Below are 121,896 nucleotides of genomic sequence, written 5' to 3' on the forward strand. Positions count from 1 at the left end.
CTACTGCATCGAGACTCCTGCAATCAACCATCGGGCGCGCTGGGTCCTTCCAGCCATCAGCTGGGACCCAGTCCGTGACACAAATCAACACTGCACATCACCCAAAGATCACCATACCCACAGTGAAGCATGGTGGTGGCAGCAACATACTCTTCAGATGGAACCGGGGCCTTAGTCAGGGTGGAGGAAATTATGAATGGTTCCAAATACCAGGCAATTTTGGCACCTGAAGATGAAGCTGAAGATGAAGTTCACCTTTCAGCACAACATCGACCCAAAGCACACATCCAAATCCCCAAGAGCATGGCTTCACCAGAAGAAGATTAACGTTTTGGAATGGCCCAGCCAGAGCCAGACCTGAATCGAATTGAACATCTGTAGGGTGATCTGAAGAGGGCAGTGCACAGGAGATGTCATCGCAATCTGACAGATTTGGAGCTCTTTTGCAAAGAAGAGTGGGCAAATATTGCCACTGCTCAAGATGTGCCATGCTAATAGACTCCTACCCCAAAAGACTGATTACTGTAATAAAATCAAAAGGTGCTTCAACAAAGTATTAGTTTAAGGGTTTTTCTCCCCTCACAAGAACCTGGCATTTTAACAGGGTGTACAGACTTTTTATATAAACTGTATGACTTATTATGGTGTTAATTGAATGTTTTGTTCTTGAGATCTTGAGATTTATAATTTTCCAGTACTGATTTTCTTACACCAAAAAAAGAAGGTATGTGTGTGTGTTTAGGAAAGCTTCTAGTGTCTCAAATAGCATAAAACCATAAAAACAAGTAAAAAAGAAACAGAGCACTCCACATAAATCTATTACCCACCAATAAAGGAGATATCTCCCAATCTGGCAAAGGAAGAATCAGATTAAAAGGGAGAGAGAAAGGAACTCCAGTAGTGTAATATTGAAGTGATACCTCCTTTTTCTGTTTTACTGTTGAGACTGAAAGATACTGAAATTGAAAAGAATGATTTTGTCTGGAGGTGTGGGTTAGCGTATTACATTATACTTTTTCTTAGTCAAAGGTAAAGCAAAGTAATGTGCAAGTGTAATTTACCTTGATACCTTATTGTATTAGAATCTCAATGTCAGCCCATGTAGGAGGTTGTAAGAGGCTTTGTGAACTTTGCGTAAAATTATGTAGTTCTTCTTTAAATTGTCCTTTTAATCGTTAGCGATCCAGCACTACAGTTGGGTAAAACGTTAAATATTCTTTTAGCAGGAGCTACCACAAAAAAAAACAACTTTTCACCCACATTCTTGGTAATTCTAGTGGGGTTCTGCAAGAATACACATTTTGAAAATGAAGTCCATGGGGGTCAGAATGGACCGGAGTGGGCCTGTGACGGGGTGCAGAGTAGAGCTAGCCCTGGCGGCATTTTTTTAAAGTTAGGGGCGGGGTTAATGAAGGATATTTAAGGGGAGGGTGCCACTAGGTTAGGCGCCATTTTTTGTTATCACATTACCTCTTGTTGTTTGTCCCACCCACCCTCGGTGTTGTGCAGGGTTTTCATGTGGAATGTGTTTTTTGTCACAGTTGTGGGGAAAGCTTACCAGGTATCTAGGGGGTAAATGTTGCCGAGAGAGCATTTGGTAATACTTGTGGTGGAAGGATTCCTGGCAGGTGGAGCTGGGAAACTCATGTCTGGGCTTTGGCATCCAGGTATGTCCTTCCCTGAGTGGTGTGGTACCTGGATAACTTAGGAAGTGTTAGGCTTTGCTTCGCACGAAGTTCCGCTCTGCTCCAGCGGCTGCTATCCCCGCCGGCATGAAGCAGCTTCCTCAATGGCGCGCAGACTACGCTGCCTCCCATCGAGGAATGCGCGCTCACTCTATGTGTCCACAAACATAAACAAAACAGGAGCAAGCTTGGTTAGAAAATGTAAGAGCTGAATTAATTCCAACCACAGCCACTGTCCACACTGTCTATCATCCACTATGTTCTGTTATGCGCTTAGAAAGAATGGAGAGGACACTTTATCACCTCACCACAGTTGATCTCTGGTTTCCACATTTACAGCTGAACATGCTCTTAAAAATGCCTACATTCTTCTCATTTGCTTGTCTCCAGACTATTTCTCATCTACAAGAATTTCCTCTTGGTTTTATCGGTTTACAGAATTCCTTTCTTGACTCTTAGACGCTCTCCCATTCCTCAGAATGCAAAATACCTATTAAATCAATAGTGCACAACTCCAGGCCTTGAGGGGCAGAACCAGGCCTCCCTTTTGGTTGGGTAAGCTTGAGCACAGGCATCTCAATTAAAAATTCATTAGACAAATAGTTTTCAGGCAAGGATGCATACCATCCCTATCCTGCTTGCAGCCCTCAAGGCTTGTAGTTGTGAACCACTTCCTTAAATCAATATAATTCTAACAGTTTATTATTTTTTAAAAAACAGGCATTATCTTTTATATTATGTACTATACATATAAATTATGTATAAACATAAATTAGATACATTAATTAATTATACTAGTAATAGCTTGTGCAATTGTTTTGGACATATTTAATTTATATGTTAACCTCATAGAAGCTTAAAGTGGCAGGGACAGTATTATCTAGTCAACGTCCTGTCCTTTTGCTGCCTGAGCTAATCAACAACCACCGAGAGAGATAACAAAAAAGCCAGGCCTCCTGCAAGTCTTATGGCAAGGGATCTAAAGGTCCTCCCTTAAAGTGCTGATTAATGGGCCATCTGAATAGAAGTGCACGCAGGGGAAATGGGTCATCGACACCAGTTGACCCCACACACTTACATCAATGCGTGATTACCTGTACATCGGGTCATGCATGTACATCAAGAGGCTCATTAAGCCTCATGGGCTGCATGAGTGGGCAACTGATTAAAAGAAAAGCAAAGGATCTTACCTCCAACCGCCAGGAACACTGAGGGAGAGGAGTTGGCAGCACTAATATTGGGGGACCCCATGGTAAGTGTCACGTTAACCCTCTAAGGCTGAGAAGTCATAAGGGTATGTTTGAGTTTGGGAGGGGGGCACTAGTGGATTCCTGGGGAGACTCCTTACCTGCCTGCCCATTCCTGTCTTATGTCTAGCAGCCTTGTGCTGATTGACATAAGAGGGTGAATGGGAAACCCGTCTGGTTTGCTGGAACCAGAGTCCCATGAACTAACCGGCTATTGGGGTGCTCTACAAGCCAGGAAATGCTCGATGCACCTGACTGGGACCTAGCTGCAAAGTTATGGAGCTGCATGGCGGCTAGGGATCCCGGTGATGCCCGCCGACAATCTGGAACAGCGTCGCCCTTTGCCCCACCATGTCGCTCTTTTGAGGTTACTGGGGTTTACCCTGCCGTGGCTATAGAACACTGACGCTGGGCTGTCTGCTAGTTGATGGAATTAAACCCCTAATCCTATCGTATTTGGTGTATAAATATCTGTGCTGTTCTTAATAAAGAGAGTTCTGTTTTACCCCTACACTAAGTCTCGACTAGTGCTTGGGGGAGGTTACAGAGGAGTAACCCTCGAGCAACTGAGCAAGGAAGATTTATACGGCGGAGCTGCTCAGTCTGAATACAGGGCTCCCTCACAGTAAGTCTGACACCTTCGTCTCAGGGGGCAGGTAAAGCTATGTGGCCCCATCAACTCTTTTCCCCTCCCCTAGTGAATAACATCTACACTGACATACATATTCACACACATGTACACAAACTTACACACCCACATACACACTTGTGCGAACACTTACATCCTAACCAACTAACTCACGCTAACACACTCTCTAACACACACATACACATACAAATTCACGGTAACACACTCTTAGAAATACACACTCATGCTAGCATGCACTTATACATACACTCATTCATGCTAACACATACACACATACACCCCTACACTCACTCTAATATACATACATACATGCAAACTCCCTTACTCTCTCACTTCCTTACTCCCTCTCTCATTCCCTTATCCCCTTACCTCTTTACCCTGTCTGGAGCCCTATTTCTAGCAGCTTGCTCACACCGTGCGAGTAGACTTGTCTTTATACAAGGGGCTGGTCTAAGTCAGCTCAACCCTTTCAAATGAATTTCAGGCAGGCCCAGGGGCAATGGCACCTACCAGCCCGCTTTTGGTTCCCCATTGTGCCCTGAAGACAATTGTGACAGAAGGGTTAATATCGTGATGATGGCATGTTGGTGTGAGGGTTAATTGTTAAAGAATAGGTTAATATTCTCAGTTTTGCACAGTACCATTTAAAGACACATCCCCTACTGGATCCATTATTTTTTCCTGCTGCTAGTTTACTAGTAAAACTTTTTTCCTATAGGGTAGTCTTATATTCAGGCTTTTTCTTTTTTCCTGAATTAATATTCAGATCTTGGGTGGTCGTCTTATAATCGAGCAAATACGGTACATAGGTTTATATAGTGTGATGTATTGTAAAATGTAGGTTTGGAAAAAATGATAGAACCAATAAAATCTAAATTCCCATGGTCAAGTTGATCAATTCTTAATATAGAGCTGGGTCATGTGCATGGCAACCTAGATGCCTGCCTAAGGCTTGAAGTGCTTGTAGGGACCCAGCCACACACATACATATATTTTAACAGTTGGATGGGCAGACTGTTGTATGTGTGAGGGGCCCTTTGTGAGATCTGCCGCCAAAGGCTGACATGAATTGCCCCTTATGTAAAGCAATTGGGACACTGGGCAAATAGTACCTTGCTTAGGGCCCCGCATCTCTCTCCATAGTTTAGTTTGTTCTTGTTTTCACATATGTGATCTATGTTTGGTATCTTCAAATTAGCTACTTTCTAATGTTTAGTGTTGTATTTTCTTTTTATAATCTTAAGAGACATTTCAATAAATATAAAAAACATTTTACTGACCCTGTTAATCATGAATAGAAAGTATGGAGACCTGCCATGGAAGTAATTTTAATCAACATTGTTTGATGAATATAATCTTGTTTCCAAGCCAAACGTTTTTGTGAAATATATCATCCTAACTCTTACATTTACAGACAAATATAATGATTTCCACATAATACATTCCAAAAAACAAAGAGTACTAATTTGGCTAAGCAGCAACAATATCCAGAGTCCAGTTTGTATTTTAAATCTTAATCTTAGTTTCAGCTTTATCTGGAATGAATATTTAACACAGAACACCTTATTAAAGGTCAAAAAATATTGTATATACTTGGATGTTGTAAATGAATTCAACATTGTATTAGTACACTAGCAAAAAAGTACGGGGTATCCTTATTTATATTATTACACACAAGGGTGGATTGCGTGTCCCGCTACCCTTCATGTGGGCTGCTGTTTATACCAGTTTGGCTGGGAACAAAAAATTTATCCTATCCTGGCACCGAAGATATTGATCTCCCCAAGCCAAGTTGCTCAGAGCAGTTGTCTGAGAGGAACAGTCCCCCTGGCAAAGGACAGGGCAAGATACACTTCGGAGCAACTTGGCCTGGAGAGACCAATGGCTTTGGCATCAGCAGTTAAAGGTCCGTAAGAGTGACTCTGTTGCTCGCTGGCAGAGTGCTCCTCTGGCATCAACCAATGAAAAGCAGCTACTCTTCACTGGTTGATGCAAGTGGAGGCCCCTGCCGGCGACCAATAGAGTCACTCTTACAGACCTTTAAGATTCTGGTGCCAAAGCTGTTAACTGTAACGGCATTAACACTGTAATAACCCCTGCAGAAAACGAAGACAAAAACTAACACGAAGAACGTATACAAATATTCACCCGAAATGGGAACAGGCAAGTGTTTGTGGAATACGAAGGAGTTTTTTTTCCCCCCGAAGACAAACACAAAGACTTTAACTGGTGCCCAAGTCTAGTGGTTTTAAGTGGAACCAAGGATCTACTGGTACATCCTGGGCTGCTGTCGCACTTTCCTCATGAAGAAACCCTGCTACAAGATGCTAAAAAGACAAAATGCTACAATTAAACCCATACAACTCAATGTAAAATTGCAGTCCCAATAATCTTTCTAAAATGGGGTCAGTTCTTCACAATTTGAAATGTTATATACATATGCTATTATTTTTGATACCGTTAAACTCTTCACCAATTACATGTCTCTATGTTAGAGAATTGTTTTGTTCTAAATCCTATAAACTGTATTTGGTTAACTTGGGTCCATTTCAGAAGAATTTCACCAGAATTAGTATAATTAATACAACTCTCAGTGGAGTTATTCAGGAATTAAAGTGTTACTGATACATCAGGTTTCAGTATATAACGCCTAATTCTCAGCTGCTGCCTATAAAATAGTAATCTGTGCACTCTTAAACGTTTATTACATCTGGTTGCAAAGGGAACATAATTTGGAGATCTCAATAAAATAACTTCTTATTTGCATTTTTCTTTGATAAGGCAAAAATCCCATTTCTCCAAGAAATAAACAGAGCATTCAAAAGCACCAGTCTAGGTGTAATTTACATCAATAAACATAAAATGCCTAGACATGGAACAATTGCCAGAGTTCAATACCAAACCTGGAAACAGATACATTAAAAAAGAGGCATATGTATTTTGCCAATGTCATATACAGTAAGCTCTCAGCCATGACACAGCAAACCACATAGAGTAAAAGAGGAGAAAGGGGCTCCCTGGACCAATAGGGAGGGGGTCATGACTGCTGGCCCATGCTCAAGGCTTTAGCCAGCGTCTCTTTTTCATTGGTGGGTAGCTGCAACGTTCCATCCTGTCAGCTCATCAGCGTCCCTAAAAAAAATAGGTGCTATGGAGACTGGCCAGATGTTGGAGTTGCTGCAGGCTTATGCTGTAGCTAATGGCGTATCATGCCACCAATACCTGCTACAGTAAGCCCAGAGCAGAGCAGCACACCCACCTGCTGAAGACCGTACTGCAACCAGATTCAGAGGGAGGATGACAAGGTGTTCCAGGACCCCTGCTCGTCTCAGCCCCAGTCCGGTTCGTTGCCGTCGAGTTGCTCGCACGAGGGAGTCAGTTCCTGTTGTTCAAGCTGACGAGGCACCATTCCGCTCTTCTTCTCTGCCTGGCAGCTCCCCGGCAGCAACTCCTGGCGGACCGCACAGTCCTTCATCTCCGATGCAGGCCCTGGCTTCCACACGGCTAGGCCGCGCTCCACGTGGTGCACAGCGAGAAAGGGGGCATTCCCGAAGCCCTCTTTCGTCGTTCTCGATTACGCGGTCCAGAAAGGCGGTGGGTGCGCATAATCTGGGGAACTTATAAAGTGTATGGAGGCCAATGCTGGTTCATGTATGACCAGCAGTTTCGTCAGAAGATGGCGGCGAAGCCTGGTCTCCCATTTGATATGCAGGATGGTAATCTCTGGTTGTTACTTATGACGCCTGCCCATCCGTTGCCCTTTCGTGGGGCCGCCGCTTCTTCAGGGGCGGCCGCATCCACAAAATGAGGACTTTGTTGGTTGTATAAGGAGAGCCACTGCAGATGGTATAACTCGTGCAGATTCGGGCACGGGTGCTCTCATTGCGGTGGATCCCACCCAGCGCTGCGCTGTTTTACAAAGGCAAGAGCTGTCAATGCAAAACATGGTCGAGAGGATTCCGGTAAGGGCGAGGACGCTGGTGAGCGTCCAAAGGATGCTCCCATGGCTTGCTCGGTACAATAAGAGACATGATACTTTGTTGCTTGAGGACAGTTTTACAAGAGGTTTTTGGGTGCCATCTACCCCTTCTGATTCCCCATCTAGATCTGAGAATTTAAAATCTATGGCCTCCCATGAGGCAGTAGTTGCTGACAAAATTCAGAAAGAAGTCAAGGCAGGTAGGATGGCAGGCCCCTTCTCTTCTCCCCCCTTTTACAATCTCAGGGTTTTCACTCATGGGCTGGTTCCTAAGAAGGAACCTGGTACATTTTGTTTAATTCATCATCTTTCATGCCCCATCCAGGCTGCGGAGTAGCATATCTCTGGTTTCCCCTGTTTCGCTACAGTTCCCCTGTCTCGCTACAATCAACATTCCTAGATTTCCTTATGCACTGTCCTGAACTTCTAATTCTTTGCTTCCAGTTCTGCCCCTAGCTTCAGCTTCTGTTCCCTAAGTTGAGCCCCGGTAGAGGGGTGTCCTGTCTTGTGTCCTGTCCTGAGCCCCGGCAGAAGGGTGTCCTGTCCTATTTATGTCAGATCTTGTGTGTGGCCTGTCTCTGTAACTTGTATTCCTGATTCTGCAACGGATGACAGTAGGAAATGGGCTGTTCTGTGTTATTTGGATGAGTTGCGGCTAGCCGGCTTTTCTGGTGTTTCAGCAGAAAGGGATTTGTCCACTTTTTCATTTATGTTTCAGGCTTTGGGTTGGCATGATGTTACCAAGAAGTTCTTAATTCATAAGATTATTAGAGGTCGTCAGCCTGATCGCTGGCGGCTAGTTTCCCTGTCCTTATTACGGTTCATTCTTTTACAAGTACCCTTGGTTTGTTTCTCCAGCTATGAAGTTTCTTTGTTTAGGGCCGCCTTTGCACTGGCCTTCTTTGGAGCCTTTCGCGTTGGCAAGCTTGTTTCACCTAGTAAGGCTAGGCCAGGTGGTATTCAGTTGTCTGATGTCTCATTTCGTGGAGGTCAGGCTTCTGTTAGCATTACCCGATCCAAGACAGATCAGCTAGGTCACGGTAGTTTAGTATCCCTAAGGCCCATTGGTGGTGACTTATGTCCAGTCTTTTTACTAGAGGCTTTTCTTTAGATTTGATCACTGGTTACCGGTTACCAGCCCCCTACTACATCATAGACGGTTCCCCCCTTACGAGATATCAATTGACAGCTGTGTTTAAGCTTTTCTTGTCTCTGTCCGGTGGGATGTTTCCAGATTTTCTTCCCATTCCTTTCTCATGGGGGCTGCGACTGAAGCGTATTGTGCTGGTTTGTCATCTGATGGTATTCGCAAATTGGGCAGGTGGGGGTCTAACCGTTGTCTGTCGTTTATACGTCCGCCACCATTTGTTGCCTTCTTTTACCTTAGGCCCTCCTGTATAGGTGTGGATCGTCGGTCACTCCTTTATTCATTGGGCAGCATGGAGGGAAGAGGCACGAGTTTATGGCCGTAATTTAGTTTCACTTATAATAAGTTTCCCTTATGACAGAGTTCGCATCCGTTGGCGGGGGTTTCGGGGTCTTTGCTGGGATCAGCTGTTTAGTGAGTGGGCCTTCAGTCTGGCATTGAGGACGTGCTGGCGGCAAGAAGGGGGTGCACACCATGCCAGAATAAACTCTGTTCCTGGGTCATGTTGGGCGTCTGGGTACCCTGGCCAGCCCGGATTACAAATAAGCATGGAATGTGGGCTTGGGGAGGCGTGTCCCGTGGGCGGGTTATGACACCTATGGGGCTAGGACTCTTGGCTTGTTGTGGTAATTATCTGCCTGTTGGGCTTAGTGCTGGCAGGTTGTTTTAGGACTGGTTATGTGTTTAACCGCTGGCCTTGGGAATGTTTATGCAAATTCTAATAAAGCTGTGGCCAAAAGCCCTTCCCCACTAATGGTGTCCTGTGTCTTTATTTGGGGGAAGGTGGGTGGTTAATCTAGGTATTGGGTATCTTTTAGTCCTTGACCCCATAGAAATATCATACCCCCCCCATCTCAGTGTATACAGGATGTATACAGAACTTGACTTTCATAGTGATGCCATTCAACGGGAAAGTAAAATCACAGGGGTCAGGTTTTGTCAAGTTACAATGAATGCTGTTTAGAGTGCAGTCAATTATGCATTTGTGTGTTTGACATCATATGCAATTCACAGAATTTCCATGCCTTATATGCCCAACATGTCAGGCGTCCAAACTGGAGGTGAGGAGAGGTGGACCGACGTGCAGGTGAGGCTGGGTGTGACACTGCAGGCATATCTTACTCAAAGAGCCACCTTGCAGCACTCAGCTTCTGAGTCTCACTTGGTGGCCACTTGAGAGCTGTAATTTTATAGTTTGGAAAATCTATACTACAGGCACGCGATTCCCATTGCTCGCAAAATCAGGACTGTCCTCCAAAAAACGGGATGGTTGGATGCATTGCTTTGTCTTTATGTGTGTCCCGGTATATTTTGTTATATCTCTCTTTCCTCCTTTGACCCACCCTAGTTTTTCTCTTGCTGTGCTTTGCTTTACCACATACCAGCTTCAAAATAACTTTTTCTTTTCTCCACATCTAGGAATTGTGCATTTAATCATTGGGGTATGAATGCCCCTTAATAGCTTTTTAATGACATTTTAGAATATATATGATCAAAATGTGTTAAAGGTTACTCTGGTGGGTTAAATTTGTTTAAACTAGCATGAATCATTTGCAAAACAAATGTAAAAAAAATGCTTTTTAAATTCTATTATAAATCCCAAGGACACATTATTGTAATGTTGGAACAAGTTTTAGAATATGCATTAGTTTATATACTTTTTACCAGCAGGGTTCAGAAATCAAGTGTTTTGCCAATGAATATTTCTCTAAATCTCGTAGTAGAAAAGACAGATGTAATTTTATTCTTGGCTGACAAAGTTATAGCACAGTATTTCCTATTATTTGTAATTAGAATGACAGTCTGCCAAAACAAATGCTTCTGCTTTATAAATTTCAGCCATATATTTTAGGCACAGTTTCTGAATTTGTAAATGGAAATAATTACAGGAAGAAAAAAAGAACATATTTGAAATGCAGGAACATTTAATGGTATCAGATTGTGTAGGGTATTTAAGCCAAAACTAGAGGAGGGCAAGTAAATGTTCCAAAACTTAAAGCACAAGTGGTTATCAGGCTAAAACTTAAATAAGTGACAGATACCATCTTTACAATGATGTCTTAAAGATTACATTTTAAATTTATAAATATCTACAAAGGATATTTAACGGCACATTCATCGGTTTGGAGGTTCGGTTTGCAGCTCCCTGATATCACTATGCATTATTAAGAATGCACTGGGAGTAAGCCAACGACCAACCAAGGGAAAAGTGAGTAAGCACAGGTTTCCATTTAGTCTGTGGAGCCTGATAAAGTCAACTTGGATGCAATGCAGGCTTCTAACACTGGTGGCCGCTGGTGCTGCATAGGAGAATATAAGAACGCTTTTCCGCCACCAGCAGACATTTTCAAGCAAGTGCCATTAGCTTGGCTTATACAGCTGTTTGGGGTGTTTTTGCATTGGGTTTTTATATATTCAGGAGCCAGGGGCTCATTGTTTTTATAGATTCTGAGGGGAGGAACATGCGCAGTACAGTGGAACACACACCCGGGTGGCTATGCGTTCCACTGATGATCCGATTGCGCTACAGTGCATGTGCGGTTTGAACCATTATTTTTGATGCCAAATTCAAATTTTGGCTGCCTATTTATACTGTGCAAACCTGTCTGACCACAAGAGTACCCCCACATGGTTTTTGGTGATCCATATTCCAAATATACCAAAATGTTAAACCTTCCATCTCTGGAAAAGACAGATAAAATGCCAGTTGTTCCTCCTAAGAAAGCTTCATGCAAGTCTAAACATTTATCTTGCACAGAATGCAACACTCCTCTTCCAGACGGATACAGGAGAAAGACATGCCAACAATGTTCAGCAGATAACGTGGCAAAAGAAAAGCAAAAGGATATGCAGTCCTTTTTGTGCTGGTTCCAGGACAATTTGGTGCAGACTTTTCAGGCTTTGCAGGACAAGCTGATTAAAAAGAGAGAACAGTTATCTTCAACTTCAGATTTGTCATCCGGAGAATGTTCTCATTCCTCGGTGTATTCCTCTAATTCTGAGGATTTAGATGATGAGGCCGGTTTTCCTTCCTAAGAAGGGACGTTTGTAAAAAAAGAGGTTAACCATCTAAAAAAAAAGTTTTTCCCATCTTACCCCAGCTCACTGAATTTGTGCAACATGAATGGAAGAATGCGGGTAAATAAGCATTAATTTCCTAACAATTCAAGCTAATTTTTAAGTTACAAAATGATGTTAAGTGGGAGGAACTCCCTAAAGTGGATGTTCAAATAGCTTAGTTGTCTAAAAAGACTACATTCCCGATTGGAGAGGTGTCTGGTCTTAAGGATGCCATGGACAAAAGAGCTAAGACAGCTAATAGAAGGATTTTTCAGGCCTCAGGCTTTCAGTGCAAAGCTGCATCAGCTGGGGCAGCTGTAGCAGGAGCCCAAGGCCTATGGATTCAGAAATTAGAAGACCATGTTTTGGATGATGCAAATAAGGAGCTTTCTCACCTTTTAAACATTTTTAAGTTGTCCAACGAATTCCTTATTGACACAGTTGAGGAGTTGGTCAAGTTTTCTGCTCGCAATATGGGACTTTCAGCAGTTGCTAGAAGGGCAGTATGGCTCGGGTCCTGGAATGCTGATTCAGCATCCAAATCTTCATTTTGTGATCTCCCATTTGAGAATGGAAAGCTATTTGGTTCTCCACTTGAGGAGCTCATCAAACAAATGTCTGACTAAAAAAGCTCTCTCACAAGATTTGAAGCCTAGATGAGAGAGATACTTTTTATTTAAAAATAAATCCTGTTTCTTTTCTCATGAGCAAGCTATCAAGATTGCCTTTCCTTTTACCAAGCCTTATGTGATCTATGGAGGTAATGTTCAAACGGTTCATATCATTGTGAAATGTTCTCACATGTCTGGATACTACTACTACTAACTCAAGAATAAACATTGTGCAGCCCTCTAACCTTAAAATAAACATTATGCTGCACCCCTGACCTCAAAATAATGTTTATGCTGTTCCCCTACTCTCAAAATAAAGCTTATGCTGTACTGCTAAACTCAAAATAAAGAACAGCTGGTGGGTCTTGTTGTGCTGTCTATTGAGAATACCATTGCTCTTGAGATTGCTGAAAGACCTTGCCATTTCTAAAGCAAGAAAAATACATTTTTTGTGGACCCAACAGTCTTTGTGAAATGATGCTTGAACAGCTTAGAGATCAAAGATTGACATTTGTATTGATTGTATTTAGATTTGCTCGGTTATATATTGCCTTGCATTCTAATCTTATTAGAATTTGCTCTTTTGCATTGTAGTTTATTGACCCATATTTATTTGATTTTTCTTGCACTGTATCTATTGAGAGATGTTAGAAATATTGGAATATTACTCTTAAATGTTTTTCCTTTGTAAAATGTTTCTCGTTTTTCTGTTTTTGTTATTTAATTTATCATTTCATACAATGATTTATATTGTAATTTAAATTGCATTTTATTTTTGGGAATCTTGTGGCCAGCTGGTACATGTGCAGTGCTACTATGTTATGTTTTGCAAATGAAAAAACTTTACAATTAAAATCTAGTATTTTACCCATTTGAATTATTTTTAATTGGGGAATTGAAACTGTAAAATATCACAAATTATCTATTTTTTAAAAGTGAATGCAATATTGGCTACTGTGGCAAAGACAAGCTGTCCTCTAAATTCACCACAATAAACATTTGTTAATTAGTGTATAAAAAAGGTGCTGAGGACCCTTCTGTGAGAGTAGCTGATTTTTTTTGTCCACTTCATGACAATGGCTGTTTTAACATTTCTGCGGGGCTCCTGTTTAGCTGTGATTTTCTTCTTTCTCATTTCCTCCAAACTGCACTTCCTTCTGCCGAGACACCAGTGGACAACTCTTTCAGACAAGTTATATATTGTTTTTTCAGGACAAGAAGGGCTTTCTTTAGATATCATTATTTCAATTGTTTCATTTAATTCATAGTATAATACAGTGAAAAAATTAGAACATTTTCTGATTTGTATTGAAGAAATTTTTTACTCATCCACAAAAGCTAATGAATAAACCTGCTAAAATAGATCTGTAATATTTGTCCTGAGTTTAGAAATACCCAATGTTGCTATTTCAAAACCATTTTTTTCAAATATGGTCATAATGCCCCCATGTCCTATTTGGGACATCTTCGAAGCTGGCCACTAGACACCCAAGGATATTTAAGATGCTAGTAGTTTAACACTTTCCATGCAGTAATTTTACCACATTTTTGTTCAAGTATGAATTTACCGCTCCTGGTATATGTCACTTTCAAACACGCCCTGAGTACAGTTTCAAACAATATCTGCTGAGTACAGTGATGCCACCCATGCATACACACCCCAGGTCCAGTGCAACACCATTACATAACCTATTAAACAACCCTGCCAGCTACTAAGCCTAACAACCTAGTAAGCACATAATTGGCCAGGGAACACCACTGCTTTGACAATAAAATGTGGGACAAACACAAGACAACAAAAGGAAACACACCCCAGAACATGACCTAAACTATTGAGCAAAACGACAGGCAAGAAGTCTCACCTCCCTCACCTTCCTTTAACCTCGGCTTGAATTTTTTTTGCATTGTATCCTAATTGCAAAGTGAAATGCTGACAAGCAACTTAAGTCCTCTTTAGTTATTGGTCCAGTGGGGGCCTTTACGCGTTTGAGTAGGACAAATTCTGATGTCTTTTAGGAAATGCTAACTAAAGGCTCAAAATATTGTATAATCAAACACATGGTAAATATTAAAAGGGATTAGTTTTACTTAATGTATGCAGTTATGGGATCCAACACGGTTTACACTGGCTATAAACCTATTAGTAGTAATATGTCCAAGATTACATTAAGTACTGCTGTAAAGCAATCCAACCAAAAAAAGACTAGTCTCCAATAGCCATTAAGCATGATTATTAGCCATCAGGATGCAGATGCAGGATGTCAACAGATGCAAAATGTTCATTTTCTTTGCAAAAACTGTGCAAAACAAGTCTTGTTTTCACCTTGCAAGAAACATTAATTGTACCAATGAATGACAAGTGATGATTAAAACAATGCATAATCAAAGCAGCAAAACACTTCATAATTAACACCATAGTAATGAAGTTGAAAAAGGGAAAATAAAACAAGGAAAAGTATAAGCACCTAACATGTTCTGTAGCTGCTAGTGGAATCAACTTTTATGCCCACTGTCATTTAAATAGAAACATCTGATATGCCATATTATTCAATATGGTACATATTTGGTGATCTGACACAATCATCAATTATTTCAATATCAGATCATTCTCTCATTTGAATGATTGCAGTATATTGCTGAAGCATTTTACAGATACGAAATGAGAAACTGTAAGAATAATATTCAAATAAAGAATAAAGTAATTACTAGACTTGTGCATTCGTATTCGGGCGAACATGAAAACGAACACGAAGGGTGCGTTTTCGTTGTTCAGCCCGAATACCGAACATACGAAAATGGCGGCAGCAAAACGTATACAAAGACGAAGACACACAACACGAAGAATCTTTGTCTACTATCCGTAGGTTCGCTGTCACGGGTTAAAGGGCTGTACGAGCGACTCTATTGGTCACCTGCAAGGCCCTCCTCTAGCATCAACCAATTGGTTGATGCGAGAGGAGGCCCCTGCAGGCGACCAATAGGCTCACTCACACGGCCCTTTAACTACAGATCATGGTCTCCCCACGCCACGTTGCGCCATCAGGAGTTAAAGGGTTGATGGCAGAGGAGGCCCCTGCAGGCGACCAATAGAGTTACTTGTGCAAAAAACGAATATTCGGCCGAACAGAACCCAAGAACGGGCTAAAATTCGTGGAAAACAAAGATTTTTTCCCCCACGAAGTCGAACACAAAGATATGGCCGGCGCCCAAGTCGAGTAATTACCATGCTAAAGTATATCCTACATGAAGCCAAAGCTAACTGTATAAGGAATACTGTAAAATCTCAAGTGTAACAAATATAATTCAATTATTAATCTCCAAGGACAACAGCTGACTCCCAACACAGTGGGGTTCCTCTTGAGTAAACCAGTTTCAAGGAATTACACTAGTGGCGAAACCCAAATATCCAGGAACTGCCACTACATCAAAGGGCTCTCTCTACCAGGTGGGAACAACAAACAGGAGATACAATCTGTATAGATTTTACAATAGTTTGTGAAAAGCCAAGGACACCAAAGTGTGGGAAAGGATTGTCTCCTACAACAAAATGACTGCAGGACATAGTATCTGGGCTGGAGACAAGCATGTGTTTTTCCTACAACAAAAGGATTGCAGGAGACAATATCAACATTCCAGAGACTCATTTGAATTTGCCCTTTAGGCATAAACTTCACTATGGGGGAAATCTAATTTCTTGCACAAGAGAGATCTCTACAGGCAGCTGGCGCAGATACAAGACTGTGCCTTCCTAAGGAGGACTGGACAAAAACTCAGAAGATGATTGGCTGGGACTGTTTGGGCATTGTGGCTATAAAGGTGTTGTGTTAGCAATAGCAAAGAAGAAAAAAAGATAACATCAAGATGACAGGGACACCCCATCATTACATGCACTAGCATAGTGTAGTTAGAGTCATAGAGCCTTGTATTTCAGAGGCTTCTCTGGATACTCACATACACGTATTTGTTATTTTAATAAATATATTGTCTTAAGCCACTGGTGTAAGTGGAGTTTGATACAAAGAAGAATCGGTAGTATTTAAAGGAAAGCCGGACGGGTTAAGGTTATAAATCCTGGTATTTAAGGGGCTTTTCTACATTGGCAGAGCCAGGCAGGTTAACGTTCCAGTTAAAATTTGGTTAAAGAAGACAATCTTTGCTGAGCCCAGGACTACGTTGTGAGCATTATAGAGGGCGGAATTTGCATGAGAACGGAGAGATTCGGTATTGTGAGTATATAAGATGGAAGCTATTAATAATTTTGCGGATAAGTCAACTGTATGCAATGATAGGTTAAATGCTTTATAGTTGTTAAATGATTTACTGTTACAGTTTGAAAAGGCTAATAATGAGATAGGAAAATTTGTAATGGATAAGAAAAAGAAGTATGCGGTACTTTAGCTCAACTTGTTTTACAGTATAAGTGTGCATTAAAAAGGATGGAAGGAAAGGTCATGCCTAATACCAAAGTACAAAAGATGCCTGTAAATGTCTCTGTTGTTGGGGTAGATGTTTGTCCTACATGCCAATTAAGTAGACAGGCGTTATAGGCAGTGGCATAACTGTAGTTACATCCAAAAACTAACAAAAAATAAAAAAAGACAGTTAAAATAAAACGAATGTAGAAAGTGGGAAATGTGATTGTCCCTGTTATGCACTATAATCAGACCAAGGGGGAAAGACCCTCACTCTAAGCCAAAAATTTAGTACGTCTCCTTGTGCCGGTTCAGGTCAGAAGGGCCCTTTCTAAGTTATTTTGAACTGGCACAGGGAGACAGGACGTATCGGGTCACGTTACATCACGTGACCCTGTAGTAAAACCGAAAAAAAAGGTGCTGGAGAGTGAGAGGTGGGATGTATATACATGTGTTTGCATATATGTATGTCTGTGTGGGCATGGATGTGTAATTGTGTGTATGTGCGTGTGTTAGCATGAATGTGTAGTTGTATGTGTGTGAGCATGAATGTGTACGTGTACGTGAGCATGGTTGTGTACTTGTATGTGTAACGTGTGAACATGTATGTGTAGTTGTTTGTGTGTAAGCATTGATGTGTAAGTGGGGTGAGATGGAGCGTGTGTTAGAATGAATGTGTACGTGTGTATTAGTGAGTATGAGTAAGTGTGTGTAATAATTACATATGTGTGCCAGAGTGTATGTTGGGGGGGCAATGGCCAAAGAATGCACAGACAATTTGTTTGGGGTCAATGATTGCACATACCAGTTGTGAAGTTGGGGGGCCCTGGGCCAACTCACACCTGGGCCCTGTGGTTTTTATTTACGTCCCTGAGTATATTAAGGTTGTCAATTAAACTTAATTGTATTGGGATTGTGTGTAACTGTATTTAATGGTATTACATGCTTTGCTTCTCAATTTACCTGGGATACACCTTTGGATATGATAATGGAGGTGTGGTGAAGATGGTGGAGCCATTATGGTGAGGTATTTATTTTGGGGTGCTGAACAAAGAAAATATAGACATAAATACGCACAATGTACACAATAATGACCTTATGAATTATGGCACTGGTATTCAGTTACTGGGTTTTATTCCAAGCCTAGTCCTAACTAGAGCTATTACATTAAGTCTGAATCCATTACACAATGTACTTTTTCACATTCTCAGAGTAAAAGCCCTATAAAACATAACACTTGATTTAAAAAACAGGTTCTGGAAATTACTCAGTAGCTGGCAATGACTAAGCTAATAGAAATGCATATTATGTGTGCAGTAGATTTAAAGTGCATGTTTAAGCTTTTGCATCTGCAGTCTTATTGAACATACACAAGCTTGTCCGGGAGATGCGATGTTGTTTATAAGCTTGATAACTGTCAAATATTTTGACATTTTTACAATGCAAAATTCGATTTTTGTAACATGACAAACTTTACTTAAATCCCAGGGAACTCTCCGTGTTTGACCCGGAGATGCGGGTGAACCACCAGTTCTCCAGGTCAACACTTGAATCCTCTGGGTCAGGGGAATGGGGTCTTGACACGCCCTGCTCCCCGCCCATTTGCGGCCAGTCTCCAGGTCAACTTCATTATGCTTCATTGGTTGATGGCAGACGAGCCCCCTGCTGGCGACCAATAGAGTCGCTCGTACAGACTTTTAAAATCCTGGTCCAGCAACTAGGCCGGCAGAGACCACTGGTCTCCCTGCTTTAAAAGTTAAAAGTCCGTACAAGCAAATTTATTGGTGGTTCGTACGTACTTTTAACTGTTGGAGGAGAAAGACCAGTGGTCTCTGCCGGCCAAGTTGCACCTGGTTAACCCCTGACAGCGAAGCTACAGATTTCCACTCCCGTTATTTACACAGCATCGAAGGGGTTATCGGGAGAGGAAATCCATAGGTTCACCGTCAGGAGTTAATAAGGCGTGCGAGTGAGCCTATTGGTCGCCTGCAGGGTCCTCCTTTGGCATCAACCAATTGGTTGATGCCAGGGGAGGACCCTGCAGGCGACCAATAGAGTCATTCGCACAGCCCCTTAACCCCTGACGGTGAACCTACGAATTTCCGCTTCTGTCAACCCCTGCAATGCTGTGTAAATGAGGTAGGCTAGATGGGGAAGGGACCAGGGAGATTAGTAGACGAAGACGAACATGAAGATTATTCGTTTTGTGCGTCTTCGCCTTAGTGTACGTTTTACCACCACTATCTTCACTTCTTTGTTTCTTCGGGGCGAACAACAAAAGTGCACTCTTCGTGTTCGTTTTCATGTTCACCTGAATACGAATGCACCAGTCTAGTAATTACCTCCTTGGGCTCTCTTTCTATTTTATTTCCAAATCATCATCAATCATTACCACCTGAACTGCTCCATACTTATCTGTTTGTAAAAGGATGCTCAGGTGACTCCACTGGCTGGGTTGAAATGGTATCTCCATTCATACTAATATTTTTTGCTAAAAAAAAGCCAAATGTAGATACGTCAGCAGAAATATTCAGTTGATTGGTATAGTGATTACTTTACATAGTGACCTTTCTCCTTACGCCACAGTCTACCAGAAAATGGTTCCCAACTGTTTAACTTTTCTACTTTGTGATATCCCCATATAAAAATTATGAAAAGACCTCCCAAAGAGTTGACAATTCTAAAAATATGCATTTTTAGTGGAGGAGAAACATTTTTCCAAGTGCCTTTCTGGTGTCCTTGCAAATAACTGGAGAATACGTTTTTGACATCTAGGTATCTTGAAGGAACTTTTGTGTGAAATCTTTCTACGAAAATGAATTTTATATAACCCATGATATTATTTTTGTAAAAATTAAAGCATATTATAAGCTCACAAAAGCAGGGCCTTCTTCTTCTTTTGTAGCAGTTTATTATTGTTTGGGATTTGAAATCTATCCTACCTACTCTGGCTGTAAAGCGCTACAGAATCTGCTGGCACTATATAAATAAATGTAGTGTAATGTAATGTTGTTAATTGTATTTGTGTAATGTGATTCAATATTGTCACCCAACAAGCCGGGGAAATGTAATGAACTCTGCCTTTGTAGTTACATAGGGAAGCTAATATTCACAAATCAAAGCTATGTATCAGGTTATAAATTTAGGAACATCAAAAAGTAATTTTATTATGGAGCATAGAAAGACATCTGGTAAAAATTAAATGAATTAGATTACAGTTCTAGTCCATCACTTTCACCCTCATTAGCGCCGCAATAAATGTGTTTTTATTAGTGGCCACGAGTAGTCAGATTTTGTGGCATTTTCAACAAATAATTTACCCTTTTATTTTTCTTGTACTTTTTCTTTGTACAAATACAGGCAATAAGAATGTAGAAATGGAAAGGATTAACGAAAACCATTCCTCTACTTGCATTAGGGTTAATTAGCAGCAATCCCATTGTCAAAGGTTTATGGGAATAACTAATTAATTCCAATGCGTAGAAATCACTGAATGATGTGTAGAAATCAAACGCATAATGAAGACTGACATTATTTATGTAGGTCCCTTTTATTTTGTCCCCTAGTTACCAAAAATTGTGGTAGAACATATTTGTCAAAGATTAATCCTTGGAAACAAATTAACTGGTTGACACACTTTAGGATGTACAATTTTGCCATAATAGGATATATTAGTATGACTTGCTTTATCCTATAAGAGGGGAGATCATCTACATAGGGGATCAGAGTGACTAATAAAAGCTAGGTCTGTCCACTCAGTGATGTCACCATGACATCATTAGGAAAACCCTCTAGTTACAAGAGCGATCCCTTAGGTCCACAAATACACCAAGGGCATGAATAGACAGGCTGTCTGATGAGATTAAAAAATAACAATAAATAATAAAGTGAAAACATAAAGAACAATATACCCCCTCCCCAAAAAACGTATTTTTTTAACCTATTTGGGAGAGGGGGGGCGCTTTGCTGCCCATAAGCCCAAACCTATTAGAAACATTTCTAAAATGTTTTTAATGGATGATTTGACCCTCTAAAATCTGTGTATTGGCAGTATTTATGTGGATGTTGCTGCACAATGATTTTTTTCTCAGCAGTGGGACCTGTGCAATGGAAGAAATCCTGCAAAAATATTGTATTAAACATTTTGTATTTTAATGCTAAGTAGTATCTACTTTAAGGTGGACACGCTTGTCGTAAAGGGTTAATTTTCAAGTTTTGTTTATAGTAACTTCTCTGCATAAAAAGCATATTTAAGAGTTTGACATTTAAATGTTGTATACCTTATTGACTTATGTTTTTAGTATGTAAAGAAAACATATTTTAGGCTCTATAACATTATCATGTGAAAATTTAGTACAAAAAATCTAGAAACATTGCGGCTCTAGGAGTTGCTGTACCCCTAGACAAAACATTGGTTGTTATAATATATTTAGCAAATAAACCATAGCAGATCTATCATTTTATTATTTTCTCAAAATTTTCATAACGTGAAAATGACACCATTTTCAATGACAATCTATCAGTACATGCTTTTATCATATGATAACGAAGTCCACAGTGGAAAATTATAAAGGAAGCAAACTTTAACATAATGAAATAATTATTTCTGAGATAGTTTTCAGCATCCAGCAGAAAAATTATTGATGTTTCTAATGTTGCATGGAGTTATTAAAGTGCTAAATCCATCAGAGTTTGTGGAAATTGATTTGAAATCACATATGCAAGTTTTAACAGGCTGATAAAGCTCATAACTTCACTTTAAGTGTTTCCTACAGCTTATTACTGCTCAGAGAGGACTTTAGAATTATTGCAAACATAAATCAAAATCCTTGGCCTTTAGACCCAATCAAGATGCCCCTGAATAGTTGGCAAAGTGGGGTCTGCTACTTGCTCCATTACGCTTAATTCACCATTCCTGCCAACTCCTGCTTTAGCGAATAAACCCCAATACTAAGTCTGTAGCTTAGACCATGCTAAATTAGCAATGCATTATAGGTATAGGGCATAGAAACATTTACATGTCATGTTCAAAAAAACAAATACACAATAATGCAGGAAACAATCTAGTTAATTTTTATTTTTTAATTGAATCATAACAATTAATAATTTGATTGCTGTAACAGGTCTATATATAGAAAACATTTACATTTTGAATTAAGATAAAATATAAATTATATAAACATGATTTTCTTACCAAACATATATTGAAACAGATTCAGTGCTTTCAAGATAAAAGGCTACAAGCATGTGTGTAATCTCCTTTTCGTAAAGACATTTGTACTATCTACAGATAAATGAATCCTATTGTTTATTTTGTTCTTTGTAGAGGAATTACGGTGTTATTACCAGCTAAAAGGAGTTCAGATCAGTTCATTCTGTAGATATGTCAAAATCTCCGGTGAAAGAATGATTGACAATATTGTAATTATTCAAAGTAAACATTTTTGAAATTAGTAAAATGTGGTAGCTATTGCTAAAGACAACTCTAAATGACAATATATTTTGTGTCGATTATTGCTATTGTTGTCACATAATACATTTTATTTTTTTTAAGCTTTATGTTTATTTAATAATGCTGTGTGCATTTTAGTTTTGTACAGGTGAACGATACCTAAAAGAGGAAGAAGCACGATAAACCACTGTCCAGCAAATATATTTTTAGCAAGCAATTTGTTGTTATCCTTTGACTGCTTGCATGTCATGTATTTTAATTCCTTTATGCTTAAATACCTTTAACACATCTGTGACTTTTTCAGCTTTGGATATCTTTCTATATTGTTTTTATTATGGAATTTTATTTTTAATGTGCTGTTATTTCTGCTTAAGGGAAACTGTTACTACTACAGCTTTTACCATAATTAAATTAACTTATCGAGGCAACGATTTTCAATTCTATTAGGCCACTGTTGGCGTGGGAGAGGCAAATAGCTGGTGCGGCATATTGGCGTAATAAATTCCCTACTCTAGACTTTGACTTAATTCTCTAGGCTTATATTAGGAATTCAAAAGTCCTGGTTTCTCGAGATTACAGCAAAATGTTTTTAAAAATATTGCATAAGGCCTATGTTACCCCTAAGCTCCATTTCTCAATGGGTTTTGCTGACCACTCGAGGTGACGGAAATGCCAATCGCCAGATTCTGACCTCGATCGCACCATTATGGAATGATCTACAATCTTACATTTCTGAAACCCTAGGCATACCCTTCTAAATCACTGTGGAATGGGAAATTTTAGGTTTGATGCCGTAAGTTACACAACCTGGTGTGCTGGGAGCTAAGTCCCTTCTCCTCGTCCTGTCGGCAGTAAGCCATTTTATCTCAGTGGATCTCCCAACAACCACCATCACTGGCAATGTCCCTGTCCTGCTTGCAGTTCATATTCCGTATGGATTGGCTTGAATCCGTTCTTCATAGGCAAAGTAGGGTTCAACAGTTCTTTCTTCGCTGGTCGCCTTATATTGCAACTCTAGATAGGGATACTCGCCAGTCACCTTTTAATGCATTTAACACAACAGAATGGTACTGCCTACCAATCATTTCTGTGAGAGGTCTTGTTTGGGCCTGGGTGAGTCTTAGATGGGCTTACATTTTTTCTTTTTGTGTATAGAGCCACCATGTCCCTGTTATCAAATGTATGATTTACTCTCATTGTCCAGATCTTTGTCATAGGGTGCCACAGTGCTTAGTTTTTCTTTTCTCTTTTGCTATCTTCTACTAATGTGGCAATGTATTATTACTCATATGATCATTTGTACTTGCTTTGATTGATGTCATAATGCACGTGGATTGCAACTTGTTGGAGTATGCTTCTCTGCCTAATAAAGAAATTTAAAAAGAAAACGTATCAAAACTAACTATACTGTGTGCTTTTTTGTTTGTTGATCAGTTTTTGAAAGAATTAAAATTTTACTCCAGGGAAGCCAACCTCTATAAGTGTGACGTAGCTAGCAGGAAAGAGTTTCTATTGAAATCAATGGGATCATATATGGGATCATATATGCATAGATAGTCTCATTAGAGTTCCCCCGGTACATTCACCAAGACAGCACTCGAGCTGATTGATGGTAAGTATACCACATGCCAGCAAATGTGTTCAGCCAAACGCACCTGCTGCACAGTAAATAGTTGACAGTTGGGGAAAGGGACAAGTGCATGTAGAGGCTTTGATATATTTGCAAATGCAGACTGAAAGGGACCACTCAGCTATCATGTAAATTAAAGTGCATATGATCGATGGAGAGTCTGTGATGGACTGATTGGTACCCAGGTAGGGTATCTCTGTCAGACACTCCTTCCTCAGCACTGGAACCATGAAGAATAGCTGTATATAGCAATTTACCCTGCCTAGATAGCCTGGCGCCGCAATCCGGTTAGCATAGCCAACAGGGGCGGATTAAGACATTGTAGGCCCCTGGCTACAGGTACTTGGTGTCACCCTCGAGTCTGCTCTCTCCTTCATCCCTCACATCCAGTCCCTTCCCAAATCCTGCGCCTCCACCAGAAAAACATCTCCCGAATCCGCCCTTTCCTCACGCAAGACACCACCAAGTTACTAATCCACTCCCTTGTGATATCCCGCCTGGATTATTGCAACTCCCTACTAACCGGTCTCCCCCTCTCCCGCCTTTCACGGCTTCAATCCATCCTGAACACTGCAGCTAGATTAATTTTTCTCTGCCACCGTTCCTCATCCGCTGCTCCACTATGCCAATCACTTCATTGGCTCCCCATACCCTTCAGCATCAAATTTAAACTTCTAACCCTCAACAACTCGGCACCACCTTCTATCTCTATCCTCCTATCCAAATACACCTCTACCTGCCCTCTTGGCTCCTCTCACGACCTGCGGCTTTCTCCTACTGGTGTTACCTCTTCCCACTTCCCATCTCTTTTGCAGGTGATGGGTTGTTTTACTTTTTTTCTTTCTGTTGGTTGAATAGAAGGAGTTTGTTTTCTTCTCCATAACATTTTAATTCGTTTTCTACAAGGTAGGCATATGCCACACCTGTAAAATCCATTATTAAGACCAAATGTGTTTCTACTATTCTTCCACTCTCTTTCATAGCTTTTCATTAATGACATTTTAAGATTTTGTGCTCCCCTGAAAGTAACTAGAGGTTTTTTGATAAAATACTCTTCAAGTCATTATCTTGTAAAAGGAAATGCCAATTTCTATTTAAAATTATTTTTATGAATTTATGGCCCTTCGTTATATGTCTTAGTCTTATGTTGTAACAGGGCCTCTCTATCTATTTCCTTGGCCTCCTTAAAAGTTTTTTCTAGAATATCTTCTGTATAGTTTTTATCTCTAAAATCATCCCTTAATTTATTCACCTGTATTTCACAAACTTTATCATCACTACAGTTTCCCTTGGTTCTATATAGCTGTCCTTTTAAGACATTTTGAAGCCATAATGGGTAATGACCGCTACTATAGTGAATATAGCTATTTACGTCCACTGGCTTAAAGTATGTTTTTGTTTTAATTTCCCCATTTTCTATATAAATAGTGAGGTCCAAAAAATTACCAGAAAACCTAAGGAACATATAAAAAACATGACTTACACATGGCGGTAGAATATTGCTATATTCGAGATGTGTTGCCGAATACTTAGAAATAACTTTTTCTGTTCTTTCGCTGCTATCATGGCACTTTTATACAGTATAGAGGCTCTTACTTTGCATCGCCTGAAAGTGCACTCACATTAGCATTAAAAGGCAAAACAGAAAATTAGTACATAATCACAGAAATACAGAAAGCCCTTGAAACAGCATTAGCTTCATAAGACATTTATGTTGATTCACAACAGTGTTATATCTATCTTCTCTCCTGCACATTTTATTATCCTTCAAAATAATAACAAAAAAACTAAATATTTTTGCAATGTATGTCCCAAAAAGTATGTTTTCAGAATATTGAATTACTCGCATTAATGTTCTTGTTCAGTTTACGCATACACATTAATACCTGGGACAGATCTCCTGTTATATGGTACAGTAATTTGTTCATGTTTTGTGGCTTTTAATGGACCTTCACTAAGCAGTAGATTGGGATAATTATATACATAAACACAGCCAAATCATCTGGTTTTATACTTTTAAAAAAGCTTATTTGTTCCAAACAGACTATTTTAACAAAAACTAAGACATTGTATAATTCAGGAACTGCCAATCTTATTTAGTCAGGATATCTTAAACAGTTGTAGTTAACCCATGGTTCTTAAATTACCAGTTGTCTGAAGAACACTTCAACGTGATCCACAAATGATGCAAGAGGGAAAGAAGTGGCATGTGTCTTGAAGATAAGAGTGTTCAAGCAGGTAATAGAAAGAGGAAAAAAGAAGGCACAATTTCTCGACTTTGGACTTAAGGTATATCATTTGTTTTGGTAATTGCTAATGTCATGGATTAGGGTGGTGATCATTGGTGCCAAATGTGAGCCTCAAACACGTCTGTGATAGGAAGCAGGGTTGAAAGGGTTAACCCCCGGCTGTCATAGAGTGCAATCTATCATGTACCTTAGACGCAATCCCTCTAATGCGTTCTGCTTCCGGCCACTTCAGCAAAGTGATATCGTAGTTTTTTGAGAAGTATTTAATCCAAAGAAAAATTTATTTATCAGGAAAACATATAATCTTATTAGATACTTAGATAAATTAACCACCGGCATATTTACAACAACCCCTGGGGTCAGGGATAAGGCAGTCAATGGAAATGCACCTATTGTATGCTATGAGCCAGGGCAACCAATCAGAGAAACATTTATTCTCTACATGTTAATTTAAGGAGATTGACACAGGTAGCCCATCTTTGCTTTTGTTGTACGCAGTCTGTTGATCCCAATCCTGGGGACACCCTTCCCCAGCTAGAACAGACTTGTTCCCATCATGTATTCTGAGGTAGTGGTTTCCTTTATTGGAATCATGGAGAAGGCATTGATGCCATAGGATATGGTTGAGGAAAGGTCATTCAGACCATAGTGTTATTTTTCTGCAGACTCAGTATATCATTGTTTTCCATTTGGGTTCAAAGGTGTTCTTCATTATGCTCCAATTTTATATTTTGAATGTTCAGGCTATGTTTTTAAATTCTGAGTTAAAGTTTCAAAGGATAAGCTTTGCCAACAGTTTACTTGAGGGCAATACAATTTGAAAAGAATTGTCTTGCGACCACTGTGGAGTCTTACCTTCGAGTAGCCAGGGGGGCATTCCCTCCCTGTGAGGCTGCATCGCGGGTCCGTGCAGCGTGGCAGGCATGCATGCTGAATAAAAGTAAGACGCATGCAAGAAACGGGGCATGTGCACCTTTCCCTGTACAGGGAATAGGAAACAAGGCATGAGATCCTGTAAAAGTGCACCAAACAAATCCATCATTGCTTGGTTATACCAGCTCGCCAGTGGTTGTGTCCTTCCGTCCACTGTTCCCATTTGCTCAGATGCTGCTTCTCTTTTTAAAAATTTTTGTTACTTCATGCCTATGGTTTTTGACCCTTGGACTGCCTCCTGACTACGCTACTTGCCACCAGCCCAACCTGTGTGGAATTGTTTATGACATTGTCGCCGCCTACCCTTGACCTCTGGCCATTCTTCTGGATATTTCCCTTAGTGTTTTGGCCTTTATGTTTCAGCTGCTGCTTGGGTGGTCTTACTGCATGCTAGACTACTCAGGTTAACAGTGTTTTCAAGAAGCGCCTGCTCCTGCTTCGGTGATCCACTACTCAACCTATTGTGTTAAAGGGCTTTTAATAAGAATATTTAAAAGATAGCGTTTTAAGTCAGGTTCGTTTCACAGTTTTAAACTGTGGGCGTCTGCTACATGCAGACCTAGTACATTGTTTCGGCAGTTTTTCAGCTTGAAAAAAATCAAATCAAAATTTCTCTCTGCAACAAAGCAATGTAATCTGAATCATAGAAAATGATACATTCTCTATAGCACTATAATTTTAGTATAATTTGATATGTGAAAAATATTCAGTTCTTTGCTGTCATACTGCCTGGAAGTACAGTGTATATTCGCAATACCCACGGCATATTCTGATGTTGATCATTAAAATGTTCAATCATAGGGTCTATTAATGGTTTCAAAATATCAGATGAGTGACCTTTCATAAATTATGCACTGCAAGTCAAATACAGTCGGTTTTACTCTTTTGTCCTCAGCCATAGCAAGTTCAGTGACACCGTGTGACTACTGAAATTACATCACTGCTTTATTACTAATATATAGTATACCAACGTTTTATCCTACAGCAAACATTGAACAAGCTTACGTTCTTTACAGGGTGTCTTTTACTTAGGTTCACAGTGAGTATTACATATTACTGAAATACTAGTTATACCTATTTGTCCAAATACATAAACGCCAGCAGTCACAGTTTTGGCCAGAAAGTCTGCTTTTTGGCGCAGCAGGGATTATGGGCCAGTTGGAGAGATCTGTAAACATCAATGCAGCACTGTGTGCCATTTTTGGGTCAAAAATGGCACATACAGGCTGCTTGGAGGCACTGACAAGCTGTTTGGTGAAAAGGTGGCACAGACATGCTGTTTGGAGACAAAGATGGCACTGATATGCTGTTTGGGGAAATAGATGGCAAATCATATGTGTCCAATCGGGGCGGAGGGGGCAAAGGGACACCACAGAAGTGGCCTGGACAGTGAGAGTGAACACCTAAAGCTGTCCTTGATCATGACTTTCATGTCCTTTTCGGGACCATTCATTTGCTATGCAATCGGCATAGTATTGTGCTCCTCCCCTGCCCTGCGCGTGTGGACATCTCAGCCGGAGTCACGGTAGGCTCAGAAGAAGGGAAGACCACACTGACTATGACAGTCTCCTCCTAATCTGCTTACTTTTTTTTGTGCCTTTTTTTGCTGTTGGGGTAGAGCGTAATTGCATGCTAAGGAGCTGGGGGTGTGGGTAAGCAAATGCTTGTCCAAAGTCCAATCAATCTTAAAGAAGGCCCTGCCCATCACCACCTCTTGTCACAACCCCAAACACAGATGTCCCTATTGACAACGGTATTGTTGGATTTGCTTTCCTGTGTGTGTGTGGAAATATAAGCACTCATTGGCTATGGTGCTTCTCTTTTCCCAATATTCAATCATAGCTTATTGAAAGACAAGTATTTGAAATTATGGATCATTTTAGTCCAATTCACCTTTGCTTATTAAATTAACTATTTTAATTATCTGAAATGTGTATATCCTCTCATATTAGACAGGACAGAATTTCTTCCAGCACATTAAAACTAACTTTATGAACAATTTTTCTGGGAATAGTTGACTGTCAGCAAGCACTAGTATATTGTTGTCATAGAAACATATATTTTATGTATTTTTATGGCTAGAAGAAAGAATATATTTTTCATTCAGGACAGGTATTCGTATTGAATTGCCTGCTGGCCTGGACTGCCCTTCCTGCCAACTCAAGCAAATGACACTGCTCACTTAACTTTACTGCTGATTGTGCATTCGATCCGGTCTTTTGGTGTGTAGCTAATGGGTGTACATCCAGCTGTACATTAAAAGTGTGTAGGATCATAGTGTGGGGCTGAACGTATCTCATAGGTGGCTGTACATATGTAATTTATCAGCCTCTGACCTTAAATTGCCAGAGCCAGTCTTATTCCCCAGTCTGGCCCTGTTCCCATATTAACTTGTGTTGTCAGCATCTGAAAACTGGTTTATACGACAGTATGCATAAAGTTTAATAACATAATGAAATTAAAGCTAAATTTGTGTGGGACAAATGTATTATTTTTTTTTACAATACACTTCCAATATAGTTGAGAAGAAATCCTACCCACAATGCATAGCAATACATAGCAATCTTACTTAATTTGCTTACCTAACAGTATAAGTGTTGGTTACAATTGTTATTAGAAATCACGCCAAATGACACCAAAATAACTATAGTAATCTAAGTAAAAATACATAAAAATACATACCTACAGATTAATATTATTATTTATTGGTGTCATCATATTCTGTAGCGCTGTACAATGGGTAAACAGGACATAACAAGTAGTATGTAACATAACAATTTGACTTACAGAAACAACAGGGCCCTGCTCAAACGAGCTTACAATCTAGATATTACAAATATAATAAAATGTAAAAATAAAAAACTATTTTGTTGTGGATCAGTTAATTCAATGAAATCATTGTAATTGGTTTTTCAGCACAGCTAAAGGAAATGTCATGGACATAAATATTTATTCTGAAAAGGGCAAATTTTGGAATTATCAATCGCAGACTAACCTTGATTACATTTAAGTGACATAATAAATGTAATAATGAATTTTTATAGAATAAAGAAACATTTTCCAAACGCAGTGAACTATTTAACACCATGTATTTGCCAGAAACATAATGGTTTCCAGCTTCACATACAGTTACTGCCAAATAATTCATAACAAGCTGCACGTAAAATATAGGCTAAAACTCTATAATTAACAGTTCCCATGCAGTGCATCATTTTAAAAGCATTACAAAAACAGTATCTGCAAATACATGTAATGTATGATATTGTAGTGCATAGGAATTCTACCATGTGACTTGAAACCATCTACAAAATTAATTCCTGTTATAACTAATACAAATTAATCAGTAGCATCTGGGCTTCAAAGTTATTATTATTATTATTTTGTTTGTGAAATTCTTTTTAGACTATCTCTTTTAATTATACTACAAAATACAGGAATGCTAGGTGAAACTGTATTCAAAATATTATGATCCATGTAATTGGGGTTGCTGCAATAATGTTACAAATAGAATGCAAATGAAATCCATTATGATAGAAAATGCATGTATTAAAGCAGCTATCATCTTTAATGTTACCGTAATCTTGTTTTTTTAATTGGTCAAGTCTTCGAGAAAGCCAATAGGTCACCCAAAAGTGTCACCCGCAAGGGAGCAGAGATTTCTGGTACACCTGCACAGATTTCTAGGCATAGGGGAGGTCTGGTGGGATCCATATCTCCCATCTGTTGCAGGGTTTTTCTGTGTGTTCTTTGATACAGACTCAATACTCAAGGTCCAAGATGTTATGTTCCAAAAAGCGACTTGATCCGTCGTCAGGACCCTGTGTGACAGCACTGGGAACATCCCCAGGAATAGTCCGAATTGGTAGCCAGGCCAGAGTTCCAGAGCCACGGCTGGGTAAACCCGGTTCTAAGCATAATAAATCCAGGTTTGCCAAATGAGCTCCCTCTCCGTAACCTGATTGTGAGCCCAGTATAATCCCACAAGAGCAACATGCTAGGGCAACAGATGTCCATAGCAACTCAGTTCCAAATTCTGGCAAGCATCGCCACAGTTTTTAGCCACCGCACAGTTCCATGGACTTGCCCAGTACATGATGCCCCGGTTAGGTGCATAGAGAGTATCCGGCCATCTAGAGGCCCCATAGCTGACTAGTCCATGGAAATCTGGTTAGAAAAGACCAGTGCTGCATATGCCTAAAATATTTTGACACATCCTGTTAGCCAACAGCCATAAATGTCACTTTTAGGGATCTTAAGTATGGTCTTTCTGGGCAATAAGAGTCAAGAACACCCGTTCGCAGCAAACTGTGTTTATTTGCAAGTACCCAAAAATCAAACACCCCAAAAATAATCATAAAAGGAAATCCTAGCTCCCAATCGGAGCCCTCTCTGACTATACATTGCTGGTCCAGACTGACCAGCCTAAACACCCACCAACTATATCTCTAGAAACCTCCCCTATTCATAGTACACCAGGCAGGTAATGCCACATTTGGCATGAGGGTTGTCTTCAGGGCCTCTCCTTGCCCTGGGAGCACAGGGAGACTCCTCAACCTCTCTGCTCCACAGTCTCACTGATTGTCTGGCCCACTGGGTTTTAATGCCCTACACTTGTACCTGATGCAGGCTTCGGAGTAATCACAGATATCTACTTACCTTGCATTAGCTGGCAAGGTTTTTACAAAAGAAAGGGGAAATTGAGCATTGGCCCACCCTGCTCTCCAGTTGCTCCACCACAGAGACCCAAATGCATGAATTGTAATGCACTTGTGTCCAGCTGTCAAACAAATCATCTCCCTGGGGCTTACAGTGTCACAAGTGATAAAAAAAGCAATTGAGACCACTGAAACATGAAGAAGAGACATATGATGAATTATCTGACATAAAGTGTGATGGTGAGAGTGGTGGGGTGTGGAATTTATAAATGAAGATATCACTCAGGTAAATAAAGCCAGATTACTTGATTATAGAGGTTGTGGTCTCTAGTATATTAACTTCATTGCTTGCATCTGCACCTAGAATAACTGTGTCTAGCTACTGAATGTAGTTTATGTTTGCAAAACATCTAGCAAAGGAATAAGTAAAAGCATTTGTCTTCCAGTGCTAGTTAGCGGTGATGTGCAAAGACCTACAATGCTGCCTGAGCTGTAAGAGAATGCAAGCTTTTCTTTCCATGTTCACAAATTAGGTACTGTGACAAGAGGTGAGTTGGCTAATGTCAGGCTCATCATATCTCAGCCCTTACTGGATGTTGGAATCCAGGATGCAGGCACACAGTGATAGACACACACTTCACAAATGAGACAAAAGCTGGATGTTTGAATATAGGTATATTAAACAAAGCAGATACATCTCACCATAAGTAGCAGGGTAGGCATATCAAGTATACAGACTGCTGGGGAGGACAAAGACGAGTAGCAAGCAAAAGGCAGTCCGGGTCAAAATGGTAACAGGCAGTTAAAAAAGGTTAAATACAAGAGGCAGTCCAGGTCAAAAAGGTAAAATCCAAGAGACAGGTCCAGAGTCAGGCATGAACTATAGCTCCAAAGTGAGGAGGGAGGTTGAGTTACCATATGATTAACAATGTAGAGGAGGATGTTAGCCCTGATGGTGTCAATTTTGTTTTTGACAAGCTCTTGGGCAGAGAAGTTGGAGGGCAAGGGAGGTGCTGTGGGCCTGAGAAGGGTGTTAAAAGTGGAGAATAAATGTTTAGGATTAAGGGAGGTGATTAATGAAATGAATTATGTTTGTTTAGGGAGATGGAGCGCCGATGTGTAGGAACGGAGCACGAGTTTGTAGTGAATGAAGTCTTCAGGTGAACAAGACTTCTTCCATTGGCGCTCAACGGTACGTGAACACCTTTGAAGGAGGCGTGTCTGTGTGGAATGCCATGGCTGAGTTGTATTCTGTGGGATTGCATTCAGGTACAGGGGCAACCATATCTAGGGCTGAGACTAGTGTATGGGTATACTGAGCTGTAGCTGTGTCAGGACAGGAGGATATACTTGAGAGGGGGGCGTTGCCGTAGTGGAGTGTTGAGGTTGCGGATGTTACAGGAGGTTTGAGGTGGTTTCTTGGGTAGAGAAGTGTGTGTGGTATGTTGAGATTAAACGTAAGCAGGCTGTGATCAGACAGACAGATGGGATAAATGAGATGTGGAACAAAGGTGGGAGAACACTAGATCAATTTGATGACCGCCACGGTGCGTTGGGGAGTTGGTCCATTGTTAGAGTCTGAGGGAGGAGGAGAGTGAAAGTAGTTTGGAAGCAGCATGTGAGGATGGGTCATCAATAGGTATGTTGAAGTCCCTAGGATTAGTGCAGGGATGATGGAGGAAAGAAAGGGGGAAAGCCAAGCAGCAAAGTGATCAAAGAAATGTGAGGTGAGGCCAGGAGGCCGCTAGATCACTGCAACGTGAAGAGCAATCGGGGAGAAAAGGCGGACAGAATGTACTTTGAAAGACGAGAAAGAGAGAGAGGGAATTGGTAGTAGACATTGAAAGGTGCAGCAGGGGGAGAGGAGAATACCAACACCACCTCCCTGTTTGTCTCCAGGTCTGGGAGTGTGGCACTGTAAGAGAGAGCAGCAGGAGAGGAAGTATCCATGTGTTGGTGAGTGCAAGAAGACTAAGGTGGTTAGAGATGAAAAGGTCATAGACAGCAGCTAGTTTGTTGCACACAGAGCGAGCATTCCAGAGGCCACAGGAGAAAGGGGTGCCTGGGTTACAGTGGACTGATTTAAGATTGGAGGGATTGCCGTAGTTTGTGTTAGTTCGGAAATAAATCTCATTAAGAAATTAATCTCATCTTTACCCAAAAACACAAACATCTTCAGGCATGGAGGTATTTATAAACAAAGTCATGGGCGATGTAGAAAAATAAGCGAAACAACATAAATATGTATTCAATTTAAATAACAAAGAGTGAAAGACCATTAAAGAGTTAAAAGATGATAAAACAATAGTAATTAAACCAACAGACAAAGGGGGTGGCATTGTTATTTTAAACAAAAAAGACTATGTAGGAGAAGCTATGAAACAATTAAATGATACAGATATCTATCAGAAATTAACTTCAGATCCGACTAAGAAATATAAAATAGAACTCCTAATAATACTGAATGAAGGTCTACTTTTAGGTATTTTAACCAAAAATCCAACTATTCCAGTATTTTATTTTTTTACCTAAAATACACAAAGATGAGAAAAAGACCTATTGTATCTGGAATTAGTTCGGTAACCTCAAGACTGTCTGAATATATTGATACACTGCTTCAACCCATATTGACCAAACAACCATCTTATTTAAAGGATACTGGGGACATACTACATGTTATAACTAACACAAAATGGCAAACCACATATATATTAGTTACATGCGATGTCAATAGTCTATACACCATCATAGAACATCAAAAAGGATGTGAAGCAATTAACAATATATTAAAACAGGACAATACACGTCAAGAAAAACACATTGATTTTATTATTAAAGGGATACATATGATATTAACCCATAATTACTTGTGGTTCGATAACCAGTTTTATTTACAGTTAAGAGGCACAGCCATGGGCACAAAATTTACCCCTAGTTATGCCAATCTTTCTATGTCATCTTGGGAACAAATTTTATGAATCCACATTGAGGCCCAGATGGTAATTTGATATTGTATAAAAGATATATAGATGATTATTTTTTTATCTGGAATGGCTCTCCTGCATACTTTAAAAACTTTAATACCTTAAGGGTTACACAATGATTTTGAACTGTGTCACTTTTTTGAATATATGTTGCGATTTGACAAAGACACACAAGAAATATTTTGTATCTTATATTGATTTACTATTGACTTTCCAATATGCTTTTCCTCAGATGATTTTTAGCCTACAAGCACAATTTGTAAGTAATATTAATATAAAAGGGACATTTAATTACAGCTTTTTGGTTTAAAAGAATTTTAAATAAAATTATTATGCTTTTATGTATGATCGGACAGTATAATAATTTCATAATTATTTCTCTAAATTATTTATTCATTTGAATATGTATTTGAATGTTTGGTTTATAGACACCATTTATTTAAATGTTTATTCTCCACTTTTAACACCCTTCTCAGGCCAAACAAAAATTGCACCTTTGAAAGGAATTGAAATCTCTACTAGAGATGTATTGTGACTGTTTTTAAGATTTCTGTAAATTTAGGATTTACAAATTTACTTTGACTTTTCTAATTCTATTTTTTTTTATTATTTATAAGGAAGATTTTGGTTTATAAACACAGTGCTACATGTAGAACTTTTAAACATTTTAATATGACCCACAGGGTAATTTTTTTCTTTGTTTATTAGAGAAGAAGTTGTATCAATGTTAGGCCATATTTTGGTTTTAGTTATATGCAAAGTTTATTCTCAAAGTTACACCTCAAGCCATATTGTTCAAAGAGAGGACACAAGCTACTTATTGTATTAACTTCATTTACATTTTAATTGGATAGCGTCTTAACTCACAGAAAACATACTGTCCTGACTATGGAAGCTTTTCTTTCTTCTAAGTAAACTTAAAAGACTGCAAATTATCTCCAGGGATTTTCTGTAATTGTGAGCTAGTTATGTAATTGCCAATTTCTGACCGAAGATTTATATACATTTTAAAATGGTAATCTCACTTGTCAGTAAAATGTACAGGTTTGTCCTAATCAGTATTTTTCATATACACTATATATCATGGGTGGTATGCATTTTAGTGTCTGTCTGTTTGGGTATGTATGTTAGTTTTTGCCTGAGTATACATGTTAGTGCATGTCTGCCTGAGTAAGCATGTTAGTTTGTGTCTGCCTGGGTATGGGTGCTATTGTGTGTCTGCCTGGGTATGAATGTTAGTGCATGTCTGCCAAAGTTTGCATGTCTGCCAAAGTATGCAAAGTGTTTGTAACAGGACAACCTGTACCCTAGCTGGGTAAACCCGCCAAACCATGCTTACTTATTCCGAAGACCAAGCACCAGGCAAAACCAGCGTTGAAAGGAGGAAGGGGATACTGCTGCACCGGAGCAGAGATGGCGCTGCAGTGGGACGTAGCAAGGATGTACAGCATTTGTTTTGGCTAAGATTAAGTGTGTACCTGTGAGAGCTTGGTCCTATGGCCTTAAGACTGGATATGGGACTGATAAGCACGTTGTATTCACCTTGGATCCCCCTCGTGATGCAACTTTTTATACCCGGCCATTGGCTGGTGGTGGAGGGAGAATTTTTTTATCTTACCAGTCATTGGCTGGGGCCTGTGATACCTTCACTGGCACTTATTTTGCTTGATGCCCCTTTTTATACACGACAATACCATACTGGCCTTAGCAACTGCTGACTGACATTGCACATTGATGCCTAGTTTGTTGCCTATAACAATTCCCAAATCTTTCTCATTTGTTGTTATCCCTAATTTCACCACCATTTAGAGCATAGGTTGCTTGTGCATTCCCTACCCCGAAGTGCATAACTTTACATTTGTGTGCCCAGTCCCCCAGTCTATCTAGATCACTCTGCAGCACAGTAATATTCTGCTCACATTGTATTACTCTACAGGGTTTAGTGTCATCTGCAAACACGGAAACATGACTTTCAACGCCTATTGACAGGTCATTTACAAATATGTTGAATAAAATTGGTCCCAGAACTGAACCCTGAGGGACACCACTTACCGCTTTTGTCCCGCTTGAAAATGTACCATTTATAACAACTCTCTGTACTCTATCACTAAGCCAATGTTCTACCCAAGAACAAGAATTTGCATCTAACATCATCCACAGAACTGCTAATCAGAAGTGGTGCCTAATGATCTGTTAATATTATTTCTTCAATATGGGTTAAAAAGTGTTGAAAACATGGTAACCATGTAAAAGTCTATGTTTGTAAATCCTACTCTGCTTATTTTTTTTTTTCACAAGTCAATGCCTCAAAATAAGTTCTCCCGAGTGCATTTGTAATTTAAAAGTTTGGGTTTAATAGGAACCAGGCCAGAACTAAATACAGAGTAGATGCACTAAAGGTTACAACTCGTTTTATATTGTTTTTACCAGTGTGTCCAAAGATTTGTTTTGGTTATATTTGTGCCTGTTTCTTTGGGATAATAAGATGATGGGTGTATGTTAGTTTAGGAGACCCAAACAAATTAGTGCCTTTCAAGAAGAACTAGATGATTCAAACAAAGTGCTTCATATACTGTATGCCATAATGCTTTTGTACAATGACAAAGTCATCATCAGTATTAAATCTATTTATAGTATTACATCTGCTGTAAGCTGTTTAATTGTATTTTATTATCCTTGAAACCTGTTTAATCTATTTAAGAATGGGCATAATCACCCCAGAGAGATGTATTAGCTAAATGGGCATGAATTATGACAACACATTACAGTAAGTCTCAGAGAGTAACCACTATTTTTATAGTTGCCTACAGTCATCTGTTCGCTGCATATTTTAATGATCTGTCATCAGTACCCAATGCCATATAAAAAAGCTAATTAGTGATTAGTAAGCAGAGTTGTTTCATTAAATTAAATAGAGCTGAGAAGATACTAACAATATTAGGCAAAGCGCCCATGACATGATAAAAATATCTGTAATAACACTAACCATATGCTGTATCGTTTTAGTCTTACATTTTTACGATTAATTTTAAAAGAAGGCACAGTTGATCTGTTAGTGTACATATGGGACCTCAGTTATAGTCAAAATGAATTACTGATATTATTTCATTGATCACAGAAACACCACAAAGTAACAATTGAGGGGTGTTGTGAGAATCAGAAACAAGAAGGCTTAGCACCAGCCTCATCTACTCCTCTCTGAGCTTTATCCAGTTGTGGCCACCCATCATTCAGTTTTGAGCATAATTCAATTATTGTATTATTATTTTTTGATTATATAGCACCATCATATTCTATAGCACTGTACAATGGTTAAACATGGTATCACAAGTAGGGCATCATTTAGACACCACCTGGAATCAGGACATCCCTTGACCCTTTACAATCAATGCATCTGTTTTGCATATCTGGTCAGTGGACATAGTTGCCATTAGAAATCTTGGGGTGCAGTACATGCCTCTATAACTAACATGCATTCATACAAACAAGCAAACTCACATAAACACCCAATCACTCCACCACCCTACACACACACACACACACACACATTCCCATTCCTGCTCCTCTCCCAGGAATCCACCAACCCTAGGCTCACCCATAACACTCCAACACCAAACACTGACACACAAGCATAGGATAACAGACACAAGCTAACACAAAGTTACACCAAGAGAGCGAGATGAATAAGAAAAATAATTTTAAAGAAACTAGTGGAGGGGTTATGGCACTAGGAGGCTGGGGGGGGCTCATTTACAAGAGCTAATGAAAAAACCTGCTAGATAGATTCTACTATTTGTCCCGAGTTATATGTTTTGCAAGTTATAGGACAATCAGTACCAGTAGCATGTTGCTATTTCAAAACTGGTTATTCTATCCCCATGTACTACCGTATTTGCTCGATTATAAGATGACCCTGATTATAAGACGACCCCCCAAATCTGAATATTAATTTAGGAAAAAAAGAAAAAGCCTGAATATAAGACAACCCTATAGGAAAAAAGTTTTACCAGTAAATGTTAATTCATGTAAACTAATAAAAGCTATGATTGAGAAAAATATTTTGGTTTTATTTCCTTCTATTTTCCAACCTGCCCCCCCAGTTATGCGTCCAGACAACCCCCGCTGCTAGCCACACCTCCTTCCGGCTGCAGGGATGGAGACAGGAGGATCCAGGTCCCCTGCAGCTGCAGGGAATCTGGATCTTAGTCGTCTCATAGTCAGACCTATTTGAGGTCTGATTATAAGACGACCCCGATTATAAGACGAGGGGTATTTTTCAGAGCATTTGCTCTGAAAAAAACCTTGTCTTATAATCGAGCAAATACGGTATTAATCTGCAGGGTATGCTCAGAGTTCTGCGTCATCTCCAGGGTTCCCGGAAATCTCTACTTTGGATTCCTCCTCCGCGTTGTCTCCTAGGACCTCCACATCAGCCCCTAGCATTCACTGTCAGACCTCCCCCTCTTGGGCATAGGTCCAGATGGAGCAATCGTATGCGCAGGGTTAATGGATAGTAGGGGTTGGATGGTCTCCTCTACAACAGCTATAGTTAATGCTTGTTCCGGACTTGATGGCGAGATCGCACTGCTGGACTTTTCTCCTCTGTTGTCAGGCTCTCAGGGTCTCTCACAGGAATGCGACTCTCATGGCTGGTAGAAGGACCTGCGCAGGGATTTAGAAACACATTGGGATCTACAGGACCCATCACTTGGGAGGGATCTATTGGACCCAAAACAGCCTGTTCCTTGATCTGATCACTTGAGATTACTGATGCCACTGCAACCAGCACAGCAGGATCATCCAGTGGCAGCATCACATTAACCTTCAGGTCAGCTTTACTGGGCTTACTTGGACCTGGATTTAATTTCCCAGGCCGTCCAGCAGCCATATCTGCCCAGGACCGCCAGGGTTTACTGGGACAGTCGTTATACACATGGTCTGGCTTGCCACATCCGTTGCACAGTTTGGACTTATTACCGCTAGTGGTGAGGTGGCCCCATTCTCCACAGTTCCTGCATAGGGTCCTAGGGTCGGCTGTGCAGGTCGCCTGAGTGTGCCCATAGCCCCCACATTTCCTGCACAGGAATGGCATCCCTGGGTAGAAACAGTATCCCCCTTGTGATACCAATGGAGAAGCTCTGGGAGGGATGCACTATTCCACCGACCCCTTCCTTGTGCTCTTTTAACTGCACAAGGAACCTCCTCTTACCGTTCCAAATACCCATCTCATTCCATACCCTCTGTGGGATAGATATTTTATTAGAATAACTCTCGTGTGTCCTGATCCTGGATAGGGATTAAGACAAAGCAATTTGTTGCCATCAGGCTTTCTTTTTGCAGTATCTAAAGCTGGGCAAGCCCAAGTAGGCTCAGATTATGCCCAGCTCATCAGGGGGAGAGGCATTCAAGCTAGGTAAAATGGATCTAGATAATCCATCACAAAAAAACCCCCACATGGTTCTATTAAAGAAATGTTTGTGATATTGATATTTCAGTACAGAATTCCAAAACAATATCTATCAACAATCCGGGGTAATTTAGATGTTTTAAAAAATCTAATTAATATTTCATGTTTTGGTAAAATAAAGGCAAAGCAGTGTTCTATTAATTATTGATTGAGAAATATCTATTATTCCTGGGTTTTAGATGGGAGCACATGTTGGATCATATCATGCCCTGTAACTTCCATAACACATCCCTTCTTTATTTTTACTAAAGATTAGTTGAATTATATTAAGGACAATGCACATTGCATTGACATTATCAGACACCCACACACTCGATGTGACTCACCTTTTGAAAGAATAAACTGTGTCAGCATTTCCTTATCAAAAGCATTTCCCCCCCAAGGACAAAATAATTTCTACTTGGTGTTTTTTTTTGTCTTGAATTTAATTCCAAGTCATTTGATTGAGTACCATTTAGTACTCACCACAAAAAGATTTCAGAGTAATTGATCAGAGACTGGCAAGAATCTACAAGTAGCCTACTGCTTCAACAATTAACTAAAAAAACATAATTAGGCATGCCAGTAAAGGTAGCAGACTATTCCATTAAAAATCACAGATAATCTAAACAGACAACCAATTAACCAAGCTAATAGGAATATAACCCAGAATTGCATGTGTGAGTGGCTTTCCCCATTAAAGTTAAATCACTCTCTATATGGGTAAAATAAGAACAAGCAGCGTTATGCAGACACTCCAGACATCATATGCAGTTTAATGCATATCATCGTGTTGTGCTCAGAGATGTGTGTTACCTTGGGCACTGCCTTAGGTCCAGGGCAGCACACCAAGCCTCCACCACATCCATTGTCTTCATTGCGGAGCACTTGGATACGTTACCCCACAGAACTCTGTGACTTAATGGTGCAAAGTGCCTTTTAAAACAGTATATGAAGAGTGTGCTGAGCTATGGTGTGAATGGCCCAGACATCAATGTTCTCCCTTGTAACTGGCACATTGAGCAGTGGGGCAAATGGGGGGGGCTGATCATCCAATACAATACTGGAAGTGTTCCACCGATGGCTTAGTGAACATCGCAAGGTATCTTACTAGATTTCCTTTGGCCATGATCAAAAATCCTTGGCATTGATTTCAATTAATCATTTCATCACAGACGAGAAGGGAACTGCAGCTACTCTGTAAAGTAAGTTTTTTTTTCAGTAACTAAGAAAGTACTTTAATATCCATTATTCTTCGGAATCTCTACTTTGCATTAAATGGTCCATAGGTTCCCATACTGGTCCACCCAAGAATTTTGTTTTGGTGATATGGTCTGCTAAAGGATGTATTTCCTTGTTTCATTTACCAAGAATGTCTGATGGAGAAGCCATTGTTGTTATTGTTCGGCTATTCAGATGTGGTTGTGAACTAAGATAAAGACCTGAATGGGGGTAGCACTGCTGCATTGATTTTTTTGGACAATACCTTTAATCACTCTGACACTTAGCGTGTCACCCCCACACATTCAATTATCCAGGCTGTTATCCAGATTTATATGAGTAGATCAGTTTTAAACCTGAGATCATGCCCCAAGTCAGTGACAAATATCTGGTCTTACTGATATTTGATGTGTTATAACAAATCCTAAGTGATCTTAAACATCAAGTGTATATTTCTTATTCCTGTGTCTTCATAAACACATTCCCTTATTGTCGACTACAGGTGCCACATCGAAATGTAGCCCTCTATATAATTTCTTTATCTTGCTATATAGTATAGTTGTTACATTTAGAACTGGGCATAACCTGGGAAGTGATGATTCATTCCCAACAATTTACTCTTGGTGTGTCAGTTACTTTTTATTAGGCAACATAAAAGGTATAAAGTTACATTAGCTTTTGGAAGATCAAAATAAAAAAAACATTAAAATAGAGCCAAAAGTGTTCCATACACAAATGCAAAAGGTGTATATGCATGCTGCAGAATGTAATGTAGTGATGAAGTTAAAAAAAATGGTCTTACATAAAACTATATCTAGAAATCTTCTGGGTGGAGCACTGCTTCATTGTGTCTTCTTCCTCCAATTAGTGAAATGATGTTCTGCCTGCCAGCTTCCTGGTCCCTTTTCTGATCCCCACCCATATTCCCTAAGAAGAGATGTGAATAAAGTTTTAAAATAGCCTGAGGCGTTGTGCTGTAAACTCATCAGTGAAGGTGCCAGTGCTCCATGTAGGGCTACAGAGGACATTGGGTGCCCAATGCTCTTCTTCTGGGGCTATGCTCCCTGAAAGGATACGTTTCCTTTTTTTCCCTCCATGGTAAAACCAAAGGAGGGCCAAAAATTCTTGGTCCACTGCCAAAGAGGAAGACCCCTGAGATCTTCAAGGGGATGTGGGAGCCAAAAGGTCAACCCACACCTTCAGGGACCCGGCTCCATTGTGATATTTCCAGTGAGTACAAGTTTTGTGTAAATAACCTAAAACATTCCCTCAGAGAGGACAAGGGGAGAGAGCACCTGGTAGCCTGGCCTGGGACTTCCCTAGGTATCATTATAAGTAGATACGGCCATGTTTCAGTGGTGTCAGTGGTGTCATATGGAGGAATAGATGGAAGCACCTCAATCTTTGTGCCAAATTGCCCCAGTATACTTTGATAAACATAAATGCGTATAAAATGGAACAGAAAAAAAGTTTCCACTGAATTTAAAAACTATATTAAGGTAAAAAACTGAAAGAGAGGTTATTATTATTACACATACATTTCAATGAACGCTGGTTAAAGCATCCATATCACAAATTAATTCATTATTTATGCATTCTCCATATTTATGCTTGTCAAGTTGTTAGCCTTGATAAATTATTTATACAGCCCTTCAAAAATTAATAAATACATAACATATTACATTGATTAAACGATCAACAGTGTAACAGTAAAGCCTACTGCTGCACAATTTTAAAATGCAACAGTTTTTTTTCTGGTATAATGATATTTTATAGGTGTATCGTTTTGCTAACTAGGTAGATGCGCGGTGAAAGAGCTTTTTATGTTTTGCGGTTAATGCTTACTGTCATTGTCAATGTGTTTAAAAGTGTAAAGGTTTGCATATTTATTGCACATACAGTGAGATCATTTATGTGCTATTTTAACTTTCAGAAGTGGAAAACAAATAAATACGCAGACTAGTTTTCTAGCAGAGGGCTTCTTAAGGGTATTTGTAGCGGTAGAAAAAATTAGACTTCTCTGGCTTTCATGGGGTTTGTGGCATAGTGATTGTAGTTGTCATCAGCAGAAGCCGATTTGTCCATTCTTTTTTAAAAATAATAGTTACATTTATTTTAAAAATATATAAAACTAATATGGCCAAAAGGGTGACAGTAATATAGTTAATGGTTGACATGGACCACTTCAGTTCACTCTTTATACCATTCTCTTCCAAACATACCTATGGTATCATTGTTTTCTTATTTTATCTTTTGATATGATAAATGGTTGGTCCAGGATCGGTTAGACATACATATACCTAACATAAAGTTGAGCCACCTGTTTTCTCAGCATCCCGTTCATGGTCGACAAACATGGCACTAGTGGTAAATTATGGCCAAATATCTCCACTTCGGTCTCGTCTGTCCAAATGACATTGTTACAGAAGTCTTGTGTTTGTTCAGATGCAACTTGGCAAATCTAAGCCGTGATACCATGCTCTTTTTGGAGAGAAGAGGCAACCCTTCCAAAGAAACAATACTTTTTCAGTCTTTTTCTACTTTTACTGTCATGGTTTTTTTTGCAATTTCTCTGAGCATTTGGGTGAATTTACTGGGATGTCCACTCCTGGGAATAATCTTTCTCACTGTAGAATGATAGACTTTAAATTGTTTGGCAATGGCCTTATAACCCTTCCCAGATTGATGGGCAGCAACAATTGCTCCTCTAAGATCATTGCTGATGTCTTTCTTCCTTGGCATTGTGTTAACACACACCTGAATGCTCCAGACCAGCAAACTACTTAAACTTCAGCTTTTATAGAGATGGTCACACTTGCTGATGATCAATTGATCGAAGGCATTTGATTAGCAGCACCTGTCTGCTACTTAGCATCTTAATTCCTATGGAAGCAGTGAGGGTGTACTTAGTTTTTCACACGTGGCTTCTCCATTTTGGCTTCATTTTTGTTTATTAAACCACAGCACAGTGTTATTCAACTAATGTTATACTTAACTAGTTTGTAGACTTAAGGAACAGATGATTATTATTATGTCCTGATATGTAAACCCATAGAATTCAAAGAGGGTGTACTTTCTTTTTTTATAGGACGATCTGAGTCACACAATCTGCAATTCAAATAGCTATATATCATTCTTTTAAAAATTACATACAATTGTTCCTTAATGATCACAGAATACCACACTATTAATAAAACCCCAGGAACCAAATGTGTTAAAAGGCTCCAATAAGTACCACATCTTCACAAGCAACATGTCCCACAGTGCCACCTTTGCCCTACAAACAGCCTGCCTGTGTCCTATTTGTCCCTAAACAACCTGCCTGTGCCCTCCGGCATAACTGATGACACAATGTAAATGTCTTTTTGCATGGATGTAATCTGTTGACAGATATATATGTAACTGGGGGAGTCATTTCAACGTTTCATATTTTATTAAACAAATTAATTCAATAAATGATCTGATGTATACATACATATATTGTGACCTTAGTGTTGTAGAACACTGCAGCACACTCAAAGTCATTCACCCAAACATTCTGAGCTCCTAGAAAAAGAAGGACATCAGATATGCTCACTGGGGACCCTGAAACTTCATAATGAGCGCAGTGCTTTTTCTGGAAATGCCAAAGTCTGCAATGCTACAGAGGCGTTTGTTCCCCACAATGTTTATATTTATCATAATGTTTGCATTACCAAACAATTTGTGGTATTTTCCTGCAATGTCAGGTAAAGTACCTTTGCAAGAACCAAATCAATGGCATTTCAGCAGTAGCAAACATTTCCATCCTAGGGACTTGTCATCATACTAACAATTAATTATTCTAACCTATAATGAAGTGCCAATATCTTTTTAAGAGCGCTGCAGCGTGGCATTTTAACCTATATTTCTTTCATATCATGTTATATGGATCTTTGTGAAAGTTGATTTAATACCATTCTCCAGACCTTTTAAAAACAGGTTTAGACATTACAATTAACCCCTCAATAGATTGTCATGCATCAGCAATACACAGGTAATGCAGAATTATTTCAGAAGGGCACCTTCTGCCGGAATGCTTATTTAGCAGTAGAAGCATTGCTGGAAATATAAACTTATTATTATTCTTTAGTTACAATAAAATGTACGAGGCTGTCTTTTTCATATTTATTAGGCAGTATAGGGACAAAGAGATGAACTGGAGAATTTTTGTTATGGGCATGTGATGGATTTGTTAAAGTCTGCAAAATAGAAAATAGAAGAGATGCCTGGCTCTACTGAGATAATGTGTGTGGGATGGAATAGAATCCAGTGAATCATATCATCCATCTAATAACATTGCACAAGGACATTGTGGTCTTTAAATGTCAAGATATGAACTTCAACCTTTTTGACTTAAAGCCCATAGGACTTAAGTTGTGTTCTCTACTGATCTAACATTGCATCTTCTTCCCTCTTGTCATCTCTTTTTTTTTCTAGCAGGCCTATTTAGAGTGTACACTTCAATCAAGTGACCCAAACAAGTGAAATAAGATGTTTCATGTTATAGTTCATATTGCAGTTTTTTATTAAAATGTAATATTTATTTTAAAATTCAATTAAATATCACCAATAATGTAGTCATCAAGCAAAGCTACTTGAAATTAGGTGCATGCTGGAAAATGGTTAAGGGACCTACGGTATGTATTGGCCTAGATGGTATATAACATTTGTACCTGAAGCATTGCCTACTCATCTATCCCAAGGTCTCGGCCTCCTGGGACATGATTGGCCCTGTAATTGGAGGTTTGGTGGGATGTATACCTTTACCAATCTCATCAACTCTTATTTTGTGGGTATATGACTCCTTGGACATTAGAGGGAGAGAATAAATCAATCTGTTAGACCATTTAATCAAGATTGAAGTAAGTGTCATTTTGGTTCACTAGCTAGCTCTGTCAGCTCCTTTCCTCAAGTATTGGAAAAACAAAGTTACCAGAATCATGTGCCTGGAGTGGACCCTAGTCTTACAAGACAAAGAGGGATGGGAGGATAAAATTCCTAGATATTTGGGAACCATATATAAATACCCTTCCATGTGGTCAACAACAAATTCATTTTTTTTGCGAATACGGAATGGTTTTGTTCCCAAACGCTGACGAGTTGATTAAAAATCTCCCTTCCTCATTTGTTCACTCATACAGGCAATTTATAGTCTGGCTTTCCAATGGGTTACATTCTGACATAAACAATGGATTTGTTGAGTTAGATGGCTATAGATTGTCTCGATTTCCCTTGACTCTGTCTTTTAATTTATATTTAATTCATGTTTAATCTTATTTCCTCTTACTTTCAGCAGTTTTTTCAAAGGTTTGGCATGTTAATTGTCTCCGCCATGCTTTTCTCGTCGGCAGCTGTTTAGAAAGAGAAAAGTACAATGGCTGTTTCAAATTCAAGTGTCCAAATGGGAGATCCAAATATTAAAAGCCCTGTTTTGAGGACAAGGCACACAGCAAAGTTTCACAGCCAAATAGGCATAAAGAAAATCAGGTTACTGTCAAAGAGGAAAATATGTTCTGTTTATATCTGAAGCACTACAGCAATCAAGCCACAGTGGTTGTTTTCTAGATATATAACCATGTACTGTATATCACATGTCATTTCACCATCAATGTGCTATGCTTGTTCAATAAACAGTACCAGTGCCACAATATATCTGCATTGAGACCTCTGCACGATTACAGCGTTTTGGTGATTGCTGTGCCCATAAAGTTTGTAGCCAAATTAAATTCTAACATTTAATCTTCAATCGTGAAAACAACAGAGTTTATGATGGGTGGTTAGTGAGTGGCGCATTAGTATTTTTTTTAAAATACTTGAAATTGAATAATTTGGCATTTTAACTAAGCCAAAATAATTAAAATTTACATTTTCCTATCAATAAACGTGTTATATTATGAAAATGTTTTTACAAGATAATATTCCAAGTAATATTTGTAGCAAGCATTCTTTTCTTTTTGGTATATAACACTGGGCGAGCGTAATGCCTGTGGCAGTTGGTTGCGTCAGAGCTGAATCAGTAGCGGAACCAGCTTAATGCCCTTGTACCCCTTTGATCAATGGATCCATGTGTGGGGGCATGCAAAGACCCATGTCTGTGCTTCCATAGAAAGCTAAACTTGTGGTCTGGCTTAAGAGCCACTACGGTCACCACTGTTGCCACTACTCCTGTGTATTGTAAAATCTTATTTGGTCTTAGGCCTTGTATTATAGCAGGATAATCTTTTCTTGTCTCATCTATTCTTTTTATGAAAGGTTATTCCTCTTATTCTTATCACCCTCTCTCTATGATGCAAAAAGGAAACATGGATGCTTCTGTGTTAACTTGGAGAAAAGTGACTCTAAACTGGATTTTCAATCTCCCTTCTAACCGGTATATTAACATCATTTTGTGACTTCTATTCACTTATGATGATTGACCCATGAATAGCCATTTCGGAATTCATCTCTCTCTTGCTGAAATTGTTTCCAAGTAACTAGAAATAATTTCCGGATATATCAGAACCTTTGGAATGCCACATGGTTGGGAAATACATTATATGGCAAATCTATTTCATAGCACACAACTACAGACCAATTAAAGCTAAAAATAGAAGTGACAGAAGATACCCATTACCACTCCTAACAACAAACATACGGCTCGCTGGAAGGTGAGGCGATGGCTAGAAAATGAACTTTGAAAATCCAGCTGTGTGTATAATGAAGTAAAAGACTCCTATAATAAAGTGAGATGCTTAAATCTGACCTTGACCCAAAATATATCTGTAATTCTTTTGGGCTCCTGTGGAATGTAATAGATGTGGCTATTGCTAATATATTTCATGAAAGCCATCTTACCTTAAAAATAAAAAATCATAAATGTCATATTTCTAATTTATGGAATGCATTAGTGCAATTTCAATTTCTGACATATTGTTAAAAGCAGAAAAAAGGTAAGTGAAAAAATAATAAAACAAATAAAAAGAAAAAAATAAAATACTTTGTGTGCAGTACCAGGAATCTCTTCATATTTGGCATAGAGGCTCAAGGTCAGGCACCTAATTGCCAAGTTTCTGAGACAATCTTTTGGCCTCTGGGAAATGGCAGTAGCAGAGTTTTCAGAACCTTTTGCGGTCAATGGCAGTAGAATACAAGATACAAAGAATGTTTGGGCCACCGGTTATTTTTCCAGGACACACATACTGTACATTTCTCTTTTTATTTTTGAAGCTCAAGGGGCAAATGCTGGTGTTTCGGTGTGAGGGTGCTCCATGTGCCTAGTTAGGAGCCACAGCAGGAGCTAGAACCCCAACCATCTTCTGACAAGGCACTCACTCCCCTTAGGGATATGCCATTGTCTTCCTTCCCTGCCGGCTAGATTACCTGCAGGAGGGCTGGATCTTCTTGGTCTCCCTCCTAATACAAGGTGGGGAACCACTGTAACCTTAAGGAAACATGTGCAGCTCGTAAGGTAAGTTTAAAAAAAGTGTCATTTAGCTCCAGTCGGCCTGTACGTTTCTCATATTGCTGATCAGCATGGGTAAAGTGGTGCCCCGTGGTATGTGAGAAGTAGAAACTCATGGAAGGGAAATTATAGACAAATTGTATTTGTCCTGGAAAACATGGCCAATGCAGCCACCTTTGTCCGGAACAGGCAGCTGTCTCTTGGTTTTGACTCTTTTGGTTGTCCCATTCAGTTTTTGGAATGGGTAGAAATGCCGTATCTTCCAACTTATTAGCATAGAACATGTCATCAGCCTTACTGATTTATCAAATTATCAGGAATTCACAGACTAGACAGTTCCAGCTAATTTTGTATTATTTACAACTACGTTTTCATGTCTTAAACATTCTCAAGTTTTAATAATATTTGAAGGTGTGTTGATGTATACAGGGGATATATTGGACGTGGCTTAGAAAATGAGTGGATCATTTCACAGTAGGTGGCTAGGGTTTCCATCAAGTCAAACTAATTTTGCCTCACGCAGAATTCCAAAAGATGGTGCTCTGGGCAGGGTTATGGGAAATCCTCTTATACACAGGACATCTGTGTTTATCTTAATTCCTTTGGCAACACTTTACACAAGTAACATTTTACAACTATGTTTAAAGTTCTGATCTGAATATTATCTGTATATATATATATCTTATTTTAATCTCAGTCAAAAAATCGGTAGCTAGCTGTATATGGATGGACTGTGATTCCTGTTTTTCAATATCATTACAGCTCCAAAATATTGATTTTTCAAAATACATGATGCACCATTAGCACAGAATTTAACAGGTGGGCAGAAAATAATCTTAATTAAAAATTATACTATTCATACGAACTGTTCAACTTTATAAATAAGTAGGAATATTCATTAATTTCTAAAGCCTAATCAACACCTGTTTTGATGTATTCATATTTTAAGTGAATTAGTAGAACTCTTTATGCAAGTCTAAATCATTTTTTATATAAAAAATGTACCACGGAATGCCCTCATTTATGGGTTCATGAATTTCACATCTAATTAGCAAGGTAATATATCACAAAACTCTAAATGAAATATTTTTGAGAATATTTCTTAATGTAACTCGCTGTTCTTACAGGAAGTGACTAAAATGCATGCCGTGTACTTGTTATAAAAATGAGAAGATGGCACCTTAAAATCTATTGTCTCGAGTGTCCTCTTCCACCTCAACTACCTGCCTGCCATAGCACTGCTTCTTAAATGAGGCTCAGTCCTGTCATATGCACCCAGGGCCTATTTTAAGGAAAAATTGTCACTGCATGCCGAAACTAAAGTTGTTTGCCAAGCAAAAGAATGGCGTAAAAGCGTCTATTGTTGTATTTAATTAAGTGTTATTATTACATTATTATAATTATATACATTTATACAATTACATTTTCATTGAATGTGTTCACTAAAAAAGTGTATTTCCATCAAACGTTTCTATTCATATCACATAACAGAAGCAAATAAGCAATAATGGCGTGTCATTAACCATGGCAAGTCCATTGAGATCTCCACCCTGATTAATGAATTGGATTGTGTCTTAATGTATATGCATCCTACATTCTGGCAGGCTATATGTGGCATGCGCTTTCTGTATAATATCTATTTTATTGATTTATATAAACAACAATATTTTGTATACCAAGAGCTCTATTCGCAAAGTAGTATACTTTTTGGTCTACAAAATATTATGGTTTACATAAATCAATAAAATAGATATTATAAAAATATATTTAACAGGTAAATATACTATAGCTATGCTGGCCTGCTCTTGCAGCTAAGCTGCTTCTGTGGTGCTCCTAGGCCTCTCCTGCGCTGGTGATAGGGGGACCACATGGGCCATGTTTTCCAGGACACATATAATTTTTACATATTACTGACCGGCCCTGATAAAGTGCTGTCTGCAGTACGTGGGAGGTACAGACTTATGAAAAGGAACCAATTAGTCAGTTATACCTCCCCTATACTGGGTCTACGCGGTCTAATGCTCAATGACGCAGACCGTCGAAGAGAGAGTTTCCCGCTGTCTTCTTATGCCACGTCTCCATGATGACATCAGAAATGGAGACATGAGTCACTGCACGGATTTGATTTTTCACTGCCAACAGGCATGTTCAAATAGGTCCTGTATGTGTGGCACACATAACCATCACAACACTTCAGGTCTCCAAATCAGGACACCTGTGTGACATAGGGTGGAGGGGCATTGTTGGAAATGGGTGGGCTGATGACAGGAGTGGGTGGAAATGGAGGTGTAGCCACCCGCTCGCCTTACTTGTAACAGCTGCAAAGGAGGACCTACATTGATTGTACAGCTCAGACCTCCCTAACTGGTCCATGATCCCATTCCCTGAAAAAGCCACCTGGGAAAACTGGGCCTGTTGGAAGGTATGCATGACACCATTTTAGTAATTTCTATTTGAAACCCTGGAGGGGTTATATTTATTTGGGCTAACCTTGAATAGGTGTATGCATTTAACTTAGTGTTTCTAGCGTACTACAGAGTTGGCCGCCAAGGGAGCTGCGGTCCTCAAAGATTTAAGCAGTTGAGTTTTTATTCTGTCCACTGAACATCCGCTAACAAGCTGAAATATGTGCCTATTTTAAGACACTATGAAGCACGCATTTCCCAAAAACATACTCTTTTAATACTTTCAAATATTTTTACATTTTTTTCAATGATAAATGTTGGAGTGCCTAAGATGTGTTCATTCGCCTGCTGTGCCAGTAATTACTGTGCAGAAAAGCCTCTCCGTGTGATCGCATTCTAGTTCATAAAATGATATCGTTTTAAAAATGTCATCTTCTGCTAGAAGAGAAATATATTTTTTGAAATCACCATGTGATCTGATTTTTTTCATATAAACATCAATTTTTTTTTTATATTCATACCAACACTATTAGTAATGCTTTTTTTAAGCATAGCATATTCAAACTCTAACTTCAATAGGCAAATCAGTTTATAGATTAAAGCTGATCGGCCATAAAAAAAAAAAAACAGAGAGCATTTTATTATCAGCGTTTTCCCCCCTGTGGCATCTTTAGATGCATAGAATGAATTCACTCTATTTAACCCTTTTAGTGCCAACCATGTCTTTTATATGTGGTTCACAAAGTGGACCCTGGAGCCAACTGCAGATCTCGTATGTGCTGAAGGGTCCCCTCTCTGTGACCAGCCTTTCCGTAGCGCTACTCTCTATGGGCCATTAAAAAGGGAGATCACTAATCTCCTCAACCGGCCCATTATTGGGACTGTGTCAAGTTGAAAGGCGCTTAGCAGTAAAGATGGCAACGCTGGTGGCACCTCCTTGGGTTAGGCCTAGGGCAGCTCCAAAGGTAATTCTGCCACTGATCCAGGCGTAGTGATGATAAAATGTTATTTATGACACAAACTGACATCTTTTGGTTAAATTATGAAAGGAGAAGTCGGTGTTTGTCCCTAAACAGGATAGTCTAGGTTTTATCCTCAATATCACCATAATGTAAAATTAAAAAATAAGCGTTAGTCATCATCAGGAAAATGTAAATATCAATGGTCTTATTAGTTATGGAAAATATAATTTCCAAACTCATGTCTAAATAAATGAAATTCTTGGGCATGAGTCACAGAACAAAAGTTCTCAAGTAATTAAATATCAAGCGCAGTCTCCTTTATTTTTTAAACTAATTTCTAAGTGAAGGTTCTACAAGACCTGCCTATATAGTTTGCATACCTGCAGAGAACCATTTGCACCTTTCATCAAACAAAAAGTAACGCTGTCCTTTCAAAGCATGTGAATAGACCACAGTATGGCATGCTGGTTTTCGTATCAGTTACAACTTTCATTAGGGATATTTTAAAAAATTATCTCTGCTGGATTCCAAGAATATGCTTTCTCCCTACAAAGTTTAACACTTAGAGTTATGATTTTATGAAATGTCTTGTATTCCATTACACATACTTGAATGTACTTAGTGACAGTATAATTTCATAAATGGCATTAACGCTAATGCAATTCTTGTCAATATTTCCAGGGGTTGTGGTTGATTGATGACCCCAGTAACTAGGCTTTGTTTAGTTGCTTAATTGCAAAATGTGTACTCTACATTTCTTACTGTACAAATCTCAATCAATGTAGTAATGATACTAGAAATAAATATCTAAATCATGAGTGTTTGCCTATGTGCAAAGATGTGACCAGAGACGTATTTACCTTTGGCACCGCCCTATGCCTGACCCAGAGCAGGACCCCCGGCAGACACCTCAAATGCTGCCGTCCTTATGATGTCAAATCCCAGCTCGCCATGATTTAAAGAGCACAGCTCCCTTTAAAGCAGTCAATGTAGCCTGTGCTGGCTCAGAAGAGCTTCATAGTGTAAATGGGCTGGATGAGGAGATCAGACACCTGCCTTTTAACCACCCTATTGAGCAGTGGCACACTGGGGGGCCTGATCATCCAAGAGGATGGCGTACCTTCGGTTTTGCCGACAGCTGGTCTGCTGTCCCCTCTTGGACCTGTCTTAGGTCTAGTTGGCCTAGGTCCGAATATCAATAAAGCAGACAGGAATTGGTTCATCATTTATGGAGGAGATTGTTAATGGTGGTCTAGGGGAGCAGGGCCTTCCTCAACTTTTGTTCCTGTAAATCAAATTGTTATGCTATGTACTCCTTGTTATGTCCTGTCTACCCATTGTAATACGATGGTGTTATATAAAACAATAAATAATAACAATATATTATGAAGTGAAAATTGTATCAATTATTTTCAGGACTGTTCCCATATGTCTGTATGGATTATCTGCACTGGCCCCAGTACTAATATTATACATCTTGCTGCAAAAATAGCTAGGAATCCTCAGATTATCTCTTGTAACTACAATACACTCTTTCCAGCCATTTTAGTTGGGATACTACACCTAAGATGGGGACATAGTATATAAATGTATGCACCACAAGCATTTTCTTGGTTTGCATCACATGACCTTTGTAAAGTAAAATTTCTGGAACTGCATGAAAGAGTACTACCTGGATCATATACTAATATAATCATAATAATCTGCAAAGACTGAGGTTCCAGAAGCTGTTAGCGTAAAGTTAAATTGTTTCTTACAAAACAATGACTTTCCCATAGGTTGCAATGAACAGGTGTAATTATAATAGAAAAAAACATCCATTGTTGTTACATGGACTCTAATTAGAACATATTTTCAGTACAGCCTATACTGCTCCCACCTACATTAATCATTATTTTTTCAAATAATAAGAAATATAAAGGGCACCACACAAAAGTATATCATTGAAAATGTACTGTATGTCATTGAAAAGGTAATAGCCATCGGTTCAACAAATTACAGGGTGTGAGAAATAACCTTGAAACAGTATCTATACCCACACAAAGCAGTGAAATGCATGATCATATATTTCTCAATATAGATTCAGTTTTCCAGTCTGACACTTGGGATCAATGAGAATAATTCACAATATTCCAACAAGGTCTGTGCATGAGAATGTATTCTTAGAATTAGAAAAATGTTCATATTACCATAACAACAAACAAAATGGCCCGATCAGCAGGGAAATGCCATTGATTGCTATAGTGATAACACAATTTTGCCAACTACAATACCTTTTAGCCGTACCTGTTTATTAGAGTACCCAAATGGCAAAGGTGAGTTATAATGCAATAACCCATCTGCACCATCTCCAAGAACAAAATATAGTGTTTGTGTCCATTCCGTGTAGGGACATTATATGTACGTTTGTGTGCTGTCAGAAGCAGTGGTGGTAGATAGTAAAGTAAACCTCAAAAGTGTATATTAATATATACCCCAAGGGAGAGCATCAAACAGTAAGCTTGAATCTGAGCTTTGGGCATAGCATTAAAAGAAATGTATTATTTGGCCTATACTCCTACAGATTTTTGACATATAAGGATTGCCTTTCTAGTTCATTTAAGTGATTGTTAGAGAAATGACATAGTCAGCCGTGGCCACCACAGAATTTCATTTCAATTTTCTGTATTTCAGGTTTTGCAATTTAGACAGTTGTTTAAACCTTTTTTTCTTAGATTTGATTTGAAAGTGAAATTGGAGGTCTTCATTTTATTTCAACTTCATAAAGAGCAGTGAGGAGATTCCATTGTACATTGGTTGTCCATGACTGTGGCATCCTTCCTGTCTCTAGCAGTGACAAAAACCTGTTCCAATAAACTTCATCTGCAGACCTGGAGGCTGCCATTGTTGTCGGTCATGTGATAGTTTTGGTGACTTTCCTTGGTCAAACACCACACTGAGCTGATTCTTTATGGCAATATTAATGATGTCCCTTACCCCACAGACTTTCATTAGTCAGAGTGTCCAGCTGGGTGATTAACAACAAGCCATTCTGTTGTTTATCACTGTTTTGATTTGCACGTTTGTGGACAATAGACAATGACCCCCATATAAACAGACAAAAAATAGCATTTGTTGCATAAAAGATTAGACCAAAATCTATCCTTATATTCTGTTATTTTTCAGAAGGTTTTGAACCATATTGCTCACAACAAAGCAAAAATCAATTAGACCGTCCAGAATAGAAAGAAACACAATTTACATTTAGTTAAAAAGACGCCATGCACAACATTTCTCACCCTTCATACAGTATGAGCAGTGTACTCTTTCTTTCCCTGCCATCATGATATATTGCATTTCAAAGGATAGAGAAACACATTTACCCACGGTATATATGCACTGACATTTTATTAGGCACTGCATGGGGTTTTAGCAATATGAGAAATAGTTCTTAAGGACATCATTATTTTTGCATGTGATCCTCTTGTTTAAAGAGAAAAAAGTTCCAGTGCTATTATATTCAACAAGTTTTTGAGCTACTATGCAGTCTATGACAGACGCTGACCTCAGGAAGGGCTTACAGTAACATGCCTGCCCATACACACACTTACACTAACATACCCAGACACATACACTGACACCAACATACTCAGACACATACACACACTAACACACCCAGTGGTCATCCTGGAGGTGTGTTTGGGGTCGTTATCATTTTGGAATACTGCCCTGCAGCCCAGTCTCCGACATGACATGATGCCATCAGTCTGTGCCCATGTCCCATATTTGGGATATCTTTGAAGCTGGCCAATTCGATTTACCCCATGAAATCATATATTTTTTTAAACTATGCACCCGATGGGCTATTTTACTACTCACATTGTGATTAGTGAGCTGGGCTCCATCGACCTGCATTGTCGAGAGTTCTCAGGAAGGTATGGATAGACACTTTGTGAACTCATTGATTTGACAGTTCGCGCCGCCATCTTGTGAATGGCAGCAACACCATTCACTGATGGTGCTTGTGGTTGCTCTTCGTATCAATCACAAGGCAACACCCATTGCTGATCGCTTCCTAAGCACTGTTTTAGGCGGCCGGGGGAGGGCTTTCCTCCCATTCTGCAAAGCCGCCGATTTGTAACAAAATAATATTACATTTTAAAACTACTCCACTCTCCATTTTTTAAAAAAATCTCTAATTAGCAGCGTTAAAAAATGTTCAGAGTCGAGAATATTAAATAGTACAGTATGATGTGTTTATTTAAGATTGTATACCAAAAAGCATATACAATAACTGCTTCAAATATATATTTACAAATAACAATACTTAAACTGTTTTGTAAAATTACTCATCTTACTTTGCAAAGAAAATTAATCAAATGTAAGCAGCAATAAACTAAAACATATCTACAAAAGGGTATTCCACAGGATAAAATTAAAACAGTCTATATAAATTATTTAGCTGTTCTTGTTCTTAGGCGTCTCTTCATTATTAAGTGGTCACTTTCCTTTTCATTTTTGTCCACGATACTCTGAAAACAAGAAACATAGACTAAGTGCTATTCCTCTAAAACACCCAATATAAAAGGCATTTTATATCAATATGTGTAAAAAATAAAAACAATCACAATTTTTTAAAAAATCATAAATTGTATCAAATCTAATGGCTGCTGCAATATAAAAAGGGCATAAATCTGGGAGCTAAAGTATTTTTTGCAATTTAGAGTTTAAAGGTGGTTTAAAGATATATGACACTATAACTGTCAATACAGTATTTGACTTGACAAGAGTAATCAAAGTTTTTGGTAGAAACGTACCGTAGGGGCAATGAAGTCCAGAGGAGCTGAAATATCAGTATTGTACAACTTTCTCTTGCTTTTCTTGGGCTTAACGTCATTTTCTTTTTTACTGCCAACCAGATCTGATGTCTTGGGAGCGCTAATTGTCTCAAGTAGTTTTTTGGCTGGAAAATAAAACACAAGATCTAAAATTTAAATTTTTCACATATGCCTTCTAAAAATACAAACAGACGCTGAGAAGAACAAACCTTTTCAAAATGACATACCACAGAATGAAAAACATGTTTCTAGTTTATATAGGTAAACTGTTAAACATTGTTTCTAAAACATTAAAAAATGCTTCTCGTTTCATCCTAATAGCTAATTTAGGCGCACAATAATTCTCCTACATCTTTACTGTAACCCAATCTACATGACCTTTAGAGAATCTTCTCAGAGAAACCTCAGTTCTAATACAGAAGCGTCAAATTTGGGGAAAAAGTTAACTCCCAAAACTAATGAGCAAACCAGCAAGTAAAATTAAGTTAGGAAAATGAATGTTAGGAGAAATACAATTTTCCAACATATTTCATACATAAGATACTTAATCATATGCAAAGATTTCTTAGTAAAAAGCAAAAAGGTTAAACAGAGCACTATAGGATGCCTACGATTTTAGACAAATATCAATTCTTCATAAACACTAATAAGTAAAAGGACGCAAATATATATATATATATATATATATATATATATATATACCGTATTTATCGGCGTATAACACGCACTTTTATAACTAAAATAAGAAGAGGAAACCCTACCTGCGTGTTATACGCCAATAAATCCTACAGCTGCATGATTTGCAGCCGTGTCTCCCTCACTTCCGGTCCGGACAGGGGTGCGTGTTATACCCCGGTGCGTGGTATGCGCCGATAAATACGGTATATATATATTACTGAACCTACTTTTCCACTGATTAGTAAACATTGAAATTGCAAAAGTAACATATCAATGAACAATCCATTACTTGTAATATATAACGTTACTGATATTCACTGAAGCTGTTAGAACCACCACCAAATTATACAAGGCAATCAATACCTTTACTCTGGAAGATGGAAGGAGAGCTTTGTAAAAAGCCTCCAAGTTTTTGCAGGGTTCCGTCTTTTTTCTGTACTGATGAAGTACTTGATGTGGATTGCTGTTTTGTTATTGTATTTCTGGTGTTTCTCTGAAAGATTAACGGGCAAATATTAAACATTACACTATTTTAGGTAAAAGGCTGTGGTAGAAGACAGGACAGGGGAGGGCACACATTTGTATTTTGACATCTATACGACTTTTTTAAATCATAAATCCCGAGTAGCTCCTAATAAATGAAAGGTTGGAGACCCTCCCCACAACTGTACATATACTGAAACATCAACATCATAACAAAAAAAAGATTTGATATGTTTGTTGCAAAGATGAGAAAAGATACGTTTCATACAATAAGAGTTTCAAGTAAGTTAGAAACATAGTGCAAGATCACAAATAACGCATTGGTACCTTGGCTTCATTCTGGTTTACAGTTGGGCTAGATTGCGAGGAAGGGGTCCTGACACCAGTTCGCGATATTATATTTCTCTTGTTTTCACTTTTCACAATGTCCTGAAACATATAATTGAATAAAAATGAAAAATACATAGTGATACACCTGCATTATGATTTTGTGTTGGCCCTTCAACATGGTAACATTTCCCTAAAAAAAAATGATTATTTAAAAAGCCACCAAATATTCCACAATGTGTTGTTCAAGAGGAAAACAGGGTTAACAAGAGAAACGACAACTATATCTATATTATAAAAACTACACAGCAGATTCTGCTTGGAAGAAAACGGAAATTGAAGGACTACAGGATTTCACAACCAACTATCTTTTCAGCATGACTAGATATGAATGTACCATACAGTGTTCTGGATGAAAAAAGACAAAAACAACTACTCAAGCAGAATAAGTGGCAAATGTATTTGAAATGAACTATTGTATTTCAAGGAAATATCTGTATTAAATACCAACAGAAGCTAGCATGGGTCGATGTGTGTTCACACAAATTGTCTTAATTGTATCTAAATGTATAAGATCTTAAACAGTGTGTGCCTGTGGGGTTTATATACTAAAGTTGGGCCTTTATACCATATATTGCCTCACTGTAGCCTCTACCCCTTCTGCTGGGGGTATATTTCATTTATCTACCTCCCTCTCAGTATAGCTTCCTTGCATTACAACCCTGACTCCCCAGTTTTAGATTATGACTGCTTGCTCTAACATCTCTCACACTTCTCTCCTGCACATTGTTAAATCCATTTTAATAATTCCACTAAGTGAAAATCTAGGTATTTGTGAACATTTACACTTATTAAGTGAAAATGAATTCACAAAACATACTATTTATTTTTTTCTAACCAAGAACTCACAATTCTGAAAACTCTCAATTGCTTGTTCTTGATTTTTGTTCCCGTAAAAGTAAAATTGTGTCTTCTATTAGGCTTGCTAATTACAAATTCTATTTAAATTTTAAGATACTTTTTTTTTAAAATGACAACGCTATACTGCGGTTCTAAAGAGATAAGTCTACCGAAACTATTATTGTGAGGGACTAGAGAAAGAATGATGATTATGTGTCATGAATTTCCCTATGCTGGTTTTAGAAATCCAGTAACTGACAAGGGCCTCCACGTGCCTCTTTCTCTTTAAATCTAATTTACCAGCAACTTGAAGGCATTTTGTTCTCGGGGAAAATCAATTCAAGAAACACACAATTATTTCGACTAAAATGGCTGATGCCACTTTTTTCCGTCACTCTTTACTCTGCATGACCCAGTTTTTTTAATAGATGTGATATAGCCTGAAATACATTTATTGATGGGCATATATGTGATAAAGGCAAGTGCGGACAGCATATTAAAAACCTAAATTGTTTTGTAACAATTAATAAGTGTAAGTTAATTAAGTGAACTATGTAGGGCAATTAAGTGCCAAAACCATTTAGCAATTAATGTTTAAGATACATATTTGAAATACTGTTGTGTTTTTTTTTTTGTTTTTTATAAGAAATTCTGAAGACAGCTAGAATTTAAGTCATGCATTAGCATAGACAATGACAACCTTCTAAAAAAAAATAATGCAACGAAACTAAAAATACCCAAACTCCACAACATGTACATATAAATGTGATTGTTCATAGAAGCTTAAGTCAACTTGAAGCATTATTGTCTCATTAGTCATTACAGCAGTTTGAACAAGTTTTTCTTCCCCTATCTACTGAATATATTCCACGCAGTCACGTTCTGACTTGCACCTCCAACGCTTATGGCGAACACGTACGTGAAATGGCAATGCATAACACGCTACACTGGACAGATTGCTCCTGTCAAACAGAACCTCAAAGACTGCTTAATCAAAATGTCAAAAAAAGAAATGCTTGCAATAATTCTCTGGCTGAGCTGTGTTACTGGGATAAAGTAGGGCCATAAACACTACAGAAAGAAAACTGGAATACTACTTCTATAGATAATGTTTTAAATATGTACTATATACTACAAATGACCTTGAGATTAATTGTATCTATCTTTATGTGAGACAAGACACAATTATATGTGTGTGTAATATATATATTTCAATTCATACGTGGGTGCATATATACATGCATTCACAATTTAGAATATATTATTATATACTATATATATATTATATATATACTATACTAAGCATATATGATATATTTGATATTAGAAAATATAAATCTAGAAACTAAAATGTGGGCCTAGTAAAGATCAAATGCAAAGTGTGCAAAAAAATGCTAATTTTAAATTCAAAACATGAAATGAAATATAATAAAAGTCTTCTTATGTTCTCAGTATTATTTAACCTGTTTTGTTCTGAAAAGTACCTGCTCCATTTCATGGCTCTTTCTCTTTCTTGTAGTTCTAGTTATCTTTACTGTTCTTGGCGAGTCCTCCCCACAGTGTTTTACTTCCATTTTGTTGGGCCTTGCTGGGCTGAATCGTATTTCCATCTCTGGTTTCGGGAACCTGCTGACTCGCCCATTTTCTGTTGAAATCTCAGAAGAGTCCAGTACTGTTCCCGATCCATCCTGTGACTTTGCAAAAGTGACCGAGTTGACGTGTTAATTTATGAAAATGTTTTTGTACGTGACATATTAGTATTGTCATATGTATGTATATTATTATTGTAGTGGTCCCTTTAAATGTTTGTGATTCTGCAGAATCTCCTACATATGCATTTGCCCCTCTTTCCAAACTATTTTTTGTGCATGAGATGTTTTCAGTCAAACATATCTCCATGCACAAGATAACCTTATCTCCAGTCAATCTCTAGTACTGGCTGGGCGAATGCTGCGTGCCGGCATCTGATCGGACTCCTATGTGCATGTGCTCGCAAGAGAATTGGTAGCTGCAGAGCTGCAGTTTCTACCTCAGGTGGAAATTGGGTGTTCTTTCCTTTCCTAATATTTTCACATGACAGTCAGGGCTATGATTGTGGGTGTTCTGATGTGAAAAAATTGTCAGGAAAAATACTATATTTTAAAACAATGCTTAATCTAGAACGATTCTGCGCTGCACTTGTTCACAAGTGTTCCATGCCGCTGTTGTACAAGAGATGAGAAACCATGAGACATCAGTACATCAAGAATCCACATCTGACCCCAAAATGTACTCTGGAACTTAAATGGTAAAATGCTCATGGAATCATAAAGCTGCTGATATTCATCTAACAATAGTTTATGCAACAAGAAAGATTTCTTTCAAATACTGACCTGACAGTCATCTGTTGAAACACGACCGCTATCTGAAGGTTTTGATCGGCTGGTATCTGTTTGGAAAGGACTAGGACGTTGTGGTGGATCAGCGATCTCTGTTGGTTGTTCCTTTAGTTGCTATATTAACAAAACAGTCAGAGTAAATGTATTTGTCGATAGCTTATAAACCTGGGTAAGGCAGATATACATAATATATGACATAATAAATAAATGTCTTAAACACTTGATAAGGAATAGTTTGTTAGCTTGCCTTATATATAGCTGACATGCCTTCTTCAGCTTTGAACATAACATTGGGATATGGTTTATCTTGATACAATCTAATGGGGTTTTTTTTGTTAAAGAAAATTAAAGTCGAATGCCATTAAAAAGCAAAACAATTAAAAAAGTTGTACGAAATGTAAAACATTGACATTAGTGGCAATGACAAAAGGACTCACATGGCATCATTTGAAATGTTAACAAAATACACATGCAAAACATTTATGAAATGTAATATTTGTTTTTTTCCAATAGAAAGAGGTGTAACTGCATTTTGAGCAGAAAGATAATAGAACACACAGTAGGAAGGGGAAAATATACAAGAAAAAACATGCTGTGTACATTTCAGGTAGATCTGTGACATATATTCACATACAACACACTTGGTGGTGCATATCACTCCATACTCTCCGCAGCGCATAAAGATTCTAAGCACAAATAGCAATCTATTCTCAGGAAGCCAGTAAAAAATGGAAAATGTGCTTTTTTAATGCTTCCTGCCTTTAAGCATAACCTGAAGTAGTGTAAATTCACATTTCTTGTAGTGCATATAAATCATGTTCTTTTGAGCCTAATATTCTGGTAAATAAGAACTCAATGTAATGATATATTTTATATTCCTGTTTACCCCTTCCATAGAATGTCCCTAGTGCTATCAAATGACAATGAACTGGTTGGACACTGAAAGCACTGAATGCTAGCTAAAGATCTACGGAAAAAGACACAAAAAGGTGTGCAAGACCAAAATTATAGGCATGAATGTATGTATGTGTGTGTGTATATATATATATATATATATATATATATATATATATATATTCACACACACACACACACACGGCTACTTGGTATAATTTTAAAATGTACTGTATTTCATATACTTTATACAACCTTAGAGATTAAACCAATTTTTATTGTTTGTTAACTGCTTCAGTGCCTGAAGGAGGAAGTAACTTAGTAGTAGTCAAATGTTTAACATTTATGTTTAACATAACATTTACAAAAGATCGTCATGTTCTTAACCTCTATTTGCATTTTTGAAGGGAATTGGAAGTTTATCTTAATTTTGTTGTATCACTACCTGATCATCTGGTGATTCTGCTGTATGTGTTGCTTTGGAGTTTTCCAGATTAGCAAGTTTCTCCTCTAGCTCCTTGATTTTCTTCTCACACAAACACAATTGCTTCTTCAGCTCATCAACATTTTCCTATAAAAAGTAATCGGTAAATCAGTATCTGACTGATGGTGCAAGCAAACTATGGTCAACAAGCACATGGCAGTAATCTTAAAAGAGATGACCATCAAAGTGCATGAAAAAGACTGATTTCAAATTTGATATCCCCTAATTACACTGATCCACGTTGACCAAAAGGGGGAATGATGTGGTTCTAAATTATGATGTGTACCCCTGAATACCCTCAGATCATATCTCTGATATCATCATGCATTGTGAAGGGACAACTTAGTCACTCTAGTATACTGAAATGAGAAAGATTAAACATTAACTCTTGTGCAGTCTCCCAGGTTTGGAGAAGACTCTATTAAATACTTTTTAAACATGCTCAGGCAATTATCTATATAGCATCTATATAGCAAACCAGACACAGACAGTAATACAGCATGACTCCTAACATTATATAGTGAGCCAGACACAGACTGTGGTACAGCTTGACTCCTATCACCATATAGTGAGCCAGCCACAGAAGGTGATACAGCATAACTTCCAACACTATATATGGAGCCATACATTGATGGTGGTACATTATAAAACACATCATCATTCTTGTTGGGCATTTTGTTGCCTTTTCACTCCCACTCACACACACTCTCTCAATGTCTCCCCTAACCTGTCTGACAACCGTTTCCGCATCCCTGTTTATTTTCTCGCAGACGGATAAACCACTCATGTGTAGGTACATCATAGAAAAAGAAAAAAAAGCTCACCCCTTCTGTTTTTAAAGTGCTGCATTTTTTAAGATTTTCAATCTCTCTTTCTTTTTCCATGTTGCTGGAAAGGAGACTCTTCAACTGAACTTCCAGAGCTGATACAAGCTGGTCACGCTCTTCACGCCACTTCAGCAGAGTATTTTCCTTTTCAGCAAGCTGAGCACAAAGTTGTTCCTAAATTAAATATAATGGATACAGTCATGTACCATAAATTAATAACAGAATATATATATATACACATACAGATTATTTTTTATATTCTTATATAACCAAATCATAAAAACAATATGCATTTCATTAAGAGTAGCAACCAAAAATAGATCATGGTGTATCAATTTTGCTTTCTCTTTCTCTGCCCTACATGCATATGAAGTCATAGACAGCTGTGATCAAGCTTGTTGGGATGTCCTCACAACAGAAAAATGTAAACATTTTATTACAAAGATCAAAAAAAGGCAAAACAACCAGGTGATGTGCTCAAAACAGTTACTTAAACTACATGAATTAATGGCAGGTGAAAAATACAGAATATGCTGTAGCTTTATAAATGAATAATGTAAATAATAATTAGGTTACTTTAAAAGTCCACACCAGGCTTATTTTCATGTTAAATGCATATTAGAGCCCATTTTGCATTTACTGCATGCAATAGGTGTAGGCATTCTTCAGTTACTGCAGAAATAGAATTTGGTCTTATTTAACACCTCCCCTGCTGGCTCTAATAAAAGCAGGAAGCATTTGTCAGTACACCTCCTGCACATGCTCAGTAGTGCTCCCATTCTAATCAATCAGCAGTCAATTACATGTGTGCTAGTTGAGCAGTGTTTTGCTAGCATACGAGTGATTGGCTGACACAATTCAGCTCCCTTTGCCTTCAAATGGAGTGCTACTGGGCATGTGCAGAAGCATCTTTCCTGCTCCTGAGGAGTAAAATAAGAGAACTTCTCCAATAACTAAGAAGCGCATGCATGTATTTGCATGCAGGAAAATGTGTTGTATAACATGCAACATTTTCTCCAGCATGCATTTAAAAATAAAAATACAATTTTGGGTCCTAGACTGTTGCTTTAATGGAAAGAATCCCTGGTTAACTTTTATGCTTAACTTTCGTGGGGCTACCAAGAGAGCATTCTATTAAAAAATAGCACATTTCAAATCTTTCCGTTTGTAAGTAAAGTAATTTCATATCTTAGACAAGACTGAAAAAAGCATCGAGGCACACTGGAGTTTTCTTTTATAAAGATCAGCTCAGATACTAACCGGCAAAATAAAAAGAACCAGCAGGTACATTCCATGGATCGGACAACTTTTACCACTTAAAAAAAGAACTGCTCTTTATATATAATCCAACTTGTGGGGGCAACTAACTGTATGTGTAAATATTAACTATAAAATTATAATTTAACCATGAATCAAAAAACAAAATTGTGATAAAGTGCTTTTACACAACATTGATTTGATAGTGCTCGGTGGTACAAAACCTCTACGTGGATGAAAAATGACATTTGTATATGATAATGCTTTTTTAAATGGAGAAACAGAAGAGAAAGCCATTGCATGGAAGAATTAGCAGGATTTTTTTACTCCCATAGCAGGTGTGGTAACTTGATAGCTGAACCTGACCTTGCAGCTGCTTCCTGAGAACTTGTCAGTCGGGGGGTACCACGCATGAGTACTGAGTCAAACACAGGCACTGGGAAGGGAAGCCTGGCCCCTCCTGGCCTTGGGGGTAGGTAAAGCTGGAGCCACACCCCCCCAACCGACTGTCTCCTGGACCACCCTACCACTGATTGGGAACAAAGCCATTTCCTCTGTGCTGACAGCATACTAGCGTACAGCAAACGGAACAACCTAGCAGCTCTACGTACTGTTTCCCATGTGAACATTCTGCAAAGCACAGGGAGGCTGTAGAGTTTAGAGTTGGGCAGCAACTCTCCAATGAGTGTTGATGACTCAATAATCTGTTCATCTAGTCCAGATGATGATGGGAGTAATCGCATAATAAATTTGGGGGTTCTGCCATCCTTCCCAAGTATATGAGGCAACACCTTACCAGCTCTCCCTGTTGTTTCACGTGGCGTTCTCGGTCTTCAGCAAACTTTCTCATCTCTTTGTTCCTGTGAGTCTCGGATTCTTTAGCCTGAGCCAGTAAATTCATTTTTTCTTCCAGCCATTTCTTTCTTTCGGTGCTATACTTTTCTTCCGATTGCTAAACAACAAATAAAAGAATTGCTGTTTAATGACTTGATTGTTTAAAGCATTTGTATTTGACGTTTGCAGATTTTCTGGGGAAAAGTGAAACTAAATGTGGGGGAAAATCTGTCTTTTTTTTAATTAAAATCCTTTAACAGTGCAAACACTGTTCAATACCAATTGTCATCGCCTGTGGTGGCCACAGCAATCCAATGAAGAACTGTAATAGATTGTAATCATGCAAGAGCTGGACCCTCTCTCCTTCTCTACCATTGGATCTTATGTTTGTTCCTGTGGTTGCTTTTTTTTTTTATATATTGTTAATTTTAATCCTATTATTAATTTTGTATTCTACCCTCCTAGTGATATCTATATGGAATCTGCTGCCACTTTAATTTGTATTCCCCACAAAATCATGCTTATGCAAAACAAAACCTCATAGAAAAAAAATACAGAAATATACACATATTTACATTTAATTGAGCCTGTAGTTTTGATACTTGGGAATCCACCTTTTCTGTCTCACTCGACTCAACAGAAAGTTTTGTTATCAGCTCTCTGTGGCTGTTCTTCTCCAATTCTTTATACTTTAGTTTCCATATTTCGAGTTCTGCCGGAGGAGTTAACGAAATACATAAAATCAAGGTTAGTGGAAAATCTATACACAATTATTATTTACCTCCCCCTTTTATGTGGGCTGTAGAAAATTGCAAGGCCAGTCACATACGCATGAAAATTGTATTCCAAATGCTGTTATGTGGTTAAGAAAAAAAAACACTACGCTCACGTGTATAGGAAATATATGGATGCAGTGTCTTGCAGCAGTTTTGTGTAACAGTCAATAAGGACAGCCACTGTTAAGAAAAAATTGCATCTTTTTGTTCCCAATACAGAGCACTTACCTTCAGCTAATTTTTCAGCTTCTTCTGTTTTGGCCTCAAGTGCTTGATCTTGCTCTGCCTGAGTTTGTTCTTGCTCGATAAGGGTCATTCTCATATCTTCAATTATTTTTTCTTTTGCTTGTACATCTGCAAGAGGAAAATCAAAAACAATTGCAGATACGAATGACAGAAAGTCAAAATTCTACTTCGGCATACCAAGACATTTTGGACAATGCTATGCTTCCAATTTTGTGGGAACGGTTTAGGGACACCTTTTCTATTCCAGCATGGCTATGCCCCAGTGCACAAAGAACGGTCTATAAAGACATGGTTGGATGAGTCTGGTGTGGAAGAACTTGACTGTCCTTCATAGAGCCCTGACCTCAACACCTTTGGGATGAACTGGAACATGGATTGCGAGCCAGGCTCTCACCAACACCAGTGGCTGACCTCACAAATGCTCTACTGGGTGAATGGACAAAAATTCCCACTGAAACCCTCCAAAATCTTGGGGAAAGCCTTCCTACAAGATTGGAAGCTGTTATCGCTGCAAAGAGGGGTCAGCTGCATATTAATGTCTATGTATTTAGACACAATGTCATAAAAGTCCCTGTTGCTGGTTAATGGTCAGGTGTCCCAATACTTTTGTCCTTATAGTGTACATCCATAGCATAGATGTTAACATACATGACTTCCTGTGTTTTATTTCAAGTAAATATGTTTCTACAGTGTACTAGTGGCATATGGCTTCAGGATGACTCCATTAGTGTAAACACACTATCTATGTATGAATAAGAGTGGAATGTAGATGGGCAGCCTAGGTCCTTTTAAATCATACAAACACTACTTGAAGGATGAGTACACAATATAAGTATGGCTATAGAGTGTCAATATTTCTGAGTTATTTACGCTTCTCATTGGCCCTTGGAAGTTCTTCAATTCTTTAACTCGGCAGATGTATCATTATACATATTTTAAGAGCACTTGAGAATGGTATTTACGTGTATATTTCAACATAAAATAGCTTTATTCCCTGCGCATATATTTATAAAACAAGTTTACATTTTGCCAAGAGAAGTGAAGAATGATATCACCATGACAACATATTGACTATTTTATTGAAAAATAGGTTTATGTCTGTTTTATCAATACAGACAAGCACTATGTTATCCTAAATACAATTCTTTTTAAATAAGACACCACCTATAAGAAACAGTAGAAGCTGTAATTTGATATAAATTCATTTAACTACCTACACTTTTGTTTTTTGTTTGTCAATTACTGTAAATGTTTTGGAGAGATTTATTTTAAAAGTTAAACTTAAGACAGCGCGGACATTATCTGATCTGACTTCCCATGCTGAACCTTACAAATTCAACAACATCTTCAACAATAATCATCAGCTTCACAGAAGAGAGATTCTTAAAACAGGAGTTGGCTGCTCCCATTGCATATATTTATATAAGGTGGGTATGTAAAATTTATGTATAGACTATTGTAATCAGTAAACAGCACTACAAGGGTTAAAAATGACACATCTGCTTTAAGGAACTGCCATATCTATAGTGTATATGGTTTAATTATTTTTCAGTGTCCACCCTTTGACCTTCCCTAACCATTTTGTGTTATTAGCCATCAGCGATACTCACACACATAGCCGGAGTAGATCAGCAAGTGTTGATACATCTTGCCCTCCCCTTGTGAATTTTGTCTATATATTTTGAGACCATGCTATTCTGGTCCACAGAAGGGAATGTGCCGGGCGCTACAGTGAGGGTAGTAGATAAATGGAACAGCCTCCTATCAGGAGTGGTAGTAGCTAATACAGTGAGGGAATAATAACATGCGTGGGATAGGAATTAAGATATCCCGAATCCAAGACCAGACCAAGGACTGATTAAGGTCTGAGTCTTTACATCAGGAAACATTTGGCGTCACCAACAACGACAAAATGAAGCAATATACATAAAAACAATAGGTTAAGAAATAATTATAGACTTGCATCGGTTTCGTTGTTCTTGTTGTGTTTGGATACAATTTTAATAGAATTTATATATCCACCTCTTCCTTTGTATAGTTTAATCCCACAGTCTTCAAAAAGCATTGAGTAAAATTAGTGTCAGATCTTGAAACTAATGGCATGATGTGGTACAACAATGTGATATACTGTGCATTTTTTTTTTAATAACACCCACAGCTTTACAATACCTTGGCAGGTCTTCCGGTAAAGGTTTGTTGCATCTTCATTGCCTTCGTTATTAAGACATTCCTTTAGGTAAAATAAAATATCACAATTAATTGGGCTATACGTTACGAAATTGCATGTCCTTTTTAAGTGGTTTGTATTACAGATATGACATTAACATTTATGTTATGTTTGTATAACTCATCAATGCATTATGGAAATTACAGATTATTTTAATGAACATGGAAAGGCAAAGAACAAAATGTGGCTGTTTTGTGAACATTTAAAAGGATCTACAAACTCAGTTAAAAGAGAGAAACTGTAGGGGTACAGCACCCCCTAGTGGTGTGTTCAGAATAAAGCAGCTACGCCGTTATGGTTCCAGTGATCTGTTTGTAGACTAAAACATTTTAGTGACCTTAAATAACCAATCTCTACTAGTTCTTGGGAATTTTAAATTACTATGCCCATAGCAGCTGGCCTGCCTATACATGTGCTTTTCAGTAAAACGAATACACCATCCATCATCGATCATTTAAAATTGGCCACATTGGATCTTGGGTGAATTTTCAATTTCTGGTACTCTTAACTTGAATCTTCCTTATCCTTAAGAGAAAAAAGGAGAAAACCTATTTTGATATAAATTTGATGTAGTTGCTTGTAAGATTAAAACATTGGCTTTAACCTTTTTCAACTGCTGGATTGTGCGCTGCTTCATCTCCAATTCACAAGATAGCTGGTTCTTTAATTTTTCGTATTCATTCACTTTGTTACTGAGCAGCTTCTTCTCTTCCCGCATGGCAGAGACCTACATAAAATATTAAACATACCCATTGTACGATGTAAAATAAAGCTGTGAATTTTAACGGAATACACAGGTATAAAAAAAAGTCATATTTATGGAAATGTTCAGGATTCTTTATGTTTACATGTATCAGGCTTTAGATTTACAGCGACTCTAGTGGGCTTTTAAAATCCCAGTTATTTTCCCGGTTGATGTGCAATTCCAAATGTGAATGTCCCACTCGCACCACTATGAGTTTTTTCACTGACTGGTTGTAAATCAAGAAAACCACTCAAGAGAGGACTAGATATTTATACTAGTAACACCAGTCAAAAATACATACACTGCAACTATTAGCAAGACATGAAAGACAGTATCACCGGGCACATAAAAATATTCAAATAAAAAAAATAAAACTAGAAACGTATCACATTCCACCATGTGACTTATCGTCTAAGTGACTTTCAATGAATCCCTGTATTAAAAACATATGTGCTATTTTAACATATTAAAAAGTTATTAATTATGTCAAATATTTGTAACATATAAACATATAATAAATCAGTTTTTTCTGCTTCAATGGCAATAAAACATTTAACCTATCCTATCAGTGACTTTATTTAAGTCACATGCCCCCCAGCTAGAATTATGCAGCCAAAGAGTAGATCTAATCTGATTTAGAATGATGTCCGGATAGAGTTAGGAAAGGGGTCAAACTATTTTCGGCAAGGAAGGGCTTTTGGGACTTGAACATAATTAGGTTCTATACTGTATTTCTTATACTAATTTTGTTAAGGCTGCTACACTTTACAATATGCATTTTCAATGAGGTTTGAAAAGAATTTAAACAAAATGCATTCAGATTTAATGTATAATAAAAAAAATATATAGATATGAAAGAATTTTCAGTAACAAATATGCAAAATGCCATTCGGTTTAGCCAGAACAAACAGAAAACCCTACTAATTTAACACTTTCATGGTGCTAGGATGTACTATTAAGTCCTTGTCCTTAAAAAGTGGCCTAAACAACCACAGATTCATTGACCTTCCCATACATGGGAAATCAGGCTGAATAATTCACCCGTCCGTAGCGACTGACCAATCATTATAGTGCCAGACACACATAACCAGTTCAGACATACTTTGCCAATGGTGTCTATGCTGAAATTGCCAGAAATACCAAAGAAAATGGTAGAGACCCCAGGGGGTCCATCCAGACCCTGATGGCATATCTGCTGGAGCCCATCCACTCCTTCTTACTGATCCAAGAGATAGCAAACACTGTTAAGGTTGGTTTCACGTAGAATGTAGGGAGTCTTTGGTCCCTCCAAACATAAAAACACGTACATGTGGGGTATCACTGTGTTTAGGAGGTGTTGCTGACAGATGCGGAAATTACGTTTTATCATATATATATATATATATATATATATATATATATATATATATATATATATATATATATATATGGTTAAAATTACAAGTAAGCTCATGTCATCATAGCAGGAACTACACTTGTCACGTAGGGGTTAAAAGTTATAAATCACCGACCTCTTTCTCTACTTGCTGTATTTGTTTTTTAGCATCCGCTAATTTATCTTTCAGATCTGCGTAGTCCTCATCTTTTCTCTGGAGATCAGTCTGAAGAGTTTTAGCTTCCATTGCTCTTCCTGAAAGGTCTTTCTTTAACCTTAACAATACAATACAGAGAGGCAAACACGACAAGATTTTGTTTTGATTATGCCCAGGACAATTGCGACAGAATTAGCTTCTATTTATTGTGACGGAAACAATCAATATTAGACAAAACGTACATTTCTCATGATCTTCTTGAACACCATTATAGATAAAGCTGCTATGAATAAGAGAATGGCGTTTGTCCACAAAAATCAATAACTAATTTACAATAAATTAAACAAAAAAACTGCCTGTTAACTAAGCTTCTGTCCTTATGCAAGAATTTGGATATAATTTAAGCAAATACATTACATTTTACTAGTTATTCTACTTACAGTTCAATTTGCTTTGACAAATCATCAAGCTGCGTTTGCTTCTTGCCGTTTGTGTTTTCAACAGCTTTAAGTTTTTCCTTCACATCTGTAGTTATTTGTTCCAACTCCGTTTTCTCATGATTCAACTTATTTAGTTCTTTTTCATAGCCTGATTTTTCCGTTTGGGCCTTTTCCAATTGTTTCTCCAACGCTTGGATAACAGCGGCCTTTTCTTTGATTTGTTTTTCCAGAATTTCTAATTTATTACATTTTTCGTTATAAGAATCTAAGGTGCACTCCTGGTCCTTTATCTTCTGTTTATTCTCATCAAGCTGCTTCTTAAGTTCCAAAATCTCATTTTGTGAATCAAGTTCTTGCTTAGATTGTATCTCCAGCTGATTTGACTTTTCAGACAATTTACCTTGGAGCTGGCTTATAAAGTTGTCTTTTTCTTTGAGTAGGCCATCTTTCTCAAAACTACTAGCTTGAGTAAGTTGTAAACTTTCATTTTCTTGTTTGAGCAAAGTAACTTCGTCTTTTAGTGTATTGATGTTTTCTTCGAGCTGTTCAATGAACTGGTTCTTTTTTGCCAACTCTTGCAGAACTTCATGGCATTTCTTCCACAGACCTTCTACCGCACTGTAGAAAGCACTTTCTCGGCCTGAGCCTACCTTGGGCGCTGGATGATCATTGTTATCCACTTCAGAGTGAATTTCCTTCCTTATATTCATTGGTTTCTTCATCCAGTCATTAAAATTACAAAACTCCTCAGTGGACTGTTCCTTTATCTCACAATCTTTAAACAATTCAAGTTTATTTTGAATTGTTCTGATTTGTGCCACCTTGATAGAGATGTTCTCCTTGTTCTGATCTACTTCCTGCAATAAGCTTTTAACGGTTCCCTCCTGGTTGGTTAGAAGTTCTTTGTATGTCTGGAGTTCAGAAGAAATAATTTTATTTTTTGATTCTGTTTCTTCTAGCGTCTCGTTATTTCTAGCAATAGTATCTTCCAAACGGGTAATGGTCTGGTTAAGGACAACTATTTGTCTTTTAAGCTGTTCCTTTTCAGCTTTTATATCTTCCAGCTCTTTTATAGCATCTGTTTCCTCTCTGGCTTTTAGGTCGGATGTCTGTGAGATGTTTGTTGAAGTCCTTTCGTTTACTTCTAGAAAATAAAATATGAGCAGTCTTAAAGAGTGAAGTGCAAATAAGAAAAAATAGGCCAACACACGAATGTTGAATGCAGAATATATCATAAAGGGTATTTATTACAGTAGTATACAAAGATACCTCAAAACCACAACAATGTTATACAAGTAAAAAGGTTAACAGAGTACGAATTTGTATGATCCTTACCCTACTTTTTGGCAAGAAATGTTGAAGAAATGCTTTGCTTTTAAGGTATCTTCGTATGATATTTTAATATGTATCCTTTATAATATTCTGCATGCAACATTGGTGTGCAGACCTTTTCCTATCACTCGTGACACTGATTGGGTAGATTGTAGGACGAGAACCTTACACTCGTCGTTAGTGTTTTCAACAGCTTTAGGTTTTTCCTTCCCATCTGTAGTTATTTGTAAAGCACTGAGCTTTATTGTTGACTTTCCCTTATGGTTTTATGTGCCTTCCTGTATTTCCTTTACTGAAATTAATATCATAGTCATGTGTCGCATACACATCCAATCGATCAAGTTTGTTATTATAGCTATGATGTAGAGCAGACACCATGGTGGGCAGAACTTAACATAAGCAAAATGTTAGTTATATTAGTAAGATCTGTTAGTGAGAAAACTTGTAAGTTCTAGCTAAATGAGACCTTAAAACGTTCCTGTGGGAAATAATTCCTCCCCCGTTGGTGACTCTCGTAAGATATTCCCGTTTGTGTGGGATTCAAGTAGAGAGAAATATTCACAGATCATTTCCACACCAGGTGTAGGCCCCATCCTCAACTGTTCTTATATGCGGATTATTAAATATGTATATATCATACATTATTTTATGGGGGAAAATGTGGTTATTTGCCATTTCACAATCTAGTACACCTTTATAGAATAGTTAGATTGGAGAAAAGGTTCTGGCGTTCCAAAGGGATTTCTCATGGTTCCTTGAAGAAGCTCTGAGTGACTATTGCCCATGGAACAGAGGAATGGTCATTCAGCTTCTGCAGTGGCTAAATATAGTATTTGAAACCCAAATCTTATTAAAATCCTGGTTGGCAATTTTGTAAAAAATACATATAATGAAAGTTCATAGATAATAAACTAACAGGTAACAAAGATATACGAAAAGAACTAGCTCCGAACCACTTTAGGACAACACAACCACACGATTAGTTCTCCTAACCCGTACCCTAAATAACATTGTATAAAGAATACAAGGGAAGCGGTCATCATAGATTTAACGCAATCAGTAAGTTAATTTACTAAAACCTTGTATTGCTTGTCCTTTTTATCAGTTATTGCACTGTTCTGGAGAAATTAAGTTTAGAAGCAAGGATCAGCAGTAGCATCTGGCAGAGCCAGCATTCCCTATGTTTCCTGTCCTGATTTGCTCTCTCTTTTTATCCACTTTTACAAATACCGCTGGCAACAATGAAAAATGTATTAAACTAGTAGTTAATAGACAAGAGCCCTACAAATCCTAAGTACAGGACACTAATATTGTACACAGAGCATTCAGGTTCTGTAATAGACTTTTTTTTTTTTTTTTTTATAAGTCTGTATCAGCATTACATGGGATCATTTTACAAACATAACTATAAAACGTACTATTAAGGAAAAGTGACAGAACTGCTCTTGAAGAGAAACTAACTTCTCACCCCCTTCCATACCTGTACAAAATTACCCTTAGTTCCTCTCGCAGCTTCAAAGCCCACTTCCCACTGTTTTTTGTTTGATGTAAAGTGCCTCAGTGCTTCAAAGGCAGATGAAAGTTTGTAGTTAACTACTGATATTACATTGTCCCCTATTATGAACAAGTACATTCATTTACTTGCAAACTTCAGATTATACTGAAGTCAAAAGACAAAACTGCGGTTAGTTCTCCATGAGGTTTGGAACAACCAACCTGCCAAGTTACTTTAAAACCGTGCACAAGCATAGCTAGAAAAATGGATGCTGTTCTGAACGCAAAGGGCGTTGTTGACTCACTTTGCATTTTGTTAAATAAACTATTAGTATATATTTTTACAGAACTTTTCACACCTGCCTAAAACTTTAGTAAAACTGTATGTAAAAAGATAATCTAGGCCATTATTCCTGTAGTCTTTTAAAGTTTTAAAGTTCCACATTTCACCATGTGTGTCAAAGTGCTTTAGTTGTGTATCTGACGCTTATGATTTTGTTCATAGTGTAATTATAAGCAGGCATTAAAAATCTGTGACATAACAAGCATTTCATATTCCAATGTTAATATGTTGCATTAATTGAAATTTAATAGTACTCTACAGAAAATCCCAAGCATCACCATAGAGTAATTGTTCCTTAAAATACACGCAGCAGAGCATAAAATTCACAAAACACATACCTAAGGCATAACCATTGGGGATTCCATCACACTATATGGCCATATATTGCTTGGCCCGCCACAACGTTTAATGAGGCTGCTCAACCCTAAGAACCTGCAAATATGCATAGCGAAATGCCGTATTTGCTCGATTATAAGACGACCCCCCAAAATCTGAATATTAACTTAGGAAAAAAAGAAAAAGCCTGAATATAAGATGACCCCAAAGGAAAAAGGTTTTACCAGTAAATGTTAATTCATGTAAACTATTTTTTTTAATAAAAGCTATGATTGAGAAAAATATTTTTTTTGTTTTTATTTCCTTGTTTTTTTCCAACCTGCCCCCCAGTTACGCACATCTGCCCCCAGGCTTGCCACACCAATATGGCACTGTGGCCCATGATATGCCTTTTAACCCTCTATATGCCACTGTGCCCCATGGTATGCCTTTTGACCCCCTATGTGCCAATCTGCCTCCAGAAATTCCTTATACCCCTATATCCCATTCTGGCATTTAGGGGGTTAAAATGCATATTATGGGGCAGAGTGGCATATAGGGAGGTATAAGGCATTCCAGGAGGCAGAGTGGCATTAAGGGAGTTAAAAGGCATTGTATAGAGCACTCTGCCTCCAGAAATGCCTTATACCCCTATATGCCACTCTGGCATTTAGGGGGTTAAAAGGCATATTATGGGGCAGAGTGGCATATAGGGAGGTATAAGGCATTTCAGGAGGCAGGGTGCTCTATTAAATGCCCCCTTAACGCCACTCCAGAAATGCCCTATGCCCCCATTTAACACACACACACACACACACACCCTATACCCCCATTTAACTAACACACACACACACACACACACTCTCTATCTCCCCCCCGTCAATTGGACTACCTCCACTCTATACTACTGAGAGTTTTGAAAAGACAAGTTTCCACTTAAAAAATATTGAAATCTCTAGTAGTTTAAGCAAATAAAACCTTGGCAAACTTGCCATTTTATTCTTTTCTCTACAGTACATCAAACTTTTCAAAACCCTTTTCAGTTTCTATGGTAATAACCTACCAGTGGCTGTGTCACAAGAGAATTCAGAGTACTTTCAGCACAAAAAAAAAAAAAAAAAAAATACAAAAAAAAAAAAAAAAAAGAAGAATTATGGATAAATAATTTCTGGGAAGGAGTAGGAAAAACCAACAGTTTCTACAACTACATTGAGTTACCATAGCATTAAAATCAGCAGAGTAGATGGAAGAGCACATTTAATACAGAATCGTTAGAGGCATTAAAAGGATGAGTAAGGTGTTACAACATAAAGCAAGATGTTAGTGAGCAAGTGTGTTAATGTTCCTAGCCCAAAATTTTATTAGCCTCCACACAATAAAATACCTATATATTATATAAATATCTTGTCATAAGGATATACAAATACATTTACAGAATATGTTGCCTTAATTTCCTTGTAAAAAGATTTAAGTGAAGCAGTGCAGATGAGAGGCATTATATGAAGGCCTATTTTAAAGGTGGTATTTCTGAAGGACTCCCTCATTACCCATTCAGTTATCCTCAATGGGTCCTATTTGTTTTAAGTGGAATGGGTACAAAAGTGTGGAAACATGAATTTAAATGACAGATTGCCACCATAACGTGTGGTCGTTCTTATGCTCCGATAGAGGTTGACTGCCATAGGAGGATTAATTCTGAAATTGAGACGTAATTATGTATTTCCCTGTAGAAAAGCCACTATACTGTGACTATTCAGTGGCCCTAAACAAAATCTCAAATTATTAAAAATAAAAAATGACAAATTAAGCGTTGTGTAGTCCTATACAAATTATAATAGAGTTGGGTACATTGCGGATTCTCTTTAAATTAAGGACATTAGTAATATGTGCCGAGATATTGTGGGTTGTTTACTACTGAACAATTGACATAAAAGGCACAAACAGTAAAATAAGTATTTCATACAAAGGAAGTTTATGTTAGTGTGCTTAAAAGCAGATAGAGTTAAAATCAAACAAAAACAGACTATTCTTGCATTAGTAGACAATTTAAGTACAAAGAAGAAAAAAAAACAAACACACAAGGTTAAACCAACAAAGAGGCAGAAGAAGCAAAAATATAAGTAGCATTTTATTACACATTTATAAATAAAAAGTACCGATAAGCTTGATTATGCTACTTGGACGTTATTTTTTCACATCACTGGAAGCAACAGATTTTCTTCTTTTTAGACGATAGAGTCTGCGATTTGCAGCATTCTGTCGCTGCATAGAGACATAGCAAAATGGGTTTTTGGTGCTTTGCAGCTCTGAACCGATACCTTTCTTTGAAGGGGGCTGTTCCTTGTGATGATCCTCTGGTGGGCGCTTACGTCCGATAGGAAGGACCGTTACATGACTGCCGACTTTCTCCATTCCCCCTCTCATTTCTTTCATGGTTTTCTCCTACACAATAAATGAGGAAAAAAACGTTATATTTGTCTCTTGAATGTTTAAATTATTCAGGCTTGAATAAAATTTACTTCAGATTCTTATCAGATTTTCAAAAATACTGCGTTTCTACTTAATTATTCCATATTTTATTTTCACTTTGTTATTTCGAAGACACACCCCAATAATTGTATGCTGCGTTTTATTCCCTCTGGCCTCATCTTACAAGCTTTCACAAAGAAATGTCACATACACACACACAATTTATGGCAAGTTTAGATCCCAGTTTTGTTTAAAAAAAAAAAAAAAAAATTTGTCAATACAGCCATTAACTTACATAATCTTCATATTTATGCTCCCAGTGAGACACAAGTTCTTTTAGTTTGTCGATTGCAGACTCCTTTTGCTGCATCATCTGCATCATCTGATCAATTTGCAGTTTTTGAGCAGAGAGTTTCTAAAAGAAAATTTAAAAAAAGTTACCACTTGTCTTTCTCTAAACAAACAACGTTCAGAAGAAACAAATAAAAGCCTACCTTATCAGCTTCTTCCAGGTGAATGCTTGTTTTACGGTATTTTTCAATTTGCTTTTCCAGCTCTAAATACAAAATGAATAGCAGTTATAGAGAAGACAAACGACACCTAAGTGTTTATGTCTAAAAATTCAATTAGTTAACATTAAAATTAAAAAGAAACTATTCTAGAAATATACATTTTATAATAAAATGTCCCCCACCCTTGTTCACATGAGTTTTCTGGGATGGATTAAATGCACCCCTGTGCCATTTCTTGCTTAAAATAGTCCTGCAGGAAACGTTACTTTTTTTTTTTTTTTTTATAAAATATACTGGGTGAAAATCCATGCTAAAATTTTAAAAGAAAAATAGTGATGCAGTGGACCCCCCAAAAAAGCGACCTAGAAGCAAAGAAACAGAACACAAAAAAAATTTGTATAATATGCAAGTGCAAGCAGTCAACCAAAAGAACACCAACATATCCAATGTTGATCGAGGTGGGATATTCTTTATATAAACTATATTCAAGGTGGACTGTGCTCTTAGAATCGCTTCTAAAAATGATACTTTCGTTGCAATTGATTTCTATTATTTTTAATCTTGCCTAGCTCGTATTTGTGGAATTGGGACAGTCGTATCTGAAAATATGAATTCCCAAGTGTCAACCATACTGTACTAAAATACTTCACTTTAGCATACAATTAACCATGATTGCGTTCAAGAGTGTATTTAAAAGTTATTCTGAGGATTTACCAGCAGATGTTTTCTTCAATTCTTCCTGAGTTTTGAAGAGGTCAGAGGACACTTCTTTTAACCTTTCTTCCAGGCCTGCTGTGATATCTGGAACATCAGGAATGGCAGCAATCTGCAAGTGAGCCTCTACTGCTTGCTTCTTAATCACCGCCAGATCAGTCTGCATAGAGGAGAAAAGTCCCTGGAGTGGCAGACTGGTTTCACCCACCTGCCGAGTAAAAAGAAAAGCTGAATATCCCCACATCATTCATTCTGAAGAGAGACTTTCCAAAAGTACTATATTCCGCAGCAGTTTTTTATTTTTGAATATATTGCGCAAGTTAACATGAAACATCAATACATTTCCATTCCCCCACCAGTGTTCGTGGTTTGTGATTACAAATCAGTGATAGACAGTCAGACATTGAAAACTGGTATGAGAAATAGAGAAATATTGCAACTCAGAGGTTGCTGCCTATGAAACAGTATTTTCACAAAGTTTTTATTCACAGGTCCAATTTACATAATTTGTAAAAATTGTAAGTTCTAATAAGTGATTGTGCTGTACTAAGTCCACAACGCGAGAGATCAATACCTCAATGGCAGGTTCAGCTTCGCTGCATTTCGTAGGATTGGGTTCTTCTACATCCTGTTTTTCTGTACATTTTCGTACCAAATCCTGGAAGATCTCCAATCTTTCATCGCACCTTTCTTCCATTAACTCCTTTTCCTTTTCCAAACGTTCACTAAGGGGAAAAAAAAAAGCAATGAAGTTAACACTGAGATGAGCAAATTGTTTCATTTAGTGGCAATGCCAACACTTCACACCTAGCTAAAACACAATAGTTTTGAAGATTTACAGAGTTTAAAATATTGTAATGTAAAAAGGAGTTGACTAGGTCTGTTTCTGCCAGAAAACAATATTATCCATGTATCTCTTTAGCCAAATCACAAATCAATAGAATATAAGAATTTACAGTGTGTTTTATATATACACACACACATTTTTTAAACTAAACATCCACAATGAAACTGCTGCCATGCTTACATGTCTGTAACGAGGAATGAAACATTGTATGTAATGAAAAGAAATGCTGAAAAGAACACCATGCCAGTGTTGGCGCAGGTAGGCTATCACCCTCCAGAGGAGGTAATTACCTAAAGTCATTCTCTCGTTCCATAAAATGTTGGGTAAATTCTTTTGCTACTTCCTCACGGATTCTAAGTTCCATTAAGAGTTTATCTTTTTTCTCATTTACCAGTTTGGTTTTCAAGTCTTCTACTAGATCCAACAGTTTCTGTAAGAAACAGCAGAGTTCAAATTACAATAAAAAAGACGTAAAAAAAACAAAAAACATGTGCCTTTTAGTTGATAAACTCATTAAACAGCGAGTTGGGGGGGGCATATTATGGAGAGCCAACTGCACAGTTAAATGAGAAATAGTTTACATGGTTTGTAAAACACAAACCTGGTATGCATCTTTCTTAATGATAATGTCATCTTCCTGATCGTCATTCGCCTCCTCTTCATCATCAAGATCATCAAGATTGGTACAGTCAAGACACTCTTCATCCTCAGAGTTGTCCTCTAGTTCTGAATCATCTCCATCCTCTAGGACATCCTCTAATCGGGAATCCCATTGCACAGTTGCCCGTTTTCTTGATGTCCATATCTTGCGGTCAGCATTATTTATTATAAATGAGACTTCTCTAGCACTCTTTTTCTGACCATATGTTAGACTTTCTGAAGTCTGACAAGAATCCAATATAAGAACCTATTAAAAAAAAAAAAAAAATACACAATACAAATTAAAAAACTGCACTGATTGGTATATACCTATATAGCACGCTTCATGTTTACCTTTACACAACCTACCTTCTGCGCCACAGCTGAGAATTTCAACACATTCAGCGTCTCATCATAGGAAGAGGCCGACTGACAGATGTTGACAATCATGCTCACTTTGCCTTTGCCGGTAAAGAAACTTTGAAGGTAGTGTGTGAGCTTACTTTCTCGGAAGGGCACATGCTGCTGAATCCTAAACAAGAAATCAAAAAAATAATGACTGTCGGGGGCGGACTGGTATGGGATAAGGTATTGTTGAGTGAACCCTCAACCCTTTGCAAACTATCAATAACTAACCTACAACACTAGCACATGTTTACCGTAACACATACTTACACTAAAATATACTCACTCCATCATACCCCACATTATCAATCACCTTGACCTTCCCTGGTGCTTTTCCTTATTGCGGCTTTTACCGCAGGGTCACAACACATGACCCCACTGTGATCCCGTCTGCAAAAGTGGGCCAATGCTGGACGGACTTGCCCAATAGATTTTTTTATTTTTTTTACATATCCAGTTAACACAACTAACGTTTTAAGTGGGAAAAAGCACTATACACTAAAAAAATGGGCTAAAATCAAGAACTTACTTTGATTGCTGACTGTTCTTCAATGCATTGATGCATTTACCGAGTATCAGCAAGGAGGTGTTTATGTTTCCACTCTCTTTTAATCTTTCCCCTTCATTCTGGGTTTTTGTGCATCTTTCGGACCCAGCCAAGTCACAAAGTGCCATCCTTAACAGAGGAGAGAAAAGTACAACATTTACTTCTAGTTTGGCTCTATAAAGAATATAGGAAATACTACTCCTGCACCCTACTCAGTTAAGTCTAGTGTATACATTTGGAAAACGAGAGAAGGGCCAATAATTCTACACAATGTCTAGTAGTCAAAAAGCAAGCACAGTGGAAGGCAAATTAAGATTTAGGTTTACAGGGTGTCTAGATAAAGTAAGAGTCTGGTGATTAACACATTATATGTTAACAATACTTGTAAGATTGTACTTACTCGCTAACTTTGACAACACGCGGAATATCAGCATCTTCAATTTTTAAGAGACGAACAGTGAATATGCTGTGACTGCAAGAAAAAAATGTTTGTTAGCAAACATACAATCAGACTTTTTAGGAATTTGGCTTTCACAACAGAGGGCAATCCAAGTAGTTTTCCTAGGTGATAGACAACAAATCGCCGTTACCATAACCAGCAGTGAATTATATTACGGTGGAAGAAATATTGGACTGGGGGGGGGGGGAATCTGAGTTGAGAAATCATAAACGGTGCTATCTTTTCTCACCCAGTGAGACAGGAGGACTATTGACAAAATGGTCAAATTCCAACCTATATTATTTTCTTTTAACCATTTAGTGTGTCCTATGAGGTTCACTTTACTTGCTGACAAATATGGCATAAAGAGCCTAGAATCTGTAAGTTTTAGAACATCCCCGGTCACCACACATACTTTAACACTCACCCCCCAAATATTAAAAAAAAAAAAAATAAAACCCTGCTACTCAGTTATAAGTTGCACAGTAGCCACTTCAGTTACCTCCTACTCGAAGAACTATTCAACTTTGTAAATGCAATGCTCTGGAATTTTTTGCCCAAGGCCAGTATGCGGCATGCCTCTTTTGCATCAGACACCTGTATCCACTGTAGATCTGCACAAAATAAGAGGATGAAAGAGGTAGAAAAATAAGCACCAAGCATCTATTTTTTTTTACCCATATGTGAATTGGAGAGTGTCAACTAGGCAAAATAAGATTTCTAATTCTCACAATAACTTTTTAGCGCTCCTCTGTACTCATTGTTCGAATGACCCTAAGAGACTGAAATCACTAGAACGGAGCAATAATGTTCTACATTTATACCCCTAGAACATATTGGTTATATTATGTAAGTGCGTGTATAGTAATATATATATTTTACATTATATACATTTTCCTAAAGTAACTTTTTGTTCCCCAAATGCATAACGTTAAATTTATTCAAGTTATGCTGTATCATCTGCTATTAATGGGAACGCAATTTAAGATTTAAACACCTGACATCATGGTCTCTGTATTCATCATAAAGACTTGCTTTTACCTAAACACACATAAAAAGGTCACAAGGCCGAATACCTTTAACAAAGCAGAATCCTTTGATGTCCTGGGCAAGCCGCAAAGTCTTCCGTTTATAGAATTTATCTCCAGATATGGGGTCAAGAAGGTCGTATATACACTCGTTGTAGATTTCACAGAAGGAAACCCAGACAGAGTATTTTGCAGTACTGTCTGCATCTAATCTGAACTCTTCACACTGCGGTAAGCGATCTTCAAACTCTATGACTCTCGAATTTACAAAACCTCCGACAACTGTAGAATTACACAAAAATTAAAAACAAAGTAGTAAGAACATACCAGAAAGTATAACAAAATAAGTATAAATTAAATCTGGATTTCCTCATAACAAAAAGTGTAGATTTTACACATAGAAACCCAATAAAATAAATAAAAAAACATATATAAAAGCTCAGTGTGACTGTAGACCAGTCAGCTTGTGTTCTAGATTCTAGATCTAGTATCAAAAAAACAGAAAATAAAATGCAGAACTGCAATGTTTTTTCCTATTTTTTTTAAAACACACATTACCTTCATCATTCAGAAAGTCCGTTGTATCTGCTGAGGTTCTACTGCTGTTACTTCTTATGCTGCATTGCGGATCAACCTAAAGAAAACATACACAGTATTTAAAAACAGAAGAAAAGGGGACTAGATAGGAGGTTCATTTATATTCCTTCACAAAAAAAGTGAAGGAGTCCTTATGATCAATATTCCTAGACTCGAGGCACACATGTTCATGTATGAACATATACATGTCCTGCTATTCTAGACGCCTAGAAAAAATACAGAACAATAGCAGAGAATTCTGGGAGCTGTAAAAAAAAGTATCACACCAATGTTTTATATTTCTATGGCCAAATGTGCATGAAACCAGGGATTCCATAAGACCAAATTTCATTATTGGCTTCACTATCGGGGGGGGGGGGGGGGTGCCAATAATAAGTGCAACTTTTATATAAAATGCTTGAGTAAATAGAAAGTGCTACAGGACATGTGCAAGTAGTGTACATATGCACGCTTCAAGGTTTTATTAAAGTCAGATGAAGGAGGAGTAAAATAAAGGAAGAGGTCTCATTTCCTAATTTCAATAACCATGGAAAGAACGTGCCGATTTACATGCAGTCAAATGTATTGAAGCCCATGCAAACTGGACCCCAAAATGTAACACGAAAACAGGGTTAGAGCTTTAATTTTGGTCTCAGACAAAAATTTTAAATTTATTTGCAATTTGAAAAGAAGCTCAAACAAGCATCTAAAGAGATTTCCTTACTTTCAGCAATGGCTAAATATTTTTGTCCTCCAGAAAGTAATACAAAAAAAAGTGGAAGAAAATAGGTGTTAATTGACATGAACAAAATAGTTGTCATCAATTTGGAAAGACTTATTGAACACAAAAATCCATTTGATCTCTGCACGATTACCTCTTTAATTTGACGCAGTACATTATTTTTGAAGGCAACTTCGACCTTTACTTGGTCTTTTGTTAATCGTATATAATCTCTACATCTGTGAGGCTTCACATCCATCTTTGAATAAACATTTCCTTGAATGGTGTTAAAAAGCATTTCCATAGATCGAGGCAAAATGCCTGCATCATCCTTTGTACCTGTAAAAAAAAAAAAAAAAGGAAAAGCTCACATACAAGTATAAATGTACACAGTTAAATAGTGATAAAGTAAACACTATAAAGAATGCGTTATGGTTGCATGAGGTGAAAAGAGGGCCATTAATGCTGTAAAGAAAAAGGAGAAGTCTTCATCCTGAGAACAGATAACATTAAAAGTCTGCCCATTAATTCTGATGGACGTCTTAATCCGTCCTTGATCTTGACTTAGATTCAGGATGGCCTTTTGCCCATTTCATGCATGAATTTCCTCACCGTATTAACCTCCAACACGTTTGACTGGAGGCCGTTCAATTTAGCTACCACTCTCTCAGTGGAGAACTCTCTTCAAAATGTCAATATCATTCTAGAAATTGGGTCTCCTACACCGTTTTGTAGAGGAGGTCTGACACGAGATCTATAAGATAGGAGAACCCACCTCCCTCTCTTCCTGCTACCAATCCCTCTAGCAAAACAACCGGGCACCCCGTTTGCAATGCTTTATTGCACTGGCTGCTTACTTTTAATTTTTCAGATATAATCACATAAAGAAATGTGAATAAGTAAAATACAATATGTGATGCAAATAAAGATCAAGAAAGGCAAATCTGCATTTAGCAAGATAAAAAAAAAAAGTGCAAGAAAAAGGTAATCCCTGTATTAAGAATTAGTAATTGGAAAAATAACCATGGGTTGAGGAAAGTCAATCCTTGAATTAGGATCTCATAAATATAATTAGAGAAAAAAAAATAATCAACCCCTACGCTACCCACCTGATGTACTTAAGTATTAAGTTGTTTTTTGGTATATTTTTGTGTTGGGCCACACGCATGTACGTGGCTCAGAATATAATGATCTTATCGGATTTATACAGCTTTTCTTAAAAACTAATGACTTTCATCTAACAAAAAGGTATAAAATAAATGAAAAATACTCTTAGAGAAGAAAAGGACTAGTCTGCTCTTTTAAAAGGTACATTTTTCCCACTTCCCTCACTGCTGAACTAAGCAAAAGTAAAAGCCTTTTTCCCCTTTTAGTTCACATAGAACATACCCTGCCTCAATTAGATTTCATTTGTACAAAACGACAGAACATATCTTACTATTATTATTATTCAAAGGGCTTATGGACTTTCACATGTTTAAGGCTAAAGGCACCAAGCTTAAGCCTTCCGACTCAAAAGTATCTTCTAAGGAAGGGTGCGCGGATGCCATCTGGAAGCCTTATGAATAATAGTAAATTTCCTCCTTTCCCCATGTCCAGTGCAATGTACAGAGCCTTGCAAAAGTATTCATCCCTTGGCATTTGTTTTGTTTCATTACAACCTGGAATTAAAGTGGATTTGTATCATTTGATTTACACAACATGCCTACCACTGAGGATCCAAAATGTTTTATTGTGAAACAAACAAGAAATAAGACAAAAACAGAAAACTTGAGTGTGCAAAACTATTCAGTACTTTGAAGAGCCCCGTTTTGCAGCAAATTACAGCTGCAAGTCTCTTGGGGTACATCTAGCCTCTGGGATTTTTGCGCATTCTTCAAGGCAAAAACTACTCCAACCTCCTTAAATTTGGATGGGTTCTGTTGGTCTACAGCAATATTTAAGCCGTACCGCATATTCTCATTTGGGATTGAGGTCTGGGCTTTGACTAGGCCATTCCAAGACATTTAAGTGTTTTCCCTTTAAACCACTCGAGTGTTGCTTTAGCAGTATGCTTAGGGCATTGTCCTGCTGGAAGGTGAACCTCCGTCCCAGTTTCATATCTCTGGAAGACTGAAACAGGTTTCCCCTCAAGAATTTCCCTGTGTTTAGCAGCATTCATCATTCCTTCAATCCTGACCTGTTTCCCCAGACACTGCCAATGAAAAACATCCCCGTAGCATGACGCTGCCACCACCATGGGGATGGTGTTCTCAAGGTGATGGGAGGTGTTGAGTTTGCACCAGACAGAGTTTTCCTTGATGGCAAAAAGCTCAATTTTAGTCTGATCTGAGCAGAGTACCCTTCTTCCATATGTTTAGGTAGCCTCCTACATGCGTTTTGCCAAACAGCAAACGCGTTTATTTATTTAATAAGAGCTCCTTGGTCTTCGTGTAGCCACTTGCTTGGAAGTGCCTTTTGCTCAGTGGTGTTTTGCAGACTCTGGAGTCTTGCAGAACAAATGTATATAAAAATACCCAGAAAAGTGGTGTGCATATGTATTCACCCCCTTTGCTATGTATTGCAATATGATCACATGATCTTGATTCTATATACATATATATATATCTATACACACACACACCAAGATCATGTGACACTTATATTGCACACAGGTGGACTTTATTTTAGCAACTGTGCGACTTCTGATTTGGTTGCACCAGATCTTATTTAGTAGCTTTTTACAAGGCACTGTATTTAATGGTAACAAAGGTCACTTATAAGACCTTAGCATACAAGAATATAAAATACAATAAAAAAAACAACACACACACACGATTTGTCAGGTCTATAGCATAGTGGCCATCAGATAAAATGTTGATGCAGTGTTAGACCGTTCGACAGATACAGCAGCCACACTTTACCAAATCAAGAGATATCAAGTTATGCAGAAAGAGGAGGACATCTAGCGGCTGCTATTGATAATAAGCAATAAGAGGCATCACCATGTTCTGCAGCTCTGTACATTATGATGTTATTTTGCACAAACTACCAATGTCTACATTCTAGATTTTACCCTTGAAGTGCCTAATTTGAAATTCAGAGTGTCCATGCTGTAACATGCCTCAAAGCATCGTGATGGCAGTCATTGGTCCTTGAGGTATGATCATTGCTTATATTGTCCCTTGCGTACATATTCATTTTTCGTGATGGATCAATCTAATACTGGGCTACTCCAAAAGCAGATTTTTTTTTTTTTTTTTAAACCATTATGTTAGAAATTTACTTTTATATTTTGGGTCATTGTCCTCTGCATTCCACAAGTTGCACTGAGCTTCAGTTGGCAGACAGCCACCCTGACATTATGCTACATGGCACAATGATAAACTCTGGAATGCATTGTCCCCTCAATGACGGCAAGCAGTTCAGACCCTAGAGCGACAAAGCAGCCCAAAATCATTTAACTCTCTCCACCAATCATCACTGTTGGGATGATGTTTTCATGTGGGTATGCAGTGCCATTTTTACACCATATATAGTGATGCATGTTCTACCCTCAACCTTAGTTTCATCAGTCTACAAAAAATACTTTCAGGTGTGCAGCCATGTTTAGCAGGACTAGCAGCGTCTTCCTCTGTGGTGTCCTGCCATGGACTCCTTGCCACATTGAAAACAGATCAACAGAACAGCTCCAGTGATTCAAAGCTTTTAGTGCTTACTGTAGGGTTCTTTTCGTGCCCTTTGAGATATCTGGGCACCCACTTCTAAGGAGAGTAGCTACAGTAATAAATCATCACCATTGATAAATAATTTGTCTAACTGTGGACTGATGGTTATTCAAACTCTGAGATTAGGTTGTAAGCCTTTCCAGCTTTATACAAATCAACAAACTGTAGGCCTTCTGAGATTTTTTTTGCATGGCAAGTTTCTTCAGCAGATGCTTCTTGTGAGGAGCATACTATAATATTTTTATTTTTATTTTTAGACAACTTAGGTTTGCCAACTTAAGGGTTCACATACTTTTTCCAACCCACACCGATTGTCTGAATGATACATTGAATATGGATTAAGAATGATCACACACAAATGGTGTGTAATTTGTTAACAGATTTTGTAACTAAGATGAAGATCAGACCATATTTTAGGGAAAAAAGTTATACATAAATGACTAAGGGGAAAACATCCAAAAACCCTAGAACTCTTCATCTGGTCAGAATTCAGCCCTGACCTGGTGAAGTATAAACTTGGGGCCGCCACGACCAGTCAAGGTGCTATATGGACCAGGCATAGAGGGGATGCCAAACTACCTAGGGATACCTGGTTTGTGGGTTAACTCCTTTGGGAAGGCACCAAAACAGCATGTTTTTTGTTCCCCAGACTATTGCTCCACGGTGTCCCAGAGTCAGAAACCAGAGAAATAATCCTATTTAGAAAACCTTAAATATAATTATGTGAACCTTGTTGAGAACTGTTTATATTTTGTAAACCTACTGCGTGTGTTAAACTGATTATGTATGTTGTTATCTGATTTAGCTGTGTATACAAGGCTGTGTGTTTCTTCAATAAAATGTTACCGTTTCACTCCAACATTGGTCTTGCCCGATGCTTGGGGTGGGTGGAGAGCTGTAATAGCCCACTGTCCTTTTCAGGACGGGACAATCTCTGTATATGCTACTGCTAGCTACAGCGCCATCACAATTCCTGTGTAGCTGCATCCCTTCCTCCTTTCAACACTGGTTCTGTCTGGCACCTAAGGGGTTAATATCTGTGGTTTAGGGAAGACGGAAGCATGGTTTGGCGGGTACACCCAGCCAGAGGAAAAGGTATGTGTGAAAAGAGAAAAAAAAAAAAAAAAAAAACCCGCAGGAATGTGCAATTCGTATATCACCTGACAAGCAGCAGGGTTAGGATACAGGATCCTACTCTCCGATGCTCTGAGCCAGCACTCCCCACAGGGGGGGGTGGGGGGGGACATCTGGAGTGCTGGCAAGGGAGATTGTTAAAGCACATTGCGCCGGCTTTTTACGCTCGCATCGCCAGAGCCGGTGAACGTCTGCATAATGCGCTTTAACAATCTCTTTCCAGCACCAGAAGTTGTCTACGCGTCTCGTGCAGATGTCCCCCCCTAAACACCCGGGAGTCTGCATTGGTAAGTCGGGGGGGGTTATAATCGAGCCAATATGGTGTATAAAATTATCTTCACAACACACACGCGTATTAATGCTTTGAGTAAACTATGTAATAAAATCTTACCTTGGAATGTAAAAGTCTTTCCTGCATTGGTCACACCATATGTAAAAATAAGTCGATTATGACCTTTCATAAAATCAATCACTTGCTGTTTTATAGTCCCTTCAAAAAACTGAGGTTGGGTTGTCTCAGGACCAAAGACCTGAGGGAAGAAGAGTCCACTTTTAGCAAATCCCAACTCTTGTATTAGAACAACAATCTTTCCAACACATAAATGAACAAAGCAGTGTAAAGAGGGGATTCTTACACTCTGTGTTTAGCATAACTAAACACGAATAAAAAACACCCATAATGTTTGCTTTTTGTTTGGCAATAAATGCACTTATTTTTAGAGGTATTCAAAGTTTACATCATGGAAGCCGGAATAGGAAGCAGCCTATAGCAAGACTAGCATTGTCTAATCAATTTTCTGTCCACATTAAAGACTGCTTTAACCAAATCAACATCTTAACAGTAGAATAGATCTTGAAAAGAAAAACAAAATTGCCTTCAAGCCTCGAAACGTTACGAAACTTGGGATGGCTTATTGGCTTAATACTTGCATGAAAAATCCCCACGAATTAAGTGTTTAATGCGGACATTTTATTTAATTTAATAGCGATACGAGTGCTTCAATCACTGGCAACTGTCATTTTATGGCTGCTATAATAAAGAGTAAGGAGGTTGCTTTTTTTTTTTTTAGGTGAAGTTTTACCAAGCCTAAATGTTAGACAATGTTTTTTTTTTTTTTTTTTTAATTACCCAATCCTTACACATGTGTACAGATGTATTAACGATGCATTTTCTTTTTCACACACATATGTATTAAGATATCAAGACATATTATATATGCATTCAAACACACAAAGTAATTTGTTAATTCGTTAGCAGTTGAAAAGTATTTGTTGGATTTAGGAGCATATTGTATCCAGGAGCCATGCTCAAGACCAGGGTAACAATGTACAAAGACAGCATGTTAGAGGGACACTCCAGGCAGCATACGATAGCTTTGTGATTCCCTTTATATTTTTGAAAAGGAATGGAAGGGAGAGTCTACAGGCTTCCCCCTATATGTATTTGCCACTTTCCCCCCACCTTAGCCAGTTGCCATACACGAGATGCATTCAAGCCTCCAAGTGCCAACAGGTCCTACCAAAAACACACCGAGCTCTGCAATAAGCAATTTCTCAAGCAGCACCATATTAACACACACACACAATCAGTTTGTAACTAACAGGCCATACACACTAAAGCATCTTCTTAAGCAACCCATTGCATTAGCAAAATATAACAATACTCTCTTACTTGAGTAAACGTGAATTTCTGAGCCATTGGACAAAGGCCCTTATCACTGAGTCTACCAGCCTGGGAACTTTGTGGTGCTCGGACCAAAACGCTTTTGAAATCTGGAATACTGACACATTCCTGAAAAAAAGAGCACATTAAATACATTAAAAGTGCTGGGTATGTGCATATTTAAGTCAGAAGGCAGATTAAACACTAGAGCAATATGAAACAGATACTTTGAAACCGATATTACGTCCATCAGACCATAAGCCACTTTATGAACTCTAAATTCCCACTAGGGTTGGTTCAGTCAGTGTTATTAATAAAAAACGTATCTTATCGAATGTTCCTTACCTGTGCCTCTCTCTGTTCAATCTCAGATAAAGTGAACGGCCGGACTCTCAAGTATACATGCATATTTTCATTGGAGTCTGAGGAATTTTTCTAGAAATCAAAAAGGAATTTTCATAAACAGGAAACACTAATATGTTTCAAATAAAATGCAAAACATGCGACAGTCTATGAAGGAACAGGCTTCAAAGATGGCCTAAATAAATCAGCTCAATAAAAATATCTGCAGAAACTTTTATTGGAACAAAATAAGATTAAACAGGTTGTTAACGTACTAATCTACATTACCATAGATAGCCCTATATTTTATGCTCAAGGAGAATACACTCGTGTCTTTCCCCTTTACCGTATATTTTTGTTATTTTTAATTATTGTGGTGGTTTCTAGCAATACCTGATTAGGTTCAGCATCAGATCCCTCAAGTAAAAGAAATTTGTCAGCCAGGTTTGTTCTGATGTCATCAACTGACTGGGGTTCTGACATTTCTGGAAGATTTATCCCAACGCCAAGATATGATGGCCTGCGAGGAAGCATATGGTCCTCGGTGGACTCCATGTTATCTACAAAGATAGAAGAAAGAAGAAACCGTTAACAAGTGCAGTAAGCAAGAGGTATAAGCAGTAAGAGTTGTAGTTTAAAGGGCAACCCCTGCCATCACATACATTTTAATGCATATAACAGCTGAGATGTCCCATTAAATTTACAAGGTATTCCCACTGCCACCGCATTACAGAGATCTGCATTTGCGCCTTCACTTGCCCGCCAGCTACTTTGCGTGCAGGAGATGTGTTTGAATGAACAGATCTTCAGGGATGTGATATACCGTACTTACTGTAAGTCACCTAAAGGGTTGTAGGGGGGAGCACGTGTAGTTTAACATGCATCAGGTTTTGGTACAACCCCCGCCCCCATTCAAATTATCCCATATTTTTTGTATATTTCTGGGTTTTTATTTATTTATTTACTTTGGGTAACTAGACAAGGGCTGTATGGGTGAGAAGGGTATGGTAAACACTTACAGGACTAGGTATGATGGGAATTTTTTTGTATATATATTTGTTTTGATATATTTGCTATTTTACTAAAGCATGACGAACACTGGCGGCATGCCAACATTAACCCCTGATTTGCTAGTGCTCGAAAAGGTAATGAAATAAAAACAAAACTACTGTAAAAAGGATCAAACAGATGTATAAGCAGAATGCCATTTTATAATTGTAATGAGTCATCACACACCTCTATGTACAAGAAGGGTGGATAGAAACACCGTAGATATGATGATATGATTGAAGCGGGCACCTCTTTAACCGTATGCTGTCAATGCATGTATTGTAAGAAGTGCGGCATTAAAATAATAACTAAAAGCTTCTATCCTCACACAAGGCTGTCAGATGGGAGGATAAGAAAAGCACTGACAATCTACAGCCATATGTAGTTACATATATTACATAAGATAGACGTGCATCAACTAGCATCGCCTGGCACAACGTATAGAACACTATGGGGCAACAGATACCTTAACAGTACACCTGTCATCAGAGAATGTAACAGACAGCAATACAGACCCATCTAAAATACCTATGTTCCGGACAACTGTTAATCCTCAAACCCTTGCAGTGATCCTCTGCGTTGTCAACCCAAGCTTTGCTCCAGTTCCCCACTGGGAATAATTAACACTTTCACTTCCGATCAGGGAACGACAACTCGGGATCAACTGTGCTAAAGTAATTGGCTATCCGGGTAAAACACGGGATGAGGATAACCGGAGCCAACAAGAAAAAATACAGATCCTAACACCAGGAAAGAAAATAGGAAGGGCGCACACAGGATCACCCGAGTAACCGCTCCATGCTCAGAAAGGGACGCTCCAACTCAGTCAGACACAGCCTGACACTTACACAGATGCGATCTCACGGACTACAACGATAAAAAAATAATAATACTAAAAAAAAAAACGGCCCCAACACTTACAGTCACAAACTTCCCGAAACCAGCAACCGACATATAATCCACACGCACCTTCCCGTCCGCCGTCTCTTTTTAAAACCGTCCAATCCGGCGCTTGCAGCAAAGTGCATGATGGGAAGGGGCGCGACTACAAACCTGGGACGTTGCCATGGTAAACATTAGCCAGTGCCAGGCGCAGTGCTTGCTCAACCTAGTGAACCTGCGAGACAGGAATGTAGAAGGGAATTAAAGCTATGTTTTGGATGAAAGATATTCATTATTATTTTCTATTATTATTAGCATATACTGGTTCAACCGTCATGCCTCTTTGCTATGTTTAGTGTACCCACACACATTTTTCCTTTAACCCCTTCAGTCCCAGGGGTTTTTGGTACTTCAAGTCCTGGAGCAATTTTGCAATTTTTGCGTCGGTTCAGCGATTATTCCCCTTTCCTGCGAATAGTGTACCCATGTGAACTCCACTATCAAGGAGAGAGGGGGCTTTCTTTTAATACCATAGTTAATTAGCTGAAAATGTAGGATGAGAAATTTAGTAAAAACTAGCGAAAATTAGAAAAAAATATTCTCTACAAAGATGTAGAATTTTTACATTAGGTATGATGGGATTGCAACTCTAATTTTAAACAGATAAACCAAAAATATCCACAAAAAATATATATTTCTGTAAATCAGACAACCCCCACTATGTATCAGGGGTATTTGGGCATTCTTCATGCAGCTATTTGGCCACCAATGACTGTAAAAGGGGGCCGCAGAAATGATTTCCTGCACTTTTTTTCACCAACACTTCTGTGTTGCTTAGATTTTTTTGGACAGGGTATGTGTTATGGCAGAGAAACCCAGCCAAAATTGTTTAGCTGCATCTCCTGATTATGGAAATACCCCACATCCTTAGTTTTTAGGTTAATAGAGGTAAGGTCTCTGGTTAGGCGAGGTTGGGGTGCAACGGAGCGAGTAGGAGGCAAGGCTAGAGAGCATGATAGGAAGTGGTGGTCAGAGATGGGGAAAGGGGAATTAGAGAAGTTAGAGTGCACATGCAAAAAAAAATAAGGTCCACAGTGTGACCATCATCATGAGTATGGGGTATGTACGTGTATATGTGTCTGGGAATGTTAGTGTGCATGTTTAATCGTGTATGTGTCTAGTTGTGTTAGTGTGTCTGTGTATAAGTGTGGGTTTTGAGTGCATGTATGTGTTAGTTTGTCCATGTGTGTTAGTGTAAGTGTCTGGGTGTGTGTACTATTGTGAGTTTTTTTGCATTACACATTAAAATGTAACAAAAACCCCATCTTACTAATAAACAAGGATACACTTTGAAAGGTTGTGGTGATCTTCAGATATATGCAGAGGTATGGGTATGTCATCCTATTTGTTAATCAGCCATTTAACAGCTGTTTATGTCCCCGCACAATAAGCAATATGCAACATGAGAATGGGTAATATGTTCATTATATATTCACTATATATAGTTGAGGAATAATGGTCCATAATGACCCCATCTGGTCATTCTAACATCTGGGTTCGGCCCTTAAGGCTAGTGAAGTTGGTGAATTGTTAGGTTTGTTTTACCTGCAAAATTTTTGATAAGTGAAACAATGTAAAGAAAGAGCATAAAACTAGCCAGTACCATATATCCTATAGCTTCACATACACTGGCATTACTACAGGAGTCGCAGCTGCGACAGGCCCCGTGCCTCTAGGGGGCCCGATGTGACCCCTGCAACCCCTTGTTCATGTCTCCCCGTACCATTTCAAAATAGGTTCTAAGCTTTTTTGATCTGGCACATGGAGACAGAAGCATATCAGGGTCACAAAGACGTCATGGCTGCATGGATGTCACATGAGGTAAGCGGGGGCGGGGATGTTTGTTTGTTAGCATGGATGTCTAATTGTGTGTATGAATGTATGTGTAATTCGTGCAAGAGTATTTACATATGTGAGCCAGAGTGTATGTTGAAAGGGGGGCAAGGGGCAAAGAAGGCACAGACAAGTTGTTTGAGGGTAATGATGGCACATACCAGCTGTGGGCCTTAATTGCGATATACATACCAGATGCTTTTAGCCACTTTAAAAAGTGACAGTTTGCTAGCAAGGAACATTTCATTGTGTATTGCTTTCCTTCTGCACACAGAGTTAAAAAAAAATATCCACATACAAACACACACTGGGAGTGATGATTATTTAAGGACAGCGTACACTTTGTAAAACACGTCTCTTTTATTGCCACCAGGTGGCGCTATATTTCACGTTATGTAAAGGAAACACCTATATGTTTTATAAGCATTAACACGCTGAAGCGCAGGAAGGAGTCTTCACTAGGATGGCTGGCGGGATAGCCCTCGTGCAAGGAGCAAGCAGAGGGATCGGGTTCCACTTCTGTAAGCTTCTAGTTCTATCGAGACCCAAGGTCAGTGTGATCGGGACATGCAGGAACCCCGAGGCAGCCTTAGCGTTGCAAGAGTTAAGGGAGCAGTACCCTAAAGCGCTTACGATCATGAAGATGGATGTGACCAGCACCAGTGATATCCAAAACACCGCCGAAAAAGTCAAGCAGGATTTCGGCAGCCTGGATCTCTTAATTAACTCGTCTGCCATGCTGCACCCTAGTGGTAAAGGAGAGACAAGCTTGAGGGAGGTCACTGCTGAGGTGAGCTGTCTCTCTCTACTGTGTCATCAACTTCACATATCCTTTCATTTATATCATTTATTTATATTGCTTTGTGCATACAGGATCATGGAAGCATCAGGCATGTATAGTGTGTGCATGTGTCTATCTATATTAACTGAACCAGATGGCAAACCACCTCAGATAGATTTTAGGTTTAGAGCTTGCTCTTTGTGAGGCTCTGCTACATCCACCAGGTAAAGGTAGAGGGTTCTGGACATACGTGAGGTTCCATTAGTCAAGCCACTGGAATCGACTGGTCTCACCGACTCTGTAATACATTATTTATACAATAATAATTATAATTAAGTACGTTTTAAGTAAGTAAATATGTTTTTCTGCAACTGCCAAGTGCGTATTGGCTCAATTTGTCTGCTTATCACTGCACAGAGAATTTGCAACTCTTAAATAAAGCTAGATAGCTCTTTGCTCTGAGTTTCTCTTCCTTCTTATCACCAGAAAAAACCCTTTTAGATCTGTCAACCAATAGGATCCTAGTAAAGAGTCACGAGGTGCTTAGCAATGTGAGTAAATCAGTGCATTTTTACTTGCACACTTGCGTGGAAATAAAACATTGCTGAGCACCTCGTGACTCTTTACTACATTTGAGGGTGTTGGTTGGACCCTGCTCGTGCAATTAAGGTGCTGTCTCACTGTCTCCTAAGTACTTATTTATGGGATCCTAGGCCTAACTTTTTCTGAGGGTCAAAATATTAGTCTGGCCCATTGCAGACAGAATGAAATGCAACGTGCATCAGGGTGACAAACCCATAGGGCTAACGTGCCTTTCCCATACCAATGGTCGGGCATCGACATGATGAGGTGGAGTGTTGCATACATATATATAGAGATATTATGTCATACCCATGGCACTCATGGTCAGAGCACCCTGTAGAGGTCATGAGAGGACAGATAAACCCTGCTAGGCCCTCCTAAAGACTACCCTGTCGTAGATTTTCCAGGGGAGCAAATGCCCCCTACTGTGGTTGCTCATGACCTTACGCACCTACTGAAGGAACTTGTATCCCAGGACTACCTATTAATAAATATTTCCCACTTTTTTGCCTAGGATCAGTAAAGGTAATTGAGAGACCTAAAACATTTATCAAGATAAAACCGCAAGCACTACACAGCTGCTAATCCAGAAATTTGAAATAAAAAAACATTTAAAATACAACTTTTTTCTGCATTAGGCTTCTTCAAATAAAGAATTATAATGACTTTTACACATTTTAAGCACATCACATTCACCTTTAATGAGCATTGTGTATTCTTCTCAGGGTCTCTCTCATGCAATTGCTACAAACACCATAGGACCTTTGATGATGGCGAAATACTTTGCCCCGCTGCTAATGAGAGGAAGTGGGGCATTTGGAGCAGATTGTTCTAACAAAGAAAAAACGCACAGCGCCGTATTTGTGAACATGAGCGCTAAAGTAGGCTCCATAGGTGACAATGGTAAGCGTATTTTTTATTCAACAGAAATAGCAGCGTCTGTGTAACAGATCTCGATACCCTGAATGGGTATATTTGCTATCGACAACTTCCTCCAACAGCTGAACCTCTTGCTTATTATCAGGCTCGGTATTTGTACCCGGCCCACCTTAGCCAAGTAGAGGGTTACTATTGTAGTCTGTGGGGAACATGGTAACCACGGGCGGTTCCCTGACTTCTGGACAAAAACGGCTGGATATCAGATCCAGGTGCAAATACTGGCCATGAAGGTCTTTGTTCTGTAAGTCGTGACCCGATGGAGAGTAGTACCACACATAAAAAACTCTCCCAAAATGCAGGTGCCCCAAATCTGCGTCTAAGCTCCACAGTCTTTAGAGTCTCTGGTAATTGGGGAAACGTGGCACTCAGTGCCAGAGGGAAGAAATAGTCCCAAAGGACCTTGGACCCACCTCCCCAAAAACAGAACCCCTTTCAAGGCCAGGGCCTATAGTCTGTAGGAAGAAGGCTGGCCCCCAGGAGCCCAGGGCACGGAGGCATCCATGACAGTCAGTTATAGGTAGATGACTAATTAAGGAAACATTATTGGTTTGTTATGTATTGTGATGTTGTACATATATATGCTTCTAGCCCTAGGTGGGTGGTACAGCTACAGGATGTCTAAAGCAGCCCTAAACATGACCACCAAGAACCTCTCGATTGAACTAGGGAGGGGAAAGAATAAAGTGATCTGTGTTTCCTTGCATCCTGGAACAGTGGACACAGACTTGTCACGACCCTACCACAAGAATGTCCCGAAAGAGAAACTGTTCACTGCTGAGCAGTCTGTGAATTATCTGATGCACATCATTGAAAACCTAAGTATAGACAAAACAGGGAAATTCTTTTCATGGAATGGAACAGAACTACCTTGGTGAGAAATGTTTTATACAATGTATCTACATATTAATATTTATATAATAAATTCAAATTGCACACTTTACAACACTGTTGCTAATCTTACTACTGCTGTAGTGGGAAAAAAAAATTTTTTATTCGCAACTGAATGCGACCTTAATTCTGTTTCCAGTACGAACAAAGAAAATATAACACAAACTATATATATATATATGATGACTCACAGAGCTGTCCAAGTTTTGCAATGTTACTGTGGATACCACAGGGGTCAAAAAATTTGGTTTTGATCTAGGAGCCAGCTTTTTTTTTCTTCCCCAATTTTTTTTTAATTTTCCTGGCCTTGCCATACACACACACTAACATACATTTGCACACCATACAGTAACAGACACTCTAACACCCAATCGCAAATACCTTACAGAAACACACACACGCTAACATTCTATGCTCTCGTACACACATACACTCATACACACACTAACACTATATGCTGATATACACACTCATGAGAATGCCATACTGTAACATACACAACACCATACACTTTAGTAACACACTCTTATACACATGCGCACCCACTGGCTAACACTATGGACACTGAATTTGGCACTACAAAACAGTAGACATACTGACTCTGGCACTATGCACTTACACACACACTGATACTACAATATACACACACTTACAGACTGACTCCAGCACTATACATATACACTCTGACACTATAGTATACTTAACATAATAACTGTAAGTGCTAATGTGCCATTGATGAACAATTTATGGTTGGCAACATCCCCTTATTACAGACATACCCCACATACATATATCTTCTAAAGGACCTCATCCACCCCTTACATAGCACCCTAAAGGGGGGTATTTTATTACTTAAGCGGTTTGGGGGTAGTGAATTAAGGGTTGGAATGGGCAGCCTACCAAAATTCCTCTAAGAGCGCATTGACTAATCATCCACAAGGTCACAAAAGAACCTGGACTAACATGTAAAGAACTGCAGGACTCGTTAGTCTCAGTTAAGGTCAGTGTTCACAATTCCACAACAAGAAAAATACAATGCAAATTATCATATCTTGATGACCCCTAAGGCTTTTGGTGATACCATGGACCGATGAGTCAAAAGTGGAACTTTTTGGAAGACTTGTCCCATTACATCTGGCATACAAAGCATTCCCCAATAAGAACATCACACCAACAGTCAAACACAATGGTGGTAGTGTGAGGGTCTGGGGCTGCTTTGCTGCTTTAGGACCCCGGCGACTTGCCATAACTGATGGAACCATGAAGTCTCCTTTCTACCAGAAAGCCCTAAAGGAGAATGTCCAACCATCAGTTTGTGACCTAAAGCTCAAGCGCAGTTGGGTTATGTTGCAAGACAATGGTACGAAGCACGCAAGCACGTCCACCTAGGAATGGCTCAAAAGACACAAAATGAAGTTTCTGTAATGTCTCAGTCAAAGTCCAGACCTGAACCTGATTAAGATGCTGTGTCGTGACCTTCAAAAGGCAGTTCAAGCTCGAAAACTCTTCCGTTTGGCTGAATTACTTCACGTTGATGCAACACGCTCATTGCCAGTTATTGCAAACTTTTGATTGCGGTTGTTGCTGCCAAGGGTGACGCCACCAGTTTTAGATTTAGGGGGACAAATACTTTTTCACATGAGTGATATAGGTTTTGATTAACTCTTTACCTTCAATAAATGACTCACTTATTTCTCACATTGTGTTTGTCTTATATTAAAATTAGTTGGATGATCTGAAACAGGCTATATATGTTAAGATCCTTTAACCTTTCCTGGTAAGTTTTATCGTGTAATCTATGAACCATTTAAGTAAGCCTTTTTTAAGGCATGACATACAGGGCTATAAATAGAATAACATTAATATTTTAGAGCTTCTTGATCCAAGGAGAAATCCAATTGCCTCTTGGAGTCAAGAAGGAATTTTTTTCTCCTGATGGCAGAATTCGAATTAGCTTAACTAGGGTTTTTTGCCTTCTTTTGAATCAAGAATAGGAAGGTTGGGTAGAAGGGTTGAACTTGATGGTCTTTTTTTAACCTTATGAACTATGTAACTATGTAGCCGCTCGCCCCCCTTTCGGTCTCCTCTGCTCCCTACCATTGCCCTGACTGCGGTGTTGGAAGCGCAAGGCCTTGGTCGTGGTGCGGCGCCGGAATAAGACGTCATATCCCGATGCACAGGCAGGGCAGCGAGACTGAGGCCTTAACCAACATTAGACGCTCAACAATCCTTATCTTTAACATAGGTTCCATTAAGTTCCCCACTACTGATGTAACTCACAGGCATGTAGTGAATGGGCACAACATTTGCGTATTTTCATTCTTCGAGGGCTACTTGCGTTAAGAATTATTGGTTGAATAAATCCATTAACGGTTTTGTTAGTACAAATATGTCCTCTAAACAGCCTCGCAATGACCGAGGATGTAGTATGCCCTGTAGAAAATCCAGTGCGTGCCGCTACCCACAGGTTCACGGTGGAGGGAACTGCGCAATGAGCCAATCCGGGCCTCCCAGAGTCATGTGATCGCCAATCACCGCGATCGCATGCATCCATGTGACAAAGCCAATGCTAATAAGCATTGGCTTTGTCTCTGTGTTCCGCCTCTCTTTTCCTTCATTTTCTGCTGAAGCCGGAGAGACAGAGCATTGTGATACGGGGTGGCTTTCCACTTTCTTGAACATGGTTGGGAAGCCGATGGATATCAGGGGACAGGGAAATAGGCCTAGAGAAGGAGGGATGGTGGTCATGGGGTAACCAGCGCATGAGGGGTATCAAGGTTGAGTGTGTTTGCACTGAGCCAACACATTGCTGATGGAGTCTTAGGGGGCATTTTATCCCACCTTTAAAGGCTACAACTGGAACATTCAGGATTATTCTGGAATATAAGCAACGTTTTTGTTCTTCTCTATGAAGGAACGGCTGCTGAGAACGGAATAAGGAGTCCTGAGAGATTGAAATGACTGAATGCTAAATTCCCCAGCTCCATGATCACCCCTCCTCGTGTTGCGCTTGTCACAGAGTGGGAGGTGCGTGACGTCACGCGGCGCTGGACAGGCTGCAGTGCGTGTGCTGGGGACGGGAGGGTGACCATGACCTCAGTGGAAGCACCACCAGTGTCACGGAACAAGTCAGCCCCGGTAGAGCGCTAACGGCCGCGGAGGAGTGGAAAAGCGAGGCTAAAGCATCCTAAGGGAGGCAGACTGCTTTGAAGGCCGCCGTGAGCACAGGAGACAAACGCCCCCTCCTGTTTCTTCTCCTTCGCAGTGATGGGGGATCGTGCGCAGCCAGATTCGGCCTCCGGCTCCCGTTTGCAAAACGGGTTTCACCCGCCACAGACCCTACAACTTAGCAACGGGGAGGTCGGCAAAAGCCAGGCCGAGTATGTGAATGGGCAAATGCGAGGGCAGCCACAGACCGACCCCCTCCACAGGGGCTCCCCGGCCAAGAAAAGCAGGATCAGGAGGAGGATGGATTCGGGCAGGAAGAACAGACCCCGTAAGTGGTCATCCGGGTGGTCCTGGCACAGGTAGACCAAATGACCCCCCCCCTATGAAGTCATTTTAATGATTGTCCTTCATAGTGACCAATGGAGGAAAACCTCAATCCGTCTGGATCTGCTCGAGCTCTTCATTCATTCTCTTCTTCGTGACGTTTCTTCACAATAAGGGGGGGGGGGGTTATGAGGAGAATGAGTGAGAGCTCTGCGGCCTAGAGGTTTGCCCCTGCAGCTAGGAACCCATCTTCAGGTGGCGTTGTAGCCGTGTTTTATCCCCAGCCACAACAGACGCCCAACTGGCACTATTTACCCACCGTTTGTATGATTGATTGTAGTCAGTTGGCTTCCACTATTCGATTGGATCAGTGCATTGGTTTTTAGAATTGCACCAGACACTTTACACTTGGCAGAATATTCACATTGTTCTTTGACGTCATGTTACATTATAGTCTTTCAGTGTGCAAGATATATGCTAAACATTGCATCACGATGATTGTATACCTGAGCACTGGTGCATTTAGTGCATGGGATGGGGAAAGGGGTTGCTCTTCTGCAGAGAACATCTAGAGGCCTCGGCAGACTCTTCCCATAATACAGACGAAGGTAGATCTAGGCAGTGTTTAATTAGATCAGATCCTCGGTGCCAGACTACGCTGCAGACTAAGGTTGCGCCATTAATACATAATATTTCTTGTACATCTTGCGCCTACGGAAAAAGCGATTTGTTTCCACCTGTCTGTTTTTTTTTAATGACATCATCCACCACAACAGATCTGTGACTGACAGCTCTGCATCACCGTTTGTAGGCGCTGCATGGGTATTGTGGGCACCGTTCATGTAAACATGGTTAAGAATCATTTGATCCGGGCCCAATTCACGTCTCACTGCCCCTTGGCGCCTTATGACTGTTTCCAAGATACCAAGAAAGTGACACAAGGCCTATCTTGAGACTGCACGGGACTTGTACAGTGGAGACATTTGTCCTCCCTCTTTTTTTCCCCCAGCCTTTCTTTCCCTGACACCATCGCGCTAGCAGAGGGTGGATTGGTGAGCGCCCAGTCAGTAGACAGCTTGAAAGCAATGCAGAGTTAAATGCCATTCTGATCCAACCAATAGGAGAAGCAGAGAGACAGGCACACCCACTGACACCACGGGAGGCTGGGCTGATGAGCAGCCAATCAAGTCACAGAGTAGTCAGGCTTTTGTGATGCCTGGTAAATACCGTGTGCAGAAGCCCAGATCACAGAGCCTTTCGCAATTTGCATGCAGGCGAATGTGTGACCTTGTTCCTAGTGATCTGAGCCAGCACACTCTTGACATGTAAAGGTGCAGCTCACATCTATCTCGGATCATTGTGATTTTTTTTTTGTTGAATGATCCCCCCCATTGAACTTTTTTTTTGTTATAACTGGACAAAATGAGGCTTTTTGACGGAAAAAAACATTGTGAGTACAATTAATTTACAGGCAATCCCTGATTGCTTTTGTACAATTCTATGCTAATTCCAGAATTGCCTGAATCTCAAATTATTGGGTATTAATTTGCTTTTTTTTTTCTTCCATGTGCACAGACTTCTTCTCTTCCGTCATATTTCTTTCTTAAAATTCAGTACCTTTCTGATTTCAACAGAGATGGAATACCCGCACCAACTGATTTTGTCTAGGTCAGCAAATTGCATTGAATATTGTGATCGGTGCGTATTTGTCCCAGAAGCAATACATGCAACTTCTATGGCACGGACAATTTAAGGGTAGATAGAAATCTCTTCAACCAGAGTACTCTTCTGTGAACAGGAAACTAATTTGCTTACATATAAGTCGCCTATTTCACTTTACCATTTGTTTAACATTGTTGAAAGCACATAGCCTGTGAGGTTATTGGTTATGAAGCTCTCTTTATGTATGTGACATGGGACAGACAATCCCAAGTTGTCTATATAGAAAGGGAGATAACAGGTATTTAACAATAAACTCAAATGTCCTTTTAAACTCAATTGATTATTCAAACATTGTCGCTGCAAAACCTTTTGATTCAAAAAGTGGATCGTGTTTTTCTGGTTTGGTGGGATATTTAAGTGTTGGCTTTGGGATGTGGTGTCGTGTGTCAGGTTTTATGGTTCTACAACTTGATATGAAATTATCGCCTCTCAGCCCAACGCCTCTTTCATTTTTGTGTACTATAGACACAGGATGATGGCTGGGATTTTTCGATTTGATCTACTGATATTGCCCCTTAAAATCTCACCTGGATGTTTTGTTTTTTTTTTACTTGTCGCAAGCCAGCAGAAATTTACAGAATTATTCTGGCTGATACAGGGAGAAAGACAGCAAGGTGTCTCTCTGTCCATAGCAAGAACCTAACATTGTTCGTAGACATTGGGCTCGCTAGCATTTAGTGTGTTGGAGCTTCTTGTTCTGTTAGAAGATACAGAGCCATCTACCTACCTTCAAAATGTTAAATGGGGCTATGAACTGGAGACTAGCTGTCCTTATTGACTGTACACACAAATCTATTAAGTATTTGCTGAAACACATATTTTGGTGATTTAGTGTTTGTTTTGAATTATCAGTTGGCCTTACTACTGAAGTACCCTCAAGCTAGAATAGGAGAACACACACTTAACAACACCCAAGGAAAAGGCCCAAGCGTAAAGTCTTGCACTTTTACTATAGAATTGCTTTACTTTATTTCTAACTAATGTCCTTCTCTGGTTAGTATCACGTTTGCATGGATACCACACTTGCATTACTATAACCTCTGTTTACTGTCACTAACCTGAGGGCACGTTCTTGTAATAGTCATTTCGCATACTTGATGTATACCTAGTGTTCTTTGGGTCATCCGATGATCTCTTACTAGAGCGCCATCCTGTATTATGACTTGATCATTGTATTTTTCTCTCTGGGTTTCATACTGATTGCATAGTTCTTATACACTCGGTCTTTGCTGTCAAGGCCACAAGACTAAAACGGCTGGTGCTTTATACAGAAATAAACTTATTTGGCTATCCATAAGTTCCTTATAAAATGTGGGTGCTTAGTTTTTGAGACAAAATGTCATCTGAGGTGTACCATATCAAAACATGGAGTCCGTTGCGTTGACTTCACAATTTAAGAATATAAGCTAATGCTTCTTCATAACCATGTGTCTGATTCTGTCTCTTTCAGCTACAGAACAAAATGTGCCAAATGCATGATTTTCATGTTCTCATCCCTGTTGCGATGATGGCATTTGATTCCAGCCAAGATTAATAGTCAAAATGCGCTAGGTCACCTGTATATATTGTTTCATTCCTTCGGGCCAAATTTGGCTGTCAAACTAAAGTTGCAACCATTAAAGCCTTATTGTTGAATATCAAACTTTAGTTTAAAGTGTCTACATAATTTGTGCTGATGTGTAAAGGGATCATTTGTTATTAAGGGGTAGCCTACCAACATATTATCTGAAAGATCTTCATCCCATCCCAAGAGAAGCTTTTAGATATCAGTTCTGTCTTGTGTACAAGTATAGAATCGTAAAAAACAACAAAGCATTCACCCTCAGACAGTGTAAACCTGCATTTTTATATCAGAATACATTTGGGATGTATAAATGATGCTATGTGCTTTTGCACTTGTATTAAATAGTCACGATTCCCAAGGTGTTCACCCAAGTGAACATGCTATCCAACAGAGCCAAGTAGCTCTACAGAGTGTTTGGGACGCAGGAGGAGATCGAGCAGCATTCGACATGTCGAGTCATTATCTGTGTTTTTAAAATAGTCTTAAACCAAATACTCAATTTGCTATGGGGCAAATACAGCGATATCGGTTTGAATGATATGTGTAACTGTGTAAGAGCCAGGTCCTTCGATCCTTTGGTTTATCTCTTATTTTGCTAGGTGGTGTCCTGTAGGAGGTCCACCTTATGAATGGCGCAGTTAGGCTTTTTGTACTGCAGCATCCTCCCTGATAAAATCTTGGGCTCGTATGGACTACATAATTAATTTAAAAGTGCTCAGCTCCACAATTGTATGCAGCCCTTCAGATGCAGAACAGTTTGTTGCAGATCAGACTTGGCCTGTTTTTTAAATAAACAGAACTCTTGTGGCGCTACTTGACCATCAAAGCTCTGTGGGGAACAGACTAAAAAAGCTCTTTCATTAAAGAATCAGCATAGTGCGGTTTTGACCAGATGACCCATGCATGGTTTGATAATCAACAAAGATTTTTAGTTGTTCAAATAAAACATAAATAATTTATTTTTCTATGTAAATTCCCCGTTGTGCCGTTTTTGTGCTGGATTGCTTGCTACTATTGAAGATCAGTGTTGTATTTTACACTATAGCTATGACATCAAACTTGATTTCCAAGGTAAGCGTCATTCTACTGCTTGCATAGAAAGTGATAAGCAACACGGAGCCATTAACTCAACTCGACTATATAAAGGATTGTATCTTAACACTTCCATGTTTTTGTTCTGGTTCCCAAGTTAGCAGTACATTGAAAAGCTTAGTGGGTTTGTCTGGCACTTGTGTTCTTGTTGATTTTCCTTGGCCTGCCTTAGAGTGACTGCTGAGAACTAATAAGGATCTTATTCTTGAGTGTTAAATTATCCTTTTAGAAACTGAGGTCTCTTTTGTGGCTGATGCCAAAACTGTTCTGAGGCCAAATAAGAAATGGGTTGGATCATGGTTTATGTCATGTTTACTTAGCATTCATTTCAATTAACCACTTGAGATCTTCGTAGGACGGCATGATATCACAACTACTGCTGGATTACTACCACAAGGTGTTATGGATTTTGAATTTGCAACTTATATTAAAGTGTCTATTTTGAGGGGGAAAATGTTTGTTGCTTTCCTGGAGCAGTTTTGTATCGGTGGACCTGCAATTCTTTTTAATTTAAAGGAAGCATTAAACAAACAGCCCAAATTGTTTGTTTGTTTTATTTAAATGCATGTTGGGGTATAGTTTGCATGGGTTCCAATGCATTTTACCACTTGCATGTTTAAGTATTGAGTTTAGACTTCAGTCTCCTTTAAGTCCTTACCTGGTAACCTCCACTTAAACCAGGGAGCATCAGTATGTAAACTTACACATGCTCCATAGAACTCCAAGTGAAGTAACTGAGGCAGCAGCCACAACATCGCTATCCAGATAGCATACATGCCATTGGCTTCTGTTACTCCCATTGACTAAAATGTGCAAGAAGAACTGCGGTATGCTTCCTGCCTTCAGTAGAGGCAGCTGAGGGAAGAGTTAAAGGAGACAGAAGACCTCCAGTAATTAAATAATTCTTGTGCCTCTCTGCATGCAGGAAAATGCCCTACAGAATGGACTCCAGTATAAATTTGAGATGAAAATAGCACTGGATTTCTCTTTTGTGATGTGCTGTAGCACTGAAGAAGAATTATTGTTCCTATATCTGCAGTACTGGTGGCCACTCTAGACAGGTCATATTTTGAAGTCCTGCCTAAATTAAGTATTTTTCCCTATAGACCTCCATTAAAGGGTCACCCTAAGCCATTCTGCAGTTCAAGGCAGTACAGTTAGTACTTGTTCTGTTTGCCTGGAAGATTGTGCTAAGGCAAGGGATCTTAAACCTATACAAATATGCAGCATTTGGAAACCATGTTTGGTATGAAAATAGACAGACAGAACAAAATTTTATGTGATACTAGTAATATACAATTTAAAAGGAATACCCAATAAAATGTTTATTTCTTTGTACATTAATTAATGCAGAATAGTGGCTTTTATTAAATTTTTTCCAGTAAACCTTGTGTGTCTGTAAGAATGCCATCATAGGCAGCCATGTGATATTTGGGTGATATACCCTCTAAAAAAAAAACAAAACACAGTGAGCAAATCTGCTTGGGTTATACTCATTTAGATCTAAAAAGATTTGTAGTAAATTATTGATATTTGGAAAAGTTCCTTTTAGTAATATGACAATATCAAAAAATAGACGTCCAATAATTGTGGTCTTAACGTTTGTCATTGCAGCGTTCCCATGGTTTGGTATGGACATTGGAGGAACCCTGGTGAAGCTGGTTTACTTTGAACCCAAAGACATTACTGCTGAAGAGGAACAAGAAGAGGTTGAAAACCTTAAAAGCATACGAAAATACTTGACATCAAACACAGCCTACGGCAAAACTGGAATCCGAGATGTTCATCTTGAATTGAAAAACTTGACCATGTGCAGCCGCAAAGGCAATTTGCACTTTATCCGCTTCCCAACATGTGCCATGCACAGGTTTATACAGATGGGCAGCGAAAAGAACTTTTCTAGCTTGCACACCACGCTATGTGCTACCGGAGGGGGAGCTTTCAAGTTCGAAGAGGACTTTAGAATGGTATGTAGGGGAAAGGGCACCATTTCACAAGTTCTTTGCAGAACAGATTTTTAGACTCCATTCGGACAAAGGTTTTCTTGTCGTTTGACATCACAAAGATGACGTGATCACAGATTTCAGGCCCAAATAATCAGGGGTTTCAGGGCCAACATGAAGACAAAAAAGGACTTTTGCAATATATTTATGTACTTATGTATAGGTATGGGTTGTTGTAAAGGAAGGGATTTATGGTGTGAACCAAATTATTTTGATACATTCGATGTCCAGTCAGGCTGTAGCTCTGTATCTTTTTTTTTTTTTGCCCCACCGCAGTTCTTGGTTCCAACAAAGAGCAAAATAGAGAGAAGTGCTTGTGTTTGGAAAAGCTTTAATAAAACTGCGGGCAGAGTAGATCTGACTTGCACCAACCGGTAGTGCGTTCTGGCAGGGTCATTGACATTGGCTTTCTGGGTATACATTTTTGAGCACAAAATACTATTTGATGATGACCATACATATAGCAGGAATTGGCAAGCTGCCATTTTTTTCTGATGAATGCAGTAACTGTCCCCTACCAAAGTAAGCATGTGCATTGTTTAATCACAAACCTGTACTAAAGGATTACCATAAATCCTTGAAAACATTACTAATGTGGTTCAATGACTTTACTTTCTTACCATAATTCTAATAACTTCTTATACTTAAATATTTCTTTAACATATAACGCCTTGTCTTAAAATGTAATTAAGGCGACAGGTTAGCGTTACCTTTCTAAAGAAGAATGCATATTAAAGTACTAGTTAAAAACAAAAAAAAAAACGCACTTACCTAAGGTAGAAACTGCTGCCGTCCTCATCAGTGGTCTAACAAATCTTGCCACTGATTGGTTGCTTGAATCATCCATTTGGGGACAGGAAAGTGCACCCATTGAAATGAATGGGAGCGCTATGCATGCACTTTCATGGGGGGTCTGGATGCTTCTCTGGGTCAACAGGGATATGAGTATGTTTTGATATACCTCAAAACATACTTACTACATAACATCACACATAAATTCACACTTTCACCATAAAATGTGCAAACGGACCTTCATGTCTATCTTGTTTTTGAAGCAGTACAGATACCCGGCACTCCTGACCCATCAGGTTCAGCGAGAAGCCGGATAGGTAAGTAACCTTCCAGTGGCAGTGACGTGGTTATATTAACACTCAAAATCACCATCTGGGCTACGTAGTAGCATTTTGTTTAGTAATTAGATATATTGCTCATTGTGATCCGAGTGGGTTTCCTCTTGCCGCTTCATGCTGTACACTTTCCTCAGTGTGTTTATTTTTTATTATTCTATTTAAAAGCAAAGGGAACATCTTTGGTTTTGAGACCTTCTCTGTGTTTTCTTTGGAATATTCTCATGGTTTTTATTTAAAGCAGGCTGAACAGCCTATCTAATAGCAGTTTGTTGCATAGCAACAAAACTGGCACGAAGGAGGAGTAAGGCACCGCTAGCTGCTTTAATGCTATTATTCCCAAGCCTCGCAAAGAAAAGATTTGGAGCAATAATTATTCAACTGAACAAAACAAAGAGTAAGCAGTTGTGCAGTAGGCCCCTCTCTATCTTGTTGTTTGGGAACAGCAGGCTGTCTGCAGCTCTGTCATCTTCCAAGCCACTGGGTCCAGTTTTCTAGTCCAGATGTAGTGGCACCAAGAGTAGCACACCTCCCAAGTGTCCCATTTTAAGATGGAAAGTCCTGCTTTTTAGGAGCAGTCCCACTTTAGCAAGGGATAGGGACCATTAGCTGGTTCAGAAGATCGAGGAACTCATCTGATCAGCCTATTGAGCAGTATAGAACCCAGTCTTGCAATGTATTGAAACAGAGCATCATTTACATTAAGTCATATCCTGAGGTTCTGCTTCAATATATCATGAGGTGGCTGGATGAGAAAGGTAGGTGGATATCCCATTGAGAACCTAAAATGTTGGGGGTTGCGAAAATAGAAAGACCAGCTTTTATATACATCTATCTACACACACACAAATATTTTGTAGATTTTCTACAAAACGGTACTTTCTGACATTTTTAGGTTATAGTCTAACAGTATTTATAGTATTTGCATGTTTAAAATTACACATGGATTATTTACAAACAAGCTATCCTATAGATTTGTGATGACATGATAATTAACTTTGCCTTTAACAATTCCTTAGTTACTTATAAACTACGTCATTTAAATCTGTAGCCATTCTTAAAGGGAAACTGTCACAGCTTTTACAGGTGTCTCAAATGGTTTCTTTTGTCAATCTATGTAATTGTTTTGGAGATATTTTGTTAAAAGTGGAAGTTGATATTGGCACCAGGATTATCTGACCACTAAACGCAGATCCTGAGATAATGACTCATGGTAGCAAAATATAATTAGTTTTATTTGGGAAAAGTAACATAAATTGCTTTAAGTAACTGTAATTTGAATATAGTTTTCCTTTTTTAAAGCGAGGGGGAGATTAACCAGGAAAATGTGAGATGGCTCTTATGTCTGATCTCTGTAGTTTAGATATTGTGTTGAATTTGTGTAATGCTGTCTTTTAATTAAAAAATTGTAAGCTGGTCATATGAAGTATGGCATATGATTTATCTCGATAACTTTATCACTTGATGAACCCACTCTTTCAGAGGTGATGGGTTGGTAAACGAAACCAATTTTCCAATTATTTTGCAGACTATAAAGTGCAAAGTCTTCATAAATTGAAATCTGACCTTCTGCTATAGGTACAGTTCTGTTATGCAACATCTCGCATGTACAAAAGTTCAAAGGGCTGTTAAATAGCTCTTTGCCCTTGTCTTTAGTAAAGCTGTATCCTCTGCTCCACTTACACTTGCTTATTCATTAACTTTTGTTTTGCGCTTTTCTTTTTCTCTTTCTTTTCAGATAGCGGACCTTCAGCTCCATAAACTGGATGAACTAGACTGTCTGATCCAAGGATTGCTTTACGTCGATTCTGTAGGATTTAACGGTGGGCCAGAATGCTACTATTTCGAAAAGCCAACAGATCCAGAGCAATGTCAGAAAAAGCCATACTGCCTTGACAATCCCTACCCAATGTTGCTGGTTAACATAGGGTCAGGTGTCAGCATACTTGCAGTGTATTCTAAAGACAACTATAAAAGAGTAACTGGGACAAGGTAAATAATGCAATAACTGCACTATTTGCTGACTTGGTTTCTTGTTTTTTTGTGTACACACCTTTGCAAGCAGGGCCTATGTTCCCTGTCTGATACTCAGTTGTTAAGGCTAAATACCATTTGAATGGCCTTGTAGGGCACTGTTGCCATTACTTTAATGAGCTCAGATTTCTCTAGAGCAGGGGTGGGCAATTAATTTTCCCATGGGGCCACATGAGAAATTGGAATGGTTTTAGAGGGCCAGACCTCTACAAACTACAAACTCCGAAGCCTTGTCCATTTTGTTAACTTATGTGCTGTTTAATAAAGTTATTCAAGCCTACGTCATTGGTAGAGGTGCTTGAATAAGTAAGGCCTGAATAACTATTAGCACAGCACAGAAGTGAACAAAATGAACAAGGCTTCGGAGTGCATACCGTATTTTTCGCTCTATAAGACGCACCTGCTGATAAGACGCACCTAGATTTTAGAGGAGAAAAAAAAGGAAAAAATATTTTGAGCTAAAAAATGGGCTAAAATATTTATTACAATAACTGAATAAGCTATGAACACAGTAAGACACACGCAGTAAGACACACACAGACACAGTAAGACACACACAGACACAGTAAGACACACACAGACACAGTGAGACACACACAGACACAGTAAGACACACACAGACACAGTAAGACACACACAGACACAGTGAGACACACACAGACACAGTAAGATACACACAGACACAGTGAGACACACACAGACACAGTAAGACACACACAGACACAGTGAGACACACACAGACACAGTAAGACACACACAGACACAGTAAGACACACACAGACACAGTGAGACACACACAGACACAGTAAGACACACACAGACACAGTGAGACACACACAGACACAGTAAGATACACACACACACAGTAAGACACACACACACAGTAAGACCTCCCTCCCTAACCCCCCTTCTCAGTATCTCCCCTCTAACTCCCTAACCCCCCCTTCTCAGTATCTCCCCTCTAACTCCCTAACCCCCCCTTCTCAGGATCTCCCCCCCCCGCCCCGGTCACTTACCTTAAACTCCTGTGTTGGAAGCGTGAGGCGTTTGTCTCGGGTGCCGGCGCTACACTGCTGATCGCCGGCGTCTGACGTCATATGCCGGCGCCCAGCGTAAAGCGCCGGCACCCGAGACAAACGCTTCCAACACAGGAGTTTAAGGTAAGTGACCGGGGCGGGGGGGGACACCGGACTCATTGGTGAGTCACCAGGACACTCTTTGCGGGCCGGTCCGAGCTATTCAGCGGGCCGGATGTGGCCCACGGGCCGTGCTTTGCCCAGGTCTGCTCTAGAGATATGAAAATCTGAAAACACAAACATCAGAAAGACTGACATGGCATGTCTTTGTGCTTCCCTAGTCTCGGTGGAGGAACATTCCTTGGTCTCTGCTGTTTGTTAACTGGATGTGAAACGTTCGAAGAGGCGCTGGAAATGGCTGCCAAAGGAGACAGCACTAACGTTGATAAACTGGTGAAAGATATCTATGGTGGTGACTACGAAAGGTTTAGCCTTCAGGGCTCTGCGGTTGCATCCAGGTATCTTGTCTTGTTACAACATTGCGGTTTCTTTTACAACGTGGTTATGTTTTTTCATAGCATAGAATACATGACATACATTTAAAACACATCATGCAGGGCCAGATGACTATTTTTTGTAGGAAAAGCCAGTGAAGTGACCTGCCCTGAACTTAAAATGCCAGATTCAGGTAGGGAGGGGTGCCATGGGAGTCCAAGATGCACCACTTACTTGGCGCTGAGAAGTTAGCAGTAGAGAGGATGGCAAGGTGGAGGTAAGGGGTGGCTGGGGGGTTGCTTGTAGGTTGTGCCAAGGGAAACTCCCCAGCTGCCCCTTAACTAGTAGCAGTAACTTGGCCTGTCTTTTAAATGAGCCATTGCAGTAACTCCAGTGTGTAAAATTGCATTATCAATACAACAGCAACCAATGGACTGGCCAGTCAGCAAGAACTTTCAATGGCTGCTATGGCAGTTGCACAATTTTTCAAACGTTGCACTTTATTCGCTTTTCACACACAATTCTTAACTTATCTGTTTTACGTTTGTCTTTAAAATACATAATGTGTGGGTGTGTAACTGTAGCATTGTTTTTGGGACACAGTGTTGCCTTTACACTGATGAATACAGACCTGATGAAAGGTTATGTTACACGATAAACACAGACGTTGGTCACATGACTGTATGTAGAGTACTACTTTCTTGAATCAGTAATAGATTGGGTGAGGATGACTGATATTAATTATACTTCCCGTTTCTACATCAGTGGTCAGTTGTCAGTATTTCTAATTGGACCAATGTACGCATTTCCATCCTTCTAAATGCCGTTTCCCCATCGTTGGATCTTGTATTTCAGCATTTGATTTCTTGTATTTTGAATAACATTTTATCAACCATTCACGTTTTTCAATTTTACTATTATTTATGTGTACAGCTTTGGTCACATGATGAGCAAAGAAAAGAGAGATTCTATTAGTAAGGAAGACTTGGCCCGGGCAACATTGGTCACCATTACAAATAATATCGGATCCATTGCTCGTATGTGTGCAGTCAATGAGGTAAGATCTCTGGCCATCACGTGTACTACATGTGCAATAACTATAGATTTTTTTTTTTTTTTTTTTTTGATACTGGATGATCAAAGAGAATGTAAAACCGCGATGTATTAAACGTTAATGTGATTGTGCAATATCCCCTCTCCCGTTCTTCTTTTCTGTATCCTTTTATGCTTCTGGAAAAAATAAATAAATAAATATTTGATAAAAAAAAAAACTATAGATTTTGACAATGCACGCCTCCCTTTTAGTTATTTTTTGTGTAGACCTATTTAAACGTTCAACGTGTTAGGTCAAAAGGAAGAGTGATTACTGCACTACATTTAAGCCAACCCTGCAACGTGCAAGTTGAACAATACTGGTTACAGGGTGGGGACGTTTTCTTTAATTGCATCAAAGATTTATTATAATCTGTGACAACTCAAAAATCCTCCTTCAACTGGAAGTGCCAGAGTGGTATAATTGGACCGACTGGTTTGATGATATAAAGTAAATGTATATAAAGACACACAAATACCCTTTAGATCTAATATTGGTAAGTTTGTTTTCCTTTAGTTTCCTAAATGTTCCTCAAACTTTTTCAAACTACATAATGCTGATTAATTATTATTTTGCAAGGGAAGTCCAGGTCTTTAAAGATCTTTTTTTCCAAATTCCAAGTTAAATGGTTAAACTTTTTATTACACCAATATTACTGTATCTGCTCGATCATAAGACAAGGTTTTTTTCAGTGCAAATGCTCTGAAAAATACCCTTCGTCTTATATTTAAATTATACCCTTCGTCTTATAATCAGACCTCAAACTGACTAAAATCCAGATTCTCCGCAGTGCTGTAGGGGACATGGATCCTCCTCTCTGGCAGCTGGTAGGTTGTCTACGCGCATCGCACAAGCTTTCACCGGCTGCCAGAGAGGAGCGTCCCCCGCAGTGCTACAGGAGACCTGAATCCTCCTCTCTGGCAGCCGGTGAACGTCTGTGCGCAGACAATCTCTGCTGCTACTCGACACTTTGGTGACTTGACCTTCCAGTGCTCAGTCATAGAAGCACCGGCGGAAGCGTCGGGTAGCAGTGGAGGTTGCGCACAGATGTGGCTGCCCCCACTTGACGCCAGGGATTCTGGAGCATGGGGACAAGTCTAGGGATGCATTAGTAAATTGGGGGGGGGGTATAAAGCATATCAGGGGGCATATTGGCAAATGGGGAATAATGCATATCTGGGGGTCAGAGTTAATATTCAAATTATGGGGGGTCGTCTTATAATCAAGCAAATACGTTATATACAAAAGTTTTGCATGGCCTTTTAATATCGCAAGTTGTCCTGTATTGCATCTTCTTTTTGTACTGTATTTTTCTATTATGGTTTAAATAATCTTAATCCATAATTTGGAGCTGTGCAGTAGTCATACATAAATAATCCAGCCAGGGATGGCCTGTCCACAAAACCCAGCCATGCAAATAAGTATAAAAAGAGTAGGTAACGTGGGTAGTCGAGTGCTTCAAAATAACAGAAGCCTTGGGCCATTGATCTCGTGTATACGCTTTTGGTGTAACAAATTACTTCGTTGATCTGTTACTTTTACATTAATTGTTTCTGCATTAATATGGCATATATTTCCTTGTCAGTTTTATAATGGTTCGGTAGCTTTCAAGATATTTAAAGAGTTTCACTAAGGTGAACGAGTCTGTCTTCATGAGCCGGCTTGGCTCAGCTTGCCTACATCATAAAAGATTGTGTTAATGTATGCTAAAAATAGGTGTGTTTCATTCAGCACACAATTACTTAACTGAGAAACTTTTTGTTAAATGTATATGTATGCAACCTGTCTGGTCTTCTGCATAGGTGTACTCAGAAAATCCTTTGTTCTGAGCTATTTGTGTTAGCTGTGCAGCTTATGGAGAATCATCTGATGTCATATAAGTGGTGTCAGCTTACTGCTTTCAGCTTCTTTACAGTGTTGCCTTGTGGCATGGAGTTCAAGCAGCATTGTACAGGGCTATCAAAGCATTAAGTACTGCAACTGGATCCTTGGGTGGTGATTTAATTTCTTTCCATGTTATTTTTAAGCGACTCTGCATTATGTTGAATATTGGGTGCCATCTCTGCCATGTCACCAGGGCTGTCTTTAATGTGGAGCAAAATGGCAGCTGCCTTGAGTCCCAACTTACCTTAGAAGTCCATGGCAGATGTTCATTGGGCCTCTTAAAAGCCGTTGTTTTGGAGGTCTGTGCACCCGCCAGCCTTGACCGCTACACAAATGCTTCCTACCTCATGGCCACATTATCTAATGCAGAATATAATGTCACATCCTGGTGCCCATTAGCAGATGGCATGCAGAGTATAAATGGTAGTGTTTGGAGGGGGGGGTGTTGGGGTGGGGGCTCCCAGTTGACGAAGCTTGCCCTGGGATACATTACCTATAAAGGTGGCCTTAAATGACACAAATGCACTGCTTTTACTGAATTTACAGGTCATTTTCTCCATTAGACACTCTTTTATTGTGAATTAATATTTTTGTGTGCCACTGCGTAATGGCAGCAAATGTGGGTTCATTGAGAACATAACTTTTATTCTCACAACAGGAACTTCTCCCATTGGTAAAGACTCTCCAGCAGGAGGATAAAGACTTAGTGCACCTAGTTTGAGGGTGACACTCCTGTAACATCTTTCTGAAGGCTGTATATTTCCCCATGCTGAGATGGTGTGTCTTGATGGCTAACCATAGCTAACACGTTCCTACAATAATACTACCTTAATTTGTTGTCAATTTTTTCCTATGCTTTTCAAGGATTCTAATGGTAATTCACACGTTGGGCTCAGTCTATTAAAGTTCTTAATTATTAATCACAGGCCTGGCAGAAGAAAAAAGTGATATAGTTATAACTGTACACAAGTTTTTCTTTTATTCAATAATCGTCATGGAATTACAATTTGTAATACTTGTATCTTGCAGAATATTGACAGAGTAGTATTTATGGGAAACTTTCTCCGTATCAACATGGTTTCTATGAAGCTGCTGTCCTATGCTATGGATTACTGGTCAAAGGGACAATTAAAGGCCCTTTTCTTGGAACATGAGGTAAAAAATATCTTTTCAATAAAACAATTTTACAGATAAATTATATTGCACTACAATATGCACTTTGTAACCTATGACATCATCATTTTAACAACAGCCTGGTTAATCGGTATTCTTGATTTAAAAATATTTAGTGAAGAATTGTAAATGTTTTGCTTGCTCTTCTGCCTCAATAATAATTGTTTTGCTTTTTGGTTTTACTATTCTCTCATGCAAAATTGTATTTCCTATATTTTAGGGTTACTTTGGTGCTGTTGGAGCACTTTTGGAGCTACTCAAGATGAATGGCGATCAGTAAAAGAAAAAAAAAAGGGGGGGTACACTATTGAGAATAATTGCCTGGCTGCTGTTTGAAGAAAAAATGTTGTTTTAACTTCTAGGAGGTACAAACTAAAGCCATTTCATATATGTGTCATACGACTTGTAAATATTTAAGATTTCTCTTAATGGACACTGGGAATCTGTATATTTTAAAAATGTGCAACATGGCCAAACACATCACAGCAATTGTTTATTTAACGCTAATTTAAAATGGTAATTCTTCATGAACCTCCACACTCAATTTTTTTAAACCTCTAACAAGACTTTCAAATGTGGGATTGCTGCTTCTTCCCTCCCGGAGGTGCGTTTGTAAATGTATTTCTTTTCTACACTACCTTCAGTTCTGGTAAGGACTGGAAACTGCCATTGAGCCATTTTGCACGAGTAACCTTTGAACCATAGCACTGATTGGTTCAGAAACAGGAAGTTCCAGTTCAAAGAAGATCATTTATTATATCAAAATGATGACATCAAGATGACAAGATGTCTTAAAACAATTGGACAAATGACGCCATTGCAGCTCTAGCACACATCGGAAGATATCAAAGTAGGGCTGAAATGTGCGAGAGTATTTGTTTCTCTCTGGTCTTGTTATACGTGCGGGCATTTTATTTATAATTTTGGTTTATTGTGATTATGCTTTTAATAGATTCAAGAACAAAATAGGTTTTAATTCCTAAACAGTGATTTGAGGTGAGTTTAAACATTTTATCGCATTGACTTGAAGGGAAACCATCTGTTTCCAGTCTGTGGAAATAGTTTTGGACGGGCCCAGACTAGCTCTGACACCCCAGGCAAGTGCCCCACAGCGCCCACATGCTGCAGCATTGTAATGTGCACACTTGTGGTTTATTGTCCTTTCAAAGCAAGAGACTATTTTACAAAGCTGAGAGCTGACGCTAAATATTGCAGAACAGACATAGCTAAGCAGTTTCCTGTCCTGACGTTTCTTCTATCTCCTTATCCCACCCTTAACACGTTAAGATGTCCGCTCCCAGAGTATGCACATAAAATTAGGTTCTAATATTTATACATTGCTTATTTTAATATGCAAACTTTATTACATATTCTTATTGGATGTACTGAACTTTAAATGATAGGTTTTGGGTATGGGATACATAATATATATTACGAAAGGTTGACTCCAGCTAGTATCTTCTTCAAGGTGTGAGCTGGCAGTGAGGCTTTCCTTTAACTACACATTTAGCAGGGCCTTTTCATAGACACTTTTTGCTTTGTCCCTTCTTTAAGTTAGTTCAGTGAGATCAAAATATGTCATCAAAGCCTCTCACCAATTCACTCTTTAGTGAATAAACCCAATAACTTTATGCTCCATCTTATTCCACTAAGCATTACATATTCTAAGCATCCTTAAGCATCATCAAGCCTAAAGGGACAGAGCTGATTTGTTCTGCATAGTACTTTATTGAAAATACAGAGCCGTGTGGGCGATAGCATAAATCTAAAGGGACATTTAAATGTGATTATTTTTGATAACTACACTCTAACACATATGTAACTTTTCTTTTGGACCAGACTGATTTTGCTCCCATTGTTCTGCTGCATACGGCTAATGGCACTTTTGTTAATAATTTAGTACTTGCCTGATCACGTGTTAATGTTAAAGAATATCGTTGTCTGTATTCTAAGAGCCTGTACCAGGACTGGACTATATTTTACCGCAAAGACCTTGACAGCGTTCGGTCCACCAGAACAGATGTGAATTGTACTGCCACTGCTGTGGAGAGTCAGAGGAACTAGGCCGTCATACTGAATTTTACAAAAATCCCCTTAATTGTAACTTCATACGGTTAGAAGAAAAGGGGAAAGTTACGTTTAAAAAAAAATAGCTGAAAAATCAAACCGCTCTGTCAACGCATGAAACTGAAACATAAAATGCAGTAGCTAATGTTTTAACCTATATACTTGTTTCTCTTGGCTTAAGTGTGGGCATTTTGTATGGTAAACGCTATGTTTAAAGACTGTGCCTTAAATATAGCTTATCTCATTGACCCATTTTAGATTTGCTCTGAGGGTAAGTTGAACATGTTCATGGCGTGTTGTGCAAGCACATAATATTTCTTTAAACTGGTTTGTACCCATGATGGACTGGCCATTTCGCACATTGGGCAAACACCCGCTATGAAACTGTCCACACCATGAAACTGTAGTGTGTGGCCGTGCATATACAGCGGTCGGCCATGTACACACCCATGTCATCAGGACATATCACCCAAAGTGCCAGGGCCGACTCGTGATCGCCAGTTCAGCCCTGCAGGTTAGCATAAGAATTACTTGGCATAATAATGGAGTACTTTTGATATGGAGTAGGTTTCAACCAAGAGAAAGGTATTTAATAAAACATAATATATCATGGGCAGGAGGCAACATCAGCTTTTGCACTTGGAGCCAGTAATCGAGAATCAATACTTCTTCCCACCCCCTTATACAAATTTTTTTCTTGTAGCCTTGATACTCAAATGCCTATACTACTTTTTCCATATTTTTCTAATAACGTGATGATTCTCCTGATTTTGCCACAGAACTATAGTAGCTGATTACTGAATATCCAGGGGTAGTAGTAACTGCCCGCTACTCATCCAATCTTGTGCACAGCTAGCCCTGCATTCCCATATTGAGATTAAACAGTACTGCAAGATCCCTGGAAAATTCCCTGATGCATAAAGCAGAACATAAAGAAAAATACTTTCTATCTCCTGTTAAAAACACAAATTGAGTCCTGCACCAGATCTTTAACACCTTTAGTAAATGTACACACGATACTGTTAACGGGTGCAAATGCATGCAGGTCAGTAACGTATGATCAAGCGTAAGCGTTTTGCTCCAAGACAGCTAGGCGATTTTTTTTTTATTATTATTATTATTTTTTTTTTTAATTATTTAAAAAAATGGCTGCTAAATTACTTGTTATATCAACATGATGTAATCTGTGAATTGGCTTACCGCATATGATCGAGCCATTGATACAGGAGACCATTTTATGTTGGAAACTAATGTGATATACCCATGGCAACTAAGAAGAATTGCATTGTAAATTATATGGAATTCAAATTCTTTCCAATTGCAAATAGTATCTTAATATTGTTAAAAAAGAAAAAAATGAATCAGGCCTAGACAAATCCCTGGAGCTTTTGCTCCCAAAATTGCAGTTCTATGGGGATACCTTCTTGTCCTGGCTCCTAGACTTGATTGTTCAACATAATTTTATTCTTGAAAACACTTGAAAAGGTTTGTTTAAATATTATCCATATTTAAGCTGTCCAAATTGTAACTGATCCAGAAGATTTTCTTTTTTTAATTCATGTTTGTTTTAGCTATCTGACGATACAGATTTAATTATCCCCTTTAATTTTTTTATATTTGTTCTTTTGTATTTTTCTTTAAAGTGTATTATGATTCTAAAAGTTTTAAATTCCATACATTTTTACTTGTGTGCGTGTGATTTTCTAAGAAAATATCTAGCCATACTTTGTATACTTTTTTCCCGCATAATATTGATGAAGCGTGGTGGGGGGAGGGGGCGACCAGTCTAGCGGTTGTTACGTTGAATGTTGTCATCAAGCTACTGTAGGAACAAATACAAAGGAATTCTAACTTTTGGGTACATTGTTGTAAATATACTTATAATATGCTTGTCTTATTTTTGTTTTCTTTAAAATCATTAATACGTGTTTGAAAATGTCTGCCTGAAATAAAACTTACCTATTATTCAGTTGTCCTAAAACCTATTATTCAGTAATCTGAAAATATATAATACAGAAGTATGACTACAAATAAAAATTATTAGAAAATGGGTTTTTTTGCAAGACCTCAGAGGAAAAACTTATTTAGGGAAGAAAAACAGAAAATGTTTAGAAAAGAGGCGGAATTTTAGATAGCTAATGGTTAGTACACCGCCCTTAAGTATTCACTAACTATCATGAACAGGCACAAAAATGTTCACTTTTTTGTGTTTTGACTTTCACATCTATTTTCAGACCAAGTCAGCTATAGGTATAACTAAGAATGCCTGCTTCACCTCTTGGTCATAGTCCTTGTAATAATCTGTGCAATCAGTTCTTCATTGACTTAACGCAACAAAGTTATGTGTGTGTGCATGTTGTCCAAGAAGGAGAATCGGTTATCTCCTTTATGCACTTCAAGAAAGTTCTATCTGGTGCCGCCATGTCAACATTTACCCACATCTCTTTATCTTCCTTAACAAGGGCAGGATAGTGAACCGAGACAGTTTTACTGTACACAAGGCAGAGAATCTAGAAACACAGTTTATTCAATACACTGTGATAAGAATTACAGGTGATAAAAACTAAAGTAACTTGGCCAAAGGTCATGTTCACCTAGCGGAATCCTCCACATACCTCGTTCGTGACAGTAAGGCTTGCAGTGAATTCCCTGCCTTATGTACAAGTGGCTGTGTGTGAGATGTTTTAATATTTCGGTCACTGATAATTTAATATTAAAGAATATAATTTTATATGTAGTCCTATACCAGGACTAGACTATATTTTACCCCACAGACCATGGTAGTTGACAAGCTACCCTCGGTCCACCAGAACAATTTGTGAATTGTGCTGCAATGGATGGGGAAGAACTAAGCCGTG

The 121,896-nt window shown here is 38.7% G+C and overlaps 3 protein-coding genes across 4 annotated transcripts; 2 read left to right on the top strand and 1 right to left on the bottom strand.

The window, feature by feature from the left end:
• Positions 1 to 56,426: 56,426 nt before the first annotated feature.
• KIF20B (kinesin family member 20B) lies at positions 56,427 to 93,315 on the bottom strand. Its single transcript, XM_053451138.1, has 34 exons — positions 93,233 to 93,315; positions 91,655 to 91,821; positions 91,265 to 91,354; positions 90,929 to 91,048; positions 89,648 to 89,786; positions 84,570 to 84,754; positions 83,677 to 83,752; positions 83,167 to 83,400; positions 82,593 to 82,704; positions 82,052 to 82,123; positions 81,634 to 81,780; positions 81,069 to 81,231; positions 80,662 to 80,967; positions 80,351 to 80,490; positions 79,788 to 79,938; positions 79,214 to 79,421; positions 78,482 to 78,543; positions 78,283 to 78,402; positions 77,837 to 77,960; positions 72,035 to 73,178; positions 71,574 to 71,712; positions 69,922 to 70,044; positions 69,260 to 69,320; positions 67,073 to 67,198; positions 66,644 to 66,780; positions 66,031 to 66,186; positions 63,975 to 64,151; positions 63,112 to 63,237; positions 61,767 to 61,886; positions 60,879 to 61,088; positions 58,495 to 58,596; positions 58,048 to 58,177; positions 56,986 to 57,131; positions 56,427 to 56,700 (listed from the first exon to the last, which is right to left on the bottom strand). The coding sequence occupies exons 2-34, from the start codon at positions 91,814 to 91,816 to the stop codon at positions 56,623 to 56,625; spliced, it is 5,586 nt and encodes a 1,861-aa protein (XP_053307113.1). The 5' UTR covers positions 91,817 to 91,821; positions 93,233 to 93,315; the 3' UTR covers positions 56,427 to 56,622.
• A 2,184-nt stretch (positions 93,316 to 95,499) lies between these two features.
• Positions 95,500 to 98,331, top strand: LOC128469330 (C-factor-like). Its single transcript, XM_053451144.1, has 3 exons — positions 95,500 to 95,876; positions 97,175 to 97,352; positions 97,977 to 98,331. Exons 1-3 carry the CDS (start codon positions 95,550 to 95,552, stop codon positions 98,261 to 98,263), a joined length of 792 nt encoding a protein of 263 aa, XP_053307119.1. The 5' UTR covers positions 95,500 to 95,549; the 3' UTR covers positions 98,264 to 98,331.
• Positions 98,332 to 101,316: 2,985 nt separating this feature from the next.
• On the top strand, positions 101,317 to 117,937 carry PANK1 (pantothenate kinase 1). 2 transcript variants are annotated; one of them, XM_053451142.1, is made up of 7 exons: positions 101,317 to 101,772; positions 107,761 to 108,113; positions 111,015 to 111,268; positions 112,668 to 112,844; positions 113,755 to 113,878; positions 116,828 to 116,953; positions 117,192 to 117,937. In XM_053451142.1, the coding sequence occupies exons 1-7, from the start codon at positions 101,544 to 101,546 to the stop codon at positions 117,249 to 117,251; spliced, it is 1,323 nt and encodes a 440-aa protein (XP_053307117.1). In that variant the 5' UTR covers positions 101,317 to 101,543; the 3' UTR covers positions 117,252 to 117,937. The 2 variants fall into 2 exon arrangements, with proteins under 2 accessions (XP_053307117.1, XP_053307118.1); XM_053451143.1 differs by lacking the exon at positions 101,317 to 101,772 and adding an exon at positions 103,036 to 103,218.
• Positions 117,938 to 121,896: the final 3,959 nt, after the last annotated feature.

This window comes from Spea bombifrons, chromosome 11, assembly GCF_027358695.1.
Source record: "Spea bombifrons isolate aSpeBom1 chromosome 11, aSpeBom1.2.pri, whole genome shotgun sequence".
NCBI classification, from domain to species: domain Eukaryota; kingdom Metazoa; phylum Chordata; class Amphibia; order Anura; family Pelobatidae; genus Spea; species Spea bombifrons.

Bases quoted from the DNA above. Each gene is read 5' to 3' on its own strand.
- PANK1 (XM_053451142.1), top strand. From the start codon at position 101,544: ATGGGGGATCGTGCGCAGCCAGATTCGGCCTCCGGCTCCCGTTTGCAA. The intron at 101,773-107,760 runs GTAAGTGGTCAT...TTGTCATTGCAG, and splicing joins GGGCAGGAAGAACAGACCCC to CGTTCCCATGGTTTGGTATG. The intron at 108,114-111,014 runs GTATGTAGGGGA...CTTTCTTTTCAG, and splicing joins TCGAAGAGGACTTTAGAATG to ATAGCGGACCTTCAGCTCCA.
- LOC128469330 (XM_053451144.1), top strand. From the start codon at position 95,550: ATGGCTGGCGGGATAGCCCTCGTGCAAGGAGCAAGCAGAGGGATCGGG. The intron at 95,877-97,174 runs GTGAGCTGTCTC...TATTCTTCTCAG, and splicing joins TGAGGGAGGTCACTGCTGAG to GGTCTCTCTCATGCAATTGC. The intron at 97,353-97,976 runs GTAAGCGTATTT...ATATGCTTCTAG, and splicing joins AGGCTCCATAGGTGACAATG to CCCTAGGTGGGTGGTACAGC.
- KIF20B (XM_053451138.1), bottom strand. From the start codon at position 91,816: ATGGAGTCCACCGAGGACCATATGCTTCCTCGCAGGCCATCATATCTT. The intron at 79,422-79,787 runs GTATTGATCTCT...TTTACTCGGCAG, and splicing joins AAGCTGAACCTGCCATTGAG to GTGGGTGAAACCAGTCTGCC. The intron at 58,597-60,878 runs GTACTTTTCAGA...TATATGTTTCAG, and splicing joins AGAGCCATGAAATGGAGCAG to GACATTGTGAAAAGTGAAAA.